Source organism: Passer domesticus, chromosome 3 (assembly GCF_036417665.1).
Source record: "Passer domesticus isolate bPasDom1 chromosome 3, bPasDom1.hap1, whole genome shotgun sequence".
Lineage (NCBI taxonomy): Eukaryota > Metazoa > Chordata > Aves > Passeriformes > Passeridae > Passer > Passer domesticus.
In genome coordinates this window covers 36,451,998-36,582,924 of record NC_087476.1, presented here as the reverse complement: position 1 = coordinate 36,582,924, position 130,927 = coordinate 36,451,998, and the positions used below count along the sequence as shown (strand labels likewise).

Below are 130,927 nucleotides of genomic sequence, written 5' to 3'. Positions count from 1 at the left end.
GAAGAACATACAGGCTTTTTGTGGTGGTAAGGGGAGTTCTAGTTAAAAAAAAATTAGCCATCAAACTGAAGGAATGGTGATTTCTCTGCTCCGGTGTAGAATCAGCCCTTCTTTGCATCCTGTTAAATCTCCTCTGCCAGAGATGACTCATCCCTGAGGTTCGTAAAAATACTTCTGAAGAGCTGAGAGGGTTTTTTTCCTCTTTTCCTTTCTTTTTTTTTTCTTTTTTACTGTTGGAGTGGACTCATAGCACTGAATATATATTTACAAAATTATTCCCTAAGGATATTTCAGAATCATGCTCTTTAATTCCATCATACTTTTAGCATAAATATAAGAGTGTTTGTGACACAGGGGATAAAATGTCAGCAATGTGGGTAAGAAACACACTTGCAGAACCTGAACTTATGTTCAATATTTTTGGAGAAAGGACAGGAGTCTCATTTTCTGTTGCAGTAACTTGGTATACATAGGCTTATCTAGGTTGCTTGCTTATTGCCAAAGAGAGGACTGATCAGTTAACCACTGCCTCGTGTGCACAAGTCAGCTGGGTGGGGAGCATCCTCCTTTTTAGTATGGGTCCTATTAGGGGGCACCAAAGTCCTACAGCGAAAATAAAGCCTTTTTCTCTTATGTGGAAAGAGATGCTGCAGGCCCGCATTGCGAGCACTCCCCACTGTCCCTGGGGTGATCTACCCATTCTGCAAGGTGTTGTTATGCCATGGGTGCACCAGGGAGGGGAGAAATGTGCTCCCTGAGCATTTTCTGTATCGCATTATCCATCAGGGCTGTGGTAGGGGAGCTGACCGTGAGTTTTGTGTGCAGGATGAGTGAGAGCAGACTCAACCTGCTGCAGATGGGGGGACTCGAAAAGCCCTGGTCCCCAAGAGGCTCCAAGTGACAGCACAGGTGACGACCTAAGCAGTTTTCCTCCCTGTGGAAGTGAACAGCAACCAGTCAAGTGGCATCTTGGAATGAGTCATCGCTGTACTGAGCAGCATCATTATTTTGGGAATTAACTGACGGAAGCGTTTGCCCGAGTATTTTAAGGGCCTAACAATAAAATCTGCACCATTATAACCAAACTTCACAGAGTTTGGCAGAGATCAGGCAAACTGTGAAGTTTCTATTTGCAAATGCCTTATTGATGTTATTCCAGTGCTTCTACCATTATCTCCTGCACATTCTCCATCCTTTCCTGCCACACATTTAGAAAGTAAATAAGCTCATCAGACACATGTTCCATTTTATGAGAGCAGAGATGTGCACAAGAGCACGAATGAATATGAATAGCCCATTTTTGGCACTACCCAAGCTTTGGAGCTGATTTGTATGACTCAGAAATAAATACTGTGCTAAAAGGGCTCCTCCATAAAAATATGGATGGTGAAAGTAATGGGGAGAGGAGGAAACATTTTTCTCAGAAAATGGCTCTCCCTGAGACAGCTTCATGAAACATGTGGCAAGTTTTGATGTGGGCCTGGTTTGCAGGGCAGCACTTTGGGCTTGCTGACAGCTCTCTGCCCAGGGAGCCATGCCATTGCTTCACACCGAATGAATGCCCTCAGAATGGAGAAAAAATAGACTTGTCTTTGAAGGGAACAAAGATGAAAGAGAGTCTATAAAATTCTCAGCAACTGAAGATAAATAATAATAATAATAAAAGCCATACTGGGCTTTAATTTCCTTTCTGTTTTGGTTTTGTTTTGTTTTGTTTTTCTTAACACTTTTCCCATTTCACACTCTCAGTCTTAAATAAGGAGATGGCCCTTAATGCTGCATTTTCACACATGACAATAAAAAATTATTAGACTAGTTAGCATTATACATTAACTGGGAATAACTGTAAGCTTAAGAAGGCTAGGAACACCCCTAATATTTAGGTTTTTACCTGTGTCTGCTTTTTAGGAATGATTTTAAAAGGAATTACTTCTCCTACTATGTAATCTATAAGTTTGTCACATTGCTACCAAAATATGGAAAATAATCCATACACCAGGGCTGGTGTAAAATGGGCACACAGAAGGCTCAGTTGTGCTGGATTGTCATTCCAAATACACAAGAAAAATGGGCTTTTTTCACTGCAGAATTTTGGTGCCCCACGCTTTTTGGTAGAAGGGCTGTTAACACTGTGCAGAAGCCCAGAGGCACATCTCTAGCCCTTTGATCCCAGATCCTCACCATCTCCCCCAAAATATAGACAGCTGTGGAGTTCAGCTGGTTTTTGTTAATTCTTGGAGCTCATAGAAGGGTGAATAGAAACTGAATCCATTTGTGAGAGACGAGAGATGCTTCTCTGCTGGACTATGAATGCTGTTTTGACAGCAGCCCTTGGTTTGCAAGGCTGCCTCTGTCCAGGTGCTAAGCCAGTCTACAGGGTATCAGTTTATTCTATCCATTGCACACTAAAAATTATGTGTGGGATGCCCCAAAGAGATCTCAGAGGGACTGTATCTTCACAGGCCATGCCTTCAAATGTTCACTAGGGGCTATTTTGACCTTGTAACAGAGTAGATCCAAGTGTGCCAAGCCAAGAGAGCCTTAAGATCCATACTTGTTAAGACACCTAAAATAAGATTTAGAAAAAGTTTATTTTAAAACTGTCTTTATTAAATCACAGCCAAGCATTTCTGAAGAGTCTTGGAATGAAGAGCAGGCTTGAGTACTGCCTGGACTGACTCTGTCCAAGCAAGGAGAGGAGGAAGGTTTTGGGTCAGCTCTTTCCACAGCTCAGGTTGATAATGCTTTCTACTATTGGAGATTAATGTGACAGGGTTAAGAGTTTTATTTACTAAGTCTTTACTCATGACTTTATTTTGGTGTGTTTTTTTCCTGGAAGATTAAACTAGAAAGCAGTGTTCCTACAGTGAATAAATACATCGTGGGAACCAGAAACTAGAAAGGCTTCATACCTGGTCAACCTTTGAAGTCCTGCTGCACAAATAAAACAAGTCTTTGACAGGAATAGTGTGGATTTTGTGTCCAGCTGCCACACAGAAGGGAGTTGAGAAGTGGGCCTGGGTCTGACTGTGATCCTGCTGTGCTGAAACCCTGGATGGGGAGGAAGGGACCCACTGATTCTCTCAGGGCAGCTGGGCAGGGGATGCCAGGTTTCAGGGGCATGCTGGCCTCCAGAGAGCACCAACATGGAGACAAGGAAGGATCTATCCTCTGGTCCTGGGCTGTCAAAAATGGATTTTCAGGACCTGACTGCTAAGCTATTGCTTGGTCTTAAGTGGATTCAACCAGAGGCTCTTGATTGTTTAGAGAGCCCTTGCTCCATGGAGGAAAATGCTCCATACAATTACTCATTGGTTCGCTGTGGCCAGAGAGTGAACAAAAGGCACAGAGGGATTTTCCTGTAGCAGGCAGCAGGTTTTTGATGTACTTGTTATAAGCCTCTGGTCCCCCCATGAACCCAGGGTTAATTCAGGAAGGAATTAATCCTTTGCACAGGGTATCTATAGTGGCTTTGGGGAAGGCTTTATAGATCTGCAGATATCTGTGTGCACGTGGTAAAGCACCAAAACTCCCCTTCCTCCCCATGTTTGTGAGAAGATCCACTCCAGACTGCCCCAGACAATGTCACAGCCCTGCCATGGCACATCCTGGCACTGCCAGCCCTGCCTGGCACATCCTGGCAGTGCCAGCCCTGCCTGGCCCTCTAAGCCAAGCCCACCCACAGGGGCACATCCCAGCCTGAGACCAGGCTCCTGGTAACCAGTGAACCACTGCAGGTGACATCCCAGCTACAGGGTCCCCCAGCTACTTTCTGTCATCTCCTGCTGTGCTGAAATCTCCCAAGGCAGGGAAGAAATACCTGGCTAGGTTGGGAATGCCACCATCCATTACATTTCGAGCAGAAGACTTTTCTCTGAAAGCTGGTTGCTAATTTGAGACAAGTTGTTAATGAGGTGCAGGCATGTACCCTCAGCCAACCATCTTGTACCATTTTTTTCCCTGGAATTAGGTGTGGCATTCACTTCCAGCACCCCTGAAAGCAGTAGGCTGGGGTTTCAGGTTTAAGCATGCTGGGCCTGAACTAACAAGGCAGCAGCATTGATACATCTGTTCCATCTGGAGCTGTATGATACTGATTCACTTTTATTTTCCCCCTACAGCTTCAGCCACTGGAAATAAAGGGGTGTAAAGAATGTAATTTGTACGTAACCTTGTGGTTACAGAAAATCCTGGAAATGCAGCAGAGAGTACATGTAGCTTCGAGAATCAGGAACCAAAACAAATAAAACAATGCAACATTTATTAATAAATTTCAGTTAAGTCTCCCTGGTTTCAAGCCCAGTTACACGATTTCTCTAGGGGGAGGCAGGAGGAAAGTGAATTTATGATTGTTGAATGTTTGAGCCTGTCAGAATTGTATTGAGTACTACAAAAAAAAAGGATGGCTAGAAATAAATTTGGGTGTGAATAAGCTGTTTCCTCCACAGGTCTGGTTTACACTGGCAGGGTGTGCTTAACGGTTGACTGGAGAAAAAAAATGTGACAGACAGGATGGTTTCTTACAAGCTCCTCAGGGAATTTAAACACAAGCTCTGCTCTTCTTCCCTTTAATTCACCCTCTGGTAACCAGCAAAATAATTTATATTCAAGCTTCTGGTTTAGGAGAATTGCTGGTAGAAGGGGAAGGGTTAATTTGTTTACTTGGGGTGATTTTCTGTTTATTTTGTTTTACTTTTTTAAGCCCTGATGTGTATTAACCGTTTTGGCAAGTGAATGAGAACAGTTGCATGTACTTGGTATTTTCTGTCACACACACTATTATTAGTAAGAAACACATTTCCTTTTGGGGCGCTAAGGACAAAAATAAGGCTGTTCACATCACCACCCCCCCTTATTAACTCTGCTAAAGCAATTGTGCTGGCATTTAAGAGAACTGGCAAATGCATTTGTTCAGTGCCAAATGTGATGCATTCAACGTTCTTTTCACATGAAGAAGAAAACAGGGGCTTTCAAGCACAGGGAATATAATAGCCAAGCTTTGGTAATGATTTCTAATATTTTAAAGAGAGAAGAGGGCAAAGAGATCTCATTTACTTGTTTCAGTGTGAAGGAAAGGGAACAGCTCTATTATCCAAAATCTCCTCTGGAGCTTTCAGTGCTATTTGGTGCACATTTTCTCTCCATGTGTAGACAGATCTGCCCTCAGTGACAACTCATTGGGCTGTGGCTTGGACTTTGTGTGCAATGTGGATGGGCTTGCTTCATCATCTAAGCACAAGGACACGACATATCTCCATAGCAAAAAGTTTATCCACTTGTAGGGCAGGACACCTTTTCTAAGAATGAGCCCCACCATGATGCCCAGGTGCTGTTGAGCTCTTTTCTTTTGTCAACATTGTTATCATCAGTCATAACAACAACGTGGTGGGTCATCTTGCTGAGAACCCAAGCAACTCAGATCATGGGGTGCTGAAATTTGCTTCCTTTCAAGGTGCTTTGCTCACTGGTGTTTGCTTTAAATTTGGTCCAAATTAGGGTGGTTTGAAATTGTTGTGGTATTTTCCAACTCTGTGGCACTTCCTTTTCCACTGATATTGATTAAACAGAATTCTCTGACTCTCCAGAACAGACTTGCTGGTGCTCATCCCTCACTTCTTGTCACTTATATACTTGTCTCCATTTGTTGTGGAGAAAGTTGGTGGTTCTAAATCCAAGCAGGGATTTAATCTTGCCTCTCAGCATCAAGAGGAATGAAATGCAGTGGTGGAAAGTGCTACGGTAACTGATATACAGGACACTTTACTCTTTTTTTAGAACGAAAAATGCCCAAGCAGCTGGTAGTGAAAGCAAGCAAAATGCCTCTTTCTGGCTGATGGGGACAGAAAAGTCATACAGATAAGGCAAAGAGATAATTTTACTTTACACTTAGCAATGAGGTATTTTTCTCATCTGCTTCAAGGACTTTGGTCTTCATCCACCAGTCTTTAAATATATACTAAATAGCATTTAACAAGTGGCTTTTAAAATAGGGTGAACTTTTGCAAGGGGAGTATTTATAGAAGTAGCTATTTAGTTTGTTAGTAATTTTCGGTATTCATTTTGCTATTGCTGAATATACAGAACAGGATTATTCACCCACATTACCCAGCTGCTTCTGTTTGATAACACAATAAATGTTGTGAGGTAAGTGTCTTTCCATGGTAATGACTGTGATGTCATGATTCATGTGATGTCACAGGTATGAAGAAGTGGGATCTGTGAGAAAGAGTTGTTTTTGAGACAGAAAATCCTGAACTATAACTGTCTTGCATTATTGGTGAAACGGTAGATTAAAATGCAATTCAATTAAGGAATATTGCAAGAAATTAATTTTCTGTGACGCACTTGAAAAATGCTTCCTGATATTGGAGTTCACAAAAAACACAATAGTATCTTATTAAAAGAAGCTGTGGTACTTTTCCAACTATTCTTTCCCTATGGATGAGACTTGGAGATGCCAGAAGCTTATATAAGAAGGGGATATATTACAGTGCCTAGCAAAGAATGTGTTTGGGGGGTGGGGTTGGGATTTTTTCACTTAGCTTGCTGGTAGTTGCCAGCTGAACTGGATATACACTTGCATTTGGAAGTTCTCTGACCTCTTCAACAGCTGGGATTTACAGAATTGTAAACTTGACACACATTTGGATAAGATTTTTCTGGTGCTGCACCTCTGTGGAACTGCAATGAAGCCATGCAAGGGAATATTCAGAAATGTAGGTTTTAAGTCAGGTATATGAACCATCATCACTAGATGCTTCAGTGAGTGCTTTGTGTAGAAGGCCTGTAACATGGTTTGAGTTGATCTAACCCAAAATGCTGTTGGCTCTCCTCTTCAGAAGTCTACTGAGATAATGTACCATTTCTCTGTCTCAGTAAGGGGGAAAAGCTCTTGAGCTGGACATGTGCATCACACAGCTGGCTCTGAGCTCTGTGCTCGCCAATAGGCAAATAAGCAAATTTGCTTCTCTTTCATTTGCAGCTGAAGACTGGGACTTTTCACTGCTCTGTGACAATGTGCATCAGGTCAGCCTCCTTGGTCATCCACTGACCAGCCTCAGCTGGCATTTGGGATCCAGTACAGGGCAGAGGCTATGCCAAGACCTTGCTGGCAGCCATCTCAGCAACTAACAGAGCAGCCTGCTCAGAGGCACACTTCAGGACATAGCCTTCACCAATGTAGCTGCTGCCTATTTCAAGTCCCAACAATTCGGTGTTTTGAGCTGATACCTTAAATCCTGGTTCTTACTTTGGAATTCTGCTGTAATGCTCCAAATTTTCGGTTTGGTTCTCCCCAGCCTGCTAATATTATCCCAGTCCTGTTTCTGCAGGTGACACACGTGTTGTGTATGATTAACTAGTAATGAGCTAAATGGTCTCCACTGACAGCAACCTCTACTTTTTCTCCATTTGGTGGAGCAGCACATGAGCTGCTATACAAGAGAACATCACTTCATACTAAGGGAAATATGCTTAAATATAGGTAAATAAGGGGAAAATAAATTTTGGATTTATGTTTAGAATATCCACAGATATCTGCTCAAGTTTTCCATTTCATAAACTCTTGTAGTCAGGCTGAAAATGTAACTGCAGGTGGTATCAATGAGCAAAGTCATAGATGTTTTATCTCTCGGATCAAAAGAGTAGGGACAGGGCAAAAAAATACCAGGAAATATTTAACAGCAAAATTCAAATGCAGGAAGGCAGCTGTTAAAGAATTCCTGGTATTTTTTAACTGAGGATATTCTCCAGCAAGTCTCCATTGACACAATGTGCTCCAGTGCTATGGATCAACCAACTTGCTCCACCAGCGAGTTGACTTCCATCACATTGGCACAACTGTGAATGCTAATAACTGAGGGGAGGCTGATTCCTGAAAATTATGTCTGGAGGTGGCAGCACTCATTCAATCTGACCAAGGAATGATCACTAAAAGCAAGAAGAAATTATGGCCTTGGAGAGTCTGCCAAGAACTGTCTGGGACAAGCTGTGATGTGCTTCAAACTCTCGGGCTAACCCCACACTGACCATCTAGAGCTTGAGATGGCAGAGGCAGCCTGTCTTTGGGATACTCTGTGGCTCTGAGGGCTGGGCAGGCAGCACACAGCACCACGGGTAAGCTGCACGAGGCCAGGACTTCTGGAATTACAAGGCAGAGAGAACCACTGCCAGTGTTGAGTTTTCCGGGCAAATGGAAACAGGTAAGTGAGGAAAGTACAAAGTCAGCTTTAGGTCAGCTCTGCAGAGGAAAAAGGAACACAATAGGCTGCTTTATCTTTCTCAATAGCTGATCCTGAAGATGTTTTTAATCATTTTCTATCTACTCAGAGAGAGAAAGTTATCTGTGAAACTGCTACAAATATTTGAAAAGTGTTGCACTGCCCTTGAAATGAGCAGTATGTTTTTAAACTGATACTGTACAGAGAAGGTGAAGGCCTAACATTGTCTGTGATTGATCTAAGGTTTCCCAGTCAATCTTGTAATTTCAGGGATGGTAAAACAGCAGGTTGTTATCTGTGACAAAGAAACTTGCTCCAAACCCTTAAATTCCAAGACAGTAAGAGTGGGAAACAAAGAAGTACTACTGTGAAGATAATTAACCCTTGACAACAAAACAAAAATTTCTTGCACAAAAGACAGCTGTCTAGCTCATATTGAAGCTTAGGGCAAATGTTAATACTCCCATAGCTGGCTTATAGATTATCTGAAATATCTTACCAGAAAAGAAAAAAGCAAGTCCCTAAACCAAAGGCCACAAAAACCATGGAGCCATGGAGCTCCCTGAAGTACGGAAAAAGCACAAGGCATGACTAACAGCCAGTGACTGAAAAGAAACATTCAGGAGCTGCAATGACTTTCTTGTCTTGCTGGAACATGCAGGTATCAGAAGTCATGACAACAGAAAGAGCATTTGGATGCCTCCTGTGGGATTCCTTTTCCTCTACCCTTTATTTTCTTTTTCACACACATGAGAGAGGAGAAGAATTTTCTGGTGAACCTGTTTGCTTATCTGGTTGCATACCTGTTAAGTCCCAATGCCACAGGAGTTGCCTGGGTTGACACTGCTCTTTAGTGGTGCCAGACATTTTTCTGGATGTGACTGTGATCTCTGAACACTGTCACTGCCCAAGTATGAATGTCAGTGATGTCAACAGAGAATGATGTGAGGTCCTGTTTGCTCAGAGGTGTTCTTCTCGATAGTATTGGAAAAGATGCTAAATGGGTTGACCTGAAACCAAGTGCTGTACCAAGAATGTCCTAGACAGCCTGCTGGGAACAAGGACACAGGCATTACACACAGTGTCACTGGCACAAAGAGGAATTTTCAGATGTACTGTCAGAAAGAGGATACATTTTATTCCCACTGAGGGTTTATTAGAGATGGGTGTAAGAGTAAGTTATAAAATATGAGGAATGTATTGATGTTAATAGTCAGAGGTAATATGTATCAAGTGTTGAGTCCCTTTCAAGGGACACCATTACTGGAGTGGCTGTGGATCAAAACTAGTGAGAAGTGTTTGAGGATATCTTCCAAGAGATTGAGTGACATTTATCCTACTGCTCACTATTAGATAAAATGTTGAGAATCCCCTGGATTGTCAGTCCAGCAAAAGTTACCTTCAACTTCAGGTGAAAAAAGGAATGGAAGAAAAGTGCATTGATCTAGTATTCACTGCTGGGGTAAGAACAGGAGAAATAAGCCTTTTCGAATAAAAACAAACAAACAAAAAGCCCCACAAACCCAAACCCCCCAAGAAACCCGAGGAAAATTGTACAGCAATATCAAGACTTGCTGAGATATAGCAGTTTTACCAAACCCCAGAAACAAAGAAGGGTGATCAGGTTCAGGGGAGATCTTGATCGATCAGGGAGATTTACCTCAAATATTCTGCCTACAACTCTCTGAACTGACAATGCTGCAAGTCCCTGTTTTTTCAGTCCAAAAATTTAGGGGAAAATAAGTAGTTTGGTGACAGAAAAATGCTGGAGAACAGGAATGTTAAAATTGGAGTTTATAATCTCTGACTGTATGATTAGCATGCAAAACCAAACATATGCCATGATTTATAGCTCCCATCTTATCTAAGACTTTCTTGAGCAGATGACATCCACACCAAGACCAAAACTGAAGAGCTGATTCTGTGCTCCTGTGTACATGTTAGATTATTGTCACAAAGAAATTAGACAGAAACAATCCGGGGGTTTTGTATCTCTCCCCTCCCAGGCTGTAACTCACTAACTAGGCTGACCAAAGGATTTTCTGTCTCACTGGGCTGTGGCTGTGTTCCTGGCTGTGAAATGGCTCAGTGCCAGGAGAAGCTGTGCAGAGCTCTCCTGCCTGGGGTGTGCAATGGCTTGGTGGTGGGATTCCTGTCTGTGGATGCTGAATAAGGCAGCATCATAATCCTCAAGCCCTAGAGCACCTCTCCAGCCCAGCAATTGGTATCTGTCCTCAAGGGAAGCCCAGGGTGAGAGGAACCTGCTAGTTCTAGGGGGGCACTTGGAGAACTGGAGATTATTAGCAGTCTGAACACAGATTCTCTGAAAGAAGACTTGAACCCTGTCATATGTGCATCATGACTGATGGCCAAAGGAATCATGAGGAAAGTAAAGCACGAGCATTTTCATATGGGGGGGTACAAGAGTTAGTGCTTCTGAGATTTACTGGATTAACTGGAAATGAAACAATATCTGGTAGAAGGCAGAAATAGAGCTGAAACTGTTTAGAAAAATAACAAAATCCTGTTTGTTGTTTTTCTTTCTAAGAAAAGTCTGTTGTTTAAGGACAGTGATTCTAAACATATGACAGAGAAAACAGCATTCGGAAAGCAGTTGTATGCTCAAAATATCCATGCTTAAAAATGTTGTAATTTCATATACTGCTTTGGTTTGGATTGTTTGACAGAGGCATAAAGTTAGATTTGCTGGGTCCTTAGGTTACCTGTATGAACATTTCATTTGCATGTACAGTTAAACCCCAAATATATTTTAAGAATACACTCTTATGAATTTGGGCCAAGTTCTTAAATGCAAGACAGATTTGGAACAGCATGCATGACTGCCTAGGATCCCTAAGCCACTGGATTAGTCATGATGTGAGATGTGCCCATACTGAGGGACTCTGAGCTTTTTAATCTCGTCCATGTTCGTTGTAACATTTTGACTTGCGTGAATCCAAGAATGCAAAAGGAAAGTGGGACATGAAATGAAGCTCTTCCAGCATCTTTATCAATGCAGTACATTTCTCCCAGCAGGCCAGAGTGTGCCTAATCAGACAATGAAAGGCCAAGAGACTCACCAAGAGACTGCAAATCCATTAATTTGGTATCACTTGTGGGAAAAAGCTGGAAGCAATTGCAGGATTTGTTAAGCAAAAGGCTTGGCAAAGTCAATTGATTAGGGAGGTTTCAGAGAAAGCTGTTCTTGCTGAGCTGCCAAGGTAAAAGGTCCAGGAAATTTTAAAGTGTCTTGTTGGCACCATGTGAAACAGAATGGGTGCTGCCATGTAAGAAAAGCTGAAAAACTATATGAAGTTGTTGCTTTGGTTTTTGTTTAAAGAGAGGACAGGTATCTGATATTTCACCAGGAATCCAGTCCGTTGTCTCATTTAGATATATTAAATCTCCACAGAGCCCAGTGCATACAAGGGAATGACAAATGCAACTGTTGCAATAAATACTCATTACAAGTGTTAGAGTAAAGAATCTCTGTCAAGCGAAAACCTTTCCTAAGATGAAACTGTTTTTAAATGGGGAGAGTCTCACTCAGCAAGCACATAACTCAGTGTTTGTCCATTTTTTTTTTTATTCCTGGTCCCCTGCACCAGCTGAAAACTCAAAACCAGGAGAGAGCCAATGCTTTCTACAGCACCCCAATTTAAAAGCTATCCTCAAACACTTCAGGATTTCAGAAGGAATAATGATACATCTCTGAATAAAGTGGAATTGTGTCCAGATCTGCTAAAACTTGAATGGGGAGAAGGTATTACAGAATGAATTTTCACACAGTCAGCAATCAGATGTAAGAAAAAATCTGTTATAGATGGCCTCTATTTCACAGATAATGAGGTAAAGAGACCCAGGTTAGGTGTCTGGAGAGAAAGAGCTGCTCCACAGCTTCTTTCCAAAGACAGCACGGAGACACAGGGACTAACTAAAGCCTGACTGCTCTGCGAGGCAGCCAAGGGAAGAGGGTCTGTGTGACAAGAATGAGACACACAGTGAGCTGCTTTGGAGTGCTTCTGAGCAGTGCAAGCTCCGTCTGGGCTGAGGCTCACACAGAGCTGTGCCTCAGTGATGTGAAGGGAGCAGGCTGGACTCAGGTGAAGGTTGGCACCGGGCAAAATGCTGCCCAGGGAGAGACGGCCAGGCTGAGCAGTGGTCAGTGGCACCCATGCACAGCTCTGAGGATGACACTGCTGGCCAGGGGAACCTGGCTGGGTTCAGAGGTGAAAGGACGCTGTGCAGAGGACCCAGACCTGAGCACAGAGCCCCTGCCCTGCCAGCTTGCTGGCTGGGGGCCAGCCTGTGGTGTTGGGGTGGGCGTGCAGGAGAGCAGGGCTCTCGCAGGGTCCCTGTCAGGCTGCCCGGCTGGGCAGGCAGGGCAGGAGCAGAGGAGCAGCTCAGGGGACATCAGCGCTCTCCAGCAAAGTGTGGGGCAGAGCCAGAGAGCAGCAGGAGCAGCCACTCAGAAAAGCTGTTGCAAGGAATCCTGACACGTTGGGCGTTTTTTCTCCACAGTGACCTGGCCGAGACCCTAAGACCTGAAGAGATGTGTCAGCTCTAAGTTGCCACCCTGTTGGTTGTCAGAAAAAACACTTAGGAGAATGAACTGTCCTTCTCTGTTGTGTGATTCGCCACCCGTTCCAAATGGAAAGGGAAATAAAGTAAGGATTTTATTTTTTTATGTTTCAAGAAGTGCCTACATAAAAAGACAGGTTCCAAGGGAAAAAACCAAAAGATTTCTGACATACTTGTTCTTTGTAATAAGAATACAAAAATTGGTTGCTTCTTCAGGCTTCTCTGCATTTTGCTTTATACAAACAGAACAAAGGGGCAATGACTGGGCTACTGAAAAAAACAAGTTTTGTTTCTCCCCATGGAGGAGAAGAAAGAAACTGAGAGAAGTTTGTGCTTCCCTTGATGAAAAAAGACAATGTAACTTATATTCTGATCTGTGGGACTTGTGGTTTTGACAACAGAGAGGTCAATTACAAAAACTCCTAAAAGAAGCAAAATAATTATCATCTTTCCTCAGGGACACCTACGAAACCCTTTTTATCAGTGGGAACAAAATTTGTTCATATCTGTTCAGGCTAAGGTGGCACAACTGCAGCTGCCAGTGGTGGACTTCTGGCAAGATCCATGGAGTGGTGATGCTGTGTGTGGGAAGGGAAAGAGAGGAGAGGAGAGGAGAGGAGAGGAGAGGAGAGGAGAGGAGAGGAGAGGAGAGGAGAGGAGAGGAGAGGAGAGGAGAGGAGAGGAGAGGAGAGGAGAGGAGAGGAGAGGAGAGGAGAGGAGAGGAGAGGAGAGGAGAGGAGAGGAGAGGAGAGGAGAGGAGAGGAGAGGAGAGGAGAGGAGAGGAGAGGAGAGGAGGTGCCTTCATGCTGAGTGTGGTGTGTGTAGTGTGTGAGGGGCACGTGAAGTTCCCTGGTGGCTTCTAGCTGCCAGCCTGGATGCAGGTAGGGGTACAGGGCATGTAATCTCAAGGAAGGTAGCTTGTGCAAGAATTGTGTTTGCTTGTCCCTCCTTGGCCTATCTGAAAGGGAGGATTGGTCAACACTAGCCACTCACAGCTGGGAGAAATGTCTCTGGGGCCACCTCTCCCTGTCCCTGAGGAGCATGTCCTGCCCTTTTTCCCTCACAGGCACGGTTAATTATCTTTCAGCCCGTTTAATGAGCTGAATCAGTTCATCTAGGGCAGGCTGAGAGCAAGAGCTGATTTGAGAGAAGCAGGCAGACACACATCCAAATGCATGCAGGGGAGAGAGGAGGAGAGGAGTAGGGAGAGGGGCTGCCCTTTAGCCATGCCAGTGAGCAGCCACGGTCAGTTTATCCCACCCTGGTAAACCTCACCCAAAGCAGTGGGCAGCCAGTGCTTCAGCCCTGCTGGCTGCTGGGGCTGCCCTACGCTGGGCTGGGGGACTCCCAGCTTCTCACACTTCTCTTGTTGAAAATAGCTGACTTCCCTGGAGCATCTTCTGCTGCCTGTGTGCCAGGTCAGGCTGTCAGACAAACAAACCCTGAAATCCCATGTCCCAGGGAACTAGACCAGTTTAGTTCATGTATCTACAGGCATGGGCTGGCCCGTGACCAAACCACCTAAAATGTTTTCTGTGCATTGGCATCTGCCCTTGGGTGCTGCTCACTTCTCTGAGGAAACTGCTGACATTTCCTCAAGAAACAGAAGCATCACAATGGCATTGTAATTTCTGCTAACAGAGGTTTGGCATGTACTAAAAAAAGGCACAGCTATCATGCCTTACTTACAGGCTGGGGAGGAGGGTTTGGCAGGGATAAAATCTCTGCAAAAAGTCTTTTGGAAGCGACCCCTCCTCTCTGTGATGCTGAGAGTCTTGGCACTGTCCAGATCACGACTCTTGGCTGTAATCCAAGTTCCTCCTGGATGCACTTATTGAATCTCCTCCCCTCCTTTTCCCCAGTGTGTTTGGAAGACAAAGCCACACAATGGGGTTTAGTGAAAGAGTTTCTTATTTTACCCCCAGAGCTAGTTCCCAGGGGACAAAAAAATCCACACCCTTTAATTATGATTAGTTGCTGCCTTTCAGTTCTGAAGACCTACCCTTGATGCCACACTTTTTAGAGCCGTGTGGTGGGCTGTAATCATTTCTGGCCAGGCCTCCTGGCAAATGCACCAGTGCAGTATCTCCTTGGAAGACTTTTTTCCTCTTTGCAACTTGTCAGGAGTTGTGGACATACTTCCAAGCCTTCTGTTGGCAGAGTGGTGCATATGTTTAGTATGAAGTATGTTTTTGTGATTATAGTAAGTTAATGTGTACCTGAAAACCAAAGGTGTAATAAGATTAGTAAATTTTAAGGTGTAGATCCAGTCGCAGTTTTGAGGAGAACACATTTCCTGGGAGTCTGTAAGGATGTGGCAGGCTCAATAAAGTGGCTTCAAAGCATGTGAATGAAATGGTATCTGTATTTTGGACAAGAGAATCTATTTTTAGACATGATGTTATGACATTATCTCTGCACATCGATGCTTCGTGGTTCCTGAAGAGAAATTTATCCATCTGGGGTGACAATTATATGGGAAATCTCACGGGAAGAAGATTTTAAGAAAAGGGTATATGGATTAATGATTTGAGATGCAGCAAAGTATAGGGGAAGGAGCTAAGCTGGATTCTTGAAGAGTGTGAATTATTTCAATATCAGCAGGATCACAGAAGACAGATCCAGGATGATATTGCTCTTAACAAAAGTTCCCTGAATATATCCAATCAGCATGTTTGACACTGGGCAGGGGAAAGCTGTGAATGGAAAACTTGCTGTGCAGCTGGTTCAGTGCAGTTCCTTTGTGGAGAAGACAACAGCTCCTCAGCTGGATGGATGGGTGGGTGGAGGGAGGGATTCAATCAGTTCCCATAGCTCCAGGTGTGCCTGCTGAAACTCTCTCTAGAGGGAGAATATCTGTGTGTTGGGGCAATATTAAAAATGGTTTTGGAGTCCCACATCCATATAAAGCCAAACAATACTGCCAGATAAAGGCAACTTGTCAAAGCACATTGCATTTTCACCTTCATAAGACCATTATTTCCAGCTGATCCTGTCTAAAATAAGAAATGAAAAATCAATAAATCCCAGATCCATGTAATCTATTCTTAAAATGTAATGGAACCTCATCAGTAATGTCTGGTAATTTGCTATCAGCATGGTCAAGGACAGACAAATCACTTAATTACACGTAACAGTTATTCCGTAAAGACTTAGGAAAACACAGATAAACGTAACTAATCCCTCTTTATTCATTCCCCGCAAACAAAAGCCTAAGGGTTTCTGGAGAGGGAAAAAAAAAAAAAAGAAAAAAAAAAAAGAAGAAGCTGTGCAATTAACATAATTAGAGACGGCTGTCGCTCAAACCCGCGGCTGCCCAAGGCGGGCTCCGTGCGCTGCCCCGGCACTGCGGCGCTGCTGCCACCGGGCGGCGCCGGCTCCGCCCGGGGCCTCACCCGGGGCCGCGCTCTGGAGCCTCACCCGGGCCTCACCCGGGACTTCACCCGGGGCCGCTCCGGAGCCCCACCCGGGGCTTCACCCGGGGCCTCACCCGGGGCCGCTCCGGAGCCTCACCCGGGCCTCACCCGGGACTTCACCCGGGGCCTCACCCGGGCCTCACCCGGGCTTCACCCGGGGCCGCTCCGGAGCCTCACCCGGGGCCTCGCCCGGGGCCGGCGCGCTCCGGCCCGCCTGTGCCCGGAGCTGTAGCACAGGCGGGGTCATGGGTGTTTAGAGGCGCAGGGTGAAAGGAGAACTCTGCCAGCCTCATGGTGTGGTTCGTAGAAGATCCAAGGAAAGTTGCCCCGCAGTGCCCCCAGTGCTCCTGGCCCCTTCAGCTGGCTGGCTGGCTGGATGTGGGGAGAGCCACCCGGTTCCCATAGCTGCACCCGGCTGTAGCTGTGCCTGCTGAAACTATCTCCAGTGGGAGCACAGCTGTGGGTTGGGGCAACCTTGGAAATCATCCTGGAGTCCCATATTCACAGCAGCCACATGTTGAACATCCACTGCTTCGTCATTTCATGCCAAAACTGTTTCTCCTTACTTTAGAATAAAATATGATTGCAATCAGGAGAGACAAAGCTTCAGATGACTTGGCATTTTCCTTCCTTGAGTGACTGCATTTCTCCAGGTTGATGTCTTTCCTTTTAAAGAAAATCATCACAACAGCAATTTGTGGGATATAGGGTCTATGCTCTTCACATCAAAACAAGAGGAGTTTTCACTGAACTGCTACCAATCAGGATTAAAAGATCATGCCACTGAAGTTACCTACACTTCATTCTGCAGCCATCTCTGCTTTGCATCTTGGCAACCTCACCTTTCCGCTGGGGCAGGATCTGTGATTCCTGAAGGTACAACAAGTGACCCATGTTTCACATCATGTTCTCTCCATGGAAAAAAATGCCTTATGAGCAGTGGGTGGACGCTAGTTACTATCCAAATTCTAAAATGATCTTCAGGTTGAAGGGAAGCTTGTGGAATGCCCAAGAAAGCCTTACCTCTGCACCGAGTGAAGGAAGACTCTCAGCTCTCAGACCTTTTCTTGGTTATGAAGACAGGTAACTCCTCCTTGATGGACATACTCTTAAATTCCCTTTACAGACTACAGGAACCAAAAAAGACACAGAACAATGAGTGTTCTGAGTGCTAAATGTTAGAACATAATCACAGGGGAAAAAAAAAGGCAAGAAAAGTCAAAGCAGCCCCTCTGGAGATAAAAAGAGAACCAAACAAGAGACTATAATAAATTCTAACCAAAAGACAAAAAATAATTCCCTTCCTAAAAGACATGCAACACAAGGATTGAAGAAAAAGGCAGCCTGATTCTATTAGCCAAGTATTAACACCCCTGGCTAAAGAAACCCTGCAAAAAGGAAGGATTAACATTTTCAATAAAGGGGACCAGATATTGCAGTTCTAATCATCAGCACACTCCACTGACAGAAGAATGGAAAATAATGTTCTTAATAGTGTGAAAGAGAACAGGAGGTACACAGGCAAAGAATCAGAGGTTGCTGCTGGTAAATGGCAAATAACTTGCCTAGAAAAAAGCATCACAAATAGGGGAGGTCACTGCAAGAAAGAGTAACTTTGCAAATTGTCCCAGCACCTCTGTGTCTGGCTGGGCTGCAATTCTGGTGGGTAGCACCAAGCATCGAGGCCATGTTTTGTGTCGCGAGTTTCTAGTCACCATTTTTAAAAAAAATAGACCCCAAATGTCCTAAACATTGCATAATCTTGCAAAAACCCATATCGATTTACTGAGTAGCTCTGAAGTGTAATGCCTTGTGTTCTTGTGCTGCCTGTCATTGCAGCAGCAGCCTGCCTGTTGCGTTAAGGTGCGTGTGGAAAGACAGGAATTGTGTTGTGTGCTTTAGTGTAAACAGTCACAGTCTCTTTACAACTGAGTCTGCTTGAAGTAGCTATTTAGCATTGGCCTCTAGAAGCTGAGCAGGACTGAGCCATTCCCATCCCTACGGAGCAGCTTGCCAGGTATTACAGGTAAGGAAATTCTGGGCAGGGATCTCAGCTCAGAAGGAGGGCTGAGAGTGCTGAGGAGGGTGGCTGAAGGCTTTAGGCTTCTTTCTGCTGCCACCCTTGTTAGCACTGCATTTCTCTGTGATGCTCAGTGGGATCCAGGCACTTTGGATATCTGGAACTGTGTGCATTTTGTGCTGCTTGGGTGCTGTAGAACTGATGTGGCTCTGTGTGTGCATTAAGTTCGGTGTCATACAGCATGTGATCAAACCTGCTTCGCCTTCCAAAAGCCTTCTCAAAGAAATGTAGTTCTTATAATGCCATGAAGAGAAAACTTGGGTTCAGATAAAACACATCATTTCTGGCTGCCACAGAAATGGAGCTATAGGATATTTTTAACCTCCTTCACGAGATGATAAAATACTGGGGATGGGGTTTTGCTCTTTCCCTGTTTTCACGCAACACTCCAGTACATCTGGGCCCTGTGAGTGCTACCATTATGTGACATGATTGAATATAACCAAGAATCCTCTTGCTCCCTACCATAAAATGCCTGCAGAGCCAATTAACATTCATGTTGTACACAGGTAGCATTTTGTCCATTTTTGAGTGCCAGTTCTTTGGAGAACAATGCAGATACTCACAGTATTCGATTCCCCCACATTTACAGACTCAAGGAGAAAAACTGTCCTCTCTTGAGACTTCCAGGGCATTTAAGCAGGCAGAATTTAATTACTGACAGTATATAAGGATGTTCTCTGAGCTTCTTGGAACAAGAACAAAGAAGCAGGAGCAGGACCAGGAGCGCAGACAACCCACATGTTTACTCAGAGGGCTCCTTCCCAAGTTTGCTGAATCATGAACATCTCTGACGCAGGGAATTCTCTCCCTGCTGCTTGTTTCAATCTGTGCTGTGTTAGGGTACAGAGCTCTGGTTTACAATGTGTTTTGATTTGGCTGGGGGTGAAAGGTTCTTGGTTTTCAATATCTTTTGTTTCCCCCATTAACCCATACAGTGTCACAGAGTCCACTCTATCCTCAAAATTTCATTCCTGGATCCGGCATCTGAGGTTTCTCTGAAGTTTCCTCTGGGGCCCTTCAGTTCACAAGAACACTGTTACCAAGAGATTAAATGAATTAAAAATTGATGACTGTTCTGTACTGAATGTCTTGCAGTCAAGGATATTTAAACAGATAGCAGGGAGGATGGGGGGAAGATTGTTTGCCAGAGTATTTTTTCCTGTTTTTAAATAATAGTTTTATGGGGACAGGGAGGAAGATAAGGAAGTGTGGAGCAGGGGGAGTGTCTGCTGGTTCTGGGTAAGGAAGTTCTTCTTATAAATGCAATATTGAGAAAAAAGAGACTGCTCTAAGGAAAGCACTTTGCCTAAACAACACAGAGACAAGACAATCAGAGAATTTTGCAAATTAATGTCATTTGAACCCAACGCCTGTCTTGGCAGGGCTGGGGACTTTGATAAAGGGTACTCCCCTGTGTGAGTTTCTTACATCTTCTGGGGATAGAGTGGAACACAGCCAAGTGCCATGATGGTGGTCCACTGTGGCTGCTTCATAGAAGAGCAGAGTGCAAGGCAGAGAGAACAGAAGAGCCATTTTGCCTAATCTACCCAACTTTAGAGTCAGCCAAGATTCAGTGCTGCTGTAGTCCCTGTTGTCCATGGGCTCTTGCCTGTGCTATTTGATGGTTTTTTTAATACCATCTGGTGTGATGGTTCCTGAGATGGGAGTGTGTGTGTGTGTGTGGCAGATGTTTGTGCCTCTGTTTTCCCCAGTGCTGCTGCTGGAGGTGGGTGGAGAAGTGACTGGCCCTGTGTCCTGGCCATTCTAAAAGAGTTGCAGGTCCAGGTCTGCTTGAAGTTAATGAGGCTGTTATGGTTCACATGATACCTTGTTCACAGTTCAGCTCTTTAAACCAAGACCAAAGTTTTAAAAAATGCTGGTGACTATGGTTCATTTGTCTTCTGATTTCCAGCTGGAGACAATTTGAAAAGAGGTATTCTTTACCGTGTCTGCTCTGAACCTGTTGGGCACCTTTAAAGGTATCATGATCTGAGAACTCCAAAGCAACCCTCTTTTAAAGAATGATGCTTGAACTCCATCTGCACCCCCTTACTTCATCTCAGAACCTCAGAAGATGATGTACTGCACAGAAGGTAAAATGTTCATAGATGAGAACAATCTAATCCTGATGGATCAGATCTGCTAGCAGACGGGTGTAAACTGGTTTATGTGCACCATCTTTCTGCCTTTATTCCACATGAAACACCAGTAATTTTTGACATCGTTCCAATCTGGATTGATGACTGAGTGGCCTTCTTCTCTGTCCTTACCTGCATAAAAATAATGGCCCCGTGTCAGTGTCAGTAGTAACAGAGAACCAGTCAAACAGAAGAGGATATTTTGTGTACTGTGAATTTCCATGCTTTGAGATACATCAGTTATGAATATGAGATTGGAGTTCAGATTCAGAAATACAGATAGGTGGAACAAAATCCATAGTTCACTGGTTAAAATCCACAAATCCACTGAGCAATCTGCTACAGGCTCTCCATGTGTGCCTGGAGACGGAGGCACAGGACAGGAAATACTGAAGGAGAGCACCGAAGAGTTTACTATGTTTGGAATATAGGTTCAAACAGATGACAAAACTTGTGACATCCAGTCTTGATTGAGAGATGAATGAATGCATCAGTAGGTACTCAGAATAGAGCATCATTAGGTCCTTCCTTGTATGATTCAATATATTGGCAAACTCATTAAAATGAATGGTCTCAGTGACCACCCAAGTTGTATTTTTTTTCTTTCTTTAGAAACTATTAATTTCATCAGAATTTAAAAACCATTTAGTTCTGAAAAGCAGCTATTACACATTCATGTGAGCTAATATTTTTATGGACTGTCTTAGTTGTATTAAAACCACAGTCATTCAGATTTCAAAATGTAATTGACTCAGTTAAAGTACAACAGTTGGACACTTCTTTTTCATTCTAGTTTTGCCCCATGAAATGAGCCTGTTTTCTTTTGGAGAAGAATGAAGAAGAAAGGAAAGCCTCAAATACATGGATATAATTGTCTTCATTAAAAGCTGGCTGAAAAGACTTTATCCTGTGGGGTCTACTCTCTGTCTCTCTGAGGTAAGTTCCCATGTATTTTTAATGGGAAACTTATTGCCAATCAAACCTGTGTCCTTGCACCGATACATGAAAGTGGATGTTCTGTACTGTTTCATCGTGCTGGGCCTCCTGGGAAGGGCAGCTCATTACGGCGTCGACTGTCCCTGCCCTTTGCAAAAAGCCCCACCAAGGTCATATCAAGAAGTGATGGATAAAGGCAAGCTTTAACCCCTGACCTTGACTTTCCTGGTGCTGAGTGTTAATAAACCTACATTTAGGGGTAGATGTTTTCTCCCAGCTGCTTTTTGTTTGGCAAAGGGGGTGACATGCTGTCTCACAACAGGTTGCATTTCTAGGGCAGTGCTGTGTGTGCCCAGCACAGAGCCCCGCACCCATCGTGGAAGGATGGCTGTGAACAGGGCTTTGGTGTGTGGTGGGGATCTAGCCACATGATAGTCTGAGATGTCTGGATATATGGGTTTTGACAAGGGAGCACTTTGGTACCATGAAACCAGCAAGGTTTCTGTTCTTTCTGCTGGAGCATCGGTGAGGCTGAAATGTTTACCCATGTCGTTATCTTCAGAGTCATGTTTGAGGTGACCTTCAAGGAGCTAAAACCTTTTAAAAAGAGGCCCCCTCCCTATCACACCCATAGGAAATCAGCATTGATGAATACCAGGAGGAAACAGTTCCTTTGAAAGATTTCAAAACTACAGGGATATCAAGAGCACTCTTCAGCTCTCTTTTCCAGCAGCCTCTTGCCAGGTGACCAGAAGGCTTTTCCCAAAGTTGTTCAAGGCCATAGCTTTACATGTCCAGGAAGGAGCAACTCAACTAAAGGAGAGGCCTCTGTCCTCTTATCTGCCTTTCTTTCTCTGTTCCTCTGCTTAATTTTCTTCAAATGCTCAGTTTTTCCTTTTTTTTTTTTTCCTTCCCAATCTCATCCCATTTTCCTCAGCTCTCTTCAGTGAACAGCAGCACTATTCACTCCATCCTCTGCATCATTTTTTGTAGGAGCTGTAATGCTGCTGGCTCTTATGTTTCCCAGTAGGGAAAAGGGCCATTTGGGGCACACCTCAACACAGATTAGAGAATGAGAAAATTAATGTCCTGGGCTGATGCAGTGTGCTTCCAAACACTTGGTTTCTTTTCTGATGAGAAATATTGCTCTAAAACTTCCAGTGCATGAAAGCTGCCTGTGATAAGTGAGGTGGAAAAATTAGCTCCTGCACAGAGCTACTCTCAATGGCTCTGGGCATTTAAGTGCTGTCATCTTCCAGGGAAGTTAAATTGTTCTGTTGCCTGTGTCCAATTAGCCCTATAATCAACTTAGCAGAATGTGGATCAGGAGTGTGCTGAGATGGGGTGTAGTCATTTTGTCAGAGGATATATTCAGATTGATCCCAAATCGGGGCAAGGAGCCACAAGGGGATCTTGGAACAAAGGGCAGAGATTATACTGAGCTACTTGGAGTCTTTACAAAACTGGAGGAGAGGGAGGGGGGAATGCTTTCTGCACACTGGAGAAGAAATACCAGAAATGTCAGAATTACCAAGCCCAGAAATTAATGACACTAATGACACTAATGACTGGGTTTTATTAATTCAACGTAAACATTCAAGATTGCTGTAAAAAATAAGCAGCCAACAATAGCAATGAGAGGTCAGCTTTAGAAGTACCAGGGTTAGCAGGTAATTGCAATTGACTCTAGTATTGTTCCTTCTTGGCCTTTCTAGGCAGCAAGGCTTTGTCCCGTGACTCTGCAATTTGTTTAAACTCCTCTATTGCCAGAAATTCATTTGGCTGTATCTTTTTGGGTTTCTGATTCTACACAGGATAAATAGCTGGAATGGAACCTTTATCCCTTCTAAGCCTCACAGTTTGTGCAAACATGTTAGAGGAAGAATTCACAGCCCTGCAGTTGGGAAAAGTGAAATCTTTCTGCACAGCTTCTTTGAAGTGGGTGCCAGACCAACATTTGCTTATGTGATTGGCCATGGTGACAACTGATGTCAGAACAGTTTGATGTGGCACAGCCCTTTTGCATCCAGGGCAGGCTCTCTGAGACATGACTACTCTGTCTTTGCATAAATATTCCTGACAAATGCTCATTTGCTCCTTGGATGAGTTCTCTCAAGCTCTGGCATATAGTGCAGAGGTCAAAACAAAGGCCACACGAGTATGTCAGCAATCCATAAACCAGGGAACAAGAAGGGCAAGAAGGAAATACAAAGGCCTTCCTCCAAGGAGGCAACTGAAATTGCAGTATGTTTTTCTTAGCTTTCAGAATAATCTGTAGAGCAAGGAGGCAGAAAACAAGATGGAGTGGGAATAAATAGAAAAAAATTGCCTTCTGGTGGAAGATGATATAAAAATATACCATTAGGTATGCACCCAAAGTGTGTGCTGCTGTTCAGTGGCACCTTGATAGGCTGGAGAGCTGAGTGGAGAGAAACCTAATAAGGTTCAACATGGGCAAGTGTAGGGTCGTGCATGTGGGGAGTGCAAGTACCAGTACAGACTGTGGGCTGACCTGCTGGAGAGCAGCTCTGCTGAGAAGGACCTGGGAGTCCTGGTGGATGACAAGTTGACCATAAGCCAGCAGTGCCCCTGCTGCCAGGAGAGCCAGTGGGACCCTGGGGTGCCCAGGAGGAGTGTGGCCAGCAGGTCAAGAGAGGTGATCCTCCCCCCTCTACTCGGCCCTGGTGAGCCCACATCTGGAGTGCTGTGTCCAGTTCTGGACTCCTCAGTACAAGAAAGACAAGGAGTTACTGGAGAGGGCATTAAAAATGATTAGGGATCTGGAGCATCTCTCTCATGAGGAGAGCCTGTGGGAGCTGGGTCTGTTTAGTCTGGGGAAGAAAAGACTGAGAGGGGCCCTCATCAATTCATACAAATATCTCAAAGGTGAGTGTCAGGAGGAGGGTGCCAGACTGTTTTCAGTGGTGCCCAATGACAGGACGAGGGGCAATGGCCATAAATTAAAACACACAAAGTTCCACCTCAACATGAGGAAGAACTGTTTAACATTGAAGGTGGCACAGCCCTGGAACAGGCTGCCCAGGGAGGTCGTGGATCTCCCTCTCTGGAGATATTCCAAACCTACTTGGAAGTGTTCCAGTGTAGCCTGCTCTAGGTGACCCTACCTTGGCACGGATGCTGAATTGGATGATCTCCAGAGGTTCCTTCCAACCCTAATGATTCTGTGATTTTGTGATCAGGTCTTGAGGCATGTCTGACCCAGGTGGGCGCTGTGATGGTTGTGTAGTGTTGTCAGTAAAGGCTCATCCAACTCAAGTATGAAGTCTTATGCTTTTGACCAGGCAGAAATCTCTCATCTTCTATTCTGCTTCTTTGTGATCTCTTTCCTTGAGCTCTGGTTGATTTTGAAGGAAGAAGTGTCTTCTTCATGCCCTTCCACATCTATCTTATGTTTCCCCTTCTCCTCATTTATGCCTCTGTTATGGGAGCTCAAATTTTGGTGCAATTGGTCCTATAGCTGTGCTGACTTGCTGCTGTGTAGTGTGTCAAGCTTTGGAGTCAGGGCATCATCCCCAGTCGCTCTTTTGCTGTCAGGGAAAATAAAAAGCTTGTGCCCCTACAACTGCATATTAAAGTGATCTAATTTTAGGAGCAGGTAGTAGTTCAGTGTTTCATGTCCAGAGCGTGGACTTGATGGATTTCTCTACATTCAGGGACTTCCTGTCATCCCCAGTTTCATCCTATTTGATACAGATCTCCTGCTGAGTGACAAGTGGTGTGAGCTTACTGCAGCAACAGAAGGTGAGGGGAGTAGTTATTTTTAATGCCCTTAGGGGCACCCTTTGTCCAGATTACTCCTTTGTCCTCACTCCATATTGCTGTCCTTTAAGGTTCAAAAGTTGCCATGTGTCCTCAGCATGGCTACAGGAGAGTAGAGATAAACGAATTTGTTTCTCTCCCCTAGCTGTACTGAAGCCAAACAAACTTGGTACTTGTTTTGCAGACAGCATTTAATGTTTTCCTCCTGGTAGTCTGCCAAGCAAAATCTTTACAGAAAAAAGCATGGTGATAGAAAAAGGCCAGAGCAGGAGCTGTCTCTGTCTCCCAGGTCAGGGAAAGGTCAATGCACATTAAATGAATATTGCTGGTGCTTCTGTTGCAACAAGGCCCAAGCAGTTCAAAGCCAGGCTGCATCATCTGTGGCTGAAAATAATTTGCAGTGCTGCTTCCTGAGCAGCAGATTGGCTTCCCATTACACAGGCTAATGAGAAAGTGTCACAAGTGGTCTCAGTAATAATCTGCAGCAGACACCCTCCCGCCCCTTCTCAGCACACTTGCAGAGATTTTGATAAGAGAAAGAAAGAGAGAAAAAGACACAGAGAAAGAGAGAGAGAGAGAGAGAGAGAGAGAAAGAAAGAAAGAAAGAAAGAAAGAAAGAAAGAAAGAAAGAAAGAAAGAAAGAAAGAAAGAAAGAAAGAAAGAGAAAGAAAGAAAGAAAGAAAAAGAAAAAGAAAAACGTATTCTCACAGTGTGTTCTTTTGTATGCTCAGCCTGAATCTGCAATTCAAAGCACTGGGATCAAGAGAACTGGAAGGGAGAGGTTCATGTGCTTACATCACCACCCGACTGCAATTCCACTAAAGCCCTCAGCAAAGCAGAGCTGTTGGCTCTGAGGGCAGAGTATGACATATCCCTGGCATCACCTGATTGCACAGTGGCATTTTAGGATTTCCTAGGTAAAAATATCTATTTTTGAGACTTATCTTTTTCCAACACCTCCACTCCACCTCTCCCTGGACAGTCTTGTACCTAGCTGCCAACAATAGAGCAAATGGCCTCTGATCCCTGCAGTGTCATGCCAGTTTGGAGCAAAAGCTCAGAATCTGTGTCAGGGCAGAAATGAAAAGATGCTGACCATGAATCAGTGCTCACCACTGAGCCTGCCAGTTAAGATACAGTGAGGGGAGGCACCTGACCTTCTGAATGCAACAGCATGGGGATCCTTACTGGGCTGGTGTGTTAACAACAGTACTAAGCTGTTACATTACAAACTCTTCTTGGCCATGCAATATATCTCTTTTTGCATTTGGATAGCTGAGGAGGCAGTGCAGTGCCCTCTGCCCCTTAATCCACTTTTGTTTCCAGTGCTGCTCCAGGGAGGAACAGCAACAGCCTTTGTAATATACTGCCATGATGCTGACAGGTCAAAAAGCACCATGATCATAAACCACCTCTTTCCAGGCTAAGGCCAAGGTTTGCAAAGATCGATTCTCCTGCATTGCATACTTCCAGGAGCCTTCACTAATTGCACTCTGTTACTCATAGACCATTGCATTAACTCTGCTTTCTAAAGGGCCCCACCAGAAACACTGCAGACATAAAAGCAGCAGAGTATACCACAACCTTGGAACATAAGTATTCCTTTCCTAATTTATTTCTGGCCCACTATTGTGTATTGTACATCATGTTGCAGAGGTTATGAGAGTAAGAAGGTCCTCACTGCTGCCTTCTGGGTCAAGGCAAACCTTGTGGGGGGAGGTGAAAGGAGGATGATTTCTTTTTCCGTAAGAAAAGGTGGGCACAGTAGCTTTCCCAAATAAGGGTGGGATGGGCAGTGGACAAAAGGGGCAACAAGCAAGGAACAGACTGAGAAGCATGTGAGAGATGAAGGAGGCCTGACAGGAAGCAGGCTTACTGCCAAAGCTTAATGGGCTATTTTTTGCTCATGAAGGCACTGAAAGTTGAATAAGGACTGGAGGAATGTGTCTACCTATCCAGGACCCAGTGGACAGAAGAAAAATTGTTTACCAGCCTTTCTGGTTCATCTTTTTCAGTCACTTTACCTAAATTTTCCCCATTGAAATAATTTACTTATCTTCAAGTTATTAGTTATATGTTTTATTAAGATCTGATTCTATGAGACTCCGGGATACTCTTGTGTCTTCTGTGTGATGGATCCCCCTGGAAGAGAGAGGAGATCAGAAGGTCTGCCTTAAGTCTCTGGTCTGTTTTGTACACAGACCACAGACAGCCTGGAAGGTGTGGTGTGTTCATTGGGGGAGATGTTTGCTATTATCAGCATCACTTGAATAAAGAGAATACCCACGGGTATGATACCCTACGTATGCTCACGAGGCTTCAGGGCTGCTGGTAAACTTAGGTCCCCAGTCCCTTGAATATCTTTCTGGACCACCACTGCAGTGCCAACTAAGTGTCTCACCTGGGCACCTTTTCTGTGGTGTCACAGCTCAGTAACTCACTGGTTCTTGGGCAGGTTTCACCCTAGTGAGGAGCCAGAGGCTTCCAGCTGAGCAAAGGAAGCTCGAAGCTCTGGGCCTGCATACCAACTTTTCTGCAACCATAAAACAACAGAAAGCTAAAGTAGAATGTTCTTTATGTTTAATCCTCACCAGAAGTCACAGAATATCCAATGCAACTTATGATAAATTACAGACTTTAGATGGAAGACCAAAAAGGTGCATTCTTATCACTGTGCACTTGCCTTTTTCAGTGTATGCCCGATTTGGACTCACAACTCAGTATTGCTTCCAAAAAGTAGCTTCTAATCTAAGATATGGTGTGGGTCAGGCTCCATTCTCCAGAGTAAGTGATTACTATTAAAAAGTAAGCATGAAGAATTTCTGTGAAGATTTTCTTGGCCATTGGTAAAAAGTTTTGACTGTGAGTACTGTTTCAGAAACAGGCCAGTCTAACAACATAAGGCTAGCTACCATCACCTCTCCTTTCTGCAACAGATACCTGTACTGCAGCACTGTCAGAATTTAAAAAGGGAGAGCAGGGCAGAGAGGAAACAAGACAGATATTCAGACAGAGAACAGAATGATGTGAGTCACATTAGCTACCTGTCTGATCACCTGAGTTCAGAGTGGTTTGATATTTTGGAGATATTATAAATAGGAATTCTGTACATTAATACGTATTTACATGTAATTCTAATTAGAGATGAGTATTTTCCCCATTCTATTAGACTGTAAGAGGACATAAGAAGATTGTGAGTCCTGGACCTGACTTTTTATGGGGTTTTGTAAGGCTGGGTTAACCAGGAAACTCATGAAATTTTGACCTAGCATTTGGGAGGCAGCCACTCAATTAATCTGTACTACTATGTTGCTTAACCTCGAATCTGAAAGAGACATTGAAACCCATAATAAAGCCCCAGAACTGACAGTCAGGACATGTTACAGACAGGAACATCACTGTGGTCTAAGCTGTCAAAATACTAAACATGAATAATAAGAAGGGAAGGTTGAAGGGAGCACAGGTAGGAAGTTTCAGGGAATAACAACACTTACAGGTTAATCCATCTCTGCAGGTTAATCCATCTCTGTTGTCTCCTTGTCATTTAAAGTTCTCCTGCCACATCATGAGAATGGGGAGCTATAACTGCTCAGAAACAGAAAATATTTCAGCCTCTGGGGTTCTGCCTGATCTGTGTCACTGCCATTAAATGTAAACTGTCCTTAAACAGGCATCTTCAAGAGAAAACTACTGAGTGGGAGAGAAGGAGCTGAGACCTCCATGGCTTGCCTTCTGGTGCTTTCTCTCTTTCAACAGTGCAGATGTTACTTTCCAGTCGGGTTTAAGAGAGAATCCCTACTGTTGAGAAGATTAAGGGATTAAACAGAAAGGGCTCCATTGCAAGAATTTCACTTCCAGCTGGTGCTCAGTTGGGGTAGAAAGTTTTCTGAGATAGGGAGATACAGATATGTTGTGCATACAGATATATTTGGCTCCTCTGATTAATTCAATGTTAATACAATGTCACATTTTCCCTTTGGAGAAAATTAGAGTAAGATAGTGCCACATGCTGTCGGTCTTTAGAGGAAATCTGTAGGGACAATTGAAGTCCTGAAATTATTTTTTTCAGGCTTTTAGTTTAGACTCATGACCCTCCTCCCTTCCCCATGTAATTTTAACATTTTTTCTTTTTGTTTTATCACAAATGTCAAAATTACAAATCTGTGACTGGATAGAGTAGGTGAACTGTGAATTTTTCTCTCTTTTGCTGGGTTAAGCCCTACCTTTCAAGCTATTTTATACATAAAGACATTCAGCTGCCTCTGATCTTCATGAGCTTTCTCTTGGTTTCTTTAGAATACAAAAGTGGAGGGCTCAAGCAATCCACAGCCAATTGAAGTGAATGGTCTCTAAAGATGATTAGAATGCCTCTTTCTTACCATGCTTTTTTTGGGGGCAGAGAGCGTGGCGCAGAAGACTGGGTGTATTGGGGAGGAAGAACTGTACCCAGCCTTTCCTCTTTGTCAGGTGTTACAGGATTGCCAACACACTTTAAAGGTGGTTTGAACTTAAAAAACTCGCCTAAAATACAGAAGCACATCTCATGTTGTATTGCACTGAGCAGGCACCCTGTGCAGTTAGGAAAGGTGTGAGAAAACCACAAGCTGGACTGACTGATCCCTGATACATGGGAACACGTGCAGCCCAGTGCTGGCTTTTTGGTGCAGCATTTTCTTCCCATGTTCCTTGCTCTACATTATTTCTAGCATGTTCCTTCTTTGGATTTACCTTTTTCCCTTCTTTCTGCTTTCTTTCTAGAGGGTCTGATCAAGGAGGCCTGTTAAGGACATTGCCATGTTCCAGTTCCAGTTTAAACACGATTATTACTGTGGACACACCAAATAACCTAATCAGCCTTCTTCCTCCATCAGACTCACATTCTCCCTATGGTTGTTTTACCTCATAAATGTGATTTTCTGGGATAGGAAATTTCAGAATTGCAAAGTTTGGCTGCAAGTGGAACAGAATGAATTCCCATCCTTTCTAAGTGCCTCGAAGGGGAATTATAATGGCTGGTGCAGTCTGTTCTCAATTGCTTATGTGATTACAGTGGCAGTAGTCAGGACAAGGAGAAAAGATATCACATATTCTCTGTACAAGTCACTCATATTTTATAGCCATTAACCCTTTATTTCATAATTGAAAAAGAAATCACTGGGACCGTAATTTCTTCCTATTTTCCTGGTAACCACAACAAAGCCCTTACAGATTGAAGGTACATGCGTTCATATAATTTGAACTAGGCATGATTCAAACCAAGAAAAGCAGGGAAATTCTCGATTCTCCACTGGATTTTTTACAGCTAAGGTTTTACCTTTGGTTTTGTTTGTTTGATTGATAGCTTCGGGGGTTGTAAATGAAAATTAGAAGAATTGCGGTGCCATTAATACACATATGTTTGTTGATACCATCCATGCTGTTGTGGACAGCAGCAGGGTGAGTTCTTCAGGGACCCACAGATTCTTTCTTCGCCAGCCCCACCCATTACAGCTGCCAAGCAGTAAATGAACTGGTTCCTCATGTTAGTTTAGCATTGGCTTGTGACCTGTGTTTTCCAGGGCGCTTTATCTGCCTCCTTACCAGCACTGTGAGTCGCCCAGCCCTGCTCCTGTGGCTCCCTCTGTGCAGCCCTGGGGCTGCTGCAGCCCCCAGCCAGCTGGAGGGTCCCAGCTGGTGTGCTGCCACCACAGCCCACCTGCCCCAGAGCACAGGGCTTGTCACTCAGGGGGACTGACACCAGCTATTAGTCGTGATGGACGCACACTTGACTAGTTCTGATAGTGGTATTTTCTTTCAGCCTGTGACATTATTTGAACAGATCACCTTTGTTTAGCACTCACCACGCTCTCATTTGTCAAACAGTTGTCTTTAAACAATGTGACTGTACAAAGTTCCCAAATATGTCTATGTTTGAAGCAAGTTCTCTGTTTTTCAGTTCTTCAGGTGCCACCCTCAGGAGTCTAAACACCTTTGTGAAAATACAGCTTGGAAATAATTAATTCCCTGCTTGAGCACTCAAGAGGGTTTTCTTCATTGCTCCTAACTGCTGGGAGTATGTTCAGCTGCAGTTCAGTCAGAGCTGTGACTGTTCCCTACCATTTATGACACCTACTTTGGTTAACTGCAGTTTCTGGAGGGAACATAGCAATGTGGGTTAGAGAGGATAAACTGGCCAGATTGCTATGTAGGGTATCTTCCTGGTCTCTGGAAAATTGTCCACATTTTCTCATTCTGAAACCCTAATGGGCAAGCAAGCAAGCTTCAAAGCCATGTTGCAGCAACTGCCAGGGTAGGCAAGTTGGAACCATGTAGGAGTGGAGTCTTGCTTACGTAGAATCATAGAGTCATCAAGGCTGGAAGAGACTTTCGGATTGTCGGGTCCAACTGCCCACCCGGCACTGCCTCTGTGACCCCTGAACCCCTAAACTACATCACCCAGAGCCAGATCCAGATGCCTCTTGAACAGCTCCACCACCTCCTGGGCAACCTATTCCAACACCTGACTACCCTAATAGTGAAAAATATTTTCCTAATATGTAATCTGAACATCTCCTGTCTCAGTTCAAGGCTGTTCCTTTTAGTCCAGTCACTGCAGGCAGGGCAAAAGAGACCAGCCCCAAAAACCTCCTTTCAGGGAGTGGCAAAGACCATTAGGTCCTCCTGGGCCTCTTCTACTTGGAACTTGTGGTGGTTTCAGTTTGAAACCAGGCAGAAATGCCAATTTTGTGTAGTGGTTTTAGTTCGTATATTTGAGATTTCGTGAATTTTGAGATTTCTCAACCAATGCACCAAGGAGTGTGGTGGATTCAGTGCTGGGTAATCATCAGTGCGCTCACTTCTTGCTGTGAGGTAGGATTAGGAGAAAAGCAAAGCAGGATCAAAACTTTTAAAGGGTGTAAAGAAAAATTTATTAATGGTAACTATAAGAAAGAGTAATAAGAATCTGAACAAAACCTTCAGAACACTTCTCCTCCCCCCACAACCTTTTCTTTCTTACTGACAGTGTAAAGAAACAAAACTTAAAAACCATGACAGAACTAAACAACCCCAGCTCCCTCAGCTGTTCCTCAAAAGACATGTTTTCCAGACCTCTCATGAGCCTTGCTGCCCTTTGCTGGACAGGTCCAGATGTAGAGCTCAGCACCCGTCAGTGCATGTCTGCGCAGTGCTGAAATGCAGCTCTGCCAGTAGTAAAGTGGAAGATGGAAGCAGTCAGAGAATTGCCTGCCAGTGAGTACAATATGTATATTGTGGTGCCACAGTTCAGGAAAGAAACAGCTAACAACCCTTTCAGTAGCACAAAAACAAGATAACATTTTGTTACAGTACATGGTGTATATCAGCAATCACAAACTCAAAGGAGTATTGTGGATCCGCAGAATGGAAACCAGCTAAAGGTATCACAATACATTTTCATTCTCAGGCAGGCAATTATCTTCTTACTTTTTAGAGAAATAATGCTTTTGAATGCATCAGCAAGCTGAAAATGAAACATGTTTTCAATATTAGAGGGGACAAATTCCTGGTCAAATTGGAAATTTGTTTGTGTAATTTTTAAAATCTTAAGCTACTTCCACCCCTCTCCCCAAACACTGGGCATTCATTTCAAGTACAGTAGGATTTTTTTTTTTCCTGTTAACTGCTAGAGGGCTGCTAGGGGCTACCTACAGCAAGTCAAAACAGGACTGCCACCAGCAATAAATTAGATAATCTCTGGCTTTGTTTAGGTGAATTTAGAGATGATTTGTGGCTTTGCTATTAACTACCAGATGTCTCTGTACTGTGCTGGGGATGGATTCCCACAGAGGTGGGCTCACTTCTTACAAATACAGAAAATAGCATATTCTGGTGGGTTTTACTATGCCTGCTCAGTATGGTTCAGTATAATGTTAACAGCACATGTGCACACATCAGCAGAGATGGTGAACTGTCCATTAAGATATCTCACCAGATTTTAAAACTACTGGACACTAAGAATATCTGCATTTGTGGTTTCACACCACACCTGAGAGCAGTGCTCTACAGAATTATCAAATAATCTGATTAGTGTAATGTGTTTTGATTCTGTCCAGAGCTGTAACAAATCAGTTTGCTGAGCCAGTATCACCTGAGGAGTATGCAGGCCCATAGTAATTCCTGGTGAAATTAGAGGAGGAAGAAAACTGTCATTGCAGAAAAATAAACTTGCATGCTGAAATGTACCCTGCACAGAGAAACTGAGCTTTGTTATTTTACTCAGCAGGACCACGTGGTGATAAAGTGGGATTGCTCTGGCATTTCAGAATTGCTGTTCTGTGTCATAACACGGTCCTCAAAAATGTCAGAGCCTTGAGGAAGTGATGGACTGGTTTCTTAGCAGGAGCAGATCCCCAGAGCTACCCTGGGTGTGCTGATTTGCACCATGCAGAGATTCTGTCACCATTTTAGACCACAAAGAAAATAATTAGGGGAACTAAGTTTATTAAATTTTAATAAAACCTTTGCTTTTATAAAACTCACATAATTCCTTACCTTTACTTATAAAAGGGTGCATTTGTGTAGAGAAAGGTTGGACTTTGCTAACCCCCTTTGCACAAAACAGCACAAGCCCCTACATGGCTGTGTGTGATTATTACATTAACACATCTCTATGGTTACACCACAGAAACCTTTAAGTGTGAATGCATTTTTTCTTTTAAGTACCAAGATGTTCCTGATGGAAAAAAAAATGACCTCTTCTTGGCTCCTGAGATAGAGTCAGGGATGTGATTAATGCTGACTGTATTCCACTGTTTTTCCCTGAAGACTAGCTATTAATATTTTCCAGTGATGTATGTCCTTTCACTTAACCACAAATGGGTGGTCAGCAAGGCATCTAAGCCCATATTTTGTCTTAAAAAATCACTTTCACTGTACTTTCACACATATGGCCTTTGACTTAATATCCATGGACTGATCCTTCCCAAAAATGCATGAATGACCACCTCATCCCATCTTACTTTTTCCCCCAGTTATCTGCTGTTTACAGCAGATCCAACAGCCTGTGAAATGGTGGGTATTTCTAGATTTGGTATATTACTGAGTTAACTCATAGTGGCAAGCTGCTGAAAAGCTTTTCTCATCTGTTACTACGTGCTCTTTGATGTACAGCCTGGTGAAGTCAGTTTGATTTGGCTTTCTTTTGGATCCTATCAGTTGTATCATTGGATTGGCCTAACAAAATAGCTGACACATTCAGAAGGATGCAACTCTCATTTTCTTTTAAGCAAGAGAAGAAATAGAGAAGAAAGGTATCCAAGATCCAAAGCCGTGCTTTGTTAGACAGATGTGCACAAATAAACAGAACAACCCCCTGAAACAAATTGAATCACAACAAGAACAGAGCAGCGGATGGGTGACACGAATTGAATAAAAGGCTTGAAAACAAAATGGGTTAGTAGAAGTTTCCTCACTCTTCACTCTGTCCAGCAACTTTCAGTTTTTTCTCAATCTATGAATATCTTATGGTCCTCTCTAGATTCTTAGTAAAGTCTCCTTTCTTCTACAGGCCCAAACTTTCGCTTCCTGCTACAGGCAGTTCTTCTTGTCCACCCAGGTATTTCTTTGTCTGCCCTGTGGTGCTGCCCACTCTCTGCTCATGGTCTCTGCCACGCTGCATTGCTGCCAAGAAAGAGCAGTTTCCTTCCTGTGGCTTCTCCAGCCTCACTTTGCTGCTGCCCACTGTCACAGCCTCCTTAGCCAAATATCCTGTCCTCATCCCAGGCGCCACCCTGCTCAATGCTGTAGGAAATGTTATGGGAAAAACAACTTTTGGCATTGGGCATGCTAAAAACATGGGTTTGTAACAATTTACCTTTGTTGTCTCCCCAATATTCATTATAACAACCTTGACTTCTTTTAAATTTGATTGCAAGATTCACAGGTGGGGGGAAATCAGCAGCTGACAAACACCGTGCACAGACAGGATCTGCTCTTTGCCAGCCATCCGGGGGATGTTCTCAGAAGAGATCAGGGAAGTAAGGGGACAATGGAGGCAGCTGTGAGATAGGTTTTGTGTACAAAGGGTTCTACAAGAGTGGGACCTGGAGTGTTGGCAGAAACAGTCTTGTGGCTTCAGAAGTTAATGTCTGCCAGGGCATTTTCTGTCTCTAAATTTCTCACTTTATATTTAAGCTTTAATACGAACTCCAAATCTGGATTACAAATTTTTAAGATGAAGTGTCAAATCATTTTGTCTTGTTACTGACCTTCTGTCTCCTTTCTGCTCATCAATTCCTCATTCTGTGTCCTGGTGCCCAGAAATTGAAGTGTCATTTTAGAGTCAATTTTACAATGTATATTCTTTTAAAAATTATGGTTTATAATTTACAATCATTTACATGCATTTTTTGAGCCCTGCAGTGATTGGACTCTCTTGGAACTAGCAGATTTGCATCAAGAGCATCCTTGCCTATGAACTAGTGTCTAGTCCTCTAATAAGATCCCAAGCACCCCAGTTCAGTTCTTTAGAATATTTGGTAAGACTAGGTTTGCTGTTTTCCTTCATGCAAACAAGTGATAGAATGTAGAAACCAGTGAGCATGCCGCTGGGACCTGGGAGTCTGGGCTTCATCAGGGCTTCAAGCAAATCTCACAGCCAAACCCACAAACTATCAGAGGCACAGAGTCAGGCATAGATGCTTCTCCCCTTCAAGAAACGCTTTTTGCTCTGAAAAGCCTGGGCACAACAGTTGTACATGTAATTTCTAAAACTGCCTCTTCACCTCTTGATAAGCGACCATTTTGACAGAAATGTCTGTATTTCTGCCTTTGAATAATTTTGATGAAAGAAAGAGTAAAAAAGTATCCTCCTTTCTAAAGAGCTAATTGCAAGTGGTGTCCCTCACTCAGAAAAATTTCTTGAAAGTGCCTGTCCCCCAAAGACATATAATGAATGCTCGTGTTGCCAGGAGGCAATTGATATCTTCATGTGGAGGGCTTAATAAATTAAAGCACAGTGGTCAGCTTCCCAGAAAAATGTCACAGAGGGGCAGGTGTCAGGGAGAAACTATAGTAACATGGGAGGCAGGAAGAGAGAATTAGCAAATTCCAGACAAATCAATTCCTACTGTAGTTTACCATCCTAAAATTGCATGAAAATGAAGGTGAGCTGAAAACCTAAAATGCTTTTGCAACAAATAAGTAAGATTTTGGAAGACCTGTATTGTTTAATGAACATGGTCTGAGTAGGTAAAGCCCAAAATTTCATTTAGTTGTGGGTTATTTCTTTGTGTTGCAAGACTTGGGACTCATGGAAACTATCTTATTAATTTGTTGGGGTATTTTTTGCCTGTCATTATTTTCTTGCAGTGTCTGCAGCCTTCCAGAGTCTGCACAGAAGTGCACATGAGCCAGGAATATTAAGGTAGTTGTAAGCAGGTTCTCATCTAGACACTATGATACCAATGATCATATAAATCAGCCAGCTCACTCATTGATGTGAAATGGTAACAAATAAATAAGACTTATTTTTAACTTAGTTCACTTCCGATGGTCATAATTAAATGAGTATAAATATTAGAGATGAGGAAGTTTTTCTTAAATATTGCCCAGACCATCATATTGGTTTCAAAGGATGGCTGCTTACTAAAATCAGTAATTCTGCCTAACAAAATCAGAGACAGCGTCAAGAAGCAACAATGATATTTGGATTTATATGTTCAAAGAACCCTAGATTTAGGGCTTCTACCCATCTTAGTATATTTTAGAAGTATTTAAAAACTACAGCTAAAATTGATTTAGGCCCTTTAAGACTGATGCTGAATTTTGAACTGGTTTCTTTCATTTTTGGGTTTTTTATCTGCAAAGACCCAGCAGAGCTGATGTAATCTCTAATGGCAAAAGCAAGGCAGAGCAGTACATTCCTTCTGTTGCTTTCGGATTCATAATGTCATCTGCTGCATCAGAAGAAACGTAAATCCTTAAATTTAGATGTCTGGAGCACAGTTTAGCTGTTCCTGTCTTACTCTGGTATTTGAAATAGTTTGCAGTGTGAGCACCCAGGACTGATACCTGCTTCCTAATGTACCCATTGCTAGAGACCTTGTGCTCTCTCTGTTAACAATTTTTTAGTAGGTTTTTTAGTGCTTGGTGAGCAGGCATGACTGTGTGTAAGACCACAGAAAGTAGATTTGGCCAAGGTTTTTATAGAAAATGCAAATATTTTAGGGTTGTTGAGTAACATTTTATGTCGCAATGAAAAAGACAAGCTATGTTTATCCTTTAGAAATAACAGATGGTTATTGTAGGGTGTGGGGAGAAGAAACACAGAAGAATGGGTTGTTTCCAATGGGGATTTTAGCATACATGGAAATTAAAAGTTTGTGGGGATGGAGGTGAAAAAATAAGTTCTAAGGAGTCAACAGGGTCATACATGGCATATTATTCTGCAGATGAATTCTCAGTTTGGTGTCATGACCCTTCACGTTTTCTTTTGAACACCCAACCTGGACTTCCAAACAGATGCATGAACATATGCCAGTCTTCAGTGTCTTTAGATGCTAAATTGCATTCCAAGAAACTTAAACTATCTGAGGTCCCATCTTGAGAATAACTTTCTTGGCAAAGGAGGGCTATTCTGTGGCAATAGTGGGAAGTGACTGACTTTTTGGCAAAAGAGGAAGGGTTGAGACACAAGGAAGTGTCTTAAGGTATCATTCAATAGAGAAAACATGGGAAATTTTGGAATTCCTATTCAGAAGCTTGGGCCTACTATGTAAACATTAGGAAAATTCCATTAATACACTCCAGTTCTCTATGAATAGCTTGATTCCTACCTCATGAAGCTGTCAAGGTTTCCAGATCCTAAGCCACTTATCTCCACTAGAAACAGGACTTCCTTGTTCTGCTTTCTCATAACAGAGCTGATGCCAGTCTGGGTCGCTGCTGGGGCAAGGAAGCTCTCAGGGAGTCCAAACCTGGTGCAAGCACAACCCTAATGGCTACAAGGTGTGCTACAGGAAACAGGAAACAGGGCCCATTTCTTCTGCTCACTCAAGCGTTAATTCTCTTCAATGAGAAATTAAAAGAATAAGACCTGTGTGAACAGGGGAATACAAGTTGAAAAGGGGTTGACCCACTTTCTTTCTTTTCTTATGCAGCACCTCCTAAATCATGCCAGGGAAGATGGATTATGCTTTCAGTCATGAGATAAACCTGTAAACTAGTTCTTGTCTGCAGCACTTGTGTATTATAGATCTTGTGTCTCCTGAAAGATGAATAATTACAGTCCCTGGGGAGACCCTCTTTCAAAAATGCAGTCATCATGGATTCTACAGTGTGGGATAGCTGTATGGACAATGATGATAAAACAAACAACCTTCTTGTCCCCAACAGGCATGAAAGTGAAACAGGAAGAGAAGACAGCTCTCATTAGATTAATGAGCAAGGCTTCCAATTTCTGGTCAAGTTTCTGTTTCCTGTGCTTTGATGAAATAAATACTACTTGATAAGGACAACCAAGTACCATCAAATTAAAGTGTTTCATTGACCAATTGCATGCATCCTGATTTAGAGCAGACGTCTCCCAAAACAATGTCCTATGGATAGAATGGATCCTTTAGAATAAATTGACTGGATTTTCTTCGCTTCTTTTTCTGTTTGGCCATCTGTCTTCATTGAAAACTTGGTGAATCAGATAACAAAACCTAATGAGTTGTGCATCATAAATCTGTAATGTATCTCATGGATGAATTCTTCCATGTGCATGTGACATTTACTCTATATTTAGAATGTTGGGCCTACTCATTATCCAAGTGGTACACAAAGAAGAGTTTATAAGAATTCTCTTTGAGCATATGCTCTGAATATAACATACAGAGGTGCTACATAGGGTCTCTTTTCAGGAACCTTTTTGAAGTATATATTGTAAAGAACATAGTGCAGAAGACACAGCCATTGTTATGAAGCAAATGAGCTTTCCAAGTTGAGGCATCTTCTGGGATAGAAGGAGAGTTCATTGTTACCATGCATGCGGAAATCGCTAAGTGATACTTCGCTGTCTGCCTCTGTTCAGTGCCCCTGAACCAGGCAGTTATCACAGCTGGTACAGCTGCACTCTTGCTTTGCTACCCTTTGTGGTACTAACAGACATAATGGTCACAGAGACCCAGCTGCCCTGCCACCAAAAGATGCAGAATACAGTCAAGCTTAAATTGCCTTTGCCTACCAACAATATTTGCCATCATGCTCCATTTTACAAAGAATCAGACATTGCTTCATTGATGCATTGGCCTAGGATTGATCTGGGTAGAACAAAAGAGGAAGGATTTAATAACTATGCAAGTCAAAATGACCTTTCCAGAAAGGTGACAATAGCTGCAAGTGCATAGAGACACAGAGCTTGAAATCTTTGCACACATGCAAGGAAAGCTCACCATTTTGCCTCTGGCATTTGGGCTCAAAGTAGGAAAAGGACCAGAGATGTCTTCAGCTACCTCATTAAGTGAAAGCACAGCTACTCTCCCAGGAGTAGAGTAGGGTGTTTGTCACTCTCCAGCTTAAATGACATATTTCAAAGCCACTGCTGTTAGCTTCCAACAATGCCTCAACCTTGAAAAGAGTTTCTGTGCAGAAAAACTTGAAACAGTAAAGCATCTTCTAGGTCTAGGAAAACAAATTATTATCATCATTTACAAAGATTTGTGCTCAGACACAATAGGGTGCAATTCAGGACATACATGTATATTTTTATTACTGCTTGTATTATTGCTACCACCAGTACTTTTGTTGTTATCATGAAAGCCAACACAAAAGGCCTGTGAATATGCTCCTTGATATACAATACCTTGTCACTCCAGAATGACAATGATTTTACAGAAATGGAAGGGGAAACAACACAATGAAGTAAAGTCCCAGCATTTAAGCTACATCAGTCCTTTAGCAGTGACTCTGGAGCCCATCCAAAAAACCAGCGTGTATTGATTAGACATGGGACACATACCTGCTAAAGCTTCAAACACAGAAACCAAATAAGGTCTTGTCTATTTTTTATCATGTTATACAATACAAAATTGCCTGAACAAGCACTAATAGACTATATTTGAACTGATCATTGCACCCTCTTTATCTACGTCCGCATTTAAAATTCATATCAATATCACTTTAGGTCAGAATCAATAGCAAAACTCCAAGCTCTTTGAGATTGTCCTAATATAAAGACTAGCTGTAAAAAAATCTAAACCTTTTCATTATTTCTCTTAGGTCACAAAATCCTGGTTTAAGACAATTAGAACCCTAATGTTATATCAAGTGCCAGCATTGACTTGAGGTGGTGATGGTTTTTCTCCCAGTGTCTCTGGCCATGGTACATTTCCTGGTGGTAAGCTGTCCCATATTGTTTTAGAAAATAGCATTTAACCATTCAATATTTTGCTTGTCGACATTGTGTCATGAAGCAGTGTTCTGTCAAGCAGTTTGAAAAGGGCAATAGCTTGCAGAGTGCAGCCAAAAAACCCCACCAACAAACAAATAAAAGAAAATATTAATTCAGAGAGGAAAAAAAAAAAAAGATGAGAAAAATTCTGGCAATTTTGGCTTGTTTCTCACAGTGAGTCATAAAAGAAGTCCAAGAATGGACCGGTTCAGAACCTGACAGGATGTTGCATAGTTGCTCTAGAAAAAGACTTAGCTAAATATGTGCAGCCTTCTGTAGTCCAAGTCAAAAGTGAAGACACCTTCATTCCACTCTGCTCCCTGCAGCCCCAGGGTGGGGATCCCACAGACCTTCAGCTAGCATCACATGGAGAGAAGGGAGAAAAAGTATCAAGAAAGAGTGGACTAGCATGCAGCCAGATTTTTGCATGTTTGAAGGGCATTTCTGCTACAATAGGAGTGATGGCATTAAGTAAAGGAAAAGAGATTGTGTAAGAGTTCCCTGTGATGTGTGTGAGACAGGAGAAATGGCTTCAAAAATTCCTGTGAGCTGGGAAACCATGTCCAGTTCTCATTATTATGGTGGCTCTTCCAAGAGCTGAAATACAATAGCTGCTGGCAGAGCTGTGGGAGTGAGCCAGAATGGCCATCAGAGAAGAGAGCAGCAGGAGGAGAGAGGGAGCAGGTAATAGAAATAGGTCACTCCATCAGATCAGATCAGTCTAAATCAGGCCTCACACCTTGTCAGAAGTTAATAGTCTCAGACTGAGAGGGAAGGTTACAGCATGATGGGAAAAGCAACCCACCAGCCTCCTCCAGAAGACTGCAATTTGTTCAAGCTGTAGATATATTTTGCCAATTATTTATTGCAACTCTGTCTTGTCAGTGTTGTTTTTTTTTCCTCCCTTAACTATGAATATTGCTTATCAGCAATTTGATCCCTGTTTGCAATGGATTAAGTTCTTCAAGCATGACAAAGTACACTACAGTTTTCCTAGATTTTTCTGGGGTGCACTTTCCTAAAATTTGCACTTTGTATCTGCCAACGGAGTCTTGGTAGGGGGGGATACACACCCCTAGTTTTAGAGGGGGTGTGTATTATCTTTGCATGCACTCATCTGTTATTAGTGGAAAATTTTGCCCTAAGGTTTATCAAACTTGAGTAGAATTGTAACCATTCACAAGCCAGGAACTACAATTGCCCTTCTCTGCATATCTCAGGTTGACCAGGTCACAATGAAATAGGCCAGTGAAGGTAGTCTCACCAGGGCCATTCCTCCACTGACCGTGTCCAAAAGAAGAGGTTCAATCTTTTTCTTTCATCAAACTCTCAAGGTCATAGTGCAGTGTCCCTAGCAAAAATTATGTTCTGTCCTAAGTATTTAGTTCCCAGATTTCCGTTATGGCTGACTACCTTCCTTGCTTAGTAGGATGCAGTAGGGGAGGGGGGTGCCTGGGCCTTGCAAGGGAGACTCCGACTTCAGTCAGTCACAGCACTTCTGTGTCAGCCATGGTGGTCTTACAGTCTCAGCCCACCACTTCAATTTTCAGTATTTTTTTGAGAGCTCATATTTAAGGAAACAGGAAGGGGTGAAATATCTATATGGTTATACCTGCTTTATAATATATAAAATATCATCATGGCAGATATGCTCTGCAATATAGGTAATTAATTGTTATATAAAATGATGGAAAAGAGGAAAAGAGGGGGAGAAAGACTGCTAGTACTAAACTTGTGGGTTCAAGAATTTTCAGGATAAGGACAAGATGGGAAGGGAAGGGAAGGGAAGGGAAGGGAAGGGAAGGGAAGGGAAGGGAAGGGAAGGGAAGGGAAGGGAAGGGAAGGGAAGGGAAGGGAAGGGAAGGGAAGGGAAGGGAAGGGAAGGGAAGGGAAGGGAAGGGAAGGGAAGGGAAGGGAAGGGAAGGGAAGGGAAGGGAAGGGAAGGGAAGGGAAGGGAAATGTCCCAGGAAGGGATATTCTCACATTTCTGTGTTTTGCTGTTCAGAGAAGGATCTTTTGTTTGGCTATATTCTGTTTTCGACAAAATAGTGGTTTCTGTTCTTGAGGTAGCTGCTGTTGAATTCCATCCTACCCTGCAGGTGTTGCCTTCATCTCTTGAAGCAGGCATGCCTGAGCCCATCTGGGTGTGGGAGGACACTAGCCTCCTAACATACGTTACCAAAATCTGTAAACATAAAACAGAATCCCAGAGACTACATTTTCATGCATGGCCTTTGCCTTATCGCACTGCTCCTCCTTGCCCCTCCTATTCTGGTATGCAAGGTAGGGAGGTGCTTGTATAGTCTCTAATATTTTAAAATACATCAGAAATGCTATATAGCAACAGAAGCAGATACATTTGTGTTTGTGTGTGTGTGCACCCATCACCCTTGCCTACCAGATTAAATATACATGAGGGTCGCTCAAGTGTTTATCAGTTCTTTCCACTGGCTGAGCCTGCAAAAATGCTCTTATTGGTTAGAGTTAGAGGAAAAGGACATAAATGTTTTGACTGCATCTTGCATGCATATATTCATCCTGAGTATAGTTACACCAATTATTTTACCATCGGAACTCACTCGTCTGAAGAGTTCTCTTATTTGTATTAGCATCTAGTATAGGGAATGAATTTTCTTTGACTCTATTTTGATACAGTCCACTGAAGGAAGAGGTTAAGGTGGTAAACATGGCACAAAGTATACATGTGCTCAGGTCTGCAGAAAGATGTGCAGGGAAACGAGTGAATAACACCACCCCAGGGAGCTGCAGGGAGCATTAATTCATGTGCTCTTCTGCTGGCTGCTGCTGCCGATGGTATCCCCAGTGGAAATACTCCAGGTCACTGAAGAGGTGAGCCCTTACCGCTTCCCCAGAGCACGGCAGTCGCTTTGCATCTCCCTGCTCCAGATGGGGCAAGTCAGAAAAGTCCTGGGAAGGATGTAACTGTCAGGAGCACCAACCTGGTGGCAGTTGAGTTATTACAGGAAAATTGAGTACAAGCCTTGCAATGAGCCCAGTAAAAGCCAAAGGGGAGCATCATTAAAAGGTGCATTGTTACAGACACTTTACAGAGTGGTGCTCCCTGGAGGGGAGAAGAGCCCTGACCAAAGCTCTCTCTTTCTTGCCTAAGATGGATTGGCAAAGAGACGAAGTCTAGAAAAAGTTAGAGCCAAGATTAATAGCAAAAGTACAGTTAGTAACTTCATGGAGCATATCCACAAGATAATTTATGACAGCAAAGGAAGGAAGGGTATGTACTGTGGTGTTTGTGTAAAAGAAGAGCAGTTCTGCAAAACAGGCTTATAAATAAAAAAAAAAGAAAAATGAGGATATTTTTACATTTCCATAGTTGAGGAGATTTGAAGGCACAACTAATTCTTTATTTTTTTTACAGAAACAGCTCTCTCCATTAACTCTTCACAAGGGTTGGTTGCCCCTACAAGGAGATTTTTTGGAATTTTTTTCTTAGTTGCTTTCCTAGAAATAGAGTCACTCACATCTCAGTGGCATCAGCTTGTTGTTTGATATGTGTAAGCAAAATAAAAGTGGACCTATGTCACTTTTATTTTTCTCTTGGGCAGTTGAGAGACCAACTGACACCAAGCCAGGGTACAAAATCATTCACGGACCAGGGCATTTGGAACTAGAAGGTTTATATACTGGCAAAATTGCTGATTACTTCTTCACTCTTCAGTGCCTGCTTTACCCTTGATGGCAGCAGGCTAACCTGGAATATCCTTGGAAATAAGAGGCACTAGTTGGGTTGATTCAGCCTTCTAGGTTTGCTTGAAACAAGCCTAGTAGCTTTCTCTCATTGTCTCAGGAATATTTAAATCCATCTTCCCTGGGGACCAGAACAGTCTCAGGTGAGCTTCTCCTCATCATGCTCATTCAGCCATGCAGCTTTGAGTGGGGAAGAGCAGAACAATTTCCCTTGCTAATACCTGTCATTTCCCTAGACTTCTAGGGAACAGACTTTGGCCTCTTCAGGGATCTGCTTGATAGAGCACTGTGGGATAAAGCCTTGCAGGGAAGAAGGGCCCAAGAGAGCTGGTTGATATTCAAGAATCACCTTCTCCTCCAAGCTCAGAAGAGATGCATCCCAACAAAGAGAAAGTCAGACAAAAATGCCAGGAGGTCAGCATGGATGAAATATTTGCTCCTGAACAAACTCAAACACAAAACAGGAAGCAAGGACAGGTAGCCTGAGAGGAATGGAAGAAATCATCCAAACAACCAGGTATCAGGTTATGAAAGCTAAAACCCTGATAGAATTGAATCTGGCAAGGGATGCCAAGGGCAACAAGAAAAACTTCTATAGGTACATCAGTGATAACAGAAAGAGTAGGGAAAATGTTATGAAAAAATTCTTTACTCAGAGGGTGTAGCACTGGAACAGGTTGTCTAGGGAAGTTGTGGATGCTCCATCCCTGGAAGGGATGGCCAGCCTAGATCCGGCCTTCAGCAGCTCGATCTATTGAATGGCATCCCTGCCCATGGCAGGAGGGTTTGAAACTGGGTGATCTTTGAGGTCCCTGCAAAAACTACTCATTCTGTTATTTCATGATTCAGTCCATGACCTGATCAGATGCATGCATGAGTTGTAAATGAACTGGTGGAGGAAGTTGCTAAGTCACTGTCTGTCATATTTGAGTAGTCATGGGAGTCTGGTGAAGTTCCCTCTGCCTGGAAAAGGAGAAATATAACCCCCATTTTTAAAACAGGAAAAAACTTCAAGTATGTGTCACCATCACTGAACCAGAGTGTGGAGGATGCAGGGCTGCTTTTAAGTCATTAAGAACAAGGTATGTGATGGAGTGGCAGTGGACACCACTCTATGTAAACATTGGCTCAGTTTAATAGCAGGGAACTAACTAGCTGGAAGGCTGCACAGTGCCTCCAGATTAGCAATTAGCATGGTAGGGGTCATGACAAAACAGCCAGAGTTGGAAGGATGCTATTTTCTCAGTCCAGCTATATATTTCTTTTGCCAAGGCCAGGAGTAAAAAGATCCCAAGCATGCTGGACATTAAAAAGCAAGTTCCTTGAAAGACATGTTCACTAAGCTGTCAGGGAGCTGTTAGCAGGGAAAGAACAGGCAGATAGACAGACTCCCACAGGGGCCTGAAGAAGCAGAGCATGCCTCTGTACTAGAAAGAGGTCAGAGGAGCAGCTAACCCTGGAACTGTGACAAATCCTACGTCTCAATCTCTTCTACACACTGGCTTTTCCATCCCTCTAATCCTCTTTGTCACCTGTCCCCAGGCCTCTATATCTCTTTTTCAATCTGAAATAACCAGAATGGAGCTAAGGTCTTCAATTTATACAATGGAACAAAAATAATACTAAAAATTCTCCCCTACAGAGTCTGAGATAACAACTAGCATAAAATAGCAAAATTTTCAGTAAGCTGCCTAGACCTTTGTTTTTTCTAAATGGTTACAGTTAATTCAGAACCCAGCAATGCATATAGGTAGTTCAAATGGTATCTCTCAGTGTGCATTACCTTGCCAATTCTCCTCATTGATTATCAGAGGAGGTACCAATGCAGCACTGATGTTTTTCAGCAGGGTATAAAGAGATGGCTATTCTGGGAGTAACAAGGCAGGGGTCTAGAAAAACAGGAATATTAGACTCTTAGGAAAGCACTAGGTACAGATTATGTAGAAAAATTTAAACATATTTAAATTTCACAGTGTTGATATTTTTGCTGTACTCACCACCCTCTCCTATTCCCACTCTGGGCAGGCTCACTGTGCCTGAAACAAAACAGTGGGCATAGACAAGGAGTGACAGTGCCACTGACAAGGCTTCTGGCTTCATCTAAGTTGGAGAAGTGGCATCTTCTGCAATTCCTTGGTTCCCAACCCCGAAAGTGTTGGGAATGGCATCTGTCAGCTTCAAAAGAGAGCCTTCATCCTGAGCCAGAGATGGCTGTGGGAAAGCTGGGGCAATACAACTGTGATAAGTCACATGCTGCTCTTGGACCAAGCAGGGTGATGGGACAGATCTCCTCCCTGCAGTCACCTTATGGAAGTGGCTGCTGGTTTTCCTTCCTTACAGGCTTGATCCTGTCTCCACTGGAAACAGGAAGACTCTAATTTTCCCTTTTCTGTGTCCTCTCACCTTCTTTCTTCCACTGATGTTTCTCTGATATTGGCTTCTGCCACTGATGCCTGCTGTTTGAGGCTGGTGTGCCTGATACGGGTGATACGGGGTGACAGTGGCAGCTTCTCCCCTGTTCCTCTTCCTTGCTCCGCCCTCAGACCCCTTCTCCACTTCTATGTCCATTTTCAAGCCCATGCTTCTTCCTGTGCTCTTCCTCCCAGCTATGTCAAAAAAATGAAAAATATGTAATATGCAGAAAAATCCAAACTATTGACATTGCTGCTAATTTCATCAATGACTCTTTTTCAGGCTCATGCTGTGAGAGCCAACTTTTATTGCCCATTATAAAACAATATCTCCTAATAGGGGGGTGCAGTGCTCTGTGCTGCCAATAAGAGGGCATTTAGCCTGGAAATTTGTGAGTGTAATTTATTGTCAAGCATGCCCTGTGCACACACACACAGGTAATGATGGTGTTAGCCGTCTGACAAATTACAGGGCCTTGCACATTTGACCTCCTCCCCTGCCCTGTGTGCGGTATCGCATCTCCCAGGGGGTTCATCCTGACATCCCACCTCGGAGCAGCTTCCAGCTGCTGCCATTTTGGATATCCTGCCTATGTATTTCTTTCCAAAGATCCTCCCTGCTCTCACCCCTGGGGTTATTCTGTTTTCACTGCTGCTGTATGCAGGGCTCAGTTTTGTGCCAAGCCTTGCTTGAGGATCAAATACCTTATAATTGTACTGATCAGAACTGTGAACTTTATAATAGTGATGGAAGGGAGAACATCAAAGACTTCTGCCAAGATCTTTAGCTTTTGTCTTTAGCCCTGAATATTCTCCAAATAGCAGACTTCAAAGCTGAAACCTTTTCCTAGGTACGGGAAAGTTATTCCAGACATTTTATGAATCACTTTGGTTTAATTAATATTTTTTTCCTTCCGGTCTGTGTACAGTTCATCTTACAGTAACCAGATCTTGAGAAGTACAGAGATCTCAAAACTCAGTAAAGTTTTAAAAGTGTTTCCAAGCATTGCCGAAAAAGTTTTGCTTTAAAATATTCAGTGTATAGTGTCTGATTCAGCGTATCTTTTCTCCTGGATTTTAGTAACAGTTAAGTACTTAACTGCTGAATAGTAATAGATTAAAGCACACATTTAAACACTTTGCTGAATACAGTCTATACAAAACACATGATGTTGTATTGCAAGGTTTTTTCTTCACCCATTCAGGGATGAAAGGACATATTCACTAGTGGCCTTGGCACTTGTGAGTAAAGAAGGCATTTCATATTCAGATGGGTAAACAATTTATGTCACACTATCCAATGTCCTCATGCTGTCCTTCTAGTCTGTTTGTTTATTTGAACATCTTTGTCATGGCACTCAGCAAAATGCTTAATTAGACATGTTTGTATAGTAACATGATAGTAAATAATCTCAAATTACAGGGCTATGTTTTCAAAATTTCAAAGAGTCAATCCTTGACATATATGCTAATTAGTATTTTGTGAATTTAATGACTAAATTTTGATAAACATCAGTGATAGTCCTGCTCCTCTGCCTCAGATTGTTTAGTTTTTATTCTGACCATTTGCAGGCTTTTTTTCACTTGCTCCGGCTTCCTTCATTTCTGTTTGGTTCAAGAAGAATCACATCCCATTCTCTCTTGCCTGCAAAGCAAAGGCTTCCCTTTTCTCTTCTGAACCTGCACATGGCAATTATAATCAGTAAGGAAAAGTCAGCAAATAACAATTTAAATGGTTGCTTTTCAGCAGAATAAATGCTGGATCCTCTCAAGCAAGCAGGGTTGGTGATGAGCCTGTCAGTCAGGAACTCTCATGTTTGGCAGGCTGATTTACCTGTCTGATGTTCCTGCTCGTTCTCCATCATAAAATAAAAACACTTCACTTGTCAAACATCTTCTTTTTCTGGGATGTGTCTTGCATGCACACTACTCGTCCATTTGAAACTCGGCTGTGCCTCTAGCAGTCAATCTGACAGCTCAGCCGGAATCTGTCCTAAAGAGATTTCTCAGTAGGCCACTGAAGCATCTCAGAAACCTGGGGCCTGCACAATGAAAATATTTTTTTATGCATTATTTTTCTTAACAGGGAATTGACTCTTTGCAAAACAGAACAGGACTTTTGAGCTCTTTAAGATGGGGAAGAAACCAGTCTTCTAGACACTGAAAAGTCCAGGCAAACCTTTAATGTCTCACTCCTGTAACAGCTTGTCTTGAGTTGGCAAATCCAGAGATGTGCTAATGGTGGATCTGGCCACACAGGCTCTGCAGATGAGTTGCTCCTCAGTGACTCTAACACTTTGGGATAACTCTTCAGACCATACTGCCTCACTGTTTCCTGACGGCAGCCATCAGCATTTCTCCTTGGCTCAGCCCTAAAGCTGATAGCCAAGCCTTGCTGTATGGCCAGGATGGTCAGCCCAGGCTCCTGCCCCAAAGACAGGTGCCTCACTAGTTCTTCTCTCATCCATCCTTGAGGCAGCAAGAGGGGAAGTGAATACAAGAGGCCCAGCTTATAGCTGTTCTTTCTAATTCAGAGGTAGAAGACTTTGCAAAAAATCACAAAATAAGCTGAGTTGGAAGGGACCCACAAAGATCATCAAGTCAAATCCCTGGTCCTGTACAGCATCATGCCCAAGAATAATACCATGTGCCCGAAAGTATTATCCAAGCACATCTTGAGCTCTGCCAGGCTTGGTGCTGTGATCACATCCCTGAGGACCATATTCCAGTGTGTAAACACCCTCTGGGTAATAAATCTTTTCCTGCTATTAAAACTAAGCCTCCCAGGACACAATGTCAGGCCGTTACCTTGGGTCCATGAACCATTTACTCGAGCACATAGGGTTAGGGTTACACCCAGGGTTAGGATTTGAAAAAATGACAAAGCCCAGAGCTCCAGGCATGTTGCAGCTGCAAAAGACAGGCCAAGGGAACACAGAACTGCCAAAACATGACACCTTCCTAACCATTCTGCAATGAACCAGTCTTACCTGAATGTTGCTTTTACTGCTCTGCCTAGGGTTAGGTTTATGCCTAGGGTTAGGGTTCTGAAAACCACAAAGCCCAGAGTTCCAGGCACACTGCAGCTGCAAAAGGCATGCCAAGGGGTACACAAAAATGCCACAGCATTGCTCCTTCCTCACCTTTTGGATTGACCAGACATAGCCCAAGACTGCTTTTACTACTCTGATTAGGGTAGGGTTACACCTAGGGTTAGAGTTTTGAAAACCACAAAACCACACAGAACTGCCAAAAGGGTGTAAAACATCTGGGTGGTTGCGGCTGCCGGCAATCAGAAATGTGGGGTGGTAGCCATGTTGGGGAAGTTCTGTGTTGTTCTTGGCATGCCTTTTTCAGCTGCAGTGTGCTTGGAGCTCTGAGCTTTGTGGTTTTCAAAACCCTAACCCTAGGCATATCCATAAGCATAAGGTGACGGAGGAAAAGATTAATGGGGTAGAGGTTGGTGATGCCAATCCAAAAGGTGGGGAGGGAGCCATGTTGTGGCAGTTCTGTGTTGTCCTTGGCATGACTTCCCAGGATGCACAGCTCTTCAAAACCCTAACCCTAGGCATAAACCAAACCCTAGGCAGAGCAGAAAAAGCAGTTTAGGGCTAAGTCTGCTTCAAAGGAGAAAGCTCTGGAAGAAGTCATGTTGTGGCAGTTCTGTGTTGTCCTTGGCATGATGTTTTCAGCTGCAGTGTGCCTGGAGCTTTGGGCTTTGTGGTTTTCAGAACCCTAACCCTAGGCGTAACCCTAACCCTAGGCATAGCCCTAAGCTGGGTCCCTCTGAATCTTTCTGCTTGGTACCAGCCTCACCCCCATGCATCTTTTACTCCCTCACCTAGGGTTAGAGTTACACCTAGGGTTAGGGTTCTAAAAATCTGAAAGCACAGAGCTCCAGGTACACTACAGCTGAAAAAGGCATGCCAAGGGCAACACAGAACTGCCAAATCATGGATTTCTCCACAGCTTTCTCATTTTAACCAGCCTTTGCTACTCAGTTCATCACAGCGATGGGATCTGTGCCTCTCTCTCTTTTTCCCCTCATTATGAAGTGTAAGAGTGCTATGAAGTCTCCTGTCAGTCTCCTTTTCTCTGGGATGAGGTGACCAATTGGCCTCAGCTGCTCTTCATACAACTTTATCTGTTGACCCTTCATCATCTGTGTAGCTCTACTTTGGATGCTGTGTAATAACATCTTTCTTACATTGTGGCACTCAAATCTGCCCCCAGCACCCGAGGTGATGCCACCCCAGTGCAGAGCAGAGTAGGACAATCCCCTCCCTTGCCCAGCTGGCCATGCTGTGCCTGATGTCCCCCAGGACAGGGCTGGCCCTCCTGCCTGCCAGGGCACTGCTGGCTCATGTTCAACTTTCCATTGACCAAGAATGCTAAGTCCCTTTCTGTGGCTCTTCTTCCCAACATTTCATTCCCTGCTCTGTCTGGACATCCAGGGTTGCCCCATCCCAAGTGCCGTTTGGCACTTGTTGAACTTCCTGTGGTTTGTGATTGCCCAGGGCTCTAATTTGTTTCTCTGCAGGGCCTCATGGCCTTTGAGGGAGTCAACAGCTCCTTCCAGTTTTGTGTCATCTGTGAATTTGCTTAGAATTCCTTCCACTCCTGCATCCAAGATATCCATAGAGGTGTTGAAGAGCACACGGACAGAGAACCATCATCCACCCCAGTCACTTACCTTGGTAAGACAGTACCTACTGCTTTTTAAGGAGAACTCCCAGCTCTGGGGACAAACTGCTTATTGAGAGAGCTTCTTTCCAACCCTGAGTTGCCAATGATTGACATCTGCTCTGAAGCCTCCGAGTTTTTACCAGTACCATTAGGATTTTGGGGGAACATGGGCCATAGGGCCAGATCTGTGAGACTAGAGTTTGCCCAGTTTGGTATATCTGAATCTGCAAAAACCCGACCACATCCAAGAAGCTGGGGAATGTTAATTATTAATCCAATTCCTAACTTTTACATCTTGTCCCTACTGGAAGGCTAAAGAGTGACCAAACTGCAGTATGGTCAGAGTTTCTAGTGTACACTGTCCTTTCCCTTAGCCGGTTGGGCTTCTGTCATTCCTTAAGCTCTGCAGATCTTCCAGCTGGTTCCTCCCTGAAGCTGCCCCAGCTGCAGCTCTCGGGGAGAAACTGGTGTTGCTAGGAAAACTGGAAAATATTTTAAGGCCTGAGGTTCCTGCCATGCAAATGAAGGTATGTTACACATCTTGTTCTGAACAATTACCTCCGTTCAATTAATCAGACACTTATTCATCTCACACTGTAACTGTAGCCTGTAAGCCACTCATCATCTCCAGGTGTTTTGAATGAAACAATCTCATATTTAAGAATTTGTCAACAGTATGGCTGGATGCAATAATTTTGACAAAGATTTTCTAGCATGGGATTTCACAATGTATATTTCGTCCTATGACCTGCAGTGAGAAAACAACCTTAAAAACTTAAACATCCATAGTTTTCCTCCTGTAGTTTATACCTAGGAAAGAGAAACACAGGGTAAATCAAGTGACTTTTCCGTGTTCACCTGGGAGGATAGTTGGAAAACTGAATCAAAACCTAATGTTCAATTCATCAGCTCATACTCTGTGCAATATTGCCCACAATGGAGACTCCCAGTGTACATAAACTGTGGTTCAAAAGTGAGCACAAGACTGATTTCAGGAGATGATGCAATGCTTCTCAAGCTCAAGGCTGATGGAGTGACAGGAAAAGCTAACTGTAGGGCAAAGTTAGCTTATCCCGTTATCTCTGAGGAGACTGAAAACAACCATTGACAATATGAAGCTACTTCTTAATGTGGCCAAATGATGTTCCAAATAGCAGTTGGTTCATATTTAATATAACATATGTTTTAGCATTACAGTAATGTAGCAGGACAAAAGGCGTCACTATTTTGATAAGTGATTGAACTTTCAGCAGCAGAGAGGGAAGGCAGAAAGAGATTTTTATTTTCAAAGTAAATAAAAGGATTGACACACACTATGGCCCAAAATTTTAATTTTCTTTTTTTTTCCTACCATTCTATTAAAGACAAATCAGATGACTCTTATGTTGGCTGAAGACCTTAGCTTATGATTACTCATTTGAAAGCTTTTGCAGCTTAACAAATTACCACCCATCTGGTAAGCCATCCTATCTTGTCCCATGTGTGCTCTTAGCCATCCTGAAATTGTGAATTAAAGCACATCAGCATCAGTGGGTTGGCCTGTCCCTCAGAGGTGCTAATGCCATGTGTTTGGAAGGGTGACAGCACCCTTTGGCCAGGTGGTAGGAGCACACAGCCATCTGCTGAACTTCTGAAACATGTGGCAGAAAGGACTGGGAGTTACTGTCAAATCTCCACCTTCTGCAAGACAGGTCCTGTGGGGTAAGGAAATGACAGGAGCTGCAGTCACAAAGCTTTCTGGGATCTGACCCAGCAGTACCTCTGGCACACACCTACAGTCTCTCCCACATGTCCAAGCCTGATAAATCACACCAAAGGCAAATAATAATGGCCAGCTGTTTGGTTCATTGGAAAACAGACGCTTTTCTTACCCATTCCAATTACTTAATTGTTTTGAGAAGGCCTCTAATTTGCAGATTGTACCTTGAGTCAGCCTGTGTGGACAGTGCTTGATGGAATCGATTCCCCACATTAATAAGAAGGGGCAGTGCTGTGGTGTTCTTGTAGCCTGTGCTTCCAGACTAACCAGCAAACATCAGACAATGGCAGGATGGGGGGACAGTGGTGTTGAAGACAGTGAGCTACATGTCTCTCAGAGAATTGTGCTGTTTTCTGCTGTAGACACAATCAAATATGCCAAATGGCTGCTAAAATGTAAATGTTAGCAATCAAGGTCACCTTCCAAGGGATACCAAACAGTGTGCCCCAGGCAGGCCCCATTAGTGGCAGCACTGACAGCATTCCTATCACCATCTCCTCCCCCAGTTCTTTGCTCCGTGCTGAGAAATATTCCAGAGGCAAAAATCTTTTCCATCTGATGCTAAAAAGCTACTCCCTTTTCCCACCCAGCCAAGGCTCAAGTTTAATAAAAATCCTCATTAGTTGTCATCTAAATATGCAGGAGGTCCATGCCAAGTATTGCAGCTGAGTTAGGGAAAGCCAAAGCAGGTTCTAATTAAAGATGGGGCCAGAACAAAACCTTGGGTCACAAGCCTGTACTTCATGAAAACTGGGATCCAAGCTCTGAATGCCATTGATCAGAATGATCTCTTCACTCAAAGTCCTGGGTACTACCTGGCAGCATAATTGTAAACCTCTAAGAGCAACCCCTTGATTCAGCCACTGTGCATAACATGATGCAGTTTCTCTGGCTGCTTCATTTTAATTATGGGATGGGAACCTTTAATTAATACAACAAGACAGTGAAAATATAATCAATTGTGTGGCCCCTGTTGTTTGTTCACGTTAATTTTGCATGCTTTTTTTTTTTTTTAACACGCTTGTTTTTTAATTTTGTGCAGTTATGTGTGAAAGCCACTAGCAGCAGCAACCAAGTGTTCCACAAGGAGCCCGGGGGAACAGGGTGTTAATAAGTGCTGGGTTTGGCTACTGAGGAGGCATGGAGGTGCTTGGAGGTTGTATGAAACAAAGAAGGTAGCTGAGTTTTTCTGCTAACATGATCATTAGGGAAGGACTGAAAATCAATGATATCTTTTATTTCTGCCTTTATGTTTCAGGGTCAACAATGTACTGAGATATGTGGGATCAACAAGACACAGGTTTGCCATATGATTTTCCCACGGTTAGCTCCAGTAAAAGTGATTCATTTTTTTAAAGAAAATCTCTGTTCTGCAGCAAAGATAAACTGTTAAATGGCTGTGAGGCCTGGAGTACAAAAGAGAAATCCTGAATCTGAAACTGTGTGGCTAAGGATGCTCACCTTCCTTTGTAACTTAAAATGCAGAGTTGCTCTCTGTTCTTACTGTGCTTTTGTAATGAAGTGTTCTACCTGCACCACAGCTTCCCTTCTGTCCAGGAAAGCTCTTGGGTTGCAAAATCCTGTGACACTGAGCAGTGGAGATGCTGGTAGCAAAAACTGAAGCTGGAGCTTGAACACACAATCACATTCCCACAAAGTCCTCAAGACACAAGTTTATGTTAGTACTTTGCTATTGACAAAATACCGTCTTGCCAAAACATACTTTTCTATTGAGCCTATGAGTTTTGGACATGTTGAAAGTAATTTCATTGAACTTCATGAAAATTTCATCAGAAATAATACTTCTTAGCTGATTCTGCTTGCCAGTAGCACATAAAAACCTCCAAGGAATCCATGCAAGCCTTAAAAGTTGCTTTTCAGAATGACATTTGTTACACAGTGAAAAAGTAATAAAAAATGTTTTAATGTTCCAATGGTCTTAAAAAATCAGCTCCTTTTTGTTTTTCACTAAGCAATATTTTTCCATGAACCACCTGGCAACTCTTGGTCATGGCATTAGGAGCAGGTTACAGTGGATGTGACCACAGCCAGAGCTGCATCTCCTGACCTGCCATTTCCATAGGTTCAGACAGTGTTATTGTGAATGTCTGTGACAAGCTCTAGTCAACCACGTGCACACAGAGCCATTAGCTACATGCAGCACAAAATACTGGGGCTACTGCTAATGGTAATTGTGTGTTTTTGATAGCAGACTAGAACTCCAACACCTTTAGAAAGCAGCTGAGAGCTAAAAATCAGAGCTGATGAGCAAACATTAATATTTCCTTCAGTTGTGTGAGACTCCTGTGAAGATTTACATAATTAATCTTCAGCAACAAAACATTTATAATGCAGTTTAATAATCTGGGAGATAGACAGGTCATATTAATTACTATCTTGCTTCCTGGTTTTAAAAGCCATTGTTTCCAAGCTCTTAGTTTAGAAGTGAATAGCTTGTATCAGCTTGAAGACAGCAAGTGTACAGATGATTAATGCCTGAGTGCTTGGCACTAACTGGGGATCTGTGAGAGGGTTCCAGGCCCCTGCTCTGCCACAGGCTCTACACATGACTGGGGAGAGAAAGTGGCTTTGGACACTGCATTACTGCTGTCCCAGCAACCAATCTCTGTTACCCCAGTTTCAGGTTCCGTCACATCCCTCCTACAAATATAAACTAATTTTGGGGCTCTGTTCTAAAATACATGTGTAAAACTGTGTGTGGTTTGCAGTTTTTAATAGAACTTTTGTTTGTTTGTTTGTTTGATTGTTGGTTTGGTTTCTTTTAAAGAAACTTACTTGGATTCTTCTTTTTGTTGTTAAATCCTATTGTGTCACAATCTGCTGAAGAGTTGGCAACTTCTTGTGGAAGGAAGGAAGGAAGGTAGAAGGGTACAGCTGAGAGGGACTCTTGGTCATAGTGAAGAACTTGTTGCCAGCCTAACTATATGAAGGCTTTTGTAACTCTCCCATGCAAGGCAAGTGTAGAGAAAGGATTTCAAGGACAAAAATAAGGCATTTTTTACACCGTTTGGGGACATGCCGTTTGAAACTCCAGGTGTTACCATGGAGGAGAATATGGCATGAAAGAAAATAGACTTGTCTGAGATTCAAAGGGAGCAGCAGAGATGAGAGCCATGGGCAAATGGGAGACAGAAATCATCTTCTAAGTGTTAAAAAGAAAATGACAGCACAGGGACAAGCAATATCTTTACACAACAGAGAAAAGGCAGCCAGTGGAGGGATTCACAATGAGAGGTGACATGAGCAAACAGACAGGCTACAAAAATGATTTTTGCAGTGGTGCTCAGAGGAATACTGGCAAGGCAAGATTGTGTTAGTGTTAAAGTAAAGGATGCAGCAAGAACTGAGAGCCCAGTTAATGAGCTCCTGGTTGAGGGTTTTATTGTATAACTGGATAAGGAAAGTAGATTTTATTTTTACTTGAAAAAAAAAAAGGTTAAATTTGAGCCAGGGGATGGGTTGAGAAGCTAAAGAGAAGCTCATACACAGACTGTGAATTTGATGCAAGGTAACAGTGTTATCCAATAGCTTAAGAGAGAACCAGCAGGAAAGACTGGGCTTTGACAGGAAGAGCTCTGTTGCAGCCTGGCATAACCTGCTCACATCTCCTCATGAATTGCTAACCAAGGAGATATTTTAGTTTGGACAGGAAGAGACCTTTTTTGTGCAGAGAGCAGATTCACTGGTTGAGGAAAGAGTCAGTCAGGGAGTGGTGTTTACAGAACAGACAAAATTAGAGGATTGCAGGAAAGAGAATGGCAGGTCCATAGAAATAAAAAAAGGAGAAGATTTGGTCATAATGCAGATGGCTGCATGGAAAGTTGGGATGGCTGTGGCTGCCCTGGAGCAGGGATGTGCCAGAGATGCTTGATTCCAGCTGGGCTGGGAGTAAAGTCAGGGTGGAGCTACTGCTTTTGACAAAAGGCCCCAAAACATCAAGGTGAAATGGGACGTATGGCAGAACAGAAGGTATGGGTCACGCCAGTGAAATACCACTTTAAATGACTATATCCTGTGAGCTAAGAGAAAGATGAGCATACTTGCTCTCTAGCTCTCATAACCTGGCATTGTTCACTTCCTAGTTGTGTGTAAGCCAAGCTTCTCATAATGGTGACTCAAACTTGAAATGACCGCTATCTTTAAGAACACTAGGAGATAAAACCTATTTATAGCAGTGGACTCTCCCACCAGGCTGTACAACTAGGGCTTTCAAGGGAAATAAAAGGTGGTTGGCTTCTGTGAGTCAGTCTGTTTGATCTTCTTACCTGAGTAACTCTGCAGAGTGCATGCTGTAGGAATGATTGTGTGTCTTTGTGTCCTGTGCTACCTTGGAATCTCTGCATCAGCACAAAGAAGAGCAGATTTTCACCCTATGAGAACTGGTATCCTGGCATCAGGCTGAATTAAAATGCTCTTGGGAATAGGTTTTGCTGCAGTCATTTGAGACTAGTGACTGAAAAGGAGGGGGGAAAAAATCAAATAGGGATTTCGATAAATAGAATTTCAGATCTTGCATAATACCATTCAATGGCAACAGCAGGTGTTTGACAGTACTGTGAACTTCCTCAGAATGGGATCCTGCCAACATGGCTGTGATTCAGTGCAATGATTCAATGACTGCAGGACGGTATCCTGCCAACCAGCCTTCCAGCAGAAAACTGTTCACCCCACTGCAAACACTGCCAGTCCATTAGCATTTTAGATTTAGTCTCTCTGTGTGTCAGTATCAAAAAATGCATCCCCTCCAGGTAATGGAAGGAGGAAGAGGGGGACAAAAATTCCCTTTTCTCCCAGGGAATAAAATGCAAAATTATTAGCTGCGATGTTGTCTCTGAGGAAGAACATGGGATATGGGTTTTTTTAAGCTCAGAGTTTGAAAAAAAAAAGTCTTCCTTTTATTCCTCAGCCCTGCTTTTCCTTCCACCTCCAACCAGGAGCCTTGTCAAGAGATTCTCATCAGCTTCCACTTCTGCCTTCTAAACTGTGCAAAAATACCACCAGCATCCTGAGATAAGCAAAAAACCTCAAGGACCTGTCATTAATATTTCCTGTTACGGATATTTTACCACCTGCTACCCTGCAGCACCAATGTCCTCCAAATGCCCACACACCGAGTCTCCCATGCTCCTGCAGCACAGTCATGCCCCTGTCAGGAACATTCCCAAGTGCATGGCTCCTAGTGACACTTGGCGTGGGTACAGAGGGGAACAAGGCTCACTCAGCTGTCACCCTCCAGCCGTGCACCAGCCTGGGCCAAGACACATGACATGAAACCTCCTTCAAGTAAATCCATGGTTATGGGTGCAGCATGGAGGGAGCACACACAGTTTGTCTCAGCTCTCCTCTCACTCTATTTTTCTATTGTGTAGCAGAAGCAAAAGTGAGAGTGGAGCTGAGAAGCAATTCGTGATGCTGCTACTGTGATCTTTGTTGCAGCACAATGTTCTCATCCTTGCCCAGCTCTTTTAAACCTGCTGTAATATGAATAATGATATACTCAGCTTAAAGAGACTTTGTTAAATACTTTGCCTTTATCACAGGTGCTATGTAAACTTCACGGAACAAAATGGACTCTTTGAGAAGTGATTAGAGCAGGAGGGAAGGGTTTAGTGGTTTAAACACCACATTTGCAATAATTAGGCTCCCTGGAGTGATAGGTTCAAATCCTAGCAGGGTTGACTCAGCCCTTCATCCCTCTAAGGTAGATTAAATGAATTTTCTGTAGTAGGGTCTTTTGGACAAAATCTTAAAAATGCACAGGCACATGAGCTTTCGCCTTTTACTGCAAGGATGAATTTTACAGATTTATAAATCAGAGATTCAGGTTATTTTACATAAACCTAGCTGTCTGCCCAAGCACTGTTTGCCAAAACCTGTCTTCACCATTGCAATGGCCATGTAGGTCTGCTCACCAGCCTCCTTCACAGAGAGGCTCTTTTGTGGTGAAACATGTAATGTAGTGAAGGACACAGTATGGGACTAAGCAATGCAGTTTGGATGTATCCTATAACTAAAAACAACAACCAGCCTCTAGTTTTTAGTTAACTCTTTAAAAATTAGTATTTTTTACTACATAGGGCTCATCTCTTACTTGAAGGTGACTAACCTAGTCATGAGTCAAAGCAGAGCATGGGCTGTTGTAGTACCATAGGTTGAGGGAGAGTTAATTCTGTCTTCTTCTTTAAAAAAAAGGAAAAATTTTCTTTTCCTAAGGTAATTACTGTTACAAGGGGAGGGATGGGAGGCATGAATTTTCTTCTCATTTATTTGGTCTGCTTAGGAAGCCAAGCTCATTGTCACTGGGGGCAGTTCAAGACAAACCCTCAGAGAAAGTCTTTGGGAGTCCCCTTCAGAGAAGGGAAAAGAAGATTAATAATGGAATCATTTAGGCTGAAAAATACCTTTAAGATCATTGAGCCCAACCATTATCCCAGCACCCCCAATTATTCCAGTAAACCATAGCCCTAAATTCTAATTGGGTTTTGGCCCCCTTTTTTTTTTGTCCCTGCACAACGTCATGCAATGTTGTAGTCCTCCTAAGTTGTTGCCCCTTTTTCCAAAGGTAATTTTCTTCTTTAATTTCACCCAACTCTCTCTCTTCAGCCAGGCTGGTCTTCCACACCAGCTTGTCTTTTGGCCCATGGGAATGGTCTGCACCTCTAAGATTTCCTTCTTGAAGAATATCCTGCTCTCCTGGACTTCTTCACCCTTAGTATTACCTCTCAAGGGACTCTCTCAACCAGGCTCCTAAACAGGCCAATGTCTGTCCCCTGGAAGTCCCAGCTAGCAGTTCTGCTGATCCTCCTTATTTCTCCAATAATCTCATCATCTCATCATGATTGCCTTCCTTAGTTGCCTCATTCACCAATTGTGCCAGGAACCTTCTAGACTGCTTTCTTTGTGCTGTTTTGTATTTCCAACATACAGCTGATAAATTGAAATCCCCTGTGAGATCAAGGGCCAGTGATTGTGAGACTTTTCCTAGCTTCTTACAGAATATTTCATCTAATTTGTCAGCATCATGCCAGCACTGGAGCAGCTTACCCTGTGTCTGAAGAAAAGGCCATTTCAATCTCACGTCCGAGGGCTTCCCTTGGTGCAGGCAGAATCACATAGCCAAAGAGTATGACTGTGCAGAGAGAGATTGTGAAAGAAACACAAAGGAAGGTTTCTTGTAGCAAGGGGCATGTGTAGGGGAGAAGGCAGGTGGAGAAAGGTGCAGAAAAGGAAAGGAAAGAGTTTACAGGACTGTTCACTGAGCTGTAGATATTTCAGGGAAGAACTGGCTGAGGAAAGAAAATTATATGAGACAACACAGAAAACAACCATGCAAAGGTGGGAAAAAGGTGAGGGAGAGGAACTGACAGGTACCAAAGACATAGAAATTACTAGAAGAAAAAGCATTGCAGTTTTCCCTCTTTGATTTTGCTTTCATGGTGGGGAAGGAGTGCAGTAGAAACGCAGGCTGTGCTTGTTGATGAGCTCTCCCTGAGCTCCTGTCCTCTTGAATTTCTCCATGGTCTGGAGACGCACAGACCCTAAACCAGGCTGGCTCTTTATTTGCCCATTCCAGGTGTTCTATACATAACTCTTTTCCAGCAAAGATAACTGACTCTCATGCAGTCAATACGGGGGAAAATGAGGAGAGGGCTGCAAGTATGGCTGAATAGCAGTCGAGTACAGCTAGCTAATTGCAGCTTCATGTCATTGCTTTCATAGCTGCTATCATAACTGTATATATTTCCAGCTCAATTCGTCTATCTTTTCCGGCCTCCTGTCTTTGCAGCTGCCTCCTCTTCTCTCCTTCCTGATGGCTGCAAATCTCTAGTTATCACCCTTTTTCATGCTGTGTTTTGTCTGTCTCTTTGTGTTCATCCCTGTACTGGTTTCTTGTCTGCATGTGGCAGTTTCTTATTTCCTGGATGTTGTGAGAGACTTTAGTATGAACTACTTGCTTCAGTTAACATGTATGACCTTTTGCCTTATTTTGTTTTTCTGGATGATTTAATTTTACACATGTTTACACTAAGGACTAGTTTTGCAACTAAAGTGGTCAATATGGATAGGGAACTGCTGTGTGACTCAGTATTAAAACAATTATTTATTTATCAAATTTCTTTTTGTATGAATGTATCCATCCACTGCATGAATTTTTCATGCAAGCTCATCTTGAAAAAAACATTCCCTCCTCTCAGAAAGGATTTGAACTCTTTAGGGAATTCCCCCAAATTCTCGTGTTTTTTTCTTTAATTGAACCCCACCGTGTAAGAAGAGCTCTGTCTACAATATTGATTGCAGAAAAACATGCAGACCTGTCAATCTCTCTTTTCCCAAGGCAAAACTCTCCTATTGTCTTTTTCTGCCAGGGTATAATCTTCACAAAGACAGACTTCAAACAGTTAAGCTTCTTCCCATTGTATTGGGACTATATGTAGTGCTCTATTTTACATTAACATTTAACAGGTTTCAAGCTTCAGTGATAAACTAGAAATGTTTTTCCTTCATGACAACTGTTTGACAGTTTTTAAAAATGGATATAAAATGGAAAATTACCCTACATAGGAAATATCCCTTTCTCTTCATAACTCAGGCTGAGACATGGCATGAATGGAATAACACACTTATTACATTCTGAACACTGAACATAAAATGCATTGCCTCCCTCTATTCCACTTGATTTGATAATCTAGTACAATTTAGGTCCCTAATAAATTAAATTGTTCGGAAACTTGGTTCACTGCCTAAACTCTGTGCAAGGCTGTGCTGTTTAATGATGCCTTACTTTCTTTCAGTGTTTTATCTTTGGGATAAATAATTCAGCCTAATGAACCCTGTGATCTGCAAGGTTAATTGACACCCACAGTAATTCCCAGCTTGTGCAGAGCACCCATATTTGTCTGTCTTTTCCAGAGTCCTGTCACATCACCTAATCTGTGCAGCTCACCAGCCAGGTTCCCTGCATTGCCATGAGCCCTAATCATTGCAAACATCACTTCTGCTCCTGAACAGCCAAGTGCCTGAGGTCCACACGCTTGTTCCTTTTCCCCCAAGTGGTTATCTCGCTAGTTGATTTCCAGGAAAATCCTAGGACAACTGGGACTAGACTGACAAAAAAAAAAAAAAAAAAACAAAACAAAAAAAAAAAAAAAACCAGAATGAAAAAATATTATGAAGATCCACAAATATATTATCTAGGGGATTTATTCACAGGTGATGTGTCCAGCTGTACAGCGGGATGAATGTATTCTTATTAATTATTAAATCGCTCAGATGGTCCTCCTCCCCAAACCTGGCATTTATTGAAAAAAAGTAATTGAAAAGGATTTGTCCAGTTCCACTCCCCGTGTCTGTTATATAACAGACTACTCCAGCCCTCTGCTCCCTCTCTCTCTCTCTGTGCTTTCAGGCTAACACACAGTTTATTGGGTATCAATAAAACATAAGAATTACTCCTGGTATAACAATAGCACCTCTTTGCAACCTTCAGCCTGCTTAGCTCCCAGGAATAGCGTGCTAATGAGGGTGTGCAGTGTTTTGGACAGATGCTGGAGTGTTATGCTGGGCTGATAACTGCATCTCTTGGATCCAACACTGTGCTGGGATGACTCATGCCTTTTACTAATTTATAGGAGCAGTCTTCCTTGAAATCCCAATGTAAATATTATCACCCCGTTCTCTGTGAGTGACTACAGCCTTGAAGTCAACAAAAGTAATGGGCACTCTGTGTGGCATAACGAGTCACCAATGTATTCCTTTTAACCCCTGAATGAATTTTGGGATATTTTGCTTTGGTTTAATTTTTTTTCCCCCAGGGGCTATATGAACACAAGGACCCCATAGCCTGAAGAGGAGCAAGGGGCAGTCCTCAAAGTAACACAAAAAGGCTGAACCTTAGTTTTGTAAAGAAGGAGGCTAAGCTGTATCACAAGCCAGATGGTTTGGACTCATGTCATCCTCTAACTTTAAATCAAGGTTCATTTACTGTATGTGTTTCCTTTAGAAAACCGTCCCCAAACAGGATGGTGTCCTGTTCACACCTGTCAGGAGTGAGGAAATGAGGGTTTTAAAAGTCAGGTAGAGCTCAGTATGCTGACTTTTCTATTTTGTCTGAAGAGGTGTTTGCAAGTGTTTCTGTCTTCCTGGCTTGTATTGTTTTTTATGTCCCTGTGACTACCCTGTGTAAGCAAGGGTGCTCATGCACTGACATGCCAAGATAAAAATATCAGAGAGCCTATTGTAATTTCTAAAGACATTGGGCAAACCTGAGTGTGAAGACATGGTTTATATCTTCTCTCATTGACACACAGTGCTTTAGCTGAGCACAAAACCAGATTTCCTAATTGCACGAGCAAAGCCATTTTCTCAGTCTGTTTCAACCACCTTGGCTTGTAGATCAGCAAGCGCTCTTGTCCCCAGTGTGACATCCCCACTCAAGCTCAGAGTCCTGCAGGACAGGATAGGACAATTCACATAGTCATGGTCCTGTCCACTGATTCTAAAAGGAAGGCAAAGACAAGCTCAGACCATATGCCAGATTTTAGGTAACTAAAAACAGATTAGAAGATTCCCCAAACTGGAACTGATGAGCAGTGAGCTGTGAGCAATGTGCAGCTGAGATGTAAAAACTTAAAGTCCCACATCCCATGGCTATCATTAATATCACAAACTGTGACAAATCTGTATGTGCTGCCAGTAGTTTTATAAGATAAACAGGAATCTCTTTTCCCCCATGTCTTGTAAGACAGCCACTTCAGGCAGATCCCCTTCCCTCAGATACTCCAGGCAACCTTCTGACCACAAGCTTGCTGTCAGAGAGGCTCTACTCTTCCACAGCCTATGTTAAGGCTACTTCAGCCTTTTGATTTATTTTAATTCTATTTTTTTTCCTTTCCCCAGCATGTTCGGAGCTGCAGTCGGGCTGGCACCAGCTCCAGAAGTCAAAATGTTGAAGGACTGAAGTAGGTTGGGAAGGACTGACTCATGGCAAAGGGAAGAAGAATGAAACTGGGATGCAAAGCATCGTCAGACCACTTGCTGCTCAACAGCATCTCTGCTGGGTTTGCTTATCTTCTGAAAACTAGCCATGTGCTGGAGGACATTCCCCTAGGAACTGCCTGGTCCTGACAGGCTAACTATCCCAGTATATTCATGGCAATTTAAGGCAGAAGCTCTAAGATCCTGCATTCAGTCTCCAGGCTGAATTGCTCTCTTCTCATGGTGCAAGTGCAGCCTTTCTCTGTGGTAAATCACAGCTACTCACCTGAATATGGCTGCAGTTTGTTGATAGATAAAGTATTTGTAGTCTGTATACAGAATGTACGATTTGCACAAGAAACAGAAAGTTTTTCCCTGTAAAAAAACCCCACCCAATTTAAAGGTATTGTAATGACCAAAATCACAGTTAGATTATTACTGCTACTGAAAGTAGGTTTTGAGGAAGTAATATTATGCACCTGTCTTTAGGAAGTGTTGCTGAATCTCCTGCTTTGGGAAACTCTTTCTGATGCACACAAACTGCCCTCTTATATTTACCACGCACCTTCTCTACAGAAACTCCCAACAAACATACGTCAGCAAAGAAACCCCTGCTCAAACAGCATTTTGAAACAATGCCTCAAGGTTTCAGTAGCCCTGTTGATCTCATGTGGATTGTACCCTGGTGTTTGAGGGGGACCACGTGCTGTGAGAGTGCCCCGGGGCAGACAGAGGTAACAGCCGAGGTGCACAGTCTTGTGTTACATATCAATCTAGCTGACATGTTTGTATGTCAAAGCTGCCATGACTTCTGAAAATCAGTTTATTATTCCCTTTGAAAGTGCATTTGCCTGTCATCAGGACCCGCGTGCTGATCAAAATTTCAAAGTCACGAGGGGTCTCAGAATCCCCACTAATGATGAATGGGACAAATGAATACACACTGAAAAACCTGAACTACTGTCCCTGATTTTTTTTTTTTTTGGACATGCTGTTCACACATAATTCTCCTAAAGGTAGTATGGATTTGGGAATGCTCAGCTTCCACAAAAGCAATGGGCTGTTCACACATAATTCTCCTAAAGGTAGTATGGACTTGGGAATACTCAGCTTCCACAAAAGCAATGGGTGAAGAAGGTGGTAAAAAGAGAGTCTGTACTGGAAGTGGGGAGGAAGGAAATGCAGAGACGAGAAGGACTGCTGTGCTGGGGAATATACCATGATGCATGTAATTGATTGGGTCTTGATTCGAAAAGAAATCTGTTTGCAAAGAAAACAATGAGATTTTTATGTTTTGACTGACCAAAGCCTTGATGCTATTCCACAGCATGAGAGCAGCATCCTTCCTTAGAAAGACATCAGCAGTCCCAAGTGGCTATTTCTGCTTTTGTAGTGAGAGAGAAAATGGTAAGAGAAAGAAAGAAAATGAAGTGCCTCTGACAAGGAAACAATGTGCCAGAAGCATCTCCTTTAAATACGAAAGGCAAAAGGACAGAACTTGATTCATTCTCCATCTGTTTTGTGTTTGTTTGTTGGGGCTTTTTACCATCCAATATTTTACCTTGTATTTATTTCTTTTTCCTCTTGAAATATTGTGCTTTACAGTAAGAAATCATAAAACTGTGGAGGTTAGAGATGCAAGAAGCCTATTAGATCATCTGCTCCACTGCTCTTGGCCAGCAGAAAATTGCTCCCTATGGTACATTTTCTAATGTTTTGTCCAGCCATGTAAAAATCCTGAGTGACCAGGCTTCCACCAGGTCCCCCAGCAGCTTTTCTACAGCTGAGTACATCTTGAAAGATTTTCCTCTACTCAGCCTATGGTTTCATGTTGCTAGTTTCACCCCATTTGGCACTTCTGTTTCTGTGTAGCAGTCTAAAGTGTTACCTCCCCTTTGGCATTCTGAATCTATACCTGCTTAGCATGGAGTCACAAAAAAACAGGGCTGAAAGGACCTTTGTTGTTCATACACACAAAGCTTTTAAATCTGCTTTGTAAGGCTGTCTGTCTAGATTCCTGGTATTTTTTATTGTTTTCTCTCCTTTTACCAATTTGTCCATGCACAGCAACTCCCCCGACTGGGTGTATTATTCCAGATGCATTTGCATTAAAATGATGTAGAAAATAGATCTCTATTGCCTTTGATTCAAATATCAAGGAAACTTCACCCTAAAATTGCATCAGCATTTTTGCAGCCAAACTGTAATGTGCACTTATGTTCAATTGGCCACCCACTCTCATTGCAAAGTGTTTCAGTATTCCTGCTAGCAGTTTGCCATTGCCTACAAGTGTTTTGGAGGGTTTTGCCTCAGGTATATTTTTATGCTTACAAGTGGAAACTCATCTTGTTATTTTCTCTTGTAATGTCCCCAGGCTCACTAGGTCACTCTGTGTTATTTCCATATTCTGAGTCACCTTTCAGGTCCTCCCAGGCCAGGGTCATCTGTGAGAGCCCTTTGTGTACAGCACATATTTCCTATATTATTAATAAGGACACTAAATCACAGTGTTTCTGACACAAACAATGTTATTGTGTTTTTCTGGTTTTTTTACTAGGTGACTTTAATGTGTTGCCTAGTGCTTTCTCCCTTCCCTATGCATCTTTTCCTTTCCAGTTCAGATTCTTCTTTCTCCTGGAACTGTGACATTGCCCTTTGTATCTATTTTTTTCTTTTCATCATTATGCCTTTTTTCAGAGATTTTTTGTTGTTGTTGTTATTGTCTTTCATGTTTTCTGGGCATATTATTTACAGCTGTATTTTAGTAAAATAGAATTAGAAGCAATGTTCTGGATCACTGAATCCAGATCACAATTATTTCAGAGAGCTGTGCCATGAAATCCCTTTAAAATATTAATTGAGTTTCAGTTTGATGAAACTGTAAAACCAATTAAGTTTTCTGTGCCTTCTTTTTCTACTACACAGCCATTGTCCAGCTATCCTACTTGGAGAATTAAACTCCTTCTTTGACATCCCAGACTGAATTTGCTTATGACCAGTTTTTATCTCTTGTCCAGGTAACAGTAGAGTCCTGGAGCTTCATTAGTTCTTGTTCCTCTCTATTGCTTTCCCTTTCTCACCTTCAGTATATTTGTGGGTAGAAATCAGATTCTGTCTCAGCATTTGCTTTCTGAGTTTATACATGCCAAACTCTGCCATAAGATGACTGATAAAAGGCAGTGTAAAAACAGCTGGATTAAAGATACCAAACTTGCAGGAAGTGGTATAAATCTTTCTAAGAAAACATCATGTTGTTGTAACTGTAAACACTGAATTTATGGTTCATTACCATATTATATATATATAGCTTCTTTTAGACTTCACTTTTGTAGCTTCCATTCCCTGGATGTTCCTACCAGTTCTTCATTTGCCTGGTGTAGTTTTAAGCTGCCTTCTGAAACATGAATAATTACAATTGCATGCCAAAGCCCAGATTAAGTCTCCAAAACAGTTGTGTTCAGGTATCAAGTGGAAATAGCTCAACTGGCCTATTTACCTATGGAAATGTCATAGCTATGGTAAACTGACTCTGTCCACCCAGCTCTTTCTTCTGTGTCACTTCCAATTAGCAAACTTACATTCACAACTCAGTTATTTTTGAGTGGATAAGCTCATATGTCATGCTATTGCACCTCTATTCATCTGGCCCATGAGTTAACACAGCCCTTCCACTCCTTTGGAAGTCTGACCCCGTCCTCATTCCTAGGGGGATGCCTCCCAAATTTTAATATTCCCTCCTGTTGTTCCTAAATTACTGAATCTCCTGTTTTCCCCAGTGCTCATATTATTCTGGAGTTCAGTGCCTTTGTAGAGCTCCAGTCCATGACCATCTCAAATTCAGAAAGCTTCTTTCACAAGGGGTCCCAGACTTCCTTTGTGGCTGTAAGTCCATTGGTCATAAGCAGCAGTGTCTTGGGTCTACCTGGTAAAGGGCAACTTTTGGGGTTTCTGCATACATTTTTTGGAACCCTAAAATGTTGGGTTTTTTTCTTCCTAAAGCTTCTGTTCACCCTGTCATCATGTCCAAGGCTGGTTGTGCATTGTGACAGTGTCATTTCCCCATTGTACCATAGGATCAATTGTGTTACGATTCTATTGCAGAATAGTAGTCAATCTCCTGTTATATATGTGTGGTGTTCAAATAGGTCATTTGATTATTTGATACAATCAGATATTTTTGTGTCCTCTCCCAATCATTTGTTGCTTTTAGTACAATTCTACGAAGTGTGTTTGTAAAATAAAAATTCCTTTGTAAGCAGTATAAAATTTCGTATAAAACAAAGTGCTGTTTTCCCTTTCAAGTATGTCATAGAACCAGCTACATTACTTGTTTGATAAATTTTGTTGTACAGCAAGGAAAAATGTTAATATGGGTAAATAGTTAATAAATTGTACCCATTTTAGCAGATGTCCATGAGGACTGGACAGGAAAAAACCTAGCAGTACAATTTTCTATTATATAACCATGTCAATTTTGCCAAATTCCAGTCTGAACACCAAAAGTAGCTCTGATATCAGACTATCCTCTTTTGAACTATCCAGTTTTTTGGAATTAAATATCAATGTTTCTACTTTTAAAGATATTGTGGTCCTTTGTTTATTTGTGTATTCTATTTTATATTGTAACAAAATTTATGAGAAATAAAATAAAAATGAAGTATCATTGCTGAAATGCATTTTGAGCAACTTAAATCTTCAAAATGTTTTTGTGAAGAATTCTGAAGCATAAGGGTTTCATGGTGAAAACGTACATGAAGACCTTGAAAATTTGCATTAATCAGAATTTCTTTTCTCTGCATAGCTTCAATCTCAACACAAAAATGCTCAAAAAATCAGCACAACCTACTGTAGCTGGTAATCCTGGCTTGGTTTCTTACCGAGGACTTGAAGATCTAAAAAATAACATTGAAGATTTTTCTGCCTGTCTGTCTAGACAGATGCAGTTTTTCTGCCCAAGGATTTCTATAGATTATGCAGGCACACACCCCATCCTGCAGGTGGTTCTCTACAGAGATGAGGTGTTTCTTTTCCTAAGATGAGCTGTCAACATGTTTATCTGTAAGAGCATCAGTAACAAGCTCAGAAAGAAGAATGAGTAAAACTTGCCTGGTGTCAGGAATACGCATTGTACAGCCTAATTCCAGGCTGTGATTCCAGCTGCCTCTTTTGCAAGAAAGTTGCCTTTGTCTTCATTTTCACCTATACCTCATCAATTCATCAGGTTCTAGAAATTACAGTTTTTAATATCCAGCCTCCAAGTGTTTATATGGAGAAAACTATTTGTTGAAGGCCTTAATGATGGAAAGAAATCTAAAGCACAAGTGATGTAAGATGTTTTTAAGCCACATAACAAAACCAGTAAAGTTCAAAAACAGAAAGAAAATACAATTGCACTTAAGAAGCAATTCTTTTGAGTTTTCACCTGTTCTTTGCCTGAAAAACAAGTAAGAAATATTAAGTACATATAAGAACCTAGCTCTCCTTTAAACAAAAGCTGTGAGGAAAAGCTTTTCAAATGTCTTTATTCTCTGTTTTCTTCTCTTTTACTTTTTTTGCCTCTCTTCTAATGTGCTCTCTGGTGTCACAAAAAAAAAAAAAAAAGAAAAAAAAAAGAAAAAAAAAGAGCTTCTGGTCCTTTCATCTCTTCTTCTATTTCACCTTGACATCAAGTTACAGTGAACTAATTTGATCATTCTCATTTACCAGTGACATCTGTAAACATCAAAACCCTAGTGTTATAGTTACTAGTTGATTTTTTTACATCAGAGCAGAATCTTCCCTCAGTATGTTGGGGGTCCACCCTGACCAACCACAGGGTACCCATCAGGACAGCCATTAGCTGGGGGCATCATGGTGTCTCACCAACCTCTTCCTAGGAGGTCAGTGCCCACCACTGTTGTCAACAGCAAACCAAGACAAATCCCATCATCTTTCTCTGCCTCTGTTTCCCCTTCCAACCTTTCCCTTCTTTATCCTGCATCCCCATCCCATCAGGGGGCATCTTGTATGGTTTGTTTGTGTTTTGCCTGTCCTGGTGGGCTCTGACCTCAGTCATGACCTGACTAGATATTCCCAGATCCTCAGATGCTTCTTTCCATCTTGAAAACTGAAGGGAAAAAGTAAAATAAAATTTAAAAAAACAGTGAAAGGAATTGGCTGGAATCTGTGCTTTGACTTTCCTCTCCTCCTCCCTGCTGGATAGATATCTCTCTTGGACAGAAGCGAGCTCTGAGTAATGGGGACCATAGTTCAGATGATTTGTAAATGTCTTGCAGTGACAAGTTTGACTTATATCTCAAGTTCTTCTTGTTCTTTCCCTCACACAGCTGCTCTGTGCCTTGCAGAATAGCAGGGCCTCCTAAGCTTGTCTTGCAGCACCAAAACCAACCCACACAGATAAGGTCTTCAACACTCGCCTGATCCAGGTCACTGCACAAAGACATGCCAGCCTGCCAGGCTCATTTATTATTTTGGAAATGACCCGCCATGGTTTCTGCACCACTAATTGGCCATGATCCATTTCCTGTTTTATGCATTCATCTTCTTCTGCTGCCTGGTCCAAGAGATGCCAAGTGCATCATTTACTGCACAGTACATTGAACTTGGACTTAATGTGAAGAGTATTAGACAGAGATTTGGATTAGCTTTGAGGTCAGGATCTCTTTGTGATAATCTCTGCAATTGTTCTTACCAAATCATCTTACTGCCTACAGTGATGACACTTCTGGAATGAAATGCAGGAAGAAAATATATACAACTCCAGGCAACAGAGTTCCATCAGAGATGGCTTTGGCCCAAGGACTTATGCAAAACAGAGCTGTAATGTTGCAAATTTGTATTTTTCCTTTCTGTTTCAAGGAGGGAAAAAGCAACAGTTGATACTGCGATGAAACTGCAAGCCTGAAAGACGGAGGAGTGGAAACTTCAGTGTCTTTAACAATGCTAATCCAAGCCTATAGACCTGTGAACCATATTTGCAATCAAATGCTTGTGAAATACATTGCAGTGAGCTGAATATTGTAGGTCCAACAGAGGAAAATTCCTGCTAAAATCAATGGGAATTTTTTCTTAATCAGGTTTATGGGATTGGTTACTACTTGAAAAACTACTGTTCTTCATCTCTAAAGACCCTCCCTGATGGGCTCCTCTTCTTTACCTGCTGCTCTTCTTTACTTCTATGAGATCACTGTGCTACCTGGGTGGTGACATGCTGTGTGTGTGACTGAGACTGGGACTCAACAGTGGAGCTCTAGAGCCTGGTCGGGCTCTTGTGACTGCACAAGTAAGAGGCTGTTCATGTGCCTGAGCTTGGCCTGCACAGCACATGGCCTGCACATCATCCCCATTGCCAGACCTGCCACTCCACTGTCAGCCTCTGATGATACAGACATCTCAGACAGAAACTGCTGCCTCTAATTTTAAAAGAAATTCTGGGTCTGACTTCAGGTTTATTCTCAGATAAAAGCAGAAATGCTCAAACATTTTGTGCTGCACTTGCTTTGACTGTCCAATCAAACAGAAATTATTACTGTGGTATTTGTATGGCTGTCTCAGAAGCCAAAATCCTTATTAACCCACTCTCTTGCTAAAATCAAGAAAGCAAATCTATCAAACAGCTTTTTATACCCTCCAGGTCCATCGTGTCTCTAGTTTAACAAGAAAAAAAAAGTAACAAGAGGGTAAATGATATTCTAATGGGTAAAGCAACTACCCTTTACACAAGTGGCTTTTAGGCCTGAGCATATGCATTTGGCATTTTCTTAAACTGTTTACGTTCATGGATCTCTCCTCTGTGGCTGACATGTGTGTATTGGAATCAGTTCTGTCTTATCATCATTGCCATGGTTACCTTATCATCATTATTGAATGTATGTGTTGCTATATTACTCTTGCAGATGTCTTACCAAAATTCCCTAAAGCAAAATAATCCCAGAACTTACTCTGTACACATCCCTAACTACTAAGCATTGATATCTTTTATAATCTGTTTCCCAGCTAAAACAAAGATGGCTTAAACTTCTCTGCTGAAATAAAGCTGTTTGCCCTTTCTGGGTAGAGAACAATTTACTCCATGCATCATCTTCAGCATAAGCCAATTCCTTACATCAAATGCAAAAAAAACCCAAAAACAAAAACAAAACAAAACAAAAACAGAAACAAACCCAAAAACAAACAAACAAAAAAAACCCAACCCCCCCCCAAAAAAAACCAAACCAAACCAAAAAAAAAACCAAACCTATCCCCACAAAACCAGCCTCCTACTTAACTGAGCCTCTCAGCAGCCTGATTTGCCTTTATTTCCATTACTACATTGCTAAAAATCACAGCATTATTGATATCTGCAGCAGGGAACTCATGTCAGCCTCTGAAATGAGGCTATCATGAGATAGCAAACACAGAGATCATTATAGCAGGGTAGGACACATCCCAAAGCCCAGAACAGAGAAAAAATTGATTTTGGGATGAAAAAATCTTTGCTGGGGGGCACCATGCTACAAGGCCACAAAAATTATCCTATGAAGACAGGCTGAGAGAGTTGGAATTGTTCAGCCTGGAGAAGAGAAGCCTCCAGGGAGATCTTATGTGGCCTTTCAATACTTAAAAGGAGCTTATAAGAAAGATGGGAAAGACTTTACAGTTGGGCCTGCAGCAACAGGACAAGGAGCAATGTTTTTAAACCAAAAGAGGGTAGATTCAGACTAGATACAAGGAAGACATTTTCTATGGTGAAGGCGGTGAAACACTGGAACAGGTTGACCAGAGAGGCTGTAGATGCCTCATCCCTGGAAACACTTTGGTACAGGCAGGATGGACCTGATGTCATTGAAGACATCCCTGCTTATTGCATGGGGGGTTGGACTAGATGACCTTTAAAGGTGCCTTCTGAGCCAAACCCTTCTATAATTCAATGATTCAATGCAGTCTTTCAGAACAGAACTGGGAATGCCCAGAGGCTAATACCTGGTTTTAATCCAAATTATGTATTAACTTCTAATGGACAAATGAATGTAGAACTCTTATTCTAAAGAGTTACTGCAACTTAGCTTAGCACTAACTACTATATTTCCCATCCCATTTTTCTTTATTATAAGAACCAATCCTTACTACATGCACAGGCAGAGGCTTTGAATGTGTTATGATAATGAATGCCATTATGAGGTTAGAGTACAGTGGTGTGAAGAAAGTGATTCACCACTGGGAAAATGCAAACAAATAAATTTATTGGATGATACATTGCCTAGATGCACAACTCTAGGTTTATAAACAAGGGGTTATATATTTTTCCACAACTATAATCTAATATTACTGAACTGGAGAATACCAAATATAGGTAAGATATTTATAATAATTCCAATAGTAAGAGAAATGAAATCTTAAAGAAATACAAGTAAATAGCAGAACCTCTAATAAGAGAGGACATGGTAGTACTAATTTAGCAGTGAAATTTTTCTTCTGAAGGTAAGGATGACGGGCAAATTCTAAGTGCAGCTAACTGACCATCTTCCAAAGTGGAAGTGGAAACTAGGAAACAAGGTCATTGTGATACAGCAAATATAGAGTTCACCATAATTTTTAACCAAAGGCAAAGAAGACAACACTTGTCTTGTCATGTGTTCAGATTTCATGTCACTACCCAGACTTTACAATGATCCCATCATCCCACTATACCTGTAGTTATGGGGAATGGAAAGAACTACTATTATGTGGTAAAATTGTCATAGCACTGCAGGGGTATTGCTCTATCCTCTGCTGATATCCAGGAAGATTTCTCTGAATGTTTATTATAGCTATTGCAGCTTTGGGATACCTCAGGGGTTCTGATTTGCTAGGAAGGCCCAGCTGAATGACTGCTAACTTGGGAATATCTTGGCATTGGAAGAAGGTTATCATTTCAGGATCCCAGAGGCAGCAGGGCTCTTGCTGCCAGCCAGTTTCTCCTGAAGCGTCGTTGAGGGCTGAGTGTGAGTGTGGAGGGGTAGAATTTTCCCAACAGAGACAGCCCTTTAGCTCTAAAAAATGAAATTCCTTAGGCAGCAGTTGTTTTTCTATCTTTACCATCCATCTGGGAAATGTGGATTGTGTTCATTATACCAAACAACTTTCCAGGGTCCATGCTCTCTAGAAAACTCTTTGACTTTCAGGCTGGGTTGCCCCCTCCCTGTAGCAGAAGCTGGAATTCCCCAGCTGGTGAGATGCTTTTCTTTCACCAGGATTCACTGGAATGAGTCCAGAAGGGGAACATGAAGATGCTTCCCAGATGCACTCCAGTATGTCAAAGTCTCTTGTGCACTGGGGAGCCCAGATCTGAACCTAGCACTGCAGACATCTCACCAGGGCTGCACAGAGAGAAAGGATCACCTCCCTCAGTGTGCTGGCAATGTTCTTTGCAATGGGACTACTGTGCAGATCCCCCTCCTTCTCCTGCCAGGCTGAAGCATCCACAAGACAAACTGGTGACTAACATGCAGCCTGTCCTGGTTGTTTAGCAAAACACAGTTTGTCACCTGAATTGAAGAGCTCTGGTGAATCCCACAACAAAATAATTGAGTTAAATGCAAATTACTTCATCATTTATGATGTTTCAACAATGCCTGTGCTCTTATAAACTAATTGAAATTTTAAAAACCCTGGCTTTCCTTGGGTGCTATTGGGCTTTTCTGCTTTGCACTGTCTGCATGCAGGGTCCTGTGTGATTACTCAGACCCTGCACATGTGGGGAAGCTTTATGAGCTTTGGGATTGGCTCCAGATGGTAGCTCTGTGCTCTCTTTTTCCCAACACCCGTGGGATGCCTGGCTAGCAGGAAGTGGATGCAGCCCAAGGCAGCACAGGGCAGAAGAGGAGAAGCAGGTTTCTCTGCAGGGCTGTGGGCAGAGCTGGCTGTGACAGACCCTCAGGGATGGGCTAGCAGAGAGGCACAACGTTCTTACAAAAGGTCAACTGCCCCATGCCTGGAAATTACTCAAGAGGGCTTGCTTATTATGCAAGCCTCAAGAGGGTTTGTTAATTATTATGGTAAGATGCTCGAGGATAGCTTGGTGTGAAATGAGATCATTTGTTAAAAGTGACCTTAAAATGTGAAATGCAGAGCCTGGTTCTCATCTTGGCACCTTCTCCAATCAATAACATCAGGGAGACATGAGAGGCCATCTCAGAACTGCAATGTGCTGCATCAGCATCAATGAGGTGGAAATTAGTCTGAGGTTCCCAAACATTTGGGACTTGTTTTTTAATCGCCTTTGTCTTCATAAAATTATTCATTATATTTATTTAGCTTATCTCCACTTGGTCCTTCCAGGAGTATGTATTCCATGGATTGGAAGGAATGGAAATTTACCTAAAATACTGCAGGGAGTCTAGAATTATGGATGTTCATTGGAGTGGAGGAAAAAAAAAAAAGTATTTGCTCATGTCTATTAAAAGATATGAAGAGAAAAATAATTTTTCAGACTTGGGTTCCACTTTAAAGAACAACTTTTTGGGTGAAAACAGCTTTTGGATCAGCCAAGGCTGATGATTCATGGTCCTGCTATACCTGTACCACCAAGTCCTGAAGGCTCACAGAGGTTTAACCCATGGCTGCACCTCCTCAAGATGGCCAGACTTGGCAACAGCTTAGCACAGCATGTTGGAGCTGTGTTCTGTTCAGGTCTTACTTTCTCATTAAAAATTTAAGTAGCTCTACTTTGCTCCATCTTAAACAAGGCAGTGACCCTGAGTTTTCTGGCAAATCTCCAGATGTGGTCTTCTGTAGGAAAAATTTTGGGTCCTTCTTGTATTCATTAAAAATAAAGGAGAAAAACCCCTTATCACCAAGGATAGTGGCATTTGTCAGGTCCATTTTGCTTAGCTCAGCTAAATTACTGTCTGCCAGATGGGCAAACTTGAAAGACACATTTTCCCCCATCTCCTTCAAAAGTCCGGTGTCATTAGAAATATTAAATTGCAGGTAGAAAAAGATCATCTTGGCTCTCCACTTTGACCCCTTAGCTTTACAGAATTCCTTATTATATTATTTTGACTGTTGCCTTTTCTAACGTGGCCATATATGTCCAGAGCTTTTTGTTCAGACAAATGGTCTTTCTACACTATTGCCTAATTATCCTCATTAACTTATTATAGAATTTAACTTTCCGGTTTTTGCTTTCACTTTTCTAACTTCCAGCAAAAGGTGTTCCTAAAACTATGGATGAAATACAGGAACTGCTGGCAAAGCAATATAATAGCCAGAGGGAGGGGGAATGCTTAGGGCAACTTCTTTCTACCCTGGCTGGTAAAGCAGAACTTCCATTGACATCCTGAAACAGATGAAGTCCTGATAAAAACAGTCATGATTGACTGTTGTGCTATCTGGCTGCATTCTAGACTTTTAAATGAATTTGAAAGCAGCCAGGCATCTAATCTTTTTCAAAGGAACAGCCAAGACAGAAAAGAATTTTGCTATGCAGTTTTGGGGCTAACAGTGTGCAGTGAACAAAATCCTGATCAAGCACGGTGTAATCTCCATGTCCTTGTGGGAGACATTTATATTACCTGTAGGAAACATTCATATTACCCACTGTCGCCCACCTAAAAGCTTAACAAGTACTTTACATTCCTGTAGGAGGTATGGAAGATGTTTGGGATGGACTGGCCTATGGAAGTATTCATTTCTACCTGGTAGCAAAAGAAGATATCCAGGAAAACTAGGATAGAACTGGCACTTGTCTTTTCAGGGGCAAATCTGGGAGAACTGGATCCCAGCACTAATTTAATTTTTGGTGAGAAAAAGAAGCACAGCTCAAGGTTGTTTGCTTTTGATAGAAATGTCCAGGTATTTGAGGTGCTCTAAATCAGTAATATTTTGTGACAATCATGGTCAGGAATTGAACGTGTAGGTGAGGAATAGGAGAATCCTGTACCAGTTTGATCACTTGGTGTCACTGAGCTGTGAGTGAGACCGAATTTTGTGAACTCCACAGTGCTTCAGCTGCTCTACACCTGTCTTACCCACCTCACAGCTTGTTTCACTCCCTCTGCACAAGGTACTGAGTTTCTGCCACCATGTGCCGAGTCTCCTTTTCTTCATACTGAGTCAATGGGGGGTAAGGATGCAAATAAATAGGTTCAGATACTTCTTCCTTTATCCTCTGAAGGCCTAATGCAGAGGTGATTGATAGCAGTGGAGGAAGTAACTGCATCAGACCCTGATTTGAGAGGGACCCTGCTGAAGAACTGTATCTGAACACAACAGATACAGTTGTGTATCTGTGCAGGATACACAACTGTGACACCAAAAGAATAAGTCCCATCATCTGTCATCTTGGACTCCATGGACATGTTTTTTCTTCCAGCAAAATGTTAAATTTTCCAAGTAAGAAAAATCCTTTCACCATATCTTTGCATCCAAAACCATTTGTTAAAGGATTCATTTTAAAGCCAGAGAGAACTATTATTCTCTGACCTCTTATTTTGAAGAGAATACACAAGGTAGATTAAAGTGTTGTTATTGCTTGATCAAACAATGTACTTGAATGTTTGTTGGGAAAAAGGTTTTCCAAAATACAGAAAAGTGTTTTTTCATAACACAGTGTCAGACCTCTTGATGAATTACAGAATGTCACCCAACTGTGATTCCTCTTGCTCAAACCACGAATTGTGTTTGCATACATTGTGTAGACTCAATATTTCCCTGTAATATAGGCATGTGGAAAAGAAGAAATGAACCAAAATGAAACAAAACAAGCAAAGAAGACACATTTGTACTGCCTATGAGAGCAATCAGGACCACAATTATCTAGTGCAGTTTTATTCAGATACATAAATAAAAGGTAAATTTGTTTTTTGAATAAAGTGGTTTGTGCTTATGAAAACAAAACATGCCTTTGTATGTCTCAGAAGACTAAGCAGAGAGAGAGTGCAGAAAATGTGCAGAATGGGGTGAAAGAGGGCACCCCCGTGCATGACATCCTCTTCAGCAGATTCACTAAGGTTTCCTGGCCACTGCCAGCCAAGCTCCAATGGGATTTGCCTTATTTGACTGAGAGGTCTGCAAATTAACAAAGGTTACTTGTACACTGGAGCTGAGCACCCACAGTTCTCAGTATGAAGAGAAGGAAAGACCCTCCAGAGGTTGGTTTGTGCATTCCAAGGTAGGAGTGTAAAAGAAAGGAAAAGAGTGTAAAAGACTGTGAAAGGATCACAGTCAATGTTACCCCAACGATCATTATTACCAAAACGGACAGGAGATTATCCTGAAATCATTACCATGCGAAATGGACAGGAGATGTTTCCCCACTTCAAAGCCAGTTTTTTGAGGCATCCCAACACCTTTAAGCCATATCTTTAGCCATGGAAAGTGTAAGAGCTCAAGTCAGATTTCAAAGGATTTGGTATATGAATAATAGGGAATTTGCAGCTAAAGCATGATTAAGAGCCCTAGGTGGGGCTGCAATGTGGGGGTAACTTCAGGCAGGCTTTATTACCTTGCTAGCTGGATATATCCTTGGTTAATTCCTGCAGTTTGTATTTGCACTTTACTGTGCCTTTTATCAGTATGTGATCAGATATTTCTTTGAAGCAACATTTTATTTATGCACCAAGAACACAGGAAGCATTTTCCTCTAGCAAAATCTGAAACCTCTTTTTTCAGCCGGAATACTGCTTAAAGAGGTTGCCTGACTTGTAGCCTTGGCCCCAGGCCATGCAGCAGTTTGCTCCACCTGCTATTTCTAGACTATAACTTAAAGGATTTCTTGTCATCTTTTTACCTCTGACTCACAGCCCCAAAGCAGGCTGTCAAATATTTGCATTAAAACCCCCACGCTATGTGTCCCGATCTTCACATGAGCCCATAACTACTGAGTAAAGAAGCACTTACTCAGCATCTCCTCATGGAAAACTGCTGCTTTTTCCAGTGGTTTCAGTAAGGTTTTGGAGTTAGGTAAGCTCCCTAGAAACCACTCAAATTTACTCATAACATAAAGTACCAAATTCTTTTCTGAACCTCACAGACTTCTTAGTGTCAGCAAAGCTTCAGCGTGTGTAAGACTGTGTAACAAACCATGCTAGCATGTAATATTAATTTTGTGGCCTTCAACCTCTTCCATCCGACTCTTCATTTGTTTGCCATGCTTACCTATCCTGTGATGCTTAAACATAGAAAGAAATCTCCTTAGGTCAGGGACCTGTCAATCCGTTAAAGTCTCTAAAGTGCAACACACTTTGAACAGGTCTGTATTAATAATGAATCACATTTGCTTTCTAGATGTGCAAACACTTACTGGAGTGTTGCCCTGATTTTTTAAGGTTTTTCTAAACCTTCTGATGTTTACATTCTTGTAACAATCTTTCTCACACACTTTATGTAAATAACTTATTGTTTTGCATTCTTTTATAGAAGAAAAAAAATTTGATAGACTGTTAGTTTGTCCAGTGTCATTGGAGAGGTGGCACTATCACCCTCCAATCCACTGTCATTTTTGGAAATCTATAAATGTTAAAGTCAGAAATTAAAAGTACCTTTTTACCTTACTCTTAAAAAGGTAAGAGAGCTGCGTGTCCACATCGTGTTATTTTCTGTCCTATAACAACACTGGAGTTTTCTCTGCTGTGTGTCAGAGGGGGTAGGGACTCGCTGTATCCAAAGAGCAAAAAGCCACTACTAAGATGGCAATGTCAGCTGCTGTAGCCCAGCTGGGACAGGAAGGACAAGACCAACCTTCTGTCTACTAGCAGCAAACTTTTGACCATAGAAGTCCCTCCACAGCTTCAGGCAAACCAAGGCATTAAAATGGGCATAGAGAACAGCATGTCCAGTTTTACTGTGGTGGTATCTAGAGACTCAAGTTTCACTACATCAAAGAGAAGTCAGACAGTTATCAGCATGGATGTTTTTCCTGAGGTAAGACAACCCTTATTCCCTCCCCTTTCCTTGTAGAATTTAAAGAACTCAGGCAAGAGCTCACTTCAAAGACAGGTATGTGAGGAAACAGAGGGAATATTGACTTTTTTAGTAACTTCTTCCCTCTATAGGATTAAGGAAGTTGGGTAGGTAGTCACCTTGTCTTCCTCATAATTTTCCTCTTCTCCTGAGCACTGAATATTTTTCTCCTGGTTTCATCTCCTATCCCAACATATAATCCATCAGTCTCCTCAGAGGATAGTCCTCTGACATGGCATACACAGGGAAAGGAAGAGACCAGGTAAAATCAGCCCCACGGGTCTCCCTGCAAGATGGTTTGAGGTACCCTTGCCTTTCCTCTTTGTCACTGTGCCCCAGAGCACTCCCAGCTCCAGTGCAAGTGATGGATGGGTGGTCAATACACAGTCAGACCAGGCTAGGGTCCCCAAGGAACTGGACTGAGAGGGTTCTTGTTTCCACCATGAAGGAAAAGCATAAGGGATATATAGCTCAACCTGGTTACATCTGGGAAATGAACTCTGATGGCAGCAATAGTTTTCCATTGGCATTATTAAGAATCACAGCAGATTCCTGCTCTGCTCATTGTGTTTGTTGGCATTTCCACTGGCATTTCCATTCCTGTTGCATTCTGAGACTACCTTGTCTATTCATGTTTAGGACACAGCCAGTGCCTGTCTTGCCAGTTACCCATTCTCTATAACACATTCTGCTTTTAGTTTAGCTCAAGTGATTTGTGTTACATGACCACCCCATAATTTTTGGAGTTTAGCAGCTATCTTCTCTTTGAGTCACATTTTTCTTCTGGCTATGGGTCAGTCTCCCACCATCCCAGAGTGCTGACTTGGGTAGCCCAGGTGGGTAAATTCCTGTGAGTGGACAAAATTTCCAAAAGCAATAAGATAGGCAAGCACTTGCAATGAGTCCACTATAACCTTTGGACATCCCACCTTTGAGTACTGTAATTCCTCCAGCCATCAGCTATCTTCAGAGCCTTGACATCCTGCCTAGTGCCAGCTGTCCTCCTGTCCCTCCTCATGCTGCTGGCCACACAGCATGGGAGCTGCTGGAAGCAGCATTTTCAGAAAAATTGAAGTCACCATGTGATTTTAGGAAGACATTAGATGGTGCCTGGTTGCAGCTCAGCAGACTCTCACCTGCATTTCAGCAATGTCACATCTCCTTTTGCATTGGTCACCACTGTGTATAATTTCTGCAGTGTGTACAAGAGCATGCTGTGAGCAGGAGATAAACTCTTTGTCCACACATGTGTTTGCTATAGCTTTAGGAATCACCCCACTGTGTACTAACAAGAGATTTAAAAAATGAACATCAAATATAAAGATGTGAAAACTGCCGTCTGATCCAGAAAGGAAGGTTTAAGCTCTTCCTGCTCTTTCAGCCCCTGGAACAGCCTGAAAATTGACTGACCTTGCACTGTATGGATGTTTGTTAACAAACAGAGGCTTTGCTGGCCCAGAGAGGGAAGGGAGCCCTTGAGTATTTTTTCTCAGCCTGAAGATGAATGCCTGTCCTCACCTTCCAGAGGTACAAACCCAGTACTGTTAGTAGCTGCACCTCAGCTGATGGTAGCTGCTCTGACAAACACTCTGGGTAATATTTTTCATATTATTTGCCTTCTCATACATCCCAAGAGCATATTTGCTTTTCTTAATTATAGCTTTTCATTAACTACTCATCTTTATTTCTTCATGACTGATTGCCTCAGGTTCTTTCCCTGCAATACTCTTGTCCACTCATGGATAGCCTGTTTTGTATTTGTGTCTGCAATTCTCTTAACTGTGCTGAGCCTATACTTGTCATATTTCATTCTTTCCTGACAGCCCCCCTAATTCATCCAGGTCATTGCACTAGATCCTAGATTATTAATTGCTGTCCTAGAGTGTTAGGTCATCACTGTACTTATTTTCTTCCACTCCTTTCTAGATGTTTCTCTTAAATATCTTAAGAAACACAGGACTCTGTGAAGCCCAGCCCTTGGGCAGGAATGGGGCATGGGGAAGGCAGAGGCAGATTTTAAGGGACGAGAGATTCAATCAGACATTAGGGTTAGTGAAACCACTTTCACAGAGGTAGGATAGAGGGATATCACCAAGAGATACAGCAAGCTAAATATGCAAAGGGGTGGTAAAGGGTGTTCATCAGCACTGTTCTGACCCTTCCATAAAAAATATACTTCATTGACTTGACAAGAGCAAAAGTGCCAAAAAAGCTTCCAGTTGTCAAAGGTAGGTCTGGTCAGCCTTGGGGCTGTGCACTGCCAGCAGGTCCCAAACCACAGAGTCAGGGATGTGTCTTGGTGCTGTGATGAGCCCTGTCCCCACAGAATAAGTGGAGGGTGGGACAAAGCAGTGCTCCTGGGGGAGAGGACAGGCTGGGCCAGGGAGTGGCAGTGGCAGCTCACAGTGCAGTGCTCTCATCCTCCTGATGTTCAGCCACAGCCCCCACTCTGTACTTAGCCCTGCTACAGTCGTTGCAGGCAGCTGTCACTGCTGCTCTCTCCTTTGCTTAATATCCCTCTTTGGCTTTTATGTGAAGCTGAACTGACCACCCAAGGCCTTCTGACTCTGTGCCCTTTGCTGTGAGCAGCTCTTTTACTGTGTAAAGCCCTTTCTTGTTGCATAAATTTTCTGTAAGGGTCATGCAAGAGCAACCACAAGAGAGACCCAGGAAAACATGGTTTATGAATTTGAGGGATGATATGGAGAAAATTGCAGTCAGTTGGCACAACTTAGGAAGGTGATTAGAGAGGAAAAAAAAGCCCTATGGTGCAAAAAGATTAAGATAGACAAGAAGCAGAAAAGCAGGAGACACATTACTGTCCTCAGAGCATTCTGAGTGAACGCACTGCCTTGCCCAGTTGTTCAAGCTATCAGTTTTATTGTGCCCTCAGACCCTCCCGTCCTGGGGGCATCAGCTGGGAACTGAATCACTGCAAAAGAGCTGAGAATATTTCTTCAGCAGGAGCAGGTCTTCTCTGCCCTAAGCATTGACACCAAACCCAGCCAAAAGCAGCCAAACAATCAGAAGGCAAAGGTATGAAAGAGGTGTGAAGGGGTCTCCTAAAGCCATCTGCAGCCACTCACCCAAAGCTTGCTGGAGCAAGGCTGGAGCTTGCCTTACCTTGCTCAGGATTGCACAGAACTGGCATGTCAGGAGTGCTGAGTTTTCCTGTCTCCCCGGGCATTGTGCAGAGGTCACACAGCAGTGATGCACTGGAAATGGGGGTCTAAGTGCTGCCTCTGCTTGTGCGGACAGCACTTTTGGGGATGGTGTGGAATGGTGCTGAATAAACAGCACCTTTACGCCGGGCAGGAGAGTGAATGCCTGATGGGGAGGGGGGACACAGTGATGGGGAGGGGGGACACAGGTTAGTGCTACAAAAGGGAGCAGTTTGCTGTGCACTGAAGGTTTTTGGTGCTGGAGTGCACAACACCTGCTTGGGACCTTCCCAGCCACCTCAGGGCAGTGGTGGCTGAACTTACCTGACGGCTCCACTGAGTGTCCAAAAAAAACAGAGCCTCTTTCCATTGTTTCCATTGTTCATACTGTGACAGTACCTGAAAGGCTGAGCCAGGTGGTGCTGTATGGCCTGGCACAAACACTGAGTCAGAGACATTTGTCACTTTGAGGAGCTGATGCAAGAGCCACCACGTTGGTCATCGCTGGGGCTGCTGTCTCTGCAGAGGACCAGAGCCAAAACTCTGATTCATCTTCTGAGCTATACATGAATGCTCAGCTTCAAACGCACGCTCAACTCTTACACAATCCATCTGAGAGAAATCAGGCTGTGAAATTTTCCCTGTCCTCCACTTCCCAAGCAGAAACATTCTGGTTAGTTGGGTCTCCATGACTAGAAATAGACCTGTTCTTTTTTGACTGAAGGAGAGAAATAGACCTGTTCTTTCCTGACTGAAGGAGAGATGGAGATACAAGACAGACCTATTTGCTGCCTGGTAAACTTCATATTCAACCTGTTCCTTTCACACTGATACAGGAACTGTGCGTGAATGCTCCTGCCTCTCTGTGAAGGATGTGGTTAGGTCCTCATCTGTCCTACTAAATGTCTGACTTTCCTGTCTCTTGGAACATAGCAAGATACTCCTGTTTGCCATGGAGACCATCCCCTGTCTCATCTTCTAAGACGACATCCTCCTGCATGCAGCAGCAAGAAAACTTCCCCATCCCGTGGAGTGCCTGGGGTTCCTGGGGGCATCACTCTGCTCTGCTCCTAGTCACTTCTCCAGGGCAGCCCCTGGACAGAGTAAAACATTGCACTGCCCTCTCTGCTGGGATCACTGGCTGGCAGTGGGGCTGTGGTGCTGGGGTGCATCTGTGTCTCAACAGAGGTTTGTCTCGTTCATCCATCATATATCCACCTGATAGTGGAGCTGCACATATTGATCTAAGGTGCAGGGCTGACTCCCTTTGGCAAGTTCATGTCCTCACCCTATGCCTCAGTTTACCCTTCCATTACATGGGGTGATCACACGTGCCTGCCTGCAGGCTGGCAATGTTATCTCTCAGGCTTCAGATAGGAGATATTGAAAATGTCAGCGCTAATAATTTATATGGCACAAGTTGAAAACACAGTTTCAAGTGTACTCACCAGGAAAAGTGGTATTTGGGGAATCAGGAAGAGCTGGCCATCCCTGCTGAATTGCTATGCTCCTTTTCTTCCCTTCCCATTGCAGTGATGCAACTGAAGGTAAAACTTGGCAAGGGGAATTTAATAGTGAATTAAAGTGTAGGAGGCAAGGGAAAGAGGCTGATGTTGCAGCACCACTTATATGCAATAGCCAGACCTACCTGGCTGGTGGATAATGAGTTGTCAGGATTATATGTGGCAGCAGAATGGCTTGTTTTGAAGTGGAATTATTGAACTGATTATGGGCAAGTTCTTGTATCTACGTCCTGCAAATAAATAGTGCAAATAATGAGCAGCAAACAAGGCAAGACATAAACCAAGCCAGGAGAACAAGGAGACAAAGTATTATCTGTCAGAGAGAGACACAAATTGAAAAAAGGGAGTCATTAAGAAAAGGAGATAAATCTGGGGAGGGGGAAGAGTGACAAGGAAGAGAGAGAATGTTGCTGTAAAATGGGAAGCACTCATCTTTTAATGGTATATATCCCCAGTGAATATCATGAAGATACCTGGCTGCTTTGGTATATCTGAGACTGTATGTGTCATGCCATGACACTGCTGTATGCACCTTTCCTGGTCTGTGTGTGCTGCTGCAAGCCTGGTGCATCCCTGTGAGTGATGAACTACTTTCATCAGTTTGCACTAAATGTTGAGAATTAGTTGAGCTATAAGCCATATTTCATGTTAGGTTACAGGGGAAAACAGTAGGAGATAGGATTTATGCTCTCTGTATAAATGAACTTCATAAGCTTTTCTTCACAAGGGAAAAAGAAATTGTGTCTGATAAAGTTCTGCACTAAACAAAAAACAAACAAAAAAATCCCAAAGAATTTTAAAAAATAACATTTCTAAAGTGGGAAAAAAACAACTTTTGTTATCACTGGTGATTAATTGAATTGATGTGTAACTGTTGTTCCAGAGCAGTGGAGATTAGAAACAGTGACAGACTATGCCCTAGTGGTCCCAGTTCTGCTATTACCTGAAATTACAGTCCAAAGCAGACTGACTAGTGTGCCCCACAAATTCATAAAAATTCAAGAGCCACTCTCACCAGTCTACTTTTGATAAATTCTTCTTGATTCAGTAACCTTTCTTAATGGAATTTCTCTCTCTCTTCCTTTCTTTTCTTTTACCTTTTTTTTCCACTTCGGTCCACACATTTATTATTATCCCTCCCACTCTCCTCCGTGGGAGTGCAGACCTCTGACTAAACATCCATGTTGTAATCTGCACAGGAATTTATTGATGGTGCATGACAGAAGGGACTTAAAGAAAATTATGCATTTCTCAGGTCTACCCTAGGGCACACAAATCAAAGTCTCCCCTGAACACTATATAGTAAAACTGAAAGTAGCTACACTTTATATGGAAATTAGATGATCCTAGGATATAATACAACTAAACATATATCGAAACACAGTGACAATGAAGGTGGAAACTACTTTTTCTTTAGTGAGGAGATAAACCTCTATTTTGTTTTATTTGTTCTAAAATATGCTTTTTTCTTCGAGGATGAGAAAAAATCCCACTAGGAATATGCATTCACTGGACAGGCTCTAAAGCTCGTGATTCTTTTTTCATTTTCATTTTGCTTTTAGACCACTTTTATTTTTTACTGCCTCAGAAAAGGTATTTAGAATACTTCATACAGTAACAAATACCTTGATCTCCTATGGACTGAATCAGAAAGGAAATGGCTTAATCAGGGAGCAGGGAGCAATATCTCATGGCACTTTTAGGGCAAGGGACCATATCTAATTTTGCTTTCTTTTTCTCTAGGTTCTTGCTTGTTTTATAACAAAACCGAAACATAAAGCATAGCAATGTGATATCTTGTACACAAAGCCTGCTGTTTTCCCTCACATGAGCTCCTTCCTGGGGGATGAGCCATTAACAGCAGAGCCCCTCCAGCTGCTGCTGTTGATGGCTGTGCAAAAGCAGCTGCCACATGCAGGCTCATTGCAGCTGGGAATAGATCGTACAACATCTGGGTTTGTGTCACTTCCCTCCAGGGCTTCTGCACACCTTTCATATTTCATTTTTTTAATGAAATAGGGAGTGGGAGCTGGGAAGATCCATGTATGATTTATGCACTGGAACAAGGCAAAGAGGGACAGAGAAGGTTCGATGCCAAAACCAAACAGAAAAGCAGAATAGATGAAAGGAAGATTGTGTTTATTCCACTAGTACTCCTGGATCAGCATTTGAAGAATTAACTTTCTGCTTTCTTTTCTATTGTCATTTTATAGCGTGAAAAATCAGCTCATTTCAAGGCAGCATAAGATAAAAAGATGACAAAGTTCAGCAACCCTTGGGGCTCTCAGTTTTGATGAGCTGATAGATTAACCCAAGTGCTTTCCCATTTCCATGGGTGTGTGGGATCAGATTGCATCTTGCTGCACATCTCGACAGAGTGCAGTGGCACAAGTCATCTCATCCATGAAGGCAACATGACACCAAAATAGAAGCAGGAAAGAAGAAATAGCCAGAACACAAGCCTGATAGCTGACCAGATATGAGTTCAGGCTCCTATTCTGTGACAGCCTTTCTACCTCTACATCTTTCTACCTCTACATATTCGTTTTTCCATGTCTCATTTACATATTCAAAAACTCAAGATGAAACTAGTTTTCTGTCTCACAGGTCCACTATGAATGGTAAATGATATTAAATATTGTAACCTACTTTACTGCTGTGATACTGAAGTCTATTTAAGATATTATTACCAAAAAGGAGGGATATTTTATAGACAGTTCCTCTTTGTGTCAGAGGAGACCAGACATGATGTCAGACTCTAAAGGCCAACATGACACTGGAAGAAAACATTTATGCTTTCCCCCAAAATAGGTAGAGGCCTTGAGAGGTGGAAATCCACTGAGGGCACAATTGGAACAAATAATTCACTGGGACATCATTATCTATCTGCCTGCTACTGGCATGTATCATGGAAATACATTTCCATGTGATGCAGGTGAGTGTCTCTCTGCTGGGGAACTGAAGGCAAGTGATTATCCCTCCTTACTCATGAGACCACATCAGTTACTGCATCCAGTCCTGTGCTCCTTGAAAAGTAGGAAAGGCCCTGGTAAATGGGAACAAATTCAGTGCCAGCAAAATGGTTAGGGGCACTGGCCCCATGAGGATGTGCTGAGGGACCTCACTTTCTCAGCCTAGAGAAGAGGCAATTTTGGGGGCACTTAGAGGCCACCTGTCACTGTGAGGAGGATATCATGACACATTCTGGGGTCCCTTCCCACCTGAATGACTCCACCAGTCAAAATATCTCTATCTTTGCTGACAGTAAAGAAGGACAGGCACAGTCATCTTCTGCAGAAAGGTATTTGTTTATGTTTAAAGAGATAGCATATGTAGATGTAACAACTGGAACAAGCCCTGTCCCTGCACTGTGTTGTGTATCTGAGACTATAGAAAGAGATCTGTTCAATGCCAGAGTCATATTTTTCAGAGGCTGAGATCTTTGAATTTCTTTTACATGGCAGATGAGATGTCTCCCCTTCAGTACACATTTTTAACAGACATCACAGGTGCCACTGAGAAACTGTTTTCCTACTGTATTTTCAGTCTTTCAGTTTTGAACAATACATAAAGTGTCCTAGTGAAGAGAGAAAAATGGCTCAGAGTTTAAAATGCTCCTATTTACTGCAGTACCTTAATACTGCTGGCATTAGAATGTTATTGTTCACACAAGCAATGGTGATAAGGAAGTCAAGGCAATAAAACAGAATCAGAGATGGTGCTTCTGCTAATGAGAAGGAAAATACAGGTACCACAGCAAGTCCCTGGCTGTCCCTCCTGTCTCCCAACCAGCTGTGTGCAGATGTATCTGCTGGTTGAGGAAGAGGTGTGGTGACAGAAGAACCTGTTTTTCTGCATGGGAAAGGGAAAGGGCAGTGCATGTATCCATCCTGGGGTGACCAGCCTGTACAAATCTGCTTGAGCTCAACTCTGGCAGCAGTGCGTGGCTTTATGCAGTCTCCTACCTTCTCCTGCCAGCATCCCTAGCTCCACCAGGAGCATTAGGATTGTTAAGACACAAAGATACAGTCTTGGTTTATGGCTCAAGCAGTAAAGTTAATTCCAACATTATGGCAATTCCTTCTGCACTTCACAGGCATCGCGCCCACTGCAGGCACGATGGCTTTGGGTATGTCCCTTACCCCTCAGGGGTTTCTCATGCATCCCTCTGCTTTTCCCTGTTTCACTAGTGCCACAGACAGGAGGGGAGGATTCACCCATGGATCTCCAGGCAGAAGCACATAAAGGGCTGTTATTTATCACCTCCTCTCGTGTGAAAACGGTGGTGCGGCAGTGCGGACAAAATCCCAGCTCAGCACTTGAAGGATCACTGATGAGGATCACTGATGCTATCCTGCATCTCTATCAGCTGCAAACGCTTCCAGGTTCTGCAGGATAAAACCACACAAGGGCTGTGCTTCCAGTGTTCATCGTGCAGCTAGGCACAGCTAGGCAGTATATCATCCTCCTGGAAAATGGCCAGGACAGCAACTCCAACATCAGCTACCTTGTTGAACAGCACTCTGTAATACAGCAGATGAAATTCAATTGCTTCCCAAAGAGCAAAGCAGATGCCTTCGCCATCATGACCTGTCACATGAAGAGTTATAAGTCATGAGCATGAGAAAGATTCAGCTCTCCTGCTTGGCCAACAAAATAAAGCACTTGTTATTTTTTTGGGGAAGTAGGAGTGCCGTTCTGGGACAGTAGAGCCATAGTGGCTGCTCAGAGAGAGAGAGGCTGTCACACAGCTTCTCTGCTGGCACTGCAATGCCAGCAGGACTCTCCTCCCTTGAGCATGTATTTGAGGAGTGTGTGGTGCTTGCCAGCTGAATCACAGCTGTTGGTACAGAGAAGATTGGTGGGAGGGCAGAGGCAGGTTTACCAGGAAACATGACCAATTTTCTTTGGAAAGAAGTCCTGTGCTATAGGAGGGGAAATTATAGCAAGAACAACAAGTAGAAGAGAGTCTTGGACAAACTGCAACAGGAATATGGCATCCATCTGAATGAGAAATGGGAAAATAGATCAGGCAAAGAGCAGAGCAATAGAGAATAAAGTTTAGAGAAGATGTGTGGGTTTGCTTAAGGTTGGCAAGGAAAGATGAAGGAGATATAAAATGGAATTTAGAATTTAGCTTGCAGCTGGGAAGCAATCAGGAAGCCTGTAGTGGGTCTGGGAGGGGAAATAGAGTGAAAAAAAGACAAAAATAGAGGTAGAAACAGGTAGAAACAGAAATGAAGATGTTGCTACACCAAGTTTGCACAGGCTCTTGTGATGATGATTACCTGAGTGCCTATGTGCTGTGCTCCCTACCTCCTCCAGGCTGGGAGCACAGCACAGATACCCACGTTGGCCCTGCGTGAATCCTGCACAGTTCTGCGGGAATTACAGGCTGTGCAGCATATCTTCCTGGCCTCAGATTTGCACCTCCCCAGTAAGTCCTGCTTACATATTGGCAGCCATGTGCTGTAGAGCCCTGGAGCCACTACCCGAAAAGCAATTATTTACTTAATGTTCATAAATTAATATCCAGCTCCTGGAGTCATCTGGCTCTTTAGGCTTTGGTGAGATGCTGTCTCTCTTTTCCTTTTCTTTTTTTTTTTCCTCCCCAGTGCACACGAGATAGTGTGGAGCTGTTGATGTGTTTAGTACAAGTTTATCTTGAACACATCTGCTTATGCCAAGGGAATAGTATGAACTCCCAGTGACCTGTAGAACCTGCATTCCTAATTAGCTGAGAAATATTCCATAATCGGGGTATTGCCATTTCAATGGAGTCTATAGATAGAAAGGTCATGTTCTTGTCTGGGGTCACAAATAATCACTTCTGACTATATAGTTTCATTCTGACCTAGAGTTAACCAGGTGCAAAGCTGGTAAGCAGCAGGACAAGATTACGCTGTCTCACAGAGTACATCTACCCCGAGGGCTTGCCTTATGTTTTTCAGTCACATTTTTTTCTTGCAGCCTCTAAAAACACGTACAAACCCTTCAAGCATGACCGAGGAACTGCTTTGAAACAATGCCAGGTTTTATGGCTGCTTTGCTGCAGGCCATCAGCCCCATGAAGGTGCAACAAGCAAAAAAAGCTGAGAATGTGCCCTCCAGAGACAGTCACAGGACCCGCAGCACCTGCCAGCCCTTCTCGCCACTCACTCTGTGTGTTGGGGGGTTTTGGTTATTTTATTTCATTTGCCCCCTGACTTTTTTTATTCTCCAGAGCAGCATTCAGTTTCTGGAACCGTCCAGCCTCCTCCACCCGCTGCACTGCTTCACCATAGCAAGGAGGCAGAAACTGATTTCTCTAAGGGTCTCCACCACGTGAACCCTCTCCACCACATCAAGAGTTTGGGCAGGAGTAACCCCAGCACAGGGAACCATTCCCAGGTTGCTTCAAACTACCCACTGTGGTGGAAGCATTGCAGTTTGGAATTTGGCAATGTTAATTGTAGCTTCCCAGAGGAAGAGCTTGGCTATCTCTGGTTTAAATACCCTATGAGTGTCTTCTGTGGTGCAAACACAGACACAAATGTACTCAGAGGCGTGGGGGAAAGGTGAAGGTGAGATAGCACAACATGCCAATGGAATATACCATAACTCTATGGATATCATGTGTAGGAGAAAAGTACACAAATGGCAAAAGGCAGTAAAAGAGCTGCTCACCCAGACTGCAGGCTGATCTGATACCCTGCCTCATCTTTCCATCTCTCCCAGCCTTCTCTTTGACTGGGCAATCTGCCACTACATCTCTACCCTGGAGGACATCAAAAACTGCAAATCTCTGTACCTATGCCTTGTTCCTTCCTCCAACTGAGTTGTTTCAGGCACAAAGGTAGGTTAGAACATTTCTCATATGGCTACGTGTGTGTTTGTGTCTGGGGAAAGGCACTCCACTGATTTTATGCCTTTGCTAGAGGGTTTCTCCCCACCTTCAGAACATCTATTTCACAGCAGGGACTGAGAATTGGATTAAGTTTGTGTGATGGATCTGTGTGGCTTCTCTACAAAGCAGGCATATAAACCCGAAGGCAGGGCATCTTTGGTTGTAGGAATGGATTCCCAGACCAGAAAGCAGGGGCACAAAAGCCACCAGGAAGTGTTCACCCAACATAAGAATAGTTCCCAGGAAGCTGTGTGTTGTTGTTGTGGAAATTATAATTACAGCTCAATTAACACTTGAAGATCAGTGTTTTCTTTTGCCAGCAGTCAGGCTTCCTGGTGTTACCTGCAGGAATTCTGCTGTGCATTAATAAATAGGGTGACATGATCTCAGACAGATAGGTCTCTGCTCATCCTCCTCTCAGCTACATGTAGTCCAAGCTCTGTGCAATCCTCCTGGAAGCCCTTGAGAAATGTTCTTTCTTACTTCCAAAAAATATAAAATTTATTCTGGAAAAAAAAAAAAAAAGGAAGCATTGGTTTGTGAAACAAGTTACCCTGTAAAAAATCCCATTGGCGACCTCTGGGAAATGCACAATGACTGTTCCTTTGTCCAGGGTCAGTGTCTCTTGGGCATGTCCCCTTACAGACTGCATATGTTTGTGGATGCTCACTGTTGTATTTGTTGTTTTGTTTGCACAGGGAAATAGTGTCAACATTCCATTTTTTGGGTTGTCTACGGGACAGTGAAACTGTGACAGCTGACTTAGTCCTTTCAGGAGTAGTATGCAAATAGTGATTACTGGAGCTGAATAATTCAGAAAGTTTTCAGATAATCTTTTCTTAGGTCCTGATCTTCCCAAAAAAATGCTCATACTTCATTTTTTTGCTTGCACAGTCACACAGGATTAAATGGGAGCATGGCAGCACATTGAAAGCTATGCCTACCATAAATAACCTTTCTGCATCAGGGCCCCAGTCACTGTGTTTTAATAGATATTTGATGGGTGAAAAAAGAGTAAATAAGTTTGCTTTGCCCACATCTAAATTCCTTTTGTTTTCAGTGATAGTTTGGAAAAGAGACCTTTGGTAACAAAATAACAACAACAAAAAAAAAAGGCAAGAGGAAACAGTTTTTAAAGCCACATATGGAAGTTCTGAAAACCCCAGTTGTATGCTTGCATAAACAAGGATTCAGCTGAGGTATCCGCACAGTGTTCCTGTCAGGAAACAGCAGTGATTCATATGATTTATCAAAGCACCAGCCACTACATGCCGTGGATATTTGCTCTCAGACCACCGTGTTAAAGATTAGAAAAGGTATCTGTTGAATTCATTTGAATAGCAAATAGACTGGGGAATCACAATCTGTTCTCAGCTACTCAACGGATGAAAAAAGTAATTTATTGAATATATTAGTCTCTCAATTCTAGTAATTATTAGAGCAGAGTTAGAGATCTGAAGACAATAATTTCAGGTTCTATATATAATTTCTACAAGCAACTGGTAAGTGATGTTAGTGCATGTAGTTCCTGGCTTCTAGCTCAGTCACAAGTAGTTCGTAACAAATCCTCCCCACTCCCTGTTCGGAGGCTGGCTGGCAGTGCCCTCAGCCAAGCACTGGTGTAAGGATTTCTAAGATCAAAGCATGGGTTAGCTACATTATTCTTGTGGAATTCGATTTTTGACCCCTGTTTGTAACTCACAAATTACAGTTACAAAACTTAGTCACCTACAATGCTTGCAAATGAATTTCAACAACCAATTGAACAGCTGAGCTAATTCATATTAGTTCACAGGGAAAGGAATTTTGGACATTTGTATTTTGCATAAAAGCAGGACTGAAAGTACTTCAAGGACGACTGGTAGGAAAAAAAGCACTTTGGGGAGAGGAAAGACACTGGAGTTGTCAGCATCTGGTATTTCCAGGACCAGTGTTCATTTTTTGCATAATTTGCTCAGAAATTAAAGCAGGTTTTCCAACCCTCTTATCAGAGAGCTTTCCTCCCAAGTGTCCATCCTCTTGGCAGCCTCTGCATGGAGACACCAAGCTCCCAGTCATCCTTCCTTTAAAAGCCATTTCATCAACTCAAGTCCAAAGCAGCTGAATGCCTACAGAAGAATCTGGAAAACCAGCATTACATGTGGAAAGAAGAGGAGAGAGCACCAAAGAGATGGCGGATTGCCATTTTGTACTCACCCAATTAATACGCTCCTTCCTCCATTTGCTCTCTTGGTCTTTCCAGTCTCCATAATGCCTGGTGAACAGATCAAGGGGTGGAGCTGAACTGGTGACTGTCACCTTATAACATGTCTCCTATAAACACATAGTACTAGCACAGGCAGAAGGCACTGTCGTGCTGATCATCATCCTCTGAGTCAGCCATTTACAACCACCTTCTCCAGGCTGTCATCTTGCCACTACAAATTCAAAATCTGAGTCAGAACCCGATTTAAACTGCTATAATTAACAGTCCCAATTTAACCAAACCTAGCAGTTTGTCATGTTGCATTCTCTGCATACATCTGAGCAGCTTGCATTTGGGCTACTTTGTTCCCTGCCCATGCCCTTCTGCTGCCAAGCAGCTCAGGTCCAAAGAGCACCAGTGGGTTTAGGCTCCCGTCAAGGTGGAGTCTAACAGCAGCCAAACTATAAAATTCAGCCATGCTGGATTTGTTTTGCTTGTTAAAAAGCAAAGTACCAAATGTCATGGAATGGGTGCTGCTCTGTGCTAATCTATAAATACTGATGAGTCAAAAGGGGGTGAAGTTCTGCAAGTGATTTGTCAGTGAAAGAGAGTTATTGTATAATGGAGTGGCCCACTGCAATGAGGCAGCTCTGGGGCAGAGAGCCCAGGTTGGCAAGGAAAAAGCCTGGGTGCTGCTTAAGGGAAAGATGGGTGGAAGCATCTTGCTCACTGGTGAGCCCCAGGAAACTTGGACCAGCCAAGTTTTCTATGTGGAAGATAATTGTTTATTAAACAAGCTAAAAATGAGCACTATTCCCCTTGTTTTTTCTGCATACTCCTGTTACTAACAAATGCTTCACTCTGAAGAAGACCTCTGGTCACTGTGGATGGTTTATAGAGTGTCCCTGCCTTCACTTTAAGGGAATTCCCTGTTTTATTTTTAGGGGATTGCAAATAGGTGACTTACAGATTACAGAGGATGTTTTTGCAGCCACAGGTGATGCCAAAACTGTGTAAACATATTTCTGAAAACTGTGTATTTTTAAGATTTAGGGAAGACTTTTCCGCTCCACCTTCTCTCCATTGCTTCCTTTCCTTCCTCTCACCATCCAGTTTGAATGACCTCTTTGCATTTTGGTGTTGTTTATTTTTGCAGTGCTGTCTGGAGGCCACCACTGAGAGGTTCTGGCTCTTGAGCCAAGTGAACTGGAGAACCATCCACTGCCCATACGTGTTCACAATCTGCATGTGACGTGAAGGGACTGACAGAGCTTATTCATACATAATTCATACAGCACATCAGCAGGCAAGCTGGAATAAACTCCATGTCTCCAAATCTAAGTAATTTATGCCCTAAACTGCACCCACTCTGCTGTCTCAGTACTTTGCTGTGATCCCCCTCCATCCTGTGGCTTCCCACGGATGCCCACTCTGTGTTACATTCTGTGAACATGTCCAGTCGAGCCCATTTCAGTGGTTTATTTTTTATCATACTTATACATTGCTCTGCTTCCTTACTGAAATACCCACATGTCAAAAATTACAGGCATTTTTTAAGAAGTCATTGAGAAACCCACGACTCCCATGCTGGCTATGTCAAACACTTGTACTTAGGTGCCAATGAATGTGTGGTCTTCTCATTATGTCCTCATCATTATTTTAACTTCTGTTTCTACAGTGATATACTTATCACTGTATAAATGATCATTATATGTCTTGGGAAAAAGATAAATATATTTTTGACAGTACTTTTTAAACATCTACAACTGTACATTTCCACAATGCCTCACAAAAGTGCACACTGCTCTCCCAATCAAACTGCTGTTCTTCACTAGCTATTAGGCAATGTATGCATACACATAATAGAAATATAATATTATAGGTCTGAGTATGTGCTTGCCTCTACAGAAAAATCTGGATGGAAAAATCTCATTTATACTCACAGTGACCAAACCGAGAAATAAAAAAATCTTGCTTCATCCTACATATTTTTACTTCAGTGAATTATTTTTATTGATGTTGCAAGTCTTAATTTTAAATTCAGTTTTGATGAAAAAAGCAGCTGATCTTTTGTCTGTTATTATACATAATATAGTTCTATCAAGTAGAAGGAAATACAATTTGTAAAATGATCAATTCCATAATGATTACAGTGGAGAAATATTCTCTGCTATAATTTGTTAAATGGAGGAATTTCATATGAAATAGTAGATTTCCAAATTTATACAAATAACACCAGATGGTGAGCAGCTAGTTTTAATTAAATTAGGTTTGATAATTATAGCTGTTTAATTTTTAGGTTTGACTCAGATTAGAAAGAATGTATTATTTCCCTGCAAAATTATTTTTAGTTTTCTTCCAAGGTTGTGGATATTGCATTATTCACCATGGCCTGGAGCAGCAGAGAGCTCTGGTCAACTTTGTGGCAGCTGGTTTTGGCCAGCCGTGGTTCTGCTTCAGCAATGCAGAGGATGTGGCACGCTGGGACCCCCTGACGGGAGTCAGAGGGAGTTCTGCCAGTGGGAGCAGGACGGAGTTTCTCCACACCCAAATGCCTTTTCACAGGTGAATCTGTTGACTCCAGCACTTCATTTCAGCTGCTTTTGAGCAGAGGAAGTCTGATGAGAACGATGCCTTTGCGCCTGCCACGTGCATTTCTGCGCTGTGACTGCCGCGATCCATCTGCACATGGACATGCCTGCACTCCTGCAGTTTGTGTCCTGCAGCATTCCCCCTGGGAGGACCCTGCAGGGGCTGCAGCCTGTTCAGCCACACACAGATGAGCCCTGGTGCTGGTACCCTGCTCTGGCACACCCTTTTCCATCACTACTGCTTTCCACAAGTTCCTCTGGTCTCGTCCCAGCCTTCAGCTCACCAGGTCCCAGTGACTCCACTGAGCCATGGAAATATGTTTAAAACTGCAAACGTGTCCAAGACCTTTTCAGAATGTGGATAGAGTCCAAAGCCTATCTTGCAGGACCAGCTCCCTGCAAATCAATGCTCACAATCCCACGAGAATCACCTCCTGCTTTGGAACAAGCTGAGTATGATCAGGATCCATATAATCAAGGCTGTTCCATTTACAGGTCTGGCAGCTGCAGCCACAAGCCCAAATGAAAGCTTTCATCAGCTTTGCAGGTCACAACTGCAAAAAGGCTCTTGGCTGCAGTGACACCTGTGAAGGCTCAGCTTCTCCCCAGCAGCAGGATGGTGCAGGTTGAAAGATCCAGGCGAGAACAACTGCGGGGTGTTTGCTCAGGGCATGGTGTGATGCTCAGGGGGAAAAGGACTCTTTCAGTGTGACTGAGGTCATGGCACACTTCTCATTTTCTGGAGCTGTTAATCCACCTCCTGGAGTCTGTACACTGTAGAAAAGAGGTGGGTGCGAAACAAAGAGGTTTGAGTCATTGTATCGTCACAGTGCACAGGCACTTGGAATATGGTAATTGTAATTGAATACTCTAATTGTAATTGAGCATATCATTGAGAACTTCAATGCTGCAGTTAAAAGATGTGTTCAGGATGTGCCTATGTGGAAATCTTCAAATGCTTGTAACTTCAAGCACAATTTTAGGCTGGAAGAAGCCAGCCCAAGGGCTTACTCTCCATTTCAGATGACATTAAGAAACTTACAAATTTCCTTAAATCCTCCCCCCGCACTTCAGCTTTCTTAGAGCTCACACTTGGACTGGCACACAGGCAAGGTGGTGCTGTCCTGCCTCCTCTCTCTAAAGTCCTTTTTCTTTTATCTCAGTTTTCTCTCAGCATGGTTCTTCTTCCATTATCTGCCTAGTGCAAATCCTGTCTCCTGCTCTGCTTTTTCTTTTTGTGTGTGCTGAAAGGCAGCCTCCCTGAATTTGGATGATATTGATTATGTAAATCAGCACTTCTCCTCTAGATTGCTTTTTCTTTGTGAACTGGGAGCATAATTTGCAGTCTTCTACCTGATAATTGTGAGGATAATTTGAGCTGTCTCTTTGTGGAGTCATCAGTGACTGTTTTAATTTCCATATGTGAGCAGTGCTCTTCTATTTTTAATTTTTTTTTCCTAATCCTACCTCCTTCTGAACTACTGGATTGATTCTGCTGTTCATAACAGCATCACCTGAAGTCTATTTTGGAGTTTCCGCTGCCAGCAAGATTGAAATTTATCTACAATGTGGCAGGTTTTTCAACATTTCCAGAAAAGATATAATCCCCTAACTATCAGCCTGACAATAAAGTTGTCTATCTGTAATGGAAAATTGAGGACTCATGGTCATGTTTTTCACTGCAAAAATGTTTCAAAATGAAGTAAAACAATACCATTTTGTTGTGAATAGCACATGTCTTTCATCAACTTGAAAACCAATAGGTTTTAAAATTAAAATAATGAGAGGTTCATGACATATCGTTCTTTTATTCAGCATTGAACACAATCCACTTACAAAGTGCCATGTAGCACATTTCACAGCAAATTAGATTTAAGTAATCTATTCACATAGGTTTCTAAAGGAGAGAAGGAAAAGTAAAATAGTCTATTACTGGCCATTGTCTCAGGAAAAGTGACCATTGCTTTATTATAACATTTTTAAAAGAGCACTGCAAGCAGCTTCCTCCTCCCTGGTTCACAGGAATTGGCTAAGCACTGAAAATATGCTGAAGGTTTTAGAAGATACAAGTAAAGAGGAGCTCTGAGCCGAGACCGACACCCAAAGGCAGCTCCCTTTGGTGTCAGCAGTCCTCTATGGCAGTCAGAGCTGGCTCCCTGGGCATCCAAAGGCTTCACAGAGCACAGAGGCTGGACATCTCTGCAGTGCCTCCGGCAGGACTAATGCTAACATGACCACAGCTGCCTCTTCATCTTCCAATTTCCTATCAGATGCTTCAAGCCCGACCTCACACAAAATCCATGTAAGATATGGCTGTGATTGAACTAGTTTCTTTGGGACTGAGTTTCACTAGGAACTGCACCACAAGGGGAAAAAAAAAAAAAAGAAAAAAAAACTTAGGAATTTTATTTTTATAAACCAGCCATATCCCCTTCTATTTTAGTTAATAAAATAGTATCAAATGCTACATTAATTTCTCTACGTGAAAAATAGTTTGGAGGAAGTATGTTCCATTCCAAATATGTCCAAAAAGGGTCACATCTGACCCAATCAATATGCTTTTTAAAATTTCTGTCTGCAAGAGAAATGTCACGGTAATTAGTACATTTTCATGAAATAGTTCCCTTTGGACAAACTGGCATTTTCTAGCAGGAAAATATTCTGTTAGAAAATTTCAGATCGATTTTCCTGTTAACAGAATGCTCAGTTGCACCTGCAAATAAAGTCACACATCTGGGCTCTGTTGAAATCAGTCATGATTCTGTCAGAGGCTTCAAAGAGTCAGGAATTATAAATGTGGAGGCACGTGTGTATGAATATATGTATCTGTATCATTTATGTGTATCATCTATCTTTTACATATCTATACCTAGATAATTATAGATCTTGCTATATGCACACCAGGAAAATGACTGGTCTAACAGATGGGAGTCCTGCAGGAAACCCTAAGAAGAGCCAGTATTGCAGGAGAAGAGAGGCAAAGGCATATGTTTTGTTGTAGCTTGAATTACCAGAGAGCTAATCCCCAGGAAGGGGGTATATTTGACCTTCTGCAGCATGGGGAAAGTTAACCTTTAATATTTCTCAATCAACACATTCCAGGGGAAACTTTCTGTTTCATTGCAGTATTAAAAAACCATCGGGATATCTGCATTTTTAGCAAGCTGCAGAATCTTGGGGGTTGGATTTTTTCAGCACCAGTCACACAATTTGTCAGTGCTGTACTAGCTGAACAGTCAGTCAAACAAGACTCTCTTAATTCTTGAAATGTGGCCAGTTTCCCAAATTTAAACAAAGTGTCCAAAGATGTTTATTTTCATTCTTGGTTAGCTGGTAAATGGTTTGAATGCAATATTAAGCATCATTAGCAACTGTTGAAAGGTGAAATGACTGAAATGAATAAGAAATGCTACATTTCAAAATGTATGGGGCTGTATTGCTCCCATGAGAACTCCCTGATAGATTTAGGGTGTGGAGAGTCAATCCTTTATCATCATGCCTTTCTGCTTCTTAAATATTTTGACATCCAATTGGACACTAAAGTATAATGCTGAAATATACCATACAATAAATAATTTAGTGGTAGAGACTTGTATCCTCATAGGAAAAATTTCAGAAGAAGGTGAAATTGTTTGAATGGTAAGATTGGGGGGGGGAGGCTGTGAATGGCCCTTAAGAACACATTTTCAATGCATGCACAGTAGCACTAAAACTTGCAGATAAAAATACAATAGGCTAAAAAACAGGCTAACAGATTTTTAACTCATGCACAATAGTACTGAAAAATACAGATTTAAATACAGTAGGCTAAAAATATAGGTACATCCTCTCTGTTAGCAGTGCATAAACACACATTTCTCTGTGTCTGTGTGTGAGTGCATGTCTGGGCACATATGGATGGAGATATGAAGCAAGGGCATCTCCTTCCTTTGACATCTACATAGAAATACCTTTCTCCACTAGTTCTGCTATTGAAAAGTCAGTAATTTTCTTTGTCTTCTTTCAGCCTAGTACAAAAATCCTCTGAGATTCAGTGTCTCTCATGACCTTAATTCTGTTAGTCATGCCTAGATACCGCAGCAATCCATGGGTTAAAGTATGATATACCACACACATCCAGGGAACGGAAGCTTTAACTTCAAATATTCCTGCTTTTGTGCATTTATGTCAGAGCTCCAGCACTGCTCTTTCAGTGGCAAAAGAGGGAGATTATGAGCTTGTTATCTGGCCAGTAGTGTCAGTACTTCAAAAAATATGGGCTTCTCAAGATAGTGGGTTCTGTACATGCTGAGTATCTGTCTACCTATCCCTCAGCCTTCACTCTAAGGAATGTACACATGCATGTGTAAATGAGTATGTGCATGAATGTGCACAAATATATATGTGAATATGTGTAATTATACATTATGATAATTAGAGTAACTGTATACAAAGCTGAAACAATGCTTTGTTCTGATTGCCACATTCTTCAGATTCATACTGGAAGCCCATAGATTTATTTAATCAACATATCAGACAGAATTGGCAAATGAGGCTTCAAAATGCTGAGCTAATTACCAAAGCAGAATCAGAAAGGTTAAAAAATGTTAACGTGCATCATTAGGGCAGCACAACCTATTGAGCATCAACTGATGAGAATTTATTGTGGGAGTTCAGACAGGCACACACCACGAGTGTAAGAGGAATTTAAGGGTATGAGAGTGCACTTTTGTGTCCAGTATTCCTGATAATGTTCTCACATGCTCACATTAATAACTTTGCATTTGATTTTAATTGTTTAGCTGCCTGGAGTGTGATCTCTCCCTGTCAAGCACTTAGATTACTTAAACTCACCACTGAGGTGCCTGGGTACTCACGGTGTGCATGCACTGATATGGTTAGCACTCTGTGTTTGCCATACTTCTCTGATCCCCAAGACTGTGCTCTGGGATCACAGTCTGGGAGGTCTCTGTTTAACTTGCACTGGGAAATGAAAGAGCAAATCTTGCTAATGCACCTGCACTCCCTCTGCCTGGTTAAGGGAAGGAGCATGGTGTTTTTGTTATAAAAGACTTCACTGCTTGCCTTAGAAATGGCAGCGAAGTAGCCTGAGGGATATGCTTGTGTGTTGTGCTAACAACATATGTTAGATCTATGCCAACATCCTCCTCCCTTCTCTCCCAGGTGCCTTAACTACAGCTGAGACACAGAGGCTGGTGGTACCTGCTCCGAGGGGAGGAGAGGTAAATGCTGGAGACATCTTTCAGGAACAGAGAACATGAGCTATGTGTCACGCATTCGTTTGGTTTCAGAGCTAGCAGTAAATCCAGACCCCCGGTAGGACCTAATTACCTCCCATCTGAACACTAACTCACAGGCTAAATGCTGTCGAGGCGAGACGGGGACTCATTTCCAAGAACACAGGCACAAACACATTTTTATTGGCCATAGAAAATGGTAGTGTGTGTGCCAATATAGCATGGATGTCTGACTCAGAACATAAAGTGCAGGTGCCAGCAGCAAGAAGATGCTGCTAAGAAATAGCAGCTCTGTGGGACTGCAAAGTATCAGCTGTCTGGGGAGACCAGAACTGGGAAAAAGAGACACTGATGATTGAAAACACATTTTTTTTGCCATCTCCACAGGTCCCCTTGAGCTCTTCACCCTGCAGTCGGAGCACAGAACCGTGGCAGTGGGAGTGATGGGGTTGCCCCTTCTGAGACGGAGCCAAAAATTCTGACCTTCTCTTCCTCAGGGAAACTTGCAACTACAGAGACTCTTCATCCACATGGGAGAGGAGTGAGAGGGCAGTGTTAGATAAATGCAAAAATTCCTCTTCTCCTCACGGGATGTTCCTGGCAATGGATAAGACCTCGTGGCTTGGCTTGCCCTCATCCCTGGAGTCTCCTTTAGGAGGTAATCTTCGGAGAAGAGAAACAACAGCATTACTATATTTTGTACAATGCCTTGCACAGTGTATCCCTGATGTGACTGGGCTTTTGGGCACATCAGACCTACAGGTAATAACTACAAACAGTAACTGTCTCTGAGGATAGGAGTGGGAAAGGAAATTGTCTTTGGATAAAAATAGTTCCTTTTGATTGTGTATTTTCTGCTGGCTCTTTGCCTTCAGGCAATGCATGACAACTTGAGGAGCAGGGACTTTTATCCCCTAGGCGATGTTTTATTGCTCTCTATCTTAAAGTCAGTCAATATTTGTAATTATCTGTCCATGCCACAGGTAACTGCAGGACTTTTGGGGGGAAAAAAGAATGAAGATGGCAACACAATTTCTGACAAAATTTGGAGAAAAGATAACAAAAAACAGGCTGGTGGGTTTAAATCCCCTGCATAGATCTCAAAGACTTTCTTGTTTTATACAAGTCCTTTGTGCCTTATTATTATGCTTACTATGCAAAACCTATATAGGTGCAAGTGTATCTCTTTCTCTGCATATGCACTCACATATGACCAAATTTACTTATTTGCATATGTGTATGAATACATGCAGCATGTGTAGGCAGCGAGAAGCTAAAGGAACATATGCAAGGTTGACAAGACCAACATTTGATCCTCCTTCAGCCTGCTGGGTTTTTCTAAGTGTGTGCTGGGGCAGAAGGAGAAAGAATCCCCTTTTGGGCTGAAAGATGCGGAGAGACTGAGGCTGCAGGAGGACAGGAACCCCAGCTCAACAGCTTGGTGCTGAAGAGTTAACTCAGCAGACTGGGTTTTCTGTTAACACAGTCATGCTGCTGACAAGCATCGGCACTATGGTCGTCCTCTCCTTCCTGGCACCCAGCGTGAGCCAGCAGAAACTTGCCTGGAGATGAGTGTCTCGAACTCTGCACACAGCATCCTGACGGCCTGCATCCCTTGCCAGCTATCAGTGACAGAGCTGACATGGAGAGGCAAGAGAGGGCACAGCTGGCATGCAAAACCCTGCCATCAGCACGCCCGCATCTGCTGGATCTGTTGTGAGCGGTTGGCCCAGCTGGGATTTTAATACGGCTGCATCCCTCCTTTTGAAAAGTGGTATTTTTCCCCCTTGATAATAGAGATGTGAAAAAAAGAACAAATCCCAAATTAAATGTTTTTAGGGTAGCACATGCATGTGAAATTTTAGGCCTGTTGACCTTGGCAGGGTCCCCATAAAAAATGAGTACAAAATTAGCGGCATTTGCTGTTCTGAAAGGCCGTCAGCCACGAAGGCAAAGGCAGGCAGAGGCAGAAGCAGCCTGCTGATACAGGGCCCCATCCTGAAGATCCTGCCTGTGATCCTGCTGTGCTCCACAGGTCTGGGTGCACAGTGCTTGGTGGATTCTGGTGAAATGAGGGGGCAGATGTGTGGCACAGTCATTCCTACGCTTCACAGCTCCTCAATTCCAGCTGCCATCAGTGGGCGTTTATATCACCAGGCACCCCACACCCAAACCTGCAAACTGCTGCAGGAGCTCACAGGTGCTGACAGCTCTTGTCACCTCCCAGGAACTGCTCAGATCCACACAGGACTGGCCACACACACACCACTCACACATGGCACCTCGCCTGTCAGCTCCTCACACCGTCTGCGCTCTGACAGATTTTTTTATTTTGTGGATGGACAGACAGCTCTCAACCCAGCAGATTCCTTTTCTTTGCTACATGGCCTTTGTATTTTAGTGGAAAGCCTTAAATAGCATTTCTGTAATCATGCTTTTCTGCTGACCCATATTCTCACACAGGTTCACCCAGCTGCTCCAGGTTCAGCTTATTAAATCCTTCCTGGGTAGCTGGGAAAGCAGAATAAGTTATCCAGCAGGAGAACCAGGCGTTAGGAGCAGGGGAGGCAAATGTAAGGGACAGCCCCCTTCCTGGCAGTGCTGGATCTGAGCCCATGCATGGTTTCTCCTCTGCTCATTCTTGCAAGCCAGAGCCTCGCACTGGCAGGAACCTGGGTGCTGATTTAAAGGTAGTGTGCTCTGCTAGAGACAGGCAAATGCTTAGGGCTGGTGATGATTTTATGAATCCTGATGCAGGATTTTGAGATGTTTGGCTCTTGGGGTGTAGTCCAGAGCCAGAGAAAAGTGCTGAGTTCTCTACACCTCTGAATAAAATCATCTGGGGTATACTCTTCTTCCTGCCTTCTCTCTTGCACAGTATCCTCATGACAAGTGCTTGGAATGCTGAAGATCCCAAACAAAAATCCCTTTTCTCTGAATCACCACTCCTTCCTCTTAAAACTGGTCACTTTTAAAAACCAGATATGAAATTTATTATATTTTACTTTCTCTCAGCATGGGGATGTGGGTGTCAATCCTTGCTGCAAGAGGCTCTTTTTTAGGCAACATTCAAGAACAGGGTAATCCCCAGGAAGGTGGAAAACGTGGATTTGCACTTCTGCAGGAAAGAGAGGAAACTGAGCCTGGATTTGCCACAGCTAGAGTGAGTGCCTTCGCCACATTGCCAGGATAATATGCCCCTGTTATCTCTATCCCTACTCTGTGCTAAGAACCACCTGGAAAATACACAATTTGTGGATGTCACTGGATTTAAGCACGTGATAAATTCTGAGTTGCTGAACTGTGGTAAGGTACTCAGGTACTTAAAGATCCTAGAATATAGGTGTAAGAAATGTTGGTAAAGATTTGAGGCATCCACAGACTCTTACTCCTGTACTGGGTTATCAGAATTTGTCCACATTCTTTTCCAGACTTGAACCTTTCCCTATTCATAGCACAGTAATGGATCCACTACCCATCAATTTTAGTAAGTCTCATGAAGCTGCTGAATTAAACTTTGGCTCCAGAGCCATTAAGGTATAACAAATGCTTATGTTATAAACTGGTAATTCTAGAACAAAACATTTTCTTTTCAGTCTGATAGTTCATTTGGAAGTGTATAAATCTACAGAGCAATCCCATATTTCTCCAAAGAAGAGATGGGCAAGGGGTATATTTTTTGGTTCTCCAATTAAAAAGAGATGCTAAATTACAAACCTCAGCTTAACTTAAGCAGCACTGTAGTTGCAGATATGACAAAGAAGAGACAATAACAATGAGCAGAGCAGAATGGATCCATTAGCAGCATGAATCCATTACACTTCCTCAAATATTTCTAAAATAACTGAGACCAACAAATACCAAAAATTCTGTGGAATCACTTAATTGAGCTGGTCAGCTGCTCTGTAGTTCCCAAATCTATCTTTTCATAAACTGGGGAGGAAATAATAGAGCACTAAAACCACTCTTTTTTTTAAGTGACCATGCTCTGATATTGCAGAGATAAAATATGATCATTCATGCCTCAGTTTAAGCAAACCAGAAAAAGTCTACTCTGGTTTAACTCTGCTGAAGAGCTACTGCATAGGGATAGATTTTAATTTTTAATGAGATATTGAGCCAGACAATTAATCTCTATCTTTAATGATTAAGATGTGGATAATATTGCCCGTAAGTCATTGGTGTTGGATGCAAGTTACTACGGCAGCAAAAGGTAATGGTGTATTTCTTCCTGGTCAGCTGCTTACAGGAAAATGCTTGGCTGACTTGCAATAGCATAAACAGAACTTGCAAAAATCAAAATTCTGCTGAGCTTCAGGAGTCCCAGCACTTCAGATTTCAAAAGAGAAATGAAAAACAAAACAGAAAAAAGCGAATAGCACTTTTGGTTTTGGAAAGAGGCAAAGGTTTATTAAGCACTGTCTGAGAAAAAGATTAAGTACTTGTTGGAAAGATCAAGAACTGCAGCAGAACATTGATAATTCCCTTTCCCTTTCCCTTTCCCTTTCCCTTTCCCTTTCCCTTTCCCTTTCCCTTTCCCTTTCCCTCTTTTCTTTCTACACATTAATTTCCAATCCAAATAAATCTTTCTCTTCTCATATACTTTTCTCTCGGGAGTTCCTAAACATTGTGAGATTTTGAGGTGTCTTCTCTGTTCCTGCCCTTCCCCACTTTTTTTTACAGAGGTGCTACAAGGCTTGAGAAGTCCCTTGTCCTCCTCTTGGAGCATTCCCTTAGTTCAAGTGCTGCAGAGACCACCAGAAGCTGCCTGTGCCATCTCTGCAGAGATGCTGTGGGCAGAGTCTGGAGGAAATGCCATATTGCCCCCCAGGAATGCTAAAATGCTGCCAAGGACCTTGCCACTGCCCAGAACAGCCAAGGACACAGAGGGCACAGGCACAGTCCGTAACCATATTGGTCCCTTCCGTCCCACGCACACCCTGCTGTGCTTTGTGCTCCTGCAAAGGGACATTGCACTCAGACACTTCTTTAATACCTGAGTCCCTGAGCTGGGCACAGACGTGCCTGTCATTGCCTAAGCTCTGCCACGGATGGTTAATTGTCAGTAATTGGCATCTGCCAAGAAGCCCCCTGAGACAGGGGCACCAATAGACTTTTGCCAAGGCTTATGTTTTGTACCAAATATCCCAAGGGAGAATCTCGGCTACGTAAAACCCCAATATCTTGAATTTCTCAGAAAAGTCTCCAACACACTTACTGACACCTCGGAGCAGTTATGTGCCCCAGCTAGCCAAATACGTGTAATTAGAAAGTAACTGCAAGGGTGAATAATGTATCACACATTATCCTCTGAACATATGGACTCGCAGATTCTATGTAATGAGCAATAGTCTGTGTATTGCTGGGATCTCATATAGCTTGGGGAGTAGGTTATATATTCATGTAGTGTGATGCGGCAGTCCCTCAGCTTATCTGTCCCCACAAAAACACAGGAGATGCTGCAGCCCTGCAGTGATGCTGCTGGATGTAAGGCTGGTCAGAAATGGAAACTGAAATAAACAACCAGTTTTACATCTTTGAGCATCAAGTTCCTGAGGCCATTTAGAAACAGGACTGCTAAACTACAGCTTCATGGCGTGCTTAAACAAAAACTAACACAGCTTATCCCTCCTCTAGTGAAACAGGCCCAGGGCACTGGCACAAGGAGTTTCATGTTGTCCTTGGCATTGTCAGGCAGCTAGTAGGAGCCCTGAAAAGGTTTTGATGTGGATTGAATAGTGCTCTTTCAGACAGTGGCCAGTGTCAGGGATGGCCACAGGTCAGACTGCTCTGATGGCTGGGCACTTGAGGAGGAAGAATTTCATTGCTCTGACTTATGCACCTGGCACTCCACACACCTGGGACCAAAGTGTGGGAGCATCACCTTGGCTCAACCCTGCAGCTCCTCCATCCCTACCCGTGCTTGCCTGCTGAGCTCCACTGCCCCCGGTCTTGCTGCTCCACCAGCACAACAGAGGGCATTGCCTCACCCTGCTAACATCCCAGCAGGCAAAAATTTATGCTGGAGCTGGGGATTTCTGGGCTCAAGCACACAGAGCACCAAGCAGCTGAATGTGGCTGAAGCCAGTTCTGCAGCTCAGAACAGGTGAAGGAAAGCAGGGGCAGCGAGCAGCAGTTTCTCTGGAAGGGGGAGGTTTCCTCAGCAGCTGTTTCTCTAGAAGGGGGAGTGTTTCTCTGTGGGTAGCTTGTGCTGAGGACAAGACACGCACCTCTGTGTCATGCACGGGCAGAGTGACAGCTGGGACAGCTGTGACCCAAGCGTCCAGATCTCCCATGGCAGGCAGCCCATGGCTCCTACCCCTGGGATTCGGGACTAGGAGAGCCAAGGTCTGAAGCCTTGGCACAATGAGCAGGTGGGCTTTCCAACATATACAGAGTTGGCTGGTACAAATAGTAACCTCAAACATCCACTCTGTGGGGAATTCCAACATTTTCTATTCATTGTCAGCATAAATGGCCCCCAGGTTTAAACCTCCCATAGTGCAATGTCTATGAGGAAATATAATTGCCATCAGCTGAGAGATTCTGCTTCTGTTTTGATTTGGGGAGCTTTTAAAATTTTGTAATTTAATTTTTATATATGAATGGAGCATAATAATTATTTTAATTATAAACAATATCAGATATGGTAATGCAATAATTCATTAGTATTCTAATTGTTAAGTGTTACTGTAACTGATATTTGCTTTGGTAATTGGTATTTTAATTGGTAATTGGTGTTCCAAAAGGCCATTGGGGTAATTCTTACTACTGACTGGTAATTACAATGGAAATTTTTAATTGGTATTCTAATGGGTTTGGCAATTCATATTTGGGTTTTCATTGGTAACAGAGCAAAGTGGTCATTTGTAATAGATAATTGGTTTGGTAATTGATTTAGCAGTTGGCATTGTAGAAAGTACAAAACAAGTGATCAAAACACACTAATTTAATAATAATGTAAAATACATAATATTCTGAAATTAAAGCTAGTTTACAAAACTGACCATTAAATAATTTCAAACTAAAAATCTCTTACCAAAATATTTAAATTTTAGAAAAATGCCTAATTGTAATAACTTATTTTTAAGTCCTCTCGTCTCTTCTTATTAAGATGTCTTGGCATGTGCGAGATCACATACCAGAGGATCAGTCCCATGACTCAGCAGGTCAGGCTGAAAGCCAGCCCCAACTGCACCCGCTTGACACCCTGGCCATGGTTCCCAAAGGAACATTTCCTTGTTACCCTGCTTTGAAACACCTGCTCCTGAACTATCACCCAAACAACACATCAGCCTGCAGATATGGCAGAGCTTTCCCCAAGATTGGTGTTCAATCAGGATATTTAATGCCCTCTGAAGTCAGATGTGGTAAAAGCAGCTGGGTTGTTAAAAGGTTGCTCCTCATTTCCCAAATATATGGGATTATTATATTATATATTATTATTTTCTATACTGGAGGTCCTTTGTTTGACTTTCTGCAATACAGGAAAGAGTGCAAGCCACTGGGTGGGAAATAATGTTACTTTGAAAATAAAGGACTTTGGAGTGCTGCTATGCTAATATAATCCATGAAAAAATGGCAAGACTAAGATCTAAAGAGAAGAGTAACTAAAAATGCTCACTACAGCCTTTGATGCAAAAAAATTACTTGGTTGCTTATATAATGGACGGTACAAATTTTCACAGAGAAATATCCAGAACTGCCAGCACTATTTCTGTCCAATTATGGCCTTTGGAAAACCATTGATTTTCTTTCAGATGCATCAAGTTGAGCATCCAATGTACATTCTTCCTCTCCAAAATGCTTTGCCCAAAGATGTTTGAATATCTGGCTCATTAGACTGTGTGCTTCCATGATCAGCATAGAAATCCAAGACAGAAAATACCCTTTTGGTCATCCAAGCCAGCCCTCAGCACTGTGGAATTGTTCCCTCTCCCTCTATACACTTTTGACTGTTCTATTCAGCCCAGTTATAAATGACTCAGACAATTAATTCCCTTGGAAAACTGTGACCCAGACAATGAATTCCCTTGGAAAACTGTGACCGCCACTATTATGGACTGGGACTGGGATTACATCCAGTTACAAGGAGGAAGATTTCAAGGTGATATGTACAAAAGGAAAACAGGAAGCAGCCAAAGGAAAGCTATGAATTTATTACAAAGAGACTGTGTTTTGAAGTAAAAAGACCCCAACACTTAACAAGACAGTATAATTTTTTACACTGTGTCTATTTCAGAGAATTAGAAGTTAATCTCAACCTTTAACTATTAACCAGAAATTCCTTTGAGTCGGGTGAGTTTTTTTCCATCTTGTCCAGGAAAAGTTCCTTCAGAGCATAGCAAGAGTTTTGGTAAGAGTTCAGTTGTTAAGACTGGCATTTTAAGGGTATGACCTTCAAATTGTAAAAATTCTGCTTGTAGTTTAATGTACCTGAGAAAACTCTCCTTCTGTCTCCTCCACTTTAAATAATAACAAGGACAGGGAATTATTTTTAAAAGGCTCCTTACAAACTGGAATATGAGGGTGCATTTCTAACATCTTTTCTGAGATCACCTTTACCCTTCTTAAATTATTTCCAAGCTCTATGAGGGTTTCAGCAAAACAATTAAAAATGCTGGTCTCCAGTAATTCTCCTGAACCAGTAATTCAAGGCTGATTTGTAAATCCTTACGTAATGTTCACGGATTTTATACTGTGCAATTGCATTTTTCAAACACGTCTCCTTTCTCATATTCTTTTCCTAAGTCTTTTAATTTAGCCAATCAAAACCCATTTATTTATGATTTAAAAATTAGTTAATGCAAATAAGGCCTGGCTGACATTTGCAAATGCCCTTATAGCCTGCAGTCCCTCCTCTTGCCTCTTCTGAAACCACATTTATGCATTTCTCTGGGTGATTGATTGTGTGTTGGGTATATACTTTGAGACACATAAAGAAAATATGATGTATTGCTGCTGATCAGTATGTGTGCCACATGTTAATTATTATTCACATGTAAGAGTTTTGGCTATGTCTACATTGGAGCTCACAGCAGAGACTCCTTAAAAAAACAATGATGAAGATACCTTGAGTTCTTCCTACACAGCAAAGATTTGTTGGGGTCAAAAACATGAAGTGGCCCCTGTATGCACCACTGTGCCTAATAAAGTCCATGTGCACTATTCTGGTTCTGTCCTTCACTGCTGTACTTTATTGCTTCTGGGTCCAACAAAAATCAGTACAGGCAAATCACATCACACTCCTTTGCAGGGGTAGGCTTGTCCTTCATTCGGCTACAGCCAGTGTGGGAGGATTTGCTACCTTATTTCTGCCACCAAAAAAAAAAAAAAAAAAAAAAGCATGAGGACCATAAGTCATATTAAAAACACAAACACAAACACTGAAGAACTACATTTCCATCTTCCCTTATCTTTCATGTTCTGAACTAACCTCTGCTCCAGCATCAACAAATGCTCATCTTCTGTCTTTTTGCATATACTTTTGAAGTTATTTTAAGCTTGAAGCTAGTCTTAAAGCTGGTGTCCCTCAGCTGCCTCCTGTCGGGGACATCTTCCATGCTAGTAGCAGTGGTGGTCAATGATTGTCAGTGTCACTAATTTGGCACTTTTTCTTTTTTTCTTTTTGTTTTGCCTCCACCTCCTCAAGAGAAACTGCAGGAAAAATACAGGACATTTTGGCTTGAATCCTATCTTACATGTTTGATAGTTTCACCAACAGATAAAAACTCGAAAGGTTATGTCCTTCAAAGTGCAGTAATATGATTCCAGAGAATGCTCAACATGCAGCATCAGCCTAAGGACCACCACCCTTCAAGTGCACTCCATTGCAGGCCATAACACAGCACGAGGATATCACACAGGTTTAAGCACATTAGCTCAGGTACTGGAAGTTGATTTATTGCAGAGGCACAGAGCTCTACGTGTACTAATTCAACTTGCTTCTCAACTAACAGCTGTGTCCTTGCAGTAATTGCTATGACTTCTACCTGTTGTTTTCCAGTCTCATTACAACTTCGGTGTGTACATGCAGATGTTTAGGTGTTAACCATAGGTATCCTAGCCCCAAGATAACTCAGCAGAGAGGCAGTCACTGCAGTCAGTAGAATTTTCAGCAGATTTCAATTTGCTCCAACTTAAAATCCTGTTCTCAAGCTACCATGGGAGGCCAGACAAGCCTCACACAGCCCCTACAAGTACTCAGTTACATTTAGGTCTCTGAATATGGAGGTGGCCACCAGGCCCAGTGTGAGATTATGAAGAGTAGCACAGCAATGAGCAAGTTTGCTGCTGTGATGACCCTAAGGGATAGATGTACGGTTCAGCCTGTACTGAGGAACCACACCAGTCTTTTACTGTTCTGGTGCACAGCAGTGTCTCAGCACACAAACAAAAGGTACTCCATTCTTCTCCCTTCCTTCCCTCTCAGGCCCCTAAGATCCTTAACAATCTCATCTCTGCAACTGCTCACATAATTTCAGGCTGTGCCACAGAAATAAATTACTCCCCCATTTCTGCTCCTAATGTGTTGTGTCCCTTCCCTCATCTCACAATATCTAAAATCTCCCCTCCCTTCCTGATGAGGTAAGGAAAGTTTTGCTTCATGCCCTTCATGCTGTTAGCCTCTAAATAGAAGAGGTGACAGAAGAGGGTACAACATCCAGGGGCAAGTGGGTAGGGGTGGAAAAGGACATGAGTAACCAAAAAGCAATGATGCAGCACCTCCAGTTAGACTCCTCTTCGCCAGTGAGGTTCAGGGAGGGGGATCAGTCATTAGTGGCTTGTTTTCTTTCTTGCCTTTTCTCGGTGTGAGCTGTGGGGTGGCGAGGCAGCTGGTGTGCAGTGACAGCTGCTCTCCATGCTGCTCATAATCGCCCCATTGATACCTTGAGCTGCCTCTGGCTGTTTGTTGTATCCACCTGTTGCCTTTGGTTTGAGCTCCTAAACCCTGTATTTCAAGGGCTGTTGCTTGCCAGTGTGCACTCTCCAACCCTGCACACTCTGTGTGCTATCACAGAATGAGCAAAACCATAATTTTTTTGGCCTTGTGGCTCATTACTAATGTACTATTTCACCATCTCCCACTGCACTATTGTCAATGGAAAAAAAAAAGTAAGGAGAAAAAAAAATTTATGAAGGTTTTGAGCATACTTTTTTTTGTAAGTTCCTGTGCCCATATATTCCCAATATAGGGCTCTGCAACATTTGCAATCTTCAGATCCAAAGAGACTTTCATTTGCTTCTGAACGCTGCCAACTCAATGGACAGATTGATTACACTTGGGACAGGCAATCACACTATAAAATGTTGTGTTCCGTAAAAATAATAAGACTTCACTTTTTTCTCAAACTTCAGCCAAGTTTTCCAGAGCATACTATCCAAAATTATGCAATCAAAGCAGTAACTCTTTTCTGCAAGAGATGTTGCTCCAGTGGTCATTCTGCAATGCACTCTCCAGTTTCTCAGAGAAGGAGATGTCAAAAGGAGGGCTTTTTTATATAATATGAAGCTTCACAGTGACTTTATACACAGTTTAAATAAAACAATGAGAAAACCAATATCCAGCAAATACTGAAGATTCAATAGAACAGCTCTAGTTTGTCTCAGACAGTAAAAATCTGAACCCTTCCATGGAGGGTTTGCCCCTGCCAGCATGCATGTGTTTATCAAAACATCATGTTCCTGGACAATTTGACCTTGACTGTGGCTCTTGCTGAGGAACAAAGGCCTACAGAAAAGAAATCTGAAGTAGCAAGTAATACAGACACGCAGAAACTCTAGATAGGAATGGATCTCTGAAGGTCATCTGGTTCAGTTCCCATTCAAAGCAGATGTTACAGAAAGTAGCTCTGGGCTTTCCCTGAGCAACTTTGGAGTATCTACATGCTCTCTATTCCACAGGTTCACCACTTTCACTGTCAAAAAAAAAAAAATCCTAATATTTCATGTGAATTTCCCTTGCTCCAACTTTGTCCTTTTTAACCATTTGTTAAAGACTGAAAAAGCTTTATGTCATCTCATGAAGCAGAGAAGGATTACCCATCTGCTAGACTGAATAACGTGGCAAAATTTTGGGCTGATTCCCCAAGAAAAAGAGGTTCACAAGATCACATATTCAATGTCTTTATGTCTGTTCCCCACTGACACTTTTTGAACCTGATAGTTTGTTTCAAGCAAGTGTGATGGAGTACAGCAATCTCCCATAGATTTCTACAAGTTTGATGAAAACCATTTTGTGGGCAGATGAGAGAGACCATTGTCAGTACCCTCATTGACAAAAAGCTGCAATTTGAACTCAATTGTTATTAGATACCTGAGGATCCACATGGCACAAAGGCATTCTGAATGTCACTGCTAAAAGAAACGATGTGATCAGATGGCTAGCATTGTATTAGTCATCAGAGAATCCAACCACAGGCTATACAGATCCATAGGGAACTAGGCTTCATTAATTCTGCTACTTGTGAAATGCCTTGGGTTTTTTACCTTTACTCCTGTGCTTCAGCTGAGTGGTCATAAATTCGTACGAGCAAAAAAAAGCTCCTTCATATAATCTTCCTTTATATATCATCCTTCTCCTACATGAGGAAAAGAATGGCTAAGAATAGCTGGTCAGATGATTTACTATTACAATTTTCTGTGGGTATATGGGATTTCTGGATGTCACTCAGCTGCCTTTAACAATAGCAAGGACACAATTGTTTCCATAGTAATACCCATTCCAAAGGGGTGAAGGTGTGTGTGTTGTGGGGGGACAGTACAAAGCAAACAGAAGGCACAGTTACACAGACTTGCATATAGGACAAAAAAATCAGGCACAACAGAATTTGATTCTGCAACCCTTGCTACAGAAACTCCTTTTTTAAGGTCATCCAATTATACTGAAATCAGCAGAAAACTGACTTAGCAAGCATGCAGGCAAAACTCTTCCACAGTTTAGACAATGTGAATAGGTGAGAAAGCTTTATGTCTTTTGTCATTCTCCAGTTGTGAATAACTTAGCCACAAATGTCCCACTGCTAATGAGAGAAGACATTCCCCAGTTTGTGGTGAGTACATACTATTGCCATACTATTTCATTTCTCACTCAGTGCAATAGCGATGTGAGGTCTCACAGGACAGCCTCCTAAATAACCTAAAGGTCTAAAATAAATGGTCTCTCTGCATTGCTCTAAAAAAGAGTTAACCAATAAACAATTTCCTGACAAACAAGCTAAACATGTCTTACACCTTTTCATCTAAAAATAATGTCTGAATGGAGAAATTCTGCTGCTGCAGCATCTGTCAGGGATTTTCTGTTGCATTCTAGTATTCCTGGTCACCCTAAGGAAACAAACATTGCAGAAACAAAGGAAAGTCAACTCTGAAGTAAACAAAGCACTTCTGACTCTTTTGTCTATGGTTTAATAGAAAATGCTCATCACATGGTCTCCCAGCTGCAGCAGGAGAAGCATCCAAGAAGGTTTTAATAAAAATAGCTTCTATAAATCCCTGAAGGAAAGCGAGAAATTGAAGAATTTATCCATTATTCCATTTATCCAAGATGGCTCCTGGTGCTGGAGCTAAAAGCTCTGCTACTGACTCAGTCAGTTCTGTGACTCTGAGCTGGAGCCAATACAGAAGAGCAGAAGAAAAGCTCAGGCCTCAGAAACAGGCACAGGGAATTGGATCATAGGTAATAAAATAGTTTAGTCCATATCTTAGTCCTTAAATGACACTATTGTTTTCTAGTATTTTGCAATATGAACTGTGAATCCAAATATTCAGTAGTTATCAAAAAACCACATTTCATTTTTAAATCTTCTCCCCAGGCTGGAGTTCAGAAGTCAGCTTTCCCTAGCCAAACACAAAGGATACTTCCCAGAGAGGGCTCTCTTCGGGACAGAGCCCTAAGCACAAAAGTATCAAGGATCCTTTTGATAAGGATGATTATCTTTTTGAGAAAACATACTGTCTGTTCTTTAATGTTTTAAGTATTCTCTTCATAATGTGAATATATAGAATGGTTTGGATTGAAAGGGACCTCCTAGTTTCAACACTCCCACAGGGCCACCACCCACTAGACTTGCTTGCTCAAAGCCCATTCAGCCTCATCTTGGAATACTTCCAGGGATAGGGGTCCTCCACAGCTTCTTTGGACAACCTGTTCCAGTGGCTCACTGTCTTCACAATGAAGAATTTCTTCCTAAAATGCAATGTAAGCCTGCCTTCTTTCAATGTAAAACCATTTCTGGATCATCTTGTCTCCCGGTAACCATGTGCTGCTTCAGCTGTCCTGGCACCTGAAGCATGCTGGAGCAAAGAGGCAGACATTAGGAGGCAGGTAACATCCCTGGTTTTGTGTTTTGATGTATTACTTCTTCAGCAATCACCTCATAAGCACAATCAAAAATACATGCCTTAAAAAGCAGCTGGAGAATCATTACATGGTACAGAAATCCATTCCAGGATGGAAAATGAACCTGTCTTACACACACGTTGGATTTCTGAGATGGCTACAGGGACACAGCCTGTGGCAGGAACATTACTCAACCCCTGCCTCTCAGCCTCAAAATGATGTGAGAAAATCTAACTCTTCTCAACGGGGCTGCAAGATAGGTGGTGCCAAAACACAATTGCAGAAGGATTTCTTTGGAAGAAACCTTGTCCCACCAGCTGTTTGTCCCATTTTATTCCTTGAGTTGAGCCTGCAAAGTGAGCTGCATGGATTGATCCCAGGCTGATCTGTGTTTAGAATCTCACTGCCATTGATGTGAATTTGTTTTTCTGTGGATCCAGGGACACTGTGGGACTGGGAAATGAACAGTTCAGTCATTGTGTTCAGTCCCCCCTTGTCCTAATAGAGACAATGCTGAATGGGCTTGAACTTTGTCATTTGGGTTTTCTTGTTCAAACAAGCAGTTGTAAAGCACACACATGCACCCCTCCTGCTTTACAGAGCTCAAAGTGCTAGTGACCTCTGTGTCATACAGGTGCCACAAGATTTCAGGTGAATATTCTGAAGTAACAAAAACCTGAGCTGGCAACCTTTCTGTGACCAAAGTGTTTTATTAGTAAAAACAAGCATGCAGCTGTACATTTTATGCTGAATACTGTATGATACTACAACAAATTTGTGGGGCAGGAAGGGATAACATCAGCAGTCTTTGAGCATATGAACAAATGTAGCCACAATGATTGTAATATTTGTGGAAAAGGCATCAAACAGCTGGCAGAGGCAAAAGAAATAACCAGACTGTCTCTTGAGGACCAGACTATGATACATCCTGAGGACTGGCACCCGAAGAAGAAAGAGAAGTTTGCATTTTTGGAGTGACTACACATTTCTCCTGGAACACAGGGGTAAGTGGCTCACTATGCTTCCCTGTGTAGAGCAAAGTGATGGGATGACCCAGCCTGGGGAGGGAGGGGGACCCTTACGTACAGCTGCCACCTGTGCCCTGAGCAGAGTGTGCCACAACAGGGAAGAGCTCTGCCACAATCCTCTGCAACCTGTAGGGAGGGATGGGGAAGGAGGTGATGAGTGCCTTTTATCCTAGCTGAGGTTTATAGTCATTACAACAGCAACAGAGCTCTCTCCCTCACCCTCCAATAATGGCCTCGTTTTATTAAGTGCCATACAAACACACACACAGAAAAAGTGCCTCCTCCGCACAGCTACATCTCGAACAAACTTGAGCTAGAAAATGTGCAGTTCTCATCCAAACTCGTAATTGTTTCTCGTTGCTGGAACTGAACATCTATGCCATACAGACAGATATATACTGTCCCTATTTAAAAAATGACATAATGGGTTGTTTTCATATCTAGCAGGAACAAGAAAAATGCGAACAAAAGTCAAGAGAGAAAACAAATCTGTATATTTCCACGAAAGAACCGATCTATTTTAGAGTCATCTTAGTCTGTGTTTGTAGTTGGGTTTTGTTTGTTTATTTGTTGGTTCCTTTTGCCATACTGATGAGTGATATTGACTTGCATTGCACAGAAGTTGCAGATACAATCCTAGGTCTGTTTCCATTAAACACAGCATTCAGAGCATCCAACATCACTTGAAGACTCTCCTGACTTTGATGCCTGTACACTTGCAAAGGTAGAGCATCAGGAAAAAGCTTTGTCATCTTGTTTTTCTCAATTCCTTCCCTTCACCACACAGTTTTATTTATTTGTTTTAGGAACACACTTTTTTTTATAGTTTGCTATGCATATTTATAATGAAAAGATGATTTGTGTCCTCATTACTGCTCTATTGCTCAATGATGAAAAAACATTAACAAAGGAAAACGACTTTTAGTCAGCTCATAACATTCTATGCAGGTGAACTGAAATTGTAAAGAGTATGATTTAATGAAAGAAGGTGAGAAGATTTTTAAAAACACTAATAAGGGTGTTTCTCTGCATTGGAAGATCATTTAGGAGTAGAGCAGTGATTTCCTTTGTGTTAGAAAAATACCATGCAAATATTTAAAAGCAGCATGCCAAAGGTCAAAGAAGCCTATCCTCTCTAACACAGTATACTCACTCTCCTCCTCAACAACCTCCTTTTTCCTCCTGTATCAGCATTTTGCAATTTTCAGATGGTGGAGAGAAAATAAACTCACATCTCTCAATCAGCTTTTAGTTCTGAAGGAACATGCAAAAATGCCACAGAAGGCACTCGAAGCTCTATGCACTATTAGTGGAGCAGCTCATGAACATCTACCTGGAGCTGCAGACACACATTGAAAGCCTGCAGAGAAAGAGACTCCGAAATCATGATCTTTAAAATGCTCATGGGATTTCTGCCATTTGCAGAGGCCTGCAGTGAAGAGCGAGTCAATGCCAAGCTGCACCGAGCAGAGCACCTGGTGCCGAATGGTTCAAAGCACAGAGCCAGTGAGAGCGGCTGGAGCCAAAAGGTGCTGCTCCAAAGGGGAGCACCATGCCATGGCTTCACAATCACCACACCAGAAGCTTCTGTCCAGCGTGCCAGAGCTGAGACTAGAGCATCACAGAGTCAAAAAAAAAGGAGGAGGGGTCAGTGGACTTCAGCCTAAAGGAACATTTCTAAGGCTCCTTCCCCAGGCATCAGCAAATGTGTGACAGGCAACCGATGTCAGATCAGCAATTCCCAGCCTCTGAATCTGGGAAAGCCAGTGTTTTAAAACAGAGTTTTCTCCTAGCAAGTGCTCATCAATCTTCTGGCTCTTCTTTTCTGTTATCTTTGTCAGGAGTTGATGGAAGGAGCGTGACACAGCACAGTATCACTGCCATTAGAGCAAAAGAAAAATACCTCGTTAGTACTCTGCAGTGCCACCCTCAACAGAAAAAGCAAAACATCACAAAATATCAATAGAGCAGATTAGGCTCAACTGCGTTATGACCGGTATGGCTACCAACACCTGTCAGCAGTAAACTGAGAATTCTTTTAAAACAGGCATTCTTAACTATGTTCCATGTTTGTTTCCTTAATTCATTGAGCTCATAAACTAAATTACATAGAACAGAAGCTAAATTGGTTCTTCGTTGTTCAACACCTATTTAAAAGGACAAAGCAAAAAGCTGAAAAGAATAATATTTGGGGAACTGAATAGCTTCAGGGGATAGTTAATGATGGGATTGAGAGACTTGAATGCCTGCATCACTGGCTTTAATTTGGTTCAGGGCACTAGTGACACAAAGTCATTACTATACGAGAGCTATTCACGGGTCTTTGGTGTGAGATGAGGTGGTGGTCTCTGTCTATTCCTAGCTGGAGAACACCTGCCTTACGAAACCCAGCAGCACATCTCTCCCTCTCAGCACCTGGCAAAGTCAAAAAGCTAAGTTAAGACCTGGGGAAGGAGCAGGGCTACTCTTCTACCCAAGAGACAGGCTGAAGTGTGCTGTGGGGACAGCCCATAACAAGGACACTGCCATGCCTCATCAGTGACACAAACAGCGACTGTCCCCGGCAGCTCATCCCTTTCAAAAAAGACCAGCATTTGACTAAATATGGAGCTGGACAATTAACAAAGGCCCCGGGTAACTCACTTTCATGGGTTCTGTCATTTCCTGGACTGTTTTTTTTTATTTGCTGGATGGCAGGAAAGCTGCTCCTGGACAATGAAATCTCTGATTGGGTTTTTATTGTTATTATTTGCAATGTGTTAGTGCCTGCAGGTCACAGACAGGATTATGACTTTGTTGTGATAGGTGCTCACAAACCACTAGTAAGAGACAGTTCTCACTTCGGTGACCTTATAGTTTAAACAGAAAAGCCTGAGAGTGAAGGAAGAAAAAAGATATTATTATCCTCATTTCATAGTGGGGCAGCACCTGTGCAGAAAGACAAACAGCAGTACATCCCGAGGGGCTGAGCTCATGTTGCTCTTCCTGAAATCAGTAAAAACTGTGGGTATTCAACAGCATGGAAAAAAGGGGGGCAACATCACATAACAAGGAGAACCAGGACTTGGTGGGTCCCAAACTGACCTTGCTTGTTTAACAGCTTGCAGAGAAAATGAAGAAAGGCTGAAAAGTCATGTTGCTTTAGGAGTACTTGTTTGTGCTGCAGCACCTGAACTTGGTTCCTCAGGATCTGTGATTTAGGGAGAGAAGGCTACCACAGGAAATGGCCAAGGTTTAAGGTCTTGATTTTCAATCTTTTGTTCTCCTTGTCCAAAATAATTTCTGTTCTGTGTTGTGCAGGGGCAGAATTGTACTTATAGTGAAGACCCTCCTTGACTTTCTCCAGAGACTGGGAAGTGTATGCCTGAGAAGTGATGGAAAGGATTTTGTGCACCCATGGTGCTCATTGCTATCATAGCAGAAAAGTCCCCTAAAATGGATAGATAAAGATGAGTCTTTAGGATAAGCAGGCAGTCTTCTAAATTAAGAACTGGACATAAGAACAAATCTTCTCTCTTGTTTGAAAATGATTTAAGGAACTGCCACATAAACCTTGTGAAAATCAATCTGCCTGTGGGCAGGACACCAGATAAGTGTTAAAACCAGTGTACTGGCTTCCTCCATGAGAACACTTGAAAGTGCATCATTTATGACTTGTTTGATAATTGGCTCTACCTATGGATGAAGAGAGAAAAGTGAGCAAGACCTCTGAGTTTATATGAGGCAGCAGGAGGAAACACTCTTGACAAGAAATGATGGAGAAATCCTGAAAGCAGTGATGGTGCTGCAGGGCATACAAAACTAGGAAGCTAGTGATCTTTCTGAGATAACCAAAACATCTAGCCTGATGGTTGTACAGATTTTTTCAAAGTAAATCATCAAGGTCTCATAATGACTCTCTGATCAACCTAAATAGATAAATAAAAAGCTTAATGGACGAAGGGCAACATTCCTGAAGTGGCAAAGTTAATTTTTCATAAAAATATAAAAAATATAAAAAATCAACGTGTTTGGGGAAAAAAATCTGACTGAGAAGGGAAGAATTTGCAATTTAGAAAGAGCATAGGATCAGCTGGATTATCTCATCTGTTACCCCCTTGCCTCTTTTTCCTGAAATAAGAACTGAAGGAAATCCCAGTTGCAATATGTCGTGGTTTAACCCCAGCCAGCAACTAAGCACCACACAGCTGCTCGCTTATTCCCTGCCCCCAGAGGTATGGGGAAGAGAGTTGGGGGGAAAAAAAGCAAAATTCATGGGTTGAGATACACACAGTTTAACAGGACAGAAAATGAAGGGGGGGGAATGGATTTACAAAACAAGTGATGCATAATAATAACAGCAGTAATAATAAGAATGCAACTGGAGTAGACAAAACCAGTGATACACAATGCAATTGCTGACCACCTGCTGACTGATGCCCAGCCAATCTCCGAGCAGTAAGCCCCAGGCAGCTTTCCCCCCAGTTCACAAAATGAGCATGACATCAGACAGTATGGAATATCCCTTTGGCCACTTCAGGTCAGCTGTCCCGGCTCCAGGTCCTCCCTGCTTCTTTTGCCCCCAGTCTACACACAGGTGAGAAGCCAAAAACTCCTTGACTTAGTGTAAACACCGCACTGAAAGAACGAAAGCATCAAGTGTGTTATCAACACAATTCTCATACTAAATCCAAAACACAACAGTGTACCAGCTACTAGGTAGAAAATCAACTTTATGACAGGCAAAATTAGGAGAAAATAGTACCTGGGGTGGTCAATCATGCACTTTAAAAGGCAGATGTGTTCTAGAATTCCATCACGTGGTTGAAAGGCAGCAAAATTCAGATACTCTAGTTTCACTAGGAGTTTGCAGTTTAAAATTTTGCTCCAAACCAGAATAGCAGAATACTTACCTTGAGAAAGCTGTGGAGAACATTAATTTCAGGTTGATGGTAATAAGTGATTGGTTGATGGTAATAAGCTTTCCAAATTGTTGTATTATTTTGCAATATATAATATAAAAGGAAATATTTTGAAACCAAAACTCATTTTGAAGCAAGAAATTGAAACGTTTAGCTTGGAAATGTCACAACGAGACATTCCCACACTGTTGGAACATCCCTCTACCACTCACTCTTTTTTAAATGACTCTTCAGTGCAACCAACACAAGTTTGCAAAGCATTTCAGTTTTGACAAGGTTGCATTTTCCAGTGGAAAGCCACTTTTTCAAAGGTTTTCAAACCAGCTCCACTGGGAACAGGTGTCACAGGACTGCAACAACCTTGCCTTTGCAAAATTGCAAGCAGGATCCTGGAAGAGGGACTGGGATGTAGAGGTTCCAAGGGTGGCCCATGGTCATGAAGGTGAGGACCTGCTGGTGAGTAACTTCTGGCTACCCATATCTCTCATCTCCTGTCGAACGTGTAGGCTGAACAGGCAGTAACAACTGTGCAGGACTGTAAGGGGGAAAACCCCTCAGTAGGTGGCCATGGCAACATGTTCAACCCTGCAATAGCCTTCTCTACTACCCAAGTTGAGAAGTGATGGAAAGAAGGATTATTCTGAGACTGGAGTGATGCTCAGTTCAGGATGGGAATCTTTAGCAAGCCAAGAATGTGGAGGTAGGATGAACAGTAACACATGCCCTTAAATTCCCTCAGCAGGCTGATTTTGGTCTGGTAATGTCCACCTGATGTGACCTGCAAAGGGGATGTGTCACTCCACAAACACGGAAGAGAAGTTCAACTTGGTAGGTTCACACTGAAAGCAAAAGTACTCAACATTTTCAACGAATTAAAGAAAAAGTCTTAGTTCTCTGAGAAGTCAGTACTTTCTGAAATGCACAGCTAAAGAGAAATCTGATCTGATTTAACACAGCCCTAAATAAAGTCCTTTTTACTTTCCACCACTTCAGAATGACCAAACAGAGAGACTAATGCCAGAAACTCAAGCTGGGCACAAATGAGTTGGCCTTTTTTTTCCCTTTCCACTTTTCTCACAGGGAGTGCCATTTGAAATTATCTCCTTTCTTGTTAATTTAACGATTACCATCAGAAAGAGCCAGCGGCTGAAAAATTATAGTCAGTAATTATGATCTTGCAGACTCGCTCTGGGACTCGATGCAGGGAAAACATTGGATTGTGAGAATGAGGCTGTGCTCCTCGGCTGATGCACTTTGGTGGATGGAGCCTGGAGATTTGGTTGCCTCAGACCTTGGGGGCCCAGCTTGAGAAGCCTTCAGGAGGAAGAGTCACTGCAAGACAGCAGGCGCATCTGGAGTTGGACACCCCTAAAATACAGCCACCCGAAACATTTAATCATCACTTGTGAAGAGTTGAGTATTTTTTTAACCTGATAAACAAGGAGAATCACATATTCCTCCTCTGTGTGTGGATGTACCAGTTCAGGTAACTGGTAGATGGACCAGTTAATGTCTTTAGACACCATGTCAAATGATAAATATTTATCGTGTTTCAGTATTAATTCGTGTGAAGACAAATACATATGTATGACACTGCAGAGGCAGAAACACACGATCAAAGCCAGCTAGATATTACAGTGTTTAGGAACCGGCTGCTGAGTAAAGCTCAGCTTTCCAGTTAAGCCCATTGCCTGCCCACCTTTGGAGCCATTTCGCCCCCCAGAGATGAGGGAATCCCCATCACTTCTGAGGGCTGCCATGACGGTTGCCGTGTGAGCCCGCAAACACCGAAGGCGGGACTCGGGTAGTGAGAAAAAGGGAAATAAAGTATGTCAAAACCCTGGTGTTCCAGAGGAAATACTGGGAAGGTGAAAGGACGCCCCACGAGGGCAGCCTCAGCCGCCAACCTCCGCAGCCCCCGGGGCGCGCCACCCCCGCGGGCCGGGCCGAGAGCGGAGCCGGTCCCGCTGTCCCCGCGGCGGGGATGCGCCGTCCGCCCCCCCGGGCCGGAGGAGGCGCTGCCTTCCACACTGGCTGGGGGCGGGCGCGCCGCCTCCCCCGGCCCCGCTGCCCGCGCCCGGCCGGGGGGCGCGGCGGCGGAGCGCGGCACGACGGGGCTCCCGGCCGGGCAGCGCCCACGGCCGGCGGGGCGCGGGCTGGGGCACGGCCCCAATCCCAGCCGCGCTCCGCCGCCCGCCCCTGCCGTGTTCCCCGGTGTTCCCATGTCCCTCCCCCGGGGCGAAGTTTGGCCAGCGCCGCCTGTCCGCCCCGGTGCTGCCAGGGCCGGGACAAAAGGCACACACTGACACGTGATGGGCGCCGGGCTTCATAAATGGGACCGGAGCGGGGCGGAAGGCGGGGGGGACGCAGCGGCGGCGTGTGCCGGAGCCACGCCGGGCGCCCGGCGGCTCCCGCGCTGCCTCCCCGCGCCGAGGCGGCGGCGGGCGGAGGCGGCGGAGGAGGGGGCGGGCGGGCGGCACATGGAGCGGCGGCGGCGGCAGGGCGGCGGAGCCCGGCGTGCCGCCTGAGCCGGGCGAGCGAGGGCGGCGGTGGTCGGAGAGGAGGCGCCGAGGGGAGGGAAGCGAAGAAGGGGAGGCAGCCGGGGGGAGAAGTCTCCCACCTCCTCCTTCCCCTCACCGGCACCGCCTCCTCGGCGCTCCCCAGTGCTGGGGTGCCCGGGTGGGGCGGCGCTCCTGCTCCCTGCCGGGGGTCGGCGCGGCCGGAGAGCGCGGCCGGTGCCGTGCGGAGGGTAAGGACGGCGCGGGCGGCGGGGGCAGGGCAGGGCAGGGCAGGGCGGCGGGCGCCCCCCGGTCGGGGGCCAGGGACCCGTCGTCCCCCTCAAAGTTTGTTGGCGGCGTGGGTGGCGGGGGGGGGTTTCGGGGAATGACACCGGCTGCCCCGACGGCGGAACGGGCGCAGGGGAGGCGGCTGCCTGCGGAGCATCCCTCCCCGCGATCCGCCGCTGCGTCCCGCGGCGATCGCGACCGGGGCCGGGCACCGCGCGGGGGTCGCCTGTGCCCCGGGCACGGCCCCGCGCCGCCCTTGGAGGTGGCCCGGGGGCCACCCGGGAAAAGCCGGCGGTCCCGGGAGCGCAGTTTGGCTTCGGGAGCCCGGCCGGAGGAGGGGGGACCCGGCGGCGGGCGGAGGTGCGGGCGGCTGGTGGCGTTATGGTTAACACGCGTCTATTCTTCTGTGCGCGGAGCCGGTAGCCTCCCGGGCTCCCACAGGACCTTATCTGACATCGGAGGTTTTTCCTCTCGTCCTGACCCGCTGGTGATTTACAGCGGGTGGCATTCAGCCCGGCTTTCCTGTGCACTTTTCCTCTCAAAACTCTGTCTGTGAGGCTGAAACCGAAATAAAAGGCGCTTCGCAATTTTGCGCGCAATGATGTTCCGTTAAAAAATGTCACTTAATCGTTCAGCGTCCTCAGAATATCAGTAGGGTTTGTTGGTTGTTTGGTTGGTTTGTTTTTGTCTGAAATTTGGAAGTCTGGGGGGAAAAGAGCTGAAAAAGAGTGAGCCTTTTAAACTTCACGCAGCGTTTGTCGTGTGAAATCTTCATCTGTTGAGAAATAATTTTGAGTAACCAGATGGGCTTATTTCAAATGGGCATCTTTTTGTCTCAAAGACGTCTGCAAATCTCCATTGAGAATACCCCTGGATGAGGTATGTACCGAGCCTTTGGTAGGAGAGAGCTCATTACTGTGATTGCAGTTTGATTAAGTAAAATGGTGTCAGAAGATGAAGTCCATAGTTTTCCTTCTTTCTCTGAAATTCTCATCACTGTTATTTTCTGTATGGCAGCAAATTATAACATTAAGAGTTTCGGCACATGTTTGGTTTTTTTTTTCTTTCAGAATATAAAGGGTCGTATGTAGCATACAGCCAGATAGCTCAATTCTCCTTGAGTATCTACTAGGGTTAAAAAGAAAAAAATAAAAACAGTGTAGCTTTTTTAACCTGCTAAAGGTGTAATATTTTTTTTCCTTTTTTCTTAGATGCATCATGTTGTTTTCATTGTTATTGTTCACCCTTTCTTAAAGGAATATGGCATTCTCTGCTGGGGGTGGCATTGCTGTTAAGGCGAAGAATCAGAGCGATACTGAATATGATGTTTAATAACAAAATGTACAGCATTGCAAAAATTACTTGTCTGTGCTTAATTATTTTCATGTTACACCTCATATCAACCACCAGCATGGGTTTTTCCTTCTCAAAAAGAGAAAAAAACCCTGTGACTATAGTAGGAATATTTATTATGCAGGCAGAGTTTATTAAATCAGTCATAAAAGAAATGAACGTACCATCTTTAAACAGTTCAGAAGATGAATGTGTAATTCCTGATTTGCTTGAGGTTAAAATTAGTTTTGTAGCAACGAGTAACAGCTTTGCTTTATTATCTGTTGGTCGTTGGAATAAGAGGCAGAACCATTTGAATAAAACCATTTTAAAGCAGAATTCATAAAAACAATAATTGTTTGACTGAGCCAGCAGGTACCTATTGCCAAAAAGGAAAAAAAAAAAGTTGGCTAGGTAAAGAAATTGACTTATTTGCTGGCAATTTAACTCGTTGCCCATTCTGTGATACCTAAACTCACGGGAATGGAATCAAAATACCTATAAAACTCAAGGTGAAGGTGGAAGCAGGTTATAGTATTGCGAGGATGAGCCGGTGGATGCCTTTGATCCTGGCTGTTGTTCTTTGATGAATGATGTGAGCTCAGTTGCATAAAGGACCCCGTTAAAGGCTTTCATGCTCTGTTGAAGGACTGACAGGTCTTAGCCAATGCAAACCTTTCTTTAACTTCCCCTATTACGAGTTTTTGATTGGGCAGCAGAAGTTTAGAAAGAAATAACTTTTTTTTTTCTTTCTTTTTGAAGCCATTTTTGACTTTCAGCCTTTAATGTGGCCGTCTCTAAATGCTTGCATCCCACTGGGAATTTTGGTGCTGAAAAAGCTGTGCCCTAGAGAGGGAGAGCTGACATGGTTTTCTTTTCTGTTGAGTTGAGGTGAGGTGGGTGAGGAGACTAAGAATCCAAACTCATGTATTAATTTAGTATTGCCCATGATTTTTATGAATACATTGCCATTCTTGATTCTGCAGGTCTCATGCACTGTCTTCCGCTCACCTAGTTCCTCTAATTCTGTGTGGTTTAAAGAGAAATTACTGTAACTTCTCAAATGCAAACTTTGTGACCTCTCTAGTCATATAGTCACCTGCCTAGGTGTCTGCAGAATTCATTCTTCTCAATGGTGATTGTTCTTAAATTTCTTTCTGGATGTCTGCTTTGTCTTTATGTGACAGTCCTCATGAAACAGTAAATTATTTTTTTGCTGCAATTTCTGAAATAGTTTAGGCTATGTAACATGATGAATGTTCTACAAAACCACTCATTGATCATTTAGGCGAATATTTGGAGATTTTTCTCTTCTCTAGCAGCAAATCCACAGTCTGCTGGTGGTTTAAAATTCATACTGTGGGCGACCCTAACAGTGGGTTTTGGCCAAGTTCAAAGCAGCTATGCAGATGGACACACAAGACAGAAGGCAGAGGGAAATAGACCCTTTTAATCATAACAAGGCTGCTCTTGTTTTCTTATCTACAGTGGAAATGCATGCAAGTCCCTTGTACCTAAAAGCAAGCTTGCAAATGTGCCAGAATAGACAGCAAGAGCATTTGTTATTAATGCAAAGTTAAAAATGTGACAACCTGTCTTCTCAGTACTGCTCTGTATGTCTCCATTTCTAGATTAACACTGTACTGCTGCCAAAAGTGCATATCCCATTGCTGTTGGTGGGATAAGGATACCTCCCTAAAACTCACACCCTTTGAAAGTGTGTGGCTTTGTTAATGACTGCTGAAACCAGCTATGACCTGTCCTTTTGAAATGGCAATAAAGACTTATAAATCAATTTCTTGTTAGAAAGAACTTTTCTTTTTTTCCCGAAGGTACCATTGTTGCCCATGAAAAATGATTGGATTTGCAACATAAGGTCGGAGCACATTTTATTTTGCCATTTGTGCCTCATGCAGGGGCATTATGGTGATGCACACCCCAAGCTTGGTTCTGCCTCTCTTCTCTCCCTTAAACTACTCATCCTTTCTTGGTGAAACTGGCCACTTCCAAATTACAGACAAAATAGGTATTTCATTACAGTGTATGACAGTATGATGTTCACTTCTCATACCTCGGCTGGACAGTTGGTGAAAGTGGATGTTCTGTACAATTCAGATGTTGCATTGTTTGTGTAGATTGAGGCTACATGGCATCAAATAGTGCCTCATCCTGCATTAACCTCTTTTATGGCAATTATGTATTCTTAAGAAAGACGTGTGTACACAAAGTACTGAGCAGGAGCAGGTCCGTACTGTCAATTCCCTTTCAGCCCTCACCTTTCTGCATTTTTGGAAATGCAAAGTACTGAGCAGGAGCAGGTCCGTACTGTCAATTCCCTTTCAGCCCTCACCTTTCTGCATTTTTGGAAACATTTCAAAGTTTATGTTTAGGATCTTGGGGGGCTCCCACCTTCCTGTTCTCCTGAGTATGTGAAGCATGGTCTCAGAAATCACTGCTCTTTGTCAGTTGTACCTCTGTTTTAAAGAATGCAGCACTGAAGTCCAGGCTATGTACATGCCTGGAATGTTAGGTGACATGTATATATACATGCAAAATAACTTCTGCAGGATCTCAGTGATATATATTATTTTTAGATTCTTGCTTTTAGCCAAAAAGGCTGTGTATAAGGGGATTCAGAAGAATGTTCAGCAATCATCGTGCCTATATTTTTTGTACCTACACTTGTCTGCGTGTAATCTAGCACTTGAAATTTGGGTTTATGCATGACATACTGCAGGGTTTGTGAGACTTCAGTTCTTCCTCTAGGCATGTTTTGCCTCTGTTTTTTTTGTTTATGTCTATTTGTAAGTTTATGCATAGAAGTATACCTATATATATAAAGTCATAACTCATCCCTCAGTATATTTTAGCTATTTTTCCAAGTCTGATGTAATATTGGTTAGAGTGTCTCCACAATTTGTTGTTCTGCTACTTGGATATCAAATTCTACTGTAATTCTTTTTCACTTCTCCTCTTCCCTCCCTCTCTCCTTTTTTTTAAAAAAATAAAAGCATCTGCATATTTCAAAGACATACACCATTGCCAAGCAATCTGGTGTAGTGGCTTAATATGCTGGCAAATAACTTCACAAGTTATTTTGTGTGTGAAGGCAGTATATTTGAATATCATTATATTGTGAATGTAGCTATGAAGACAGTTATCTGAGCTTATTTAAACCTTAGGAAAGGCCAGACAGCTCCAGAAATGAAAAAAAATGTTTTTCATTTTTTAATTGGGAGTGCTAATGCTGGTGGCACGGGACATCACAATTGCCAAAAGCCTTTTTGTCCTAGCTTCTGAACATTGCCAGTACTTGATGGCCTAAAAAAAGTCTGCAGCAGAGGCAGACTCTTGAAGACTGAGGTAGAAGGGATGTTGCTTTGCAATGTGTTGCTGGCGCTCTGTGCACTAACAGTTGTCATTGATTGTGAACCTCTTTCTCACTTTTGGTGTGTTTGTCCACCGTATGGATCACTCAATGGCTCCATTTGAGCACTCTCTTCCTTTCCACCTTTGAAGTCTGTATCCTGTATGTGGTTTTCCTTAAGCAGTTTGATTTTTGTTAATGTCCCTGGCCAAATGTGCTCAGCTAACCTCTCCTGAGTGTCCCCAGCCTAGTCCCAACTGTGAGTGCGTACAGTGCTGTCCTTTTCTCTGACCTTACCAAGGATGGCTTCTGAGAGCCCTTTGCATCTGTCTTCATCATTTGAATACAGATCAGAAATGGACTTTGAAAAGACCAAGTCATTGCCTGCAGAGCGAGCAGTGGATCTGTTCTTTCTTTATGGTGAGATCTGAAAAATCCCACTAGCTTTATCTTTCAGCTTATGGAGGTGTCTCTGAAGTTCGCACAGCTCAGAAGAGGAGGGAGGTTTTCTCTCGTGAATTTTCTCCTCTACCTGATCTGCTTTCCTCCAGCCTATCACGAAGGCAATTCTTCTCTTTCTCTAAAATCTGTATCCCAGCCTCACTGAGGCTATCCCACTTGGGTCTTCCTTTTTTACCTTTCTCCACTTTGCTCCTGTCTTGCTTGGAGATGTCTTATTCCCAGTATAAGGACAGTAGTTATCTTTCCTCTCTCCTAGAAATCCTTACCACAACAATAACTTAACCCACATTACCATTGCTCTCGGCATCTCCTTGCTATCTCATGATTTCTTTAATTAAAACTTGTTACAGCCAGTTTGTTGAGGGGGGATGAGAAGGCAGACATATACTCTGTACAGTTTATGAGAATTCTCCCTGGAGCCTGATGTTTTTGCTATCTTTCTGTCTTTAAACCTTACTCTTTTAATAAAGTTCACTAATATCTTCTGCTGCAACAAATTTGTGACCTTCTGTGTTCTGCTCTGGCCATTGCATGGAAACTAGGAGTGGTTCTCTCCCCCTCTCTCTCTTTTCTTCCTAATAAATGTGGTTTTCCTCCAGTTTGATCCTCCAGATATTACATTCTTCTGGAGACCTTTAGCATTTAGCATCCAATGGAGCCTGCTCTTTTATGTCCTGCTCTGTTGTTTCAAATTATTTCTCTCCCTTAAACTACACATTGTGTACTAAGCTGCCATTTCTTCTAGGTACTTCCAGGAGATTGAGTGTTAACCCCTTATCACTTTTGCACCTGGCTGGGCTTCTCTGTTCCCATTCAGCATTTATGTCAATTCTGCTCAGCAATAAGTGCCTGCACCTTTTGGCATCAGAGAATGGCTAGAGAAGAGGCTGGAAATGACAGGATATCTGTTGGTATTTTAAAATTCAAGATGAACTCTTTTGTGAAAAACTTTGAGAGTTCAAAATTAACCAGCTTCCATTCCAATTCTCTTCCAATTTCTTTAAAATGTGAGTACCACGGCATTGTATCAAACTTTTCATATTATCTGTTCATTCTGCTTTATTGGAAAAGAAGAAAGTCCTTTATTG

General features: G+C 42.8%; 1 protein-coding gene and 4 long non-coding RNA genes across 11 annotated transcripts in view; 3 read left to right on the top strand and 2 right to left on the bottom strand.

The window, feature by feature from the left end:
- The first annotated feature begins 16,255 nt into the window (after nucleotides 1–16,255).
- On the top strand, nucleotides 16,256–68,732 carry LOC135296374 (uncharacterized). Of its 7 annotated transcripts, XR_010358440.1 has the most exons (7): nucleotides 16,256–18,242; nucleotides 20,212–20,392; nucleotides 21,231–21,373; nucleotides 51,219–51,375; nucleotides 54,166–54,298; nucleotides 54,382–54,423; nucleotides 55,971–57,280. It is a non-coding gene; the product is annotated as an uncharacterized LOC135296374 (long non-coding RNA). The 7 variants fall into 7 exon arrangements; XR_010358444.1 differs by lacking the exon at nucleotides 54,166–54,298; XR_010358438.1 differs by having other exon boundaries at nucleotides 54,382–57,280.
- Nucleotides 46,753–49,747, bottom strand: LOC135296376 (uncharacterized). Its single transcript, XR_010358446.1, has 3 exons — nucleotides 49,669–49,747; nucleotides 48,513–48,720; nucleotides 46,753–46,873 (listed from the first exon to the last, which is right to left on the bottom strand). It is a non-coding gene; the product is annotated as an uncharacterized LOC135296376 (long non-coding RNA).
- An 8,631-nt stretch (nucleotides 68,733–77,363) lies between the features above and the next one.
- LOC135296377 (uncharacterized) lies at nucleotides 77,364–95,746 on the top strand. Its single transcript, XR_010358447.1, has 3 exons — nucleotides 77,364–77,471; nucleotides 77,801–80,000; nucleotides 94,951–95,746. It is a non-coding gene; the product is annotated as an uncharacterized LOC135296377 (long non-coding RNA).
- On the bottom strand, nucleotides 89,198–93,990 carry LOC135296375 (uncharacterized). Its single transcript, XR_010358445.1, has 3 exons — nucleotides 93,806–93,990; nucleotides 91,952–92,115; nucleotides 89,198–89,313 (listed from the first exon to the last, which is right to left on the bottom strand). It is a non-coding gene; the product is annotated as an uncharacterized LOC135296375 (long non-coding RNA).
- Nucleotides 95,747–124,030: 28,284 nt separating the features above from the next.
- CNR1 (cannabinoid receptor 1) overlaps nucleotides 124,031–130,927 on the top strand; it is an 18,521-nt gene continuing 11,624 nt past the window's right edge. The window contains exon 1 of the mRNA XM_064412632.1: nucleotides 124,031–124,641. The gene's annotated coding sequence lies outside the window, so the exon portion shown is untranslated. The remainder of the gene's footprint in view (nucleotides 124,642–130,927) is intronic.